At 37.1% G+C, this 103,039-nt stretch overlaps 4 protein-coding genes, 1 long non-coding RNA gene and 1 pseudogene across 26 annotated transcripts; 3 read left to right on the top strand and 3 right to left on the bottom strand.

The window, feature by feature from the left end:
- The first annotated feature begins 6,831 nt into the window (after positions 1-6,831).
- LOC136259397 (E3 SUMO-protein ligase ZBED1-like) lies at positions 6,832-8,963 on the top strand (annotated as a pseudogene).
- Positions 8,964-19,927: 10,964 nt separating this feature from the next.
- Positions 19,928-24,122, top strand: LOC136259491 (uncharacterized). Its single transcript, XR_010703274.1, has 3 exons — positions 19,928-20,140; positions 20,190-20,280; positions 23,743-24,122. It is a non-coding gene; the product is annotated as an uncharacterized lncRNA (long non-coding RNA).
- LOC136259490 (uncharacterized) lies at positions 24,005-52,922 on the bottom strand. Of its 22 annotated transcripts, none has more exons than XM_066052983.1 (19): positions 52,781-52,922; positions 52,430-52,550; positions 51,540-51,708; positions 51,019-51,132; positions 47,953-48,014; positions 43,399-43,551; positions 39,739-39,924; positions 39,479-39,595; positions 38,891-38,959; positions 38,662-38,754; positions 37,085-37,142; positions 33,319-33,569; positions 27,944-28,740; positions 27,473-27,572; positions 27,288-27,361; positions 25,393-25,517; positions 25,272-25,336; positions 24,263-24,409; positions 24,005-24,211 (listed from the first exon to the last, which is right to left on the bottom strand). In XM_066052983.1, exons 13-16 carry the CDS (start codon positions 28,126-28,128, stop codon positions 25,499-25,501), a joined length of 378 nt encoding a protein of 125 aa, XP_065909055.1. In that variant the 5' UTR covers positions 28,129-28,740; positions 33,319-33,569; positions 37,085-37,142; positions 38,662-38,754; positions 38,891-38,959; positions 39,479-39,595; positions 39,739-39,924; positions 43,399-43,551; positions 47,953-48,014; positions 51,019-51,132; positions 51,540-51,708; positions 52,430-52,550; positions 52,781-52,922; the 3' UTR covers positions 24,005-24,211; positions 24,263-24,409; positions 25,272-25,336; positions 25,393-25,498. The 22 variants fall into 22 exon arrangements, 8 of the variants coding, with proteins under 8 accessions (XP_065909055.1, XP_065909051.1, XP_065909054.1 ...); XM_066052979.1 differs by having other exon boundaries at positions 25,393-25,498; XM_066052982.1 differs by having other exon boundaries at positions 25,272-25,517.
- A 17,207-nt stretch (positions 52,923-70,129) lies between these two features.
- LOC136258099 (uncharacterized) lies at positions 70,130-79,328 on the bottom strand. Its single transcript, XM_066051401.1, has 6 exons — positions 78,364-79,328; positions 78,268-78,310; positions 74,025-74,351; positions 73,888-73,965; positions 71,342-71,680; positions 70,130-70,366 (listed from the first exon to the last, which is right to left on the bottom strand). The coding sequence occupies exons 1-6, from the start codon at positions 78,979-78,981 to the stop codon at positions 70,326-70,328; spliced, it is 1,446 nt and encodes a 481-aa protein (XP_065907473.1). The 5' UTR covers positions 78,982-79,328; the 3' UTR covers positions 70,130-70,325.
- Positions 75,316-77,919, top strand: LOC136258792 (piggyBac transposable element-derived protein 4-like). Its single transcript, XM_066052145.1, has 2 exons — positions 75,316-76,509; positions 76,592-77,919. The coding sequence occupies exons 1-2, from the start codon at positions 75,367-75,369 to the stop codon at positions 77,828-77,830; spliced, it is 2,382 nt and encodes a 793-aa protein (XP_065908217.1). The 5' UTR covers positions 75,316-75,366; the 3' UTR covers positions 77,831-77,919.
- Positions 79,329-79,358: 30 nt separating the features above from the next.
- Positions 79,359-100,673, bottom strand: LOC136259396 (uncharacterized). Its single transcript, XM_066052886.1, has 9 exons — positions 100,344-100,673; positions 99,458-99,556; positions 96,222-96,346; positions 96,143-96,155; positions 96,000-96,098; positions 95,779-95,847; positions 94,663-94,818; positions 83,584-83,664; positions 79,359-80,540 (listed from the first exon to the last, which is right to left on the bottom strand). Exons 1-9 carry the CDS (start codon positions 100,671-100,673, stop codon positions 79,359-79,361), a joined length of 2,154 nt encoding a protein of 717 aa, XP_065908958.1.
- Between the last annotated feature and the right edge of the window lie 2,366 nt (positions 100,674-103,039).

Below are 103,039 nucleotides of genomic sequence, written 5' to 3'. Positions count from 1 at the left end.
GCCATACCTAATTAACCTTGACACATTTAACCTCTCAACTTATATAGTGTGACAAATCACACTTAATTGTGGGTTTGGGTTTACAATATTTGGTGCATACAAGTTGTGTTCCTGTAAGTGGTACTGTTAACATACTATACAATACAAATTTTTATTAAATTGTTAATGAGGTATTTACATACATAAAAAATCTTTTTAAAATCTTACCTCATTAGTAAGACCACATTTGTGAAAAAACAATCCAAATCGTATTTTAGAAATTCAAGATAAATAGTTTTAAAGAATTCAAGCATAACTTGCCAAGGATAGTAAGCACGCATATGAAATTTTCAAAAAAGGTGCATCAATCTATTACCTTTCAGACCACTTCCAGTACTTGTAGCTGATTGCAGAGCTTCCTGCCAAATAAGATAGAAATATGAGCAGTTGAATAACCAAAGTAGTATTACGAGTGCTCACAAAGGAGTGGAGGGAGGAGGTGGCGGGGAGGGCAAGTTCAAAATGGAGGAAGACCACGATTGGAGTCCAGACATGAGATTACAGGGCTGTGCTGTCTCCTTAGTGGCTGATATGCAGCAAAATCAACAGAAAAAATGTCTGGCCAACATTACCAGTACACCACTGATTCTTGCTAAGCCAAACCCTTCACAAGGCCAGATACTGCCATTCGACATCTCTATACCACCCAGAAAAGACGTCTGTTAAAACCAGTCTCAAGTAGTTTCAGTAGTACTGAGGGTGAAAACTAGTACGATAGTGTGGCTATTTAATGGTGGTGTTACGTAGTTTGATTTTGCATGATGTGCAATTTGGATTTGTTATGTAAAATCTGGTCACATCAAGACATACGGTAGTGTGTCGTGCGGCCCAAGAAGCCGGCGCGCCACACCGTGAGTATATTGACAGGAAGAACGAAAATGTCATTTTCACACCTTTGTGTCTCGGTGATCACTTATCTGATTGGCACCAAATTTACTACACAGTTGCCCGCCAGCCAAGGGAGTCTAAATTCCACATTTGAAGGAAATCGCTCCAGCCATGTCCGAGATACGAGCTGCCACAGTTAGGTTTTTTTTTCTTCGTTTTTTTTCTTCTTCTTCGTCTTTTCGCACACTTGCAAAAATTGCTATAACAAGCAAACGCGTACTCCGATCGCCTTGAAATTTGGCACACAGAAAGGGAGTCCAAAGGCAAATCCTAGCATCAAATTTGGTACAAATCCGATGAATGGTTCAGGAGTTATGACCGATTATTCGCGTAAAACAAGATCGATTTGTTGTCACGCCTACAGGGTAAACCGCTTCATGGAATGAGTTGAAAATTGCTATGTAGATGGAGTAACCATCGTAGGAGTGCCTTTTGGTGGTTTGAAAGGAATCGAGATAAAGACCACGGAGATATGACACAAAACCCAACCTGTGTCACAATTACGCGATCGATTTTTATGAATAAAAAAGTATTAGTTTTCACGCCTACTAGGCAAACCGCTTAGAGCAATGAGCTGAAAATCAGTGTATAGCTGGAATAATCTTCATAGAAAGTCCTTGCAGTAATACAGAAGAATCGGATTACAAACCACTGAGTTATGATTCCAAAGCCAACTCCGTGTAGCAAATGCGAGATCAAGATACTCTAATAGAACAGTCACCCTAATAGAGCATTCGGCTAATTTATTTACTCCATTATAGTATTTTATTACATCACAAGTTATTCTGTAGGGAGTTCAGCTGCAAACAGTTAATCTTATAAACAGTTCAGCAAGAAGACAGTCACCATGTGGAGAGTTAAGCAAATATACCACTATAGAGATTCAGAACATTACAAGTCACACTGAAGAAAGTTCAGCTATAAACAAGTCATGCACTGTGTAGAGAATTCAGCTACAATTAAGTCACTCTCTAGAGAATTCAGTTACACAGAATTCTGCTACACACAAGTCACTGTGGAGAGAGTTCAGCTACAAACAAATTACCCTTTAGAGTGATCAGCTACAAACAAAACACTTTGCAGGGTGTTCAACTACAACAAATCAATTACCTTTAGAGCGATCAGCAATGAACAAATCAACACAAATCTACCTGTATAGAGATCAGCTAGAAACAAATCACCCTGAAGAGAGTTCAGCTACAAAAAATCACCCTGTAGAGACATCAGCTAGAAACTAGACACAATGTAAGGAGTTCAGCTACAAGCAATCACCCTGTAGAGAGTTCAGCTAAAACAAATCAACCTGCAGAGAGATCAGCTACAAACAAATCACTTTATAGAGAGTTCAGCTACAAACAGATTACCTGTAGAGAGATCGGCTACAAACAAATATACCTGCAGAGAGATCATCTATATACACACAAATCAACTTGTAGAGAGATCAGCTACAAACAAATCACCCTGTAGAGAGATCAGCTAGAAACTACACACAATGTAAGGAGTTCAGCTACAAACAAATCACCCTGTAGAGAGATCAGCTACAAACTAGACACAAAGTAAGGAGTTCAGCTACAAGCAAATTACCCTGTAGAGAGTTCATCTACAAACAAATCAACATGTAGAGCAATCAGCTAGAAACAAATCACCCTGAAGAGAGGTCAGCTACAAAAAATCACCCTGTAGAGAGATCAGCTAGAAACAAATCACCCTGAAGAGAGGTCAGCTACAAAAAAATCACCCTGTAGAGAGATCAGCTACAAACAAATTGCCCTGTAGAGAGATCAGCTACACACAAATCAACTTGTAGAGAGTTCAGCTATAAACAAATTACCCTGTAGAGAGATCGGCTACAAACAAATCAGCCTGTAGAGAGTTCAGCTAAAACAAATCAACCTGCAGAGAGATCAACTACAAACAAATCACCTTATAGAGAGTTCAGCTACAAACAAATCTCCCTGTAGAGAGATCAGCTAGAAGAAGTTACCTTGTAGAGAGTTCAGCTTCAAACAAATCACCCTGTAGAAAGATCAGCTAGAAGAGGTCACCTTGTAGAGAGTTCAGTTACAAAAAAACCACCATGTAGAGAGCTCAGCTACAAACTAGTGACCTTGTAGAGACATCAGCTAGAAGAAGTTACCTTGTAGAGAGTTCAGCTACAAAGAAACCATTCTTTAAAGAGCTCAGCTGCAAACAAACCACCTGTACAGAATTCAGCTACAAATAAATCACCCTGTAGAAAGATGAGCTAGAAAAAGTTACCTTGTAGAGAGTTCAGTTACAAAGAAACCACCATGTAGAGAATTCAGCTACAAACTAGTGACCCTGTAAAGACATCAGCTAGAAGAAGTTACCTTGAGAGAGTTCAACTACAAAGAAACCATCATGTAGAGAGTTCAGCTACAAACAAATCTACCTGTAGAGAGATCAACTAGAAGAAGTTACCTTGTAGAGAGTTCAGCTTCAAACAAATCACCCTGTAGAAAGATCAGCTAGAAGAGGTCACCTTGTAGAGAGTTCAGTTACAAAAAAACCACCATGTAGAGAGCTCAACTACAAACTAGTGACATTGTAGAGACATCAGCTAGAAGAAGTTACCTTGTAGAGAGTTCAGCTACAAAGAAACCATTCTTTAAAGAGCTCAGCTGCAAACAAACCACCTGTACAGAATTCAGCTACAAATAAATCACCCTGTAGAAAGATGAGCTAGAAAAAGTTACCTTGTAGAGAGTTCAGTTACAAAGAAACCACCATGTAGAGAATTAAGCTACAAACTAGTGACCCTGTAAAGACATCAGTTAGAAGAAGTTACCTTGAGAGAGTTCAGCTACAAAGAAACCATTATTTAAAGAGCTCAGCTGCAAACAAATCACCTATACAGAATTCAGCTACAAACAAATCACCATGTAGAGAGATCAGCTAGAAGAAGTTAACTTGTAGAGAGTTCAGCTACAAAGAAACCATCATTTAGAGAGTTAAGCTTCAAACAAATCACCTGTAGAGAGTTCAGCTACAAAAAAATCTCCCTGTAGAGAGATCAGCTAGAAGAAGTTACCTTGTAGATCGTTCAGCTACAAACAAATCACCCTGTAGAGAGATCAGCTAGAAGAAGTTACCTTGTAGAGAGTTCAGCAACAAAGAAACCACCATGTAGAGAGTTCAGCTGCAAAGAAATCACCCTGTATAAAATTCTGCCACGAACAAATTGCCCTGTAGAAAGATCAGTTAGAAGAAGTTACCTTGTAGAGAGTTCAGCTACAAAGAAACCATTCTATAAAGAGCTCAGCTGCAAACAAATCACCTGTACAGAATTCAGCTACAAACAAATCACCCTGCAGAGAGATTAGCTAGAAGAAGTTAACTTGTAGAGAGTTCAGCTACAAAGAAACCATCATTTAGAAAGTTCAGTTACAAACAAATCTCCCTGTAGAGAGATCAGCTAGAAGAAGTTACCTTGTAGAGAGTGAAGCTACAAACAAATCACCCTATTGAAAGATCAGCTAGAAGAAGTCACCTTGTAGAAAGTTCTGTTCCAAAGAAACCACCATGTAGAGAGTTCAGCTACAAACTAGCTACCTTGTAGAGACATCAGCTAGAAAAGTTACCTTGTAGAGAGTTCAGCTACAAAGAAACCATTCTGTAAAGAGCTCAGCTGCAAACAAATCACCTGTACAGAATTCAGCTACGAACAAATCATCCGGTAGAGAGATCAGCTAGAAGAAGTTACCTTGTAGATAGTTCAGCTACAAACAAATCACCCTGTAGAGAGATCAGTTAGAAGAAATTACCTTGTAGAGTGTTCAGCTACAAAGAAACCATCATGTAGAGAGTTCAGCTGCAAAGAAATCACCCTGTAGAAAACTCTGCCAGAAACAAATTGCCCTGTAGAAAGATCAGTTAGAAGAAGTTACCTTTTAGAGAGTTCAGCTACAAAGAAACCACCAGTACAGAATTCAGCTACAAACAAATCACCTGTACAGAATTCAGCTACATACAAATCACCTGTAGAGAGTTCAGCTACAAACAAATCTCCCTATAGAGAGATCAACTAGAAGAAATTACCTTGTAGAGAGTTCAGCTACAAAGAAACTATCATGTAGAGAGTTCAGCTGCAAAGAAATCACCACTGTCCAAATGTCAAGGCAATAGCTCTTTCCAATCTGAAGTTATCAATTGTCAAAGTTGGCAAATTGGATGTGTGTGGAAGACCCCTTTTCGCAAATCCAATCACATATGTATTATATATATATATAATTTGTACATTTACTGATAAAATATTTAAAGTACATCTACTTCATCTTTTCGTCTTCCTGTAGTAAAGAAAAAAAACATAGGTTAAAAAAGTCCCAAAGCTGGCCATAGGCCGGCTTTGGGGTATACAAATACAAAAAGAAATGAAATCTAATCCAAAACAGCCAAGCTGTAAAAAAGTGTGCGGCCCTCAGAAAGGCTATGGTGAAAAAAGATGTGAAATCCAAGGTGGCGGCCAAGAAATGGCTGTGATGGTAGGTTAATGGTAAAAATTTTAATAACGACAATTCAGGTGAATTTTTGTGCCGCTTCACAAAATTTACCTGAATTGTCATTATTAAAATTTTTACCATTAACCTACCATCACAGCCATTTCTTGGCCGCCACCTTGGATTTCACATCTTTTTTTACCATAGCCTTTCTGAGGGCTGCACACTTTTTTTACAGCTTGGCTGTTTTGGATTAGATTTTAATAACATTGCAAACATGTGCTAGGTCTTCAACATAACTTGACTCATATCTGTAGCACTACCACCAATTAGCACCATTACAGCAATAAACTCATCAGAGGTGGATGTGTCTTTTAACAAATACCTGCCTTCTGTGTTTTCCCATTCCTTTTATCTTCAATTAGTCATCTTATCCTTCATGCCAGCTACAAAGGCATTATCTTTCCGTATCAATACTTTCCTTAAATGAGAGAGAGCATTTATTTAGATTATACAAAATTATATTTGAGGTACTTAACGGACTGTAGTATCCTTGTGATAGCATTGGGTAGCAATTACGCAGGGCTTGTAAAGTGATTGCAATGGGCCACATTCAAGTCATCTGTTTAAAAATGTTTAGATGATGCTGTCTACCAAAGTATCATAGCCTCCAAGAAAAGATTTTGACTAATTGTAAACCTCTATGTAATTGCCAACTTTACTTACTTTTACACCCTTTCCATACCCACACCCTTACCATACCCATACCCACACCCTTACCATACCCACACCCTTACACAAGGACTGTACCCATTGCTACATGTGTCTGAGGTCTCACATGTGTTATTTAAGTTATACTGTATAAAACTGTCATATTTAAGGATTAATGGCTTTCTCTCCTCACAACCACATGTGTATTTTATAGCTATACTCTAACAAAAGTTTATGAACTAAGTTAGGTTCCAACAATATAAAGTAGTGAAACAATATGTGATGGAAGTCATGAGGGAAAATCTCTACATTGTAGCAATGTGGGAAAATCTCTAGTTTGGCACTGAAAAGATAAACATGCTAACTTGGGCATTTTCCCACAATGTTACAATGCCAATTTGGGATTTTCTCTCATAGCTAATTATTTTTTATGCCATTAATTATAGATACAGCTGATGAAAATTTTTTGTTGATGCTTCTGAATAATATTACAATGACATTATGGGTGTACAACTGAATCAAACAGTACAATGTAGTACCATTCAAGTAGTGATGTGCGATAAAATCGATTAATCGATTATTTTAAATATCGATTAATCGATTATATTGATATATTTTAAATATCGATTATATTGATATATTTTAAATACCGTGATGACAATTAACCAACAGCTTATATCGCGATATGGTACTGCATGCACATGCGCCCTAATCACGTTTCATGAGCAATGGAAAAATGGCGTCTAACTTAATTCCGCTTCCCAGTGGCAAGAGCAAAGTGTGGCGCTATTTCGGATTTAGACTGATGGAACTGGAACAATTTTGAACAGAAGAGAAGTGGTATGCAGGGTTTGCTCGCAGACTTTACCGTACTCGGGAAATACGACGAACTTAACTCACCACCTTAAGCATAGTCACGATGAAGAGTACTCGCTTCTTGCTAAGTCAACTAGGTCTCCATCAACGTCAAAGTTGAAGAAAAAAGAACAAACGATGGATTATTTTGTGAAAGGTCTTTACACTCGAGGAAGCCAGCGTTTTAAGCAATGTGAGTGGAGTATGTGTGCAAAGACATGGAACCACTTACAACAGTTGACAGCGTTCCGTTTCTTCGACTACTACAGACACTGGATCCGAGATACAAGCCTTCCTCTCGTGCCCACTTTACTCGAGTACTATTACCTGCCAAGTACGAAAGTGTTAAGGCCTCTGTGACAGATACAATAAGTAATGCTAGCTGCTGTTCACTGACTACAGATATGTGGACTGCGTGCCATAGCAGCTCCTACATGGCCGTGACTGCTCATATTGTCAGTGATGACTGGGAGATGAATAGTTTTTGTCTTGCTACTCGTGAGGTTACCAGTGCTCACACTGCCGACAATATAGCTGCTGAGCTGTCGGCTGTTATAGCTGAATGGAAATTGGACACCAAAGTTATTGGAATCACTACTGATAATGTTAGAAATGTTAAGAATGCTGTGGATAGTTTGGAATTCACTCACTTTGGATGCATTGGGCATACCCTCCAGCTGAGCGTTAATAGAGGACTACAGCTTGGGTTTGTCTCACGTGTTTTGGGGCGTGTTCGCAAACTTGTGGAACATTTCCACAAGTCAACTAAAGCCACATATGCTTTGCGACAGAAACAGAAGTTGTTAGGAGTAGCTGAGCACACTCTTGTACAGCAACGTGAAACAAGATGGAGTTAAACATTTGCTATGCTGGAAAGGGTAGTAGAGCAGCAACAAGCACTTTGTACTGTATTGCTGGATAGTCAAGACAGGGTTGTACGTAGTTTACTTCCTGATGGAGCAGAATGGAGTGTGACTGAAGAGTTGATGGTCATATTCAAGCCTTTTGCTCTTGCTACTACGGTGCTAAGTGGGTCATCCTATGGCACTATAAGCATTGTCTCTCCTCTTATTCACAAGTTTTGCTCAAACCTTGATAGGAAAGAAGATGACAGCGAGAATTTAAAGCAGATTAAGGTGGCGATTCAGTCAGTCCTAAAGGAGCATTATGTAGGAGACACTGCTAAACTGTTGCAAGAAGCGGCATTTCTTGACCCTAGAGTTAAGCAACTTAATTTTCTGTCTGATGATGAAAGAAGAGATACAATTGAAAGAATGAAAGTGTAGATGTTACTTGCAGCATCAGACGAGTCTTTATCATGTGAGTTCAGTGAAGCGAAGCCTCGTCAGTCCTGCAGTGAAGTGGAGCATCATCAGTTCTGCGAATCCACTGGTGCTCAGCCACCTAAGAAGAAAACTGCACTCAACATACTGTTTAACGATGATGACAATGACATACCAACAGGACAATCACTTACTAACAGAGAAAAGGTTGAGACCGATGGTATAGTCAAGAGGAAACCCTAGACCTTGAGTGTGACCCTCTAGAGTGGTGGAAGGTAAAGAGTGCAACTTACCCTAATCTGTCAGCACAAGTCCAAAGAATGTGGTCCCTACCTGCATCCAGCGTGAGATCAGAGGAGATATTTTCAATAGCTGGCAACATCCTTACTCTCAAAAGGAATTGACTCTTACCTGAACATGTAAACATGTTGGTGTTTTTACATGCTAATGAGTGGCCATGACTGTATCAGACTACACTCTCGGTATGTTGTTTAACTTTCAGAAACAGTTATTTGATTAGTATTTTTTATGATTTAGTGAATACTTTTTCTGTATTGTTCTTACACACAGTTTCTATGCTTTGTAACAGTGTCTGCTGTACAACCATTGGTACAATTGTCATGATTAATACTTTGTAGCAGTAATGTGGTTTGTTTTTTTCCAAGTTTACAGTTTTGTACTATGTAATTCAAACTTGTGTGTTCAGTATTGATCAATAGACTTACATGAATGCAACAATGTTAATTATCGTGATAATTATCATAATCGTGATAATTTTGCATGCAATAATCGCAATATGCAATATACATAAAAAGCCATATCGCACATCACTACATTCAAGTAGGGATTGGAGTGAAACTTTTGTGTGCTGCCCAAAATCCTGCCTTTAAAAATCACCCTAGAGACATTTTACGAAACCAAAATCACCTTTATGGAATAGTACTAGTCCATATAAGAAATAAAACAGCATCAAATACAAGAAACACTTACAGGTGACCAGATATAAAATTTTTTAGCAATCGCCAAAACTCGAATTTTAGCCTCACTCCCTCACTGACTAGAATCACAAGACTAGAGGCCAAACAAAGCAGTGCATGGCCTCCATTTTATGACACAATAACAAACTCACTAATGAGATGTGCCCGTTGGGGTTCTGACGAGTATAGGTCCTCTGCGCCTTTTATCTTCAATCAGGCTGCTTGTCTTCTTCTTCATACAACGAAATCATATCGAGGCATTAATTTCTGTATCAACACTTTCTTTAAGCAGCATAATAGACGCCTCAAGATTATTTACAGCACTTAGACTGTGCCACTGTATGGAGGTACTGGTACTAGATAGCTACCTGTATAACATGATAGGTCACAAGATCAAATCAAGACACACGATAGTGTGTCGTGCAGCCCAAGAAGCTGACGTGCCACAAAGTAGTACCATGAGTACTCACAAAGGAGTGGAGGGTGGGGAGTGGCAGGGTGGGCAAGGGATAGACTTCAAAATGGAGGAAGACCTTGATTGGAGTCCAGACTCCACACATGAGAATACAGGGCTGTACTGGCTCCTTTGTAGATGATATGTAGCAAAATCAACAGAAAAAATGTCTGGCCAACATTTTTAGTCCATCCACCAGTTAACCACTGATTTTTGTCAAGCTAGACTCTTAACAAGGCCAGACACCGCCATTCGAGATCTCTACACCACCCAGAAAACACATCTTTTAAAACCAGCCTCGAGTCATCTGAGTAGTACTGAGTGTCAAAACTAGCAGTATGATAGTGTGGCTATCCACTGGTGGTGTTAGTTTGATTTTGCCTGATGTGCAATTTGGATCAGTTCTGTAAACTCTGGTCACATAATAGACTTTGTACAAATTCATATAACTTTAATACGGCCATTTTTCATTACACGAACAAGACAAGTGTTAACAAGCTTGACAGCTGACAATGTCACATTAGGCTTATTGCAAACATATGACAGTCACTCTGTAGGGCAGCTAATACTTGTTTGGTTGAGGGTGAGCACTAGTTGTATAGGGCAATGTACAAAGAGTTTTCCAGCCTACAATGAACTGTATTATAAGCTTCATAAGTTGTCTGTGTAATATTGTTATTGTACGTGAATGGATTGACGTTACCATCAGTGTGGGGCTCTCTCAGCCTCACCTCAATAAACATCTCAAGGATATTGCTAAGTCGTAAACACACATTCATGACATTCCCTATTTCAACCAATGTTCTTTCTGATGGTTTATGAAGCTAACAATGTCATTTGCAGTGAATGCTGTTATACTTTCAGTACAATACCATTACAGAGAGTTATAGAAATGTTACAGAGTCTTTTCAGTGCTAATGCAGCCAACATTTTTCACATGTTCACTGTAGCATACATAAAATTTTTTATCCATGTTGGTACTAACAGTCAAGTACATCGATAGTATTATAAGTATGTACGTGTTGAGCTGAGTCCCCAAAAACATTTAGTAACTCATGGATGCAATTACACATGATCTTGAAATTAGGCTCATTTGTAGTGCTACTTGACCCGCTAAAAATATTTCAATATCTTTTGTTCAAAAGTTTGACATAATATTTACAGCCAATCAAAATTTTCTCCATGCATACATTTCCTATTGGGAAGCCATAAAATGCTTACAGCCCTTTCCGAACTTGTAATGGAGCCAAACGGCATGTGTCTGTTATTGACACCTTGGCTGTCACTATTAATTATCTAGTTGACTGAAATGTTTACTCTCTTGAGAAAAAATCCACCTTTAATTTTTAGTTACTTTTTAGGATCCAGCTTACCTTGTACATACTATAGGTACTCATCAATGTGATGTAATGTGTACACAATTGTATTACCAACAACCAGCCTGTGGTCACTAACAAGGTGTACACCTGGTTTAAATAGTACAGTGGAACCTGTCTATAATGGTCACCTTGGGACCAGATATATCTGGCCTTTATATACAGGTGGCTGTTATAGAGAAAACCTGTATAAGGTGGTCAGCAGCATTTTAGTGGCTATGGCCATTATAAATGAGTGATTATTATTAAGAGGCTCGCGCCAACCGCAATGCAGTAATACTTTAGTACAGAAAGGACAAGGTGAGCTTGTTATGAATGTTGGTTATAGCTATTGAATACGTTTAAGCAATGAAGCCTGATAGATTATATAGTATTCATTGAAAGGCAGGAAGTGTGATAATTGTGCATTAATTGAAACGGTGCCGTAGTGCCAGACAGTTGGCTTAACAAGCCACCATAAAAGGTAGCGACCGCTATATGAAGAAGAAAGTTATGTATACAGTGATTCATAGGCGAATTCTTGGTTGGCCGTTATACGCATTAGACAGGTGACCGCTTAATGCAGACAACAATGCATACATTTGTATGGGAAAATATTTGGGACCTCGTGTCCATGGCCGTTATGCAGAGGTGACCGCTTAATCCAGGTGACCGTAACACAGGTTCCACTGTACATGTAAATAGTAACATTGTACTTGGGAAATTTGGAAAAAGTTATGTAAGTTGTGACAATTATAACTAATTCCTTCTTCAAAATTCCAAAGTTTAATTGAGAAATCATTATTTCAAATACACACAACACCAGTATACAGTGACAAATTGTCAACAATGTCACTGTTGTTACTGTATTACATTATTGGTACAACATTACTTGTACAATATCAACTCATCAACACACTACCTGGATCTCATGTTGAATGGTACATTATAGTTAATTTGTGAACACTACACTAAATATATAATACTAGCCATTTAAATGATAGCCAATTAATATGTACTAAACATGACCATATATGGTAACACTTATGGGAACACTTTGTATACAAGTCAACACACTACACATTGTATCAACTCACCAAATTCCCATTCACATCCACACCATTCTGTAGGTGTTGTTGTACATCACTGAGTCTGCCATCAATAGCAGCATTACATAATCCCCAAATGTTATACTATAGTGTACATATAATGTAACAAATAACATGTCATGTACTATACAGCTACACTACTGGACACAATACACAACATGGTGGGGTGAGTTAGAGGTGTAATTTTTATCCCTATAACAAGTGGATGACTACCCCACACATAATGGGAGATGATAAAATAACATAACATATTGAATACACATGACTAAGGTATCCAAATAGAAAAGTATTAACACACAACACATCCAGACTGTGAGAGAAACTTTTGTGTAATTTGTGATTTTGCTTACAACCATGAATGTTTTTACTGTGAACCTTCATAACATGTATCAACCACAAAAAGTTATCCACCTCAAATGATTACATTGTATGGGTATCAATTGTAGTATGAGTGACATTTCCAGAGGTCACTATTTGACATTTGTCCTTACTTGAAAACATTATCTTATATTTAAAGCACCACTGTATGTGTACAGAGAATACAGCAGGAAGGAGTATATCAAGAGGCTAATACAGTATGTAGAGGCAGAGGAAGGTAGAAAATTTGGGAAGGGGGGCTCAAAATTTTTTGAACCGACACTTGTATGAAATGAAGGCTTGTTCATGGTTGCAGGGATTGCAACATTGTGCAAAGCACACTCAACATGCAAAGCATAGTTCAGGGTCTGGGGACATGCCCCCCAGAATATTTTTTGAAAAATAGGTACTACGAGATTGAAACTGGTGGCAATTTTTATAAAGTATTGTCAATTAAAATCTTTCAGGTACAACATATGTACAATGAATCCTTCTACTATAGAGCTGCTGGTTTTGAAACCACGATGGTATTTAATCACGTGATACACTCATAATGTTACACAAGGTAATTATTAGAGGAACTCTGCCTCTCTCATCTGAAAGTTGTGGGGGGTTCCAGCCTCTCTAGCCCCCACCTTCCACCGCCACTGGTATATATGAGGTGAAACCAAGTGTTGTGTTTGCCTCAAGACACTCACTGAGTGCTGTACGTTTCCTACACACAAGTCTTAATGTGTTGTAAAACACTTTCATGGACAAATATTTAATGGATACAAAATGAACACTCCAAATTAAGATGACCAGAAAGCACTTTAAACCAGTTAAAGCACCGCCACAATTGTGTTATGTATCAGTGTGGGATCAGAGTGAAGTAGCCTAGAAGTATTAGACACATGTGCACCAGTCTAGTAGTGTGGATACTGCTTATTGACAGTTCAAACGATATGAAGTAGGTACTGGTTGTTCAGTTAGCAATATTATTTTCTTTCTTGTTTGTTTGTAGGCAAAAAACTTTAGTGGCCAGTGCAGTCATCACATGATTGAACACTATAGTTAAATGCCTTGTGCTTTAATTCAAGATTCTTCCTAGTTGGATATTAAGACACATGCAGCGTTGACATAAAGTAAGTTATATTAGTCAGCAGTGTAGGCAAAGTATGTAGTGATGTATAACACATTTTTAAAATGTCCATACATGTGTATGTGTGTTGCATGACTGTCCACTCTGGCATATGGCAAAAGTCTAGCTACATCACTAGGTAGTGAGTATGTATAGAGAAGGTAAAATTAGTCCAAAATTTACTGTACTGTGTTTTTTTGGTTGAGTCAGAAACTCCACCATTCCATAGAATGATGTAATTTAATTATTTTAGTTCAGATTCTTATCAGATTCTTATCAGATTTATGGTGCTGGTTTTCTTGAACATTTAACTTAATCATTAACCTGAGGTGGACTGCATGCCCTCCTTGAAGTTAATAGACATTTAATTTAACTTCACATAGCCAATAGCAACACATGTGACATAGGCAAGTTGATCTGCAACTACAGTTAAGGTCTTGACTGGGTAAAAATCCACCTTGACTTTAAATGTTTCAGTGTTTGACTGCTTTATTCCTTATTTTCCAATGTGTACTGGCACTTGTACCATAACAAGTGTGGGCTTGCAAAAATAGGGCATGTGTAGCATAAAATTTGCCTACATTTTCAAACTTCCATTACTCAAAACGTTTAATTATATCATGCTATGCTCATGTACTCTTCTGCCGGCCCTTATTAAATGTTTAAATGGCTATTTGATACAAGATACAGAATGCAAATATTCTATATACTAAGATATGACTGGTTGTGTGGCAGGATGTAGTTTGTGCCCACCCTATAGTATTTTCACAGGTCCGGTCAAATACCAGCTAATTTCTTGGTGTGTCTTCCCAACAGCTATGAAGAAACATCATTACAATCATAGCAACTTGTTATCTGCTGGAACTTTGAAAGATCTTATTGGAGATTCTTACTTCTTGTGAGTTGCAATATAATTCCTGCAAACTCACATATAGTTTTTGATTGTGGGTTTTGAATTTATCCGGCCCACAAGTAATGTATGTAGAATGATTTCATTGCCTTGCATGACCATTGACCTACCTAAGTACAGTCATAAGCTATAGTGACAACTCCTTACATTTGACATATGTGGAAACGTATGATCAATAGAATGATTCTGGAGGTCTTTTACCAGTGAATATATTGAGCTACACATATTTTTGTACACGCAGGCTACAAGTGGCCTTGCACAAATACTGTACAAACATTTACTATATTAGAGTTACTTAAAAATCTAACCTCTCTTTTCGCCATGTTGTATGAAGCATAAGCAGCGGAAGGAGAGTTGCTTTTAGCTACGCGCCACGTCCCGCGATGAATTTCACGTGATTTACCGAAAGGGTAGGCGATGCATCTCGAGATGGATGTGATGATGGAGGTTCCTGGGGAGGTTCTATGATATTGCTTGTGCGGCGCCAGGTTAGTTACGCAAGATAGCTACATGTTCACTTGATTTAAATTACAGTTGTACCGGTAAATTTATGTATATTCGTGTATATTTTTTGCATAGCTGGCTGTTTTCAACTCTTTGTACTTATTAAATCAATGGCGGATCTAGAAATTTCAAAGGGGTTCAGGCTTAGGCGACGAGGGTAGATCTCAGCCTGCCAGCCTAGGAGACAGAAAAACCTTTAAACTTGGTCTTTACATCCACACTATCTGCACATTATTATAGGCAGACACAACAAATTGCAACAGCCCCCATGCCCATACAATAGGCAAGTAGGCCACCTTTACCATGCAATTATACACATGCCCATCTTCATATGGCAAGTGGTAGTCACTTCCATACCGCCAGTTGATACACTTGCAACCGGAATCACTGAGAATTTTGATTGCCGAAATTATTTTTGTCTTGATCACTTGATTTCACCTATAAAAGAGCCTTGATTCTTGATAGTCTACTGCAAAATACTAGTAAATTCTCGTGTATGGTAAAAGTTAGCTTTCAGAGGTGCTTTATCATCCCTTTTGCGGACATCTTGATTGGTTGATTTGCTTTTTTAGCCATTTCTTGGTTGGTTATTCACACTTCGTAAAAATATGATCAAGATGCTCTAATAGAGCAGTCACTTACTCTAATACATCAGTCAGGAAACACTAATGTAGCTACTGTAATAAAAGTCATTTCTCGAGTATAACCTTGAGTTGAAAGCATAATATTGAGCATAATAAACTTGATTCTTAGCACTGCTCAAAAACATAAATTATTTTGAGAATAATAGGCCTGGGCCTAGAGGCAACAATGGCTAGAGTTTACAGTTCACAGGTAGACATGGTTATCGCTTAGACAACTTAGTGGTTGTGATGTATATTGGTTGGTTAGCAGTTAGATGGCTTATAATATTAAATATTTTGGTATACACTTCAATTCCAAGCAAGCAACACCAATCCATCACAGCCATCCACATCATTATTATTGTGGGGCTCACCCCAATTAGCTATTACCACTGTACAAGAAGTTGTGTGTTATGGACATTTGTGCATAACTTTTCAATATTGAAATGCCACAAATGTTCAAAGTGCATACCATTACCATCACTTTGTTTACAATCTAGTATTGGTATTGGAATCTAGTATTGGTATTGGGCCAATACTACTGTTTTCATAAGAATTGGAATTGGGAATTATATTATACTACTACAAAGATTATCAAGTGTGAGTATAAAACAAATTCCTTTTATTTTACTGGTGCAGCAATAGACACTTGTAAGCATCATGCATAATGCTAATAATAGTAGGCAAAATTACTCTTCTGTGCAAATTTCCACAAAATGAGAAAAGGATTAATATACTCCAAAACCACTTCTTCTCGTATATAGACAAATCTTTGACAACTGTCTTGCACTTCAGTGTATACAAGGTTTAAGAGTTTACCACTCACAAGTGGAAGCAAATAATGAGGACTATACTGTTTATATGCATTGCATTAATCACTTCTATACTTAGGATGGTGCATTCTAAGGCTATCTGTTGTGTTAAAAGTTTGCCAGACACAGCTGGCCAGCAGTTGATATGTATGTATGTGGTAGGATTTAAAATGTGATATCAAACATGATGACCTCATTGGCCCTGCAATTTTGCATTATTTTTAGTTCAATTTGGCTGTTGTATGTAATTAATTATATTTCACTTGCATGTGTTAATTATGTTTGTAGACCTGTTTGCCATAACAGACTTTGCACTGTTGGTACTATGGAGAAATGGGGACTAATCATGTACAGAAGACAGCTCTTCTGTATGATCCTCCTGTGCTGACAAGTAGCTTAGTAGGTTGGTATGGTAATAGCACTTGAGTTAGCTCATCAGGTAAACTACTATACTGTACTGTGTCATATCGTAAATCAAGAAAAAATTGTCATCAAAATTTCCATTGCTAGCTGTATCAACGAAAATTAAAACGACAAAATTATTAGTTAATATGAAAAATTTGCACATACAAATAATTGACAAATTAGCTACTATCCACTGTTTATGCCACTCATCCTTTACATGTATTGCCAGAAACAACAGGATGCATGTACTACAATAAATGTGACTGGGCCTGCGATAATAGGGCATGTGGGCAGATGATTTTTGCCTACTTTTTCACAGTTTCATCACTCATAACGTTTTGTACCATTACGTTATGGCATTGCAATTTTCAGCTCTTAGTAAGCATTCAATTGGCATCATGATGCAAGTTACAGAATGGAAATATATTTTTCCAGTACTGAGATATGACCTATAGAGTGATGGACTGTAGTTTGTGCCCACATGCCCTGTTTTTGCAGGCCCGGTCACAAATATGAGTTGATAATAAATTACAGGACATTAACTTTATTCTGTCAAACTTTTTTTTGTCGCATATGAAAGTGACAAAAATATTTTGCAACAGAATTTTACTACGAAAAAATTTTCTATGCTGAAAATTTTCCTGATATATGGTATAGATCTATCTGTGTGCCATACTTGATTTTGCTGTAGCAGCTATCGATAAGTGGGGACTGATTGTCTACCAAGAGTATAACATACCATAACTACAGATGGTAGAGAGGAGAATGAGAAGATATCAGTTACATGAACACACAGTGACATGGAAACAAACTTTGTTTTTCTAAATGGGCTGATTTGTTCCATCAGCATAAGCTTCATGTATGTATAGCTGCTACATGTACTAGTAACAGTTAAGGACCCACAGAATAATTTCCATAATAATAAGTCACTGATTATTAATTGATACAACATGTTTGACTATTAGTAAACCACAAAATGAGCAGCGATAGTAAACCACACACTGTTAAAACAGTCATGTGCATATCACGAGTTTTTTCATGTGGGATATTTGCCACAGATAGCACACAATTTTTCATGTGGTATGCACACATTGTTTGCTTGTATTTCACACATAAAAATTTTGGTGAGGCAAACATGCTTTTCTCGTTCGTTTTACACATTTTCTCTGTTTCCCACAATTAATTTTTTCTTTAAATGTTTACAAAATACACAAATACAATATAATGTGTATACAATTCTGTATGCTGTAGGTGTCCAGATGTCAAGAATTCGGACATTCTCATCAGGTAACCCGAGACATTCTCACCAGAGGACGACCTTAGATGTTCTTTTCAGATGACCCGACCAGACATTAAGATGATCCCAGAAGTTTTACCAGAAGACAACTGCCAAACATTCAATACGGATGCTGCTACACCACTGCATGGTCATTTTTGATCTAAAAGTATAATATTGAATATCAGTTGTCACAATGAAATACTTTTACGTACCATTTAATCCACAGGAGAATTGTCCTCGAGTCATACCTACAGTTATAGGTGTAAACTAATGTGGTTGTGTATACTAGCAATTACCTTGTATAAAGCATGTGTGTCAGTGGCACTGGCATTTAATTCTGTTCATAGTTCGCTTTACCTAATGAAAGTTATCAATCACTGTATCACAATTTTGATTCATCGTACCATAATCATTCTTGAGCAACATCTGTAGAATCTGCGCAGTAGCTGTAGGTAGATAACGTAAGCAGTTACGTGACACTGCAGTTTTCAGTAGACAACTTTGGGCATTCTCATCATGATCCCAGACTTTTTCACTTGATGATCCAAGGAATTCTCACCGGAGGACGATCTTAGATGTACTTGTCAGATGAGCTGACCAGATGTTAAGATGATCCCAGACATTTAACATCGATGCTACATGGTCATTTTTGATCTAAAACAACAACATTGAACGGAGTTGTCACAATGAAATACTTTTGCATACCACTTAATCCACAGGAGAACTGTCCTTCAGATATACCTATAGATCAAGGTATAAACTGATGCGGTTGGGCACACAAGCACTGTGATTACCTTGCATCAAGCACTTGTGTCCATCTGTGCCATTCTGTGGTTAATAGTAACTATCCAAGACACCACACAGTTCCAATGACATCAAGTCATTACATTGTAGAATCTTCCCAGTAGCTGTAGGTATGATGTAAGCAGTTATGTGAACTGAAGTTTTCAGTACCTCTAATACTTTTCTCAGCAGACGTATTTCTCAAATCTCTAGAGGCCTGTAAACTAGGATTGGCTGCACTAGCACTGTCCATAATATCTCGCAAATTCGCTCGACGGTTCTTTCCGGCCGATTCGGGACTAAATTGTGACCACAACTGCAATGAAAATATATTAAACACGTTAAGAAAGCTGTTCTACTTACGGGTTGAAGACTGGCTTGAAGTGGCTTCTTCATTTTCGCCACAAACCGTCCACTAACCGAGGCGCCGTCGCCAGAGGAGGTTGGACACGATATAAGCGCTACTAAAAACTATTACCGTTAATTGCATATTTCCAATACCAAGACGAAGGTTAAGTGATAAAGAAGGTATTAGCAACAGACACACCCGGTTTTTTTGTGATGTACAACAGAATTCTTATTGAAACACTAGTGCTCAGGTTTCCCATTCTCTAATCAATTCTCCGTGAGGCCAAGCTGACGGCGTCCGCTTCTTTTTTTAGTTCACTTGGAGGCGATTTCAGCATCCATATTACATCCTTCAATGTTTGTTCGGATCGACTACAAGCACGTAAAGTGTCCTTATAGTTCTACCTATCACTTTATCCGTAGATAACTGACGAAACTTGCAACACACGTGATCCCTTAAGATTTCAACGGCAATTTACCAGCTTGGAGTAGTGGGGTTGAACGGGGTAGATTGTCCTAAAACACTAAACTTGAGGTGCACTTTTGAATGGTGCTTGTTAAAACTTTGCTGAAGGCTTGGTTACACTTTCAATACAAATATATGTGCTCACGTGTGCCGTGTCCAGCCTCCTCTGCGCCGTCGCTATAAATTCGAATAAACATGGCGCCACTTTCATTGGTGAATTCTACCCCTCTCTATGTTCGCGAAAGGAAGAGCGAAAGAAAGCTGCCACTTTCGTCAAAACCACCGCCAAAATCCATCACCAAGGTAACAACAAAAATTTTGTCGACTTTCAATGTGTATTAATTATATGAGCGACAAGCGGCTGATGCTGGGAACGGTGCAGAGTTGTTCCATTATTATATTAAAGTAAGATGTCATACTAGCAATTGCACTATTTTAGTGTCATTGTATGTAGTCACGTTGCGCAGTGACGCTCGCAGTGACGATGAACATCACTACACTGATTGCACGTGACAGCACGTGTCGAAATGTGACATGTTGGCTCGGTGAGTTACAGTTTGTTAGTTATGGCATAGATACTGGAGAGTAGTATCTATGACTATGGTTATCACCACTGCCAGTTCACTTAAGGACTCTGCCCAGTCTAAGGAACTGTTGTATGTGGTAGTGAGTCATTAGTGCAATGCATGTATGGTATTGGCCTGCAGAATGAAGGGGTTGGCTTTTTTCAGTGCTTGTTCTGTTTTACTTTAGGATACTAAACTCATAGATTTTTTTGCGTAGGTTTCCTGGGCTAGTGGTAAGCACCTCATACAGGTTCTGCCTTCTGTACAAACCCTCCAGTGCCCAACTGGAATAATAATAAGTGCTGTTGGTTTCCTATCCACTGCCTGCACACTCTGCACTAAATGTCCTTTTTTGGTTTACCTGTACTGGTTCACTTGTAAGGGTGTCAGTGTATTTTTTATGCAGTTTGCTATTGTTGTGTCCACACAAATAAGTGGCTTGGAATGCTATGAATGTTATAATAAAATAATCGATCGAACCTGACCAAATGTAGATATACCTGAGAACGGGATGGGGAGCAGAATTTATTTGGAGTAGATCAAGCTTGACTCGGGCCAATTTTATTTTCAAGGGGCCATCTACCTGGCTGGGACCTGCATGGTGTTAGCTGGGGCCTAGGGGAACCATAGATAGTAAACTCGTTTACTGTTTCGGGACCCAGCTTACTCATTGGTCTCACAAGGCCCAACCACTAGCTGGCCATCTCCAATGGTGGATCGATGGGGCATTTTGGGGCAAATTCCGCCGCCCCTCCCTTTGTGGAGGAGCCGTACTTCTTTTGATTGAAATATTAAACCTTAATTTATCAGGCCACAATCAATTTGTGTAACTCCTAAAAACAAAAGGAAAAGCAACTGTCAAACTTTCACCCAGCACCTTTGTGCATAGTAAGCACCTCTAAAAATAATTACCATGTTGGAGTTTAAGACATTCTAGCCATTAAAACAGCTTTTAACACTTCACAAAGCCAATACTACAGTAGGTGTATGAGGTGATTATTTGTTGCTTTAAAAATACAAGATAATCTACTATCCTCAACTACCTACAGTTTGTGCCCCTCCCATTGCCAGCTCCTGGTCTGATCTCCGTCAAAAGAATTTGACGAATTGGTTTAATTCTTCAAATTTAAATTCGTCAAATGTTTATAAGCGCCCTTAAAAGTACAGGTTTTGCCTACAATTTCTTGATTTTCGTCAACATTTTATTCGTCAAATCTGCTGAAGTCTGAATTCGTCAAATAGTTCTTACGTCAAAATTTCCTTGCGTACGGTATTTGACTAAAATGCAGCAAACTGAATGGATTAATGCAAATTTAGTCACATACCATATAAGGTTACCACTTACAATTATTAGTAACAATAACACTTACCTGGATGCAGTAAAGTAAGTCAATAAGCAATACAGCTAGTTCCAGTTAGTACAATAGGCATTAAATAGAGTGTGTGCATGTGTAATGACTAATCTAGTGAAATTATATTTGATGCAGGCAGGGATGAGAAACTGGTATGTCAATTGGAGTGGCCTTATAAGGTGTTCAATCCTACGCTATACGTGAATTATTCCAAATCTGTAAAAGTGGCTGTAAATAAAAATTTCAAAAAATAATTTACAATGTGAATTCAGACACACAAGTGTTGTATACTCAACATTGATCTGAAATCTGCTTGTACAGATGCACACCATGAAATGCAGAGTTTGTGATACGTACATACAATTTCATTGTACATGAAACATTGAATAAAAACCAGCTGCATACGTAATTTCTGCAGAGATACATGGAAAGTTGTATTTTTTTGTCCACCGTGACAAACTACAGTGTATGAATTATTGTCTTGTTTATTTGTAATTGGTTTTTTTGTATCAGGGGTGGATCCAGACTTTTTAAAAGGGGGAGGGGTTCTAGTCTGGAATTGCAACTTCAGCTTAGCTGTAAGTCGAAAACAAAAAAAGGTCATCACCTGCTGGCAATAGCTGCCACTCACCATAGATGCCTTCACCAACTATACTTCCTTATTTAATACTGTATACATAGCTTAATACATAGCTTAATACACTGCTCCTCTTAAGAATACTGTGACTGCTCTATTAGAGTGTCTCAAGTAAGAGAAGCTTTCAAAAGGGGGGCTCCATGGAACCCTTTGAACCCCCTGGATCCGCCCCTGTGCATTGCTGTAGTATGTAAACTACAACTGTGTATATGCATACACGCTCAAACTACATACACAGTACATAATCACCCATATTTATTTGTGTGCTCTATTAGAAACACACAGCATCCAAGTTTACATGTGAAAGATGGTCTGTACATAGTCAGTCAGTGTAAAGTGGCTACTGTCAAGTATTAGCCCACTGTGTTGACATAAGCCACAGACAAAAGCACCATGACAAACTATAGGTCATAGCATAGTGCTAAATGTGATCAAATACTTGAATATGTAACATGTTTCATCTGTAGGTTACTTTGTTGAATCATCCACTTATACAATAGCTAGACACCAAGACCAAGGGAACTAAGCGATTTAGTAACCCTGATGGCCCGAGGCTATAGCGTCCCAAGCGCAGCAAGGGCACTACTAAGGGCCAGAGGGGTTACTAAATCTCTTAGTTCCTGTTGGTCATGGTGTTTAACTTATTTAGACTATGGTTTAAAGTACGTACCTTTATAGCCAGAGCATGAGTGTGGGGTGAAAGAGCAATGGAGAACAGCGGAACGGTTTCTTCTTACAGTGCCCACAAAAATAATTATTCAAACGGTTACCAGAGTAACAGCAGAACTACAGTAGATACGCTGCTTAGATTACTATTTGTCCAGAATTATTCACAGAACATGGAGAAGAAGAGTATTACAGTATTATCAAGTACTCCAGTGTGCCTTTTATGTTATAATTATTTATCATGTACCAAATTGCTTGAGGGTGGGTTACTAAGTGAACATGTGTAGGTGACTAAGTGATTTAGTAAACCTGTAAATGAGCCATACCACTGACAATTGTTTGTGGCTGTGGAATAAAAGCAGGGATTAATGGCGAATTGGTGACCGCCTAGTATTGTCATTTTGAAACACTGGTTTCCTCATAACAGTTTTGTCTTTCTTTGCACCATTGCAAAGTACAAACACAGTAGAATTCAGAAATATATTGAACCTCATAGAACCTCTTCATCAATATTTTGTACAGGTACCATTCACTCACATGAAATTTCAAGCATTGCTTTGAGTGTATAATGTAATGTATATTGGGTTTGTCCTATCACCTCTAGTTGGGTTCATTATGGAACTTTGGTTTTGTGGTGATGAAGTTTACTTACCCTGCCTTTGTAGGCTGAAGGTATTAGTAGGCTAAGTTTCTGGTAAATTTTTGTTCGAAAGAGTAACCTACATAGTACATACAGGATTATGTCTGGTGTATTTAGTAATTAGTTTATAACAATCTCTGTTGCAGGTGGCACTAGTATGAGAGGAATTATCTAGAGCTTCAGTTGACGTCTCAACATCTGTAGACTGGATGGTGGTTTTAGATGGAAATCTCTTTAAAGGACTCTCCATGTAAAGGACACTGTATAAGGAAGGTTTTCTGTAGACCTCTACCAATACAAATGTACCTCAGAGAAAGAACAATCTTATACCAGTAAAGTTTTATAAAGTCCCAAAGTGTTCATTAAATAGGGTTTCACTGTATGTATAATATATCAAGAAACACTATCCATAGTATATGCCTAATGGTGGCACAAGTTGTAATCAGTTTTCATACAAATCAATGTACAGCATGTTTACAAATATTGCAGAATACAATTAACAAAGTGAAAAATCTCACTCAAGTAATTTTACTTGTGCTATGGTGAAGTAATTTTACTTGTGCTATGGTGGCACTGTAGCAACAATTCTTGCTTCCTGAGGGTTAATTTGCATGCCTGTAAAGAACACAAATTACACTAGACTTCTTTTCATACTTACATACGTACCACACTGTCAATGCTAAAGTCACCAAAATCTCACAAATGATAGCTGAGTGACCAGCGAGGTCCAGGTGTGCCAAATAATGTCCTCCAAGTCTGGCTACAGTGATGATTATTTACCCAGTGCCCAATGCATCCATTGCCACAGAAATTCTGGAGATATATTTGAGTGACATAAACACTGACGGTATTAAATTACTGTACTAAGGACTACGGCACTACTTGTAGTAATTTACACACACTTTACAACTGGGATACCTATATACATAGTTCACTGATGATTGGGACACCAGTAGTTCATGGTTTTATTTGTAATAGTTTTAGAGTACACAGATTTAAAACCTCTGAAATCCAGACACTCTACTCATTGTATGGTACTTTACAAAATAAAGTTTTGGAAAGTATTGCTAGCAGTTCATGAGTCTTTACAGGCAGTTCATGAACCATCGCGAACAATTCACAAAGCTTAATGAACACAATTGGATACAGTCCGTTTGTCAACAATTTGGGAAGCTTCGCAAATTTGGTGGAATTTTTTTTACATAGTACCGTAGTAATGTATACACATTCAGGCTCCTGAAATTAGGACACATCAAAAATCAGGACACTTGTCTTGGTATCATTTGTATTAGTGTGTTTGACCCCTGAAACCAGAGCACCTCACTAACAAGGACACCTTGATAATCAGGGCACTTGTCAATAGTCAGATTGTGTGCTATACATGTAGGCCCCTCCCTTTGTTATCCAACAGAACTTTCCTGTGTGGTGTGTCTGCATCAGTGGCTTCAAAAATGTCAGCCTGATCTTTGTGCAAAGTGCTATTCAACTTCAACATGCTTGGCAGCTATACTAGAAGAACACAGTATGAATCACTTGTCTATGGTCCCAGTTGTACGCACTCCTGAAATCCCACTAAATTGAGACACTTGAGTGAAACAGTATTATGCCATGAGAGTGATACCATCACTTTTATTTCTTTATACCAAAACTACAAAGCAGATACAAAATACATTACCTTTAAACGTATTAGAACCAGCCAAGAACAAAAAGACGGCTCACTCTGACCACTGATTACTGCCCCTATGATGGGCATCACCATGTATTCTTTGGTACTAGGCTAATGTACATAAACTAACCCAGACTTGTAACTGGCTGCAGTACAAATCAGTTTTGGCTAGTAGGACTTGAAACTGGCAGTACATGGATTTTTCTGTGCATCAGAGTAGTGTGGAGCCATACGTACTAAAATACATTTAAAGATCTGAAACAATTATACAGTATTCAAGTGTTATGCAACATATAATCAAGTGCTCATGAATACTACTATATGTACACTGGCCATGTAAGTGGTCTTAACAATCATTAATAAGCTCCACAGCTACATCATGCAAGCAATCAGAAAATAGATCACATAGGGTGTACATGCACAACACAATCACACACATGCATCATAGACATACGACTCTTAATAGGGATTAGAAACAACACCATGTGCCCTAACATTTCTCTTTACTGTAGACTATCAGTGTAGGTTTTAATTAGTAGAATACAAAAGTTCTCTACGGTTGAGCGATACAAGTTGCTTTGGTGGAAGTCACTGACTGTCCTTTCCCACAAAAGAAACTCGTCATATCGTGCCGTTTCGGTATTGCTTCTACACCAAGGTACGTTTCTGTTCCTGTAGTAGCTGTATACACCTTCTGGTATTGACGATACATGGCTTTTAAAAACCCCTTTGGTCATTAGAATGTAAGCCACACCTCTAGTTTAAACGTTGTGTATTTCCTTGGCTAGGTGTTGTTGTACCGTCGTGTTTCTGTACTCCTAACTCTACACAGCTGCTGTCTAGTGTAACTGTTTGTCTTTCAAGCTTTAATCTAATGCCAAAGCTGTGGAACAAAATTATGTACCACACTTCACTCGTAGGTTCTAAATCACTCTCACTAAACCTTTAAAACTTCATTAGGGGACAATTAAATTAGTATACGATACAAATTACGGAAACCACTGGTAACATTCGAAACAAGCCTATTTCTGGCTCGTAACACTGTTTTCAATCCATATTAGGAGTTGTACATCTATGTATGCATGCGCATTACAAACTTACACCACACACACACACACACACACACAAAAGCAAGTGCAGTCACACCTACTCAGTAAACCAACACCCGTGTCATGAGGGAGGAACACAGGTAAATCCTCCTAGAGCAGGATACTCTTGGTATGAGTTTCTGATTTAAATTTCTACCCTTGGGTTACAAATCTCCAACCACTACCTGACCTAGCTTGGGGTCGGTGGGTGTGACATTGATAGGTACACAGCAACTAGTACCCAGCCCACACACAGTTTCATGATTGTGTAACAATTTAGTAGGCTACACACTCCACAGATAAAGAAAACAACAACTGGCTCTACCAGCAGTTATTCTAAATAATGACCTTCTTCAAAAATGACCTGACAAATATTGATCTTTTCTATCCTAACATAGATAATATACAACAGGCATTGTGTTTATGGTATTTAATAATGGCAAGGCACTTTTTATCTACAAGCATTTAAAATAAGATTAACTTAGTTGAAGATGCATTCACGTCGATATAACAATGCGCAGGGCCGCCCACAGGGGGGGGCAACTGGGGCATTTTGCCCCGGGCCCCAGCCTGAAAGGGGCCCCAGGAGGCCCCATGAAGGGCCCCCTGAATACCTGTTTAAAAGATCGATATACTCTAATAGAGCAGTCAGATCTAAATACTCTAATAGAGCAGTCACAGTATTCTTCAGAGGAGCAGTGTAGCAAGCTTATAGATAAGGAGATATGGTTGGTGATGGGTAGTTATTGTTATTGCCAGCAGGTTGTGACCTTTTTTTTTTTTTTTTTTTTTTTGGTCTTCACCTTACAACTTGGGTGAAGGGCCCCACTTTAACTCTTTGCCCTGGGCCCCTTAATTACTCTGGGCGGCCCTGACAATGCGCAAACCTACTAAACAACCAAAATTGATAGGATGCACCTAGTTTAGTACAGAATACCTTTGGGAATCAGTTAAAACGCCTTCAGCTCTGACGACGCTGTCACCTCCTTTCTCCAACAACAAAGGCGCGTGCTAATCACAAGCAGTATGTAATTAGCACATAAACATCGTGTTAGCAGTACACAACTGCAGGTGGCGTGAATCCCACAAACTTCATGTGACAAGTGTTCGTGTGCTACTTACATGACGAGCATGTGCTATGAACATCACTGTTTTAACAGTGCATCCTTCACAAACCACCACAAAGAAACTTCTGTGATAACTGAAGTAGTAAGTGACATACCTGTGTAATTATACATGTGTAGATTTATGATAATACAAGCACCTCTAAATATAATTATAGTACAGTATAGCCTAATTATTTTGAGGGGCAAAATTTTTGAAGTTGTGCAATGTTGGTAATTTTCTCCCATGTATTAGAATATATGGAGGTTTAAATATTTCAAGGATAAAAACTGTTTGTAAACCCCAAAAAAAAATTTCCCCTTGAAATCTTTAGGCTATACGGTACACAGAAGTGTGGGACAAGTCACGTTGGGTGGCTGTAAGTTACAAAGTGTTTTATAACTTTGTGTGCAAAGCACACTAGCACAATATTAGGGAGTCTGGGCCTCACAGGAAATTTTTGATATTTAAATATAATAATTACTTTACTTTGGCAACTGGGTATTGGAAAAGTAAGGGGGGCACTGCCCCTCCGACTTTAAAAGTGGGGGAACTGCTCTACCCCCATTTCTCTGCTCGTTCCCATAGCTACGACCTGCACAAGTAAAGCAGCTCCTTAAGATCTTCAAATGGAAGTAGTCAGAAATTCCTGTAATATATAGACAGATTTTCATCTACACAGTAGTTGTGTTTTCTGAGGGAAAAATTTTTTCGCATCTTTTACACGTAGGCCCTAATTCACAATAAAGTATTTTCACCTTAAAAACTTAGTAGCTAAATTAAAATGGTATTGTTTAAGAATTACTCCCAAAGTTTTCCCTCGGAACTGTGGATGGTGGAAATTCATTATCCTCTTAATAAAATCATCACCATAAGGCATAAAGGGTTGCCAATTAAAACAACAGTAGATCCAAACTTGTAAAACGGTAACAAACAACAGTAGATCCAGATGGAAAGTTCTACTCTAACACATACAAGCTCTAATTTATGTATTAAGCAAGCCACGTAATTAATAATCATTACAAGATCACAATAATTACATTACACATTAATTATATACAGTCAGTCATTACATCCACTAAACCACATTATATCACACACAAAATGTCTACACACAATCACATACAGTACATAGTACGTGAGTCTCAGTGTGAGCTCAAGGGTGTGAACTCAACAGTGTCTGATGTTCTAGAAACTTGTGACTATCATCTATCATTAATGCTGTTGCTAAAACCTTGATGATAACATTGATCCTTGATAATGTTGAGGACTGGATCAAGACTGACCTGTAATATTAACAGTCAGTTAAACATGATGTACACATCTACACACTACTATGGTTGATGTACATATATATATGGTCCATATCATCAAGAGTTCACAATATAAAAAGAGAGGAGAGTGTCCTACTGCAGTATAGCCTGTATAAATGTGAACCTCAAAGTAATACAGTAAAACTTTGATTACTTTAGGATATCATGTTAACACATAAAGTGTTAAGGAGCATTGACAATGTTATCAGTGGACTGCTTATTGAAGCCATAACTACAACAGTCAGCGAAACTTAACGCCCTGACCAACTACCATATGGGTATTTAATTTCGAGGGGTTTAAATTTTCGTGGATTTCGTGGTTACCTCTGATCCATGAAAATTAACATCCACGAAAATAATTAACTTTATTTGTGAATGGGTAAGCAATTTATTTCTTTTTTTAATATCAGGTCGAAGCCACGTGTTAGATATTGATGGCCTTACGAAAGTTTCTTCGCCCAGTGGACCATTCCGGACCTCATGAATCACCAAAAGTTGTCAATGTTGAATATGACGAGCTTCGTGATATGTGCGGCAAAGGAAAGAGCAGAGGAACGTACCAGAGGCTATCTGATGAAGAAAGAGCGACAGTTGGAAAGTTTTCCAGTGAACATGGTGTGGCCAGTACTGTAAGGAGATTTGAAGCGTACAAACTTGCAGAAAGTAGCATTAGAGACTGGCGGAATTTGTACCGACGGGAATTAGCCTTAAAATCTGGGGAAGTCAAGGTTGGACAGGAGATTTGTATTGATGCGCTACCATCTAAGAAGCGGGGAAGGCCTCCGTTATTGGGCGAGAAGCTTGATTGCCACCTAAGAGAAAAATTCTTGGCATGAGGTCTAGAGGCACACCAATAGGAACAAGTGTAGTCATCGGTATTGGCACTGGAATATTGATGAAGCATAAGAAAACAACAGCTACTTCTGTAAAGCTTACCAAGGAATGGGCTAAAAGTGTACTACGTCGGATGGGGTTTAGTAAGAGAAAGGCTAATAGCAAGTGTAAAGTCAGTCCTATTAACTTTAAGAAATCAAGCAGCAGTATCTAACTGATATTCATGCTGCAGTTATAATGGAGGATATACCACTAAACCTGGTCATCAACTGGGATCATACTGCCACCAAAATTGTCCCTTCGAGTCAGTGGACCATGGAAAGAAAGGGCACAAAGAGAGTAGAAATAGCGGCTGTGGATGATAAACGGCAGATAACAGCCATCTTTACTTGTATACTGTCGGGGAAAATTTCTGCCCATGCAGTTAATATACCAAGGTACCACCCCTAAATGTTTGCCGAAACATGTCAATTTTCCATCCGACTGGCATCTTACCTACACAGCCAACCACTGGGCGAATAAGGAAACTTCTATTGCCTACATAGAAAATATTATCATTCCCTATGTTCGCAAAGAAAGACCTTTGCTTGGCCTTAGCAATGATCAATGTGCACTTGTTTTGTTTGATGTATTTAAAGCACAGTGTACAAATAAAGTGCTGAAGAAACTGGAGGATAACAATATCCTTTATGTGACTGTGCCAAACAACTGCACCGACAGACTGCAGCCACTTGACCTCTCAGTCAACAAGCCAGCTAAAGATTTTTTGCAAAGCAAATTCCAGCAATGGTATGGAACTGAGATCTGCCAGCAATTAGACAAAGGAATGACAGAACAAGTAGATATGTGGATGAGTGTAATGAAACCACTGGCTGCCCAGTGGGTGATAGACTTACATTCATATTTGTCAGCTCGTCCTGCCATAATTATAAGCGGCTTCCGTTCTGCTGGCATCAAGGACTGTATTGGACAATGATAACTAAGTTAATATTACATGATATATTCAAATTAATTGCATTTCATTGTATTTCATTTTACAGCATAAATTGATTAAAATTGTGTTACACTTTAACTTTTATGATTATGGAAACACACTAATGTATTGTTTTTCAATACATTCAATGAGGTGTTGACGCATGCGATCTTGTTGAAACTTGAAATTGGTTCTTCCAAAAGCCAAGTGTGTGGCAAAAGCAATGGAGAAGAGACCACAGTCCTTGTATCCTTGTTGCTTTTACACAACCGGCACCATAAAATTGACTTTGGAAGCAAAAGTCCTTTCAATCCTTCGCTTAGTGGAATCATCAACTCTTTCGTAGAGTGAATCATACACTTTCACCTCACCACGTCGGCATCCTATACTACCTACTGTGATCCAATGGGAAGATCGACAATGAACTATTTGCAAATAGTTATCTGTCCAAGCTCCCAAGTAGTATTGTACCAGAGTAGATCTTAGACCTTGTAATGATGGAAATTGGGCAATTAACATCTTCTGGGCAGCATGAATGACTTTGTCATCAAGCTCATCACCCATTAACAGCATTAGCCTTTCAGAATTCTTCAATTAAGAACCATGAACTTGTATCCATATACCAATGCCTTCACCCCCCTCATCAACATTCTCATCATCGACAACCTTTCTCTTCTTGTTGTCTGATACCACTGAACTGTTGTCATTGATGGCTATAACATCCTGGCTAGTCCCTGTATCATTCGATGTATGGCTAGTACCTGCACTGCTTGACGAATGGCTAATCCCTGTATCGGTTCCTGAATGACTGGTCCGTGTATCGGTTGAGGTAAGGCTACTCCCTGCATTGCTTGAAGTGCTGCTGGAGGTTAGGGCTATGACTGCAGGTGAAGCGCTGGACATGGTAGTGGGATTGAGCAATTTCTCAATCTTCATCACGTACTTTTTCTCCCCTGTAAAAGTCAGCTTGCATGGCACTTCAAGCCCTCCTTGTGGGAGATCACTTGAATATTGGCGACTACCAGTAACAGTGCACTGAACAGAGCCACGATTCCGCAAGAACAACGAACAAGCAGCAGAGATCTTTGGCACGTGGCCTATAATATCACCAGCTCTCACAACTGACACGGCAAAAGGATCAAACGCGTTCCCTTCTTCTTGTAAACACAGAAACGTCTGCCCACAACTAGCTTCCCAGATTTCTTGATAGATATGGTAGCCACGAACAACCAACTCACAACTGTAAAACGTGGTCTCAGCCATTATTCCAACAGAAACACGTGCAATGTCACGTTAGATCCACGAAAATTTAAACCCACGAAATAAAAAAAAAGATTACGTGGCGGCCATCCACGAAAATTTGAACCCTCGAAATTGATATGAAAATAGTCATCCACAAAAATTTAAACCCTCGAAATAAAATACCCGTACGGTAGCACATTGAAAGTGACTATAGGTATTGCATCATAACTTTGAGATTCACATTTGTACAAGCTATAGACCATATTCCAAATGATGTCACACGAATTTTCTATTTGGGGATTCTTATATTTTCGAGTATTATCACCAATGGCGATCAAGATTTCAAAGATTGATATAGAGGCTAACAAGCTAGATATCGAGGCGAAACTACCAGGTTTGGTTATTACAGGAAAGAAACAATAGTTTTTCTTCTAGACTTTGAAAACCAGGTGAAAATTTCTAACCAGGAGTTAGAGAATAGATTTTACACCCTTATAACTGTACCTGTTAGTTTTAGGTCTTCCAGGATTGAATAGAGATCCGAATCTTATTAAGCCCCATTGGAACTCTCACTCGAAAATGTTAGAATACCCAAATAGCCGCAGCCATTTTATTTTGTGACGTCATTTAGAACACGGTCTATACTGTAGTAGGACACTCTCCTCTCATTTTATATTACGAACACTTGATATCATAATACCAAGGGTTTATAAACTCTTACTAATAATGGAACCTATAGGACACATGGTCCCATTTACGTAGCCATAGTTTCTAATAATTAACTGTTTGTATGGCTTCACCATGAAATTCACAGGGCCTAAAACAACCAAGTTGTCACCATGAAGCACCTTGTACTAACAGAAATCTATTAAGCATTTTGTTCTCTACTATTTACAACAAATAGGGACTCTCTTGTAGTGCAAGTTACAAATTTAGTCCTTCAGAGTGAGCTCTTCCTTCGTGCTTGGCCCTGTGGGACTGAATTTGCTGTTAGACACTATTCACCTGATTATCTACCATAGTGTGGAGCTACCTTTTCTATCAGGTATTTAGTTTATGCATTAATTCTACCCATGTCACACAAAAGTTTGAAACAGTTTTTTTTCTCTTTTTAATTCACCACTGCCAGGTGGAAGCAAGTATTAAAAACTGGCTTCCGCACAATTGTACTACTGCTTGTCCATCCGAAATTCGACAGTCGTATCTTGAAAAAATGAACGACTAGTCATTTTGTATCAAGACTTGTAATAATAGAGCTTGGTAATCTCATTAAATACTGAGATGATCTGTATTTATGCAACATAATTATATTCATTTGCAAATGACAGGAACTGGTGGTCAACCACAGTAATGATTATATTTAAGCTAGGCCACATATCAAGACAATATAGTACCCAGTTATTTTGGATTACGCTTATAGCAGCTGGCCAGACATAAAGAGATTCATAATATTTGTATACAATGTATATACAAATAGGAACCCTTATATGGTTATATTTTACCTTCTTATGTTGATGGTGATCTCCCTGTGACTTTTTAAATAGTTCTCTTTCATGTTGCTGTTTATCTAATAGTTTGTATTGTTCAACAAGTTGTGTCTGTTCCCTCTTAACTTCTTAACATTGCCTCTCCAGTTCAGGTGGTTGTTGCTCCCAGAGTCTTTCATCTGATCTTAATTACTATGTACTGCAAAGTTGAAGTTGTCCCTGGAATAGATCATTATTTGATTCCAACTTCTTCTTAGGTTTTGTAACTGGAAAAGTACACTCAAATAATTTTATATTTCCCCACATTCATCACAGATGTACTGCACATGGGCATAGGAAGTGGGGGTTGGGGGGAGCATGTCCCCCAATAATTTGATTAGCTATTTAAAGGCTTCAGATCAACAATTGTGACAAGCGCCTCTAAAATAATTTTTTTAGTGGTTGTGACTTACACAAGTAAGAATACACTGCTGGAATGTTTCAAACATGTTTTTACTGCTAAAAATACACTGAAATTCAATCTCAGAGGGCTGGAGCTGGTTTTCAAAATGTTTTCTGGGGGGCATGCTCCAGATTCCAAGTTTAGCATGCCCAGCTTGTATTTTGTCTTTACCACTGTCTGGCCCCCCAACCATGAGGTGCTTGCTACACCTATGCTGCACTGTATCATACATAATGTACAAGTGTGTGTAGTGCGTGTGCGTGCATCCATGTGTACGCGTTGTCACTGTTGTGATAGTGTGTGTGCTAACATGCACGTGCAGATGTATCTTGTATAATTTAGTGTAAATGTGTGTTTCCAGGAGCTTACAAGTGCCTTCGAGTGTTGTATTTGCACCTTCGGTACTTATAAGCTCCTGGTGTTATATTGCTAATAAAGACGCAATGATAGGTAGAAACAAGACCATTACCTGGCCACTTAATGCCAACACTACACTAGGACAGGTACAAACTGACAAACAGCCGTGTGAAACTAGAGCATTAGTGAACAACAACTACTAGGAATCATACCAGCAAGGTGGTAATGGTGTAGGCAGAATATATTATGAAGGCATGAAACACTGGTGTGTGAGTGAATGTGAAAACATAGGAATCATATAATATAATATAATGAAGTGACAAACACACAAAGACACACAAATGCATGCATGTAAGCACATGCCACACACACACACAAGACACACACAACAAACACACACAACACACACACACAAGACACACACACACACACAAAACACACAACACACACACACAAGACACACACACAATATACACACACACACATAACACACACACACATAACACACACACATAACACACACACTAAAACCAGCCACGTGATATCACTAACTTTACCAGTGCTGCGAAATATACCGAGTTTTTAGTTAAACCGTGGTATCTGTTTTGGTACCATCTAATTTCTAAACACTGCAATACCGTGGAATAAACAAAACATTCTTTAAAGCTTCACTATTTGTATAAAAAGTGCTCATATAACAATAATATTATACTACAATCAGCTTGCAAACACAAGCCTGTCTTGAGTATATAAAAAATGTTTAGAAACTGTACTGTACTACTGTATCTGGATCTAGCAGTAGAGCAGGGGTTAATATAGGGGAGGGGGGGATATAGGCACCTCTGGGTTAGCTATTGCCCCCCTTAGATGTATACCTAAAGCCTTGAGAAATGGAAAGGTTTAATTGATCCTAAAGTTGTTGTATAATCCAATGGTCAATATTCAATGGCATCACAGTAAAATTTCACCAAAATTGTTACACCTAAGCCAGACCCCCCTAGAATCTGAAGCGACTTACTTCGCCACCTCTAGGTTAATATTCTGGGTTGAGCTCTGGTAGAGGTATAATGGCATATACCGGTTATACCACAATATTTTGTAACAATATTGTACTGTTTGTGAAATATCAAAACCATTCAGTACTAAACTACACCCCAACACAAAATAGGTAATATCTGACCTGATTAGTTAAGTATGCACAAATCCAGTTAACTTCGCTATTTTAGAGACCTGAGGAATGGCACGATAATCACCGAGAGCAAAGCCCGAGGTGATAATGTACTATTCTGAAGGTCTCTAAAGTATACCAAATTAGTGCTAAAATAACACTTCCTAGATGAACACAATCATCTTTATGATCAAGCAATGTTTTCTTTACACTCTAGTAGAGGTGTACCGATATGGGTTTTTGGCATGTACCGATATCCGATATTGGTGCCACCAAAAGAGGCCGATAACCGACAGTCGATCCGATATTTGCATTATAGTTAAAAGTGTACATTTACCTACCCTACAACAACATGTGCATGTATTCATTGCTATACTCTGCCTGTGGTGGTACACAGCTAAGTGTGACAGCTTGGGTTTCTATTGTGCAATCCAGACAATTAGGCACCCACAAACATTTTTATGTATACTCCCATGAAGCCTTATACGGATATTTCTGCATTCTAATGGTTTGTGAGAAAGCTGGTACTGTGACAGCAAGTTTCCTTGGTTATCCTGTGACCCTTCTTTTTATTACAAGGTAGCTACTCTATAACTGCTTCATTTATAAAGACTGTGTCTGTGATAAGCTTTCCAGCAACAGACAGTAGAATCGCATGTATTTATATGGCTTCTCGTAGCGTAGCGCTTGTTTCAGAGTGAACAATAAGCCACTGGCACTAAAGAGCCACATGAATAATGTAGAAAACCAATGCACAATCCGTTTATGTACAAACTATTGCTACTGTATAAATATCAGTAGCGATATCGGTCCTCCTGCTGTTCTGTACCGATACCAATATTGGTAAAAATTGCTATATTGGTGGCCGATATTATAGCCGATCCGATTATCGGTACACCTCTACACTCTAGTAATAATATCTGATGGCTGTTGTGACTGAAATCCAGCACAGCACATGATGCGATATTGTCACGGGTGTATCTAACCAGTTTAGACATCTACCTACGGGTATCTATTGGATTTTAAATACCTCATTAATGACTAAACTTCAAAGCATACTATGTGTGCCATAGTCTAATTGTTGATGTACTTGACTGGAATAACACTACTAAATATGGCAATAATGAAGCAATAAAATTATCAACAACCATCGTCATTCTTTATAAGGTACTGTCCAAAATGAATCTATCAAACAGTAAAATAGCAGGGTTTGTATTTTCTGCCAACCAAAGACACACACACATGCTTGCATGCACGCGTGTGCACTCTCTCACACACACATACGCTCACAAGCATGTAAACGTGCACGCACTCACACACAACACACACTTACTCACATACGTACACACTACACCTACTACACATGCATGCAATTAACGCATGCACACACACACACACTAGGGTTGAGACAAATAGATTGAAGCTTCGAAGCTTCATTCGGTCTCATAACATTCGGATGCTATTTTATCCCACCAAAGCTTCGATACCATGGATACTAACATGTTAAACCAGTTGCACAAGTATTTATCACTCCTTGTGGAAGCTACCATTTACATATTTTATGATGTAATTGTAGCTTAAACAATGGTTATACTGGAGCGATAACAAAATGTAGGAATTTGTGCTACAGTGTACACCCTAAGAACCATCAATTGTGGTCATTAATAGTTGACATGACATTTGCAACAAAGCTTCGAAGCTTCGGTAACATTTTGAAAAGAAGCTTCGGAGGATGTATTTGTACATTCGTTCCAAACCTCACAACAAGCGTACAGTGTACACATTTTATGCAACACAAACACACAAATACTCACCAATAAGTAATATCCTCATTTCTTCTCTACTCTTGTACTTATGGTACATGGTGCCATCCTAGAGTAAGACATGCTGTCATGACAACAGTGACATCATAGGCTAGTGACACCACTATGGACATAAAAAGTATCGTAGTGAATCACCTAGTCAGTTGTGGTTCTGATGGTCAGTATTATTTTATTTTACAGTTACAAGGGTAAAACTGGAACACTGATAATACTGAACTATGTAGATGAGATGATCAGCAAAAATGGTATTTCAGAGAAGGTTATTCTGCCAATCCCAATGTACCATTTGATACTGATAGGAAATATATTCTATCACTAATAGGGGTACAATCCCAAGTGTCCATTGTATCATTCATTACAGGTGGATAATCCTGGGATAATCCTAGCAGGGATAGACGCAACCTGCCATTACAGTATTTGAAAGAAAGAAAAAAAAAGGAATTCAAACTATCCAGGTTACTAGGCAACTGGTATTCAAGTAGTATAATATCAACTTCTGTGAGGAAGTATTGTACAGTGGAACCTCCCTTATGCTTGTAGTCTATCAAGTTTGGGTTAGATGAAAGTAGTCTGGCATAGCCGACCCGTGCGCATATCGCGAGGGTCTGGTGACAGCCGCATTTAGTACCTGTGCCAGCCTTACGAAAAAACTGGTGTGTCCAATCAGATTGCTTAGTGACCAATTAACAATATTCTATGATGTTATTCCCGATTGATGGCGAGCTTCTTATGTCTTTTCCACAACCAGCAAAAATGTAAGGGTTTGCTAAGAAAATAGACGTCACATCAAGTGCAAGTACAGTAACTGTCGCGCTCTGTTATTGGAAATTGTCCACATGTTTCGCACGTATTTTCAAATTTAATTGCATTCCATCTGCACAGGTACTGAATGCGGCTGTCACCAGACCCTCGTGCTATGCGCACGGGTCGGCTACGCCAGACTAAGATGAAAGCACAAGGAGGAAGCCTAAAGGTTGCTGTTTAGTGTTTACCTGCTAAGTGGCTTGTTATTCTACTAATGATAACTACCATTTGGTTGCTAGGTGATAATACATTATAACCCAGGGGAATGACCACGAATGGTCTATAGTGACTTCTTCTCTACCCACTAAACTGTAAAGTGCAAACTGATAGCAGTAACAACATTGTTGCCATTAAAACAGTTACTTCAGCATATTAGCCTGCATTTCTTAGTTACAGACATTTCTGAGATACGGACAGTAGTATGTACCAGACTGCCCGGATAAGAGAAGTTCCACTGTATGCATAATTGACCACTTGCTACTTACATAGCTAGGAATGTCAGGTTTGTGAAACACAACATGACATACAATTCAGTGACTTCACATTATGTTGGTGACATATTGTCCATCTTCAGTTAAAATAAAGTTAAACATCCTAATTTGGTTCCTCCAATATAAATAGCTACAGTACACTTATCAGATCAGTTATCGTTGATATTGAAAACACTGAGGGTGTTGGGGTTGAACTTTTCTTGACATGTGACCAATCCACATGCAAACACTACAACATGTGCGTACACAGGAGATACTCTAATTAATACTCACCATTAAGATATTCTGATAAAACACAATTCTTTACTCTCCATCCTGTAAGTGTTTGAGGTATAATATTCCAGGCAGGTGTTATACTGAAATTACCTACAAGGAGAATTGTAACATTAGAAGCAGTAAAATACCAGACTGGAATTCGCACTGTCAAAAAATCTAACACTGCAATAAATTATGTCATAGACTGCCAAACTAAACTTCTACACACAAACACAGAACAGCTTACCAAGGTACACATCTCCATCAAATGTTACCCTATATCATCAGGTCCCTGACTTGACCTCATCTAAGTACCCTGTGTGTTAGATAACAGTGTGGATAATAACATGTCACCACTCATGAGTTATGGAATAACATTATTATATAAATAAGGATTGGATGTCCACCAGTATATCAGCAGGTGTAGATGACCTTCCTTATTTCAATACTTTTTAGCCTCTATCGATGTATGCCTATTGCATATCTCCTTCAGTGTGTTAAGTTTGATAATAGTTATCATTCAATAATCAGTGGTGTACACTAAAAGGCTGAACTTTGACAACCCATTACTTGAACAGTACAAAAAGACTGTACAGCTGAGACATATAGTAGCATAATATCAATTATTTGTGGCATTTACAGGAGGTATGCATAATTGAGCACTTCCTTCTTATAGCTAGGAATGTCATTTAGGAAGATCTGTGAGACACATACAGTATGACATGTAATTCACATATTAGAATATTTGATATTGATAATGAGGTGTTGAACTTTTCCTGACATTGACCAAACCTCAACATTTATGTGCAAAGGAAATAATCTAATTAACACTCACCAGTAAGATCTTTCTATTGTTCTGATGTTCTCTTCATAAACAATTAAGAAACCAGTGAAGTTCTACCTGGAACCAGTGACGTTCTGTCTGATCTGGCAGGTGTTATACTGAAAACAGCTACAAGGAGAATTGTAACATATGTAAGAAAGTGGTAAAATGTAGGACTGGAGATTACCGACACAGTCAAAAATTTATTGCACTTTATGTCATAAAAGTAAAACTACACCTCTTAATATACACACTAACACAGAACAGCTTACCAAGTTACAACTCCATCAAATGTTATGTAGTTCCCCACATCATCAAATTCTTCACTTAAACTTGATGGTCTGCAGACATCAACTTTATAATACCACAAAATCCTTGGAAAAGACCATAGAGATGTTGGCTTGGCTGGAGTATCATAGAATATCTCTGTAGATTCCTCCAGGTCCTTGTTATTGCCACTAGTGTAGTGGTATAAAATAAAAAAGTTACTCAGTTTAAAGTGATAATTGTAATGATGTGTGTTTATATTGGTAGACAAAAAAGAAGATGGAACTGCTATGGCTGGCAAAAAGACACATCTCAGACTGAAGCTACATCAAACTCAAGCCTGCAGCCTTATAGGAGTAGGACATAACGTCACGATGATTGTGTGACGTACCCATACTGTACATTTTCCCAGAGCTTAACTCTAGTAAGCCATGAAGTTTAGCACTGTGTTTATTTTGGAAATTGTACTTCACTAGTGTAGAAATAACTTTATATACTAAGCCCCGAATAAGTCCTAATGATATTACGGTGAATTTTGCAATAGTGCATTATTTAGAATAAATTCTGATCATAATTTCAGGTACATGTGTTTCTTCACTGTATTCTTAGTCACTAGTAGTAAATGCAATCGACTTTGGCATCTACAGTAGCTAGTACATTAGTTTTTCATCATGATTAGAATTCAATTCAATTATGCAAAACTATACGCGTTACGACATCATGTCCTACCCCCTCCCCTCCTTGAAAGCAAGCTGCCAGCAGGCCCAGGGCAAAGAGTTAAAGTGGGGCCCCAGGGACAAGGAGGGTTCTACTCTGAATTACAACTTCAGCCTAGCTGTAAGTCGAAGACAAAAAAAAGGTCATTACATGCTGACAATGACAATCACTACCCCTCACCAACCATATCTCCTTATTTATAAGCTTGCTACACTGCTCCTCTGAAATTGTGACTGCTCCATTAGAGTATATCAGTATTTAAAACAGTTATTCGGGGGCCCTTGATGGGGGCCCAGGGCAAAATGCCCCATTTTCCCTCCCCACTTATCCTGTGGGCAGCCCTGGCTGCCAGTTATGTAGGTAGTGAAAATTTCAATTAAAAATATACAACCAGCATTACATTTCAGTAAAGATACTGATAATTGCCACCATATAATTTCATGTTTACTTGTACATAGCTACCCCCACACCATACTATACCCACACACACCCACTACTTAATTCATTACTGGGTTGTGCCACCACAGAAGGTTGGCTATTAATAATGATTGACCACTAGCATACATACATACAAATCCTTTACAACAACTAACTACTACTTAATCAGATCTTGCATTACAGAAAAAAACTGCATGAGTAATGAAGTGGGGGCTAGCAAAATAAAAACAAGCTCAACAAAAAAAATTTTGAGCACCCAGCTCAAGGAAACTCAAGGAAAAACCTGCCAGCCCTTTTCTTTTTTTTTTGACCATACAGGGAAAAAAAACCAAAAAGCTCCACTCTTGTGCATGTATATCTTAAAGTCAAAAGTTCTCCGTCTGTCTGCTCCAGTTATCTGATGTGAGTTAAGAAATTCACAGGGGAGGGTGGGTGGGGTCAAACCTGTTTCAAGACACGTGGCCTAGAGTGAATTATAACACACCACAACAAACCTTTTATACTAGGCGTCACGTGCAGACATGACACAACACTATCAGTATTAACGTGGGAGCTTATTTTCTGTCTAATTCATTGCATTCAAACACCAGAAAATACACGTGTGTTTGCTACTTGTGTGTTATGTTTTAGTAGATGTTGCGATTGTTGGAATAGGATACTATGTAGTGACTGTTCTATTAGAGTACCTCTATCTTTTTCATGCAAATATGTTTTACAAACAATGCCTGTACCTGTTATGTGCTAGAGTTACATTCAACACTATTGCCAGCCTGTTATGTAGTCTCACATGGCCAGACCCTACTCTCTATGCAGAATTTATTGATCAGATACTATAAGCAACTGATAAGCACAACACAGAGACTAGGGTCTGACCACACTGTTAAGCCCAGACTATGATGACTTTGATGATGATAAGTGGCTACTAATCAGAGTGGAGAGCTTAATTCATAACTGATAATATATCGTATAGCAGGATATTTTTGAAAGGTTAAATTTCCAAAAAATTCAAAAATACTTGCTATAGTACATCCTGGCTATGAAGTGACAATCAAAGAAAGTTTAGCTAGGTACATATAAATGATTTTTGCAAGTGTACGCATGCATAGTTTCTACTAATATCAGTTAGCTATAGGCCTAATGTATTACAGTTAGGCACTGGGCCACACACAAGTAGCTAGCCATATAGCTATAGCTACCACGTGCGTGCATATGAGCGGGCGCGAGTGACACCACGAGTGTTGAAGCCTATAAGAGCTCGAGAAACCAGAAATTACTAGGAAATACTATAATTATCAGCAAACATATATATGGGCTGAAAAACGCCATGTACTTAGCTATGGCTCAATCCTAAAGCTCGATCCGCAGGCCACTGAGGCGAAGTCCGCCAAACAACATGGTTCAACCTACAAAGGAAGACCCTAGGGTAGCTAGACGAGGTTCTATCAAAGCCAGTTTATCTAGCTATACTGAACAATTAAAGCAGTAAATTCTAGCTATGTATGTGATCAACACAACCACTGTTAGCTTCCTCCGTGAATTAATTATCTACAGTGTGGCAGGATAAAGAGGCATTGTTTTGAAAATATTTTTTTGAATTTCCAATCAAGCACTCTTTTTCGAAAATTTAACCTTTTGAAAATTTCCCGCTATACGGTAACAAATATCACTTCCACTTCAATAATGACCAGATAGTTAGTGGAACACTACAGCCCTATATTTTACAGAACCTTCCTTGTGCATTAAGTCTAAGTAATTTACATAGATAACTTCTTGTACTGACTTAGCAACTGCTTGAAACAAGCCCATTACATACACCTCCTCTAAATAGTATACCATATACAGGGTGTAACATGAACTAATAATTTTATGTATGGGACAATGTTTGTGTGGCCAGGTTTGACATATCTCTATCTCACCAGGTACCTTGTGAATTCATCTTGATGGCTTAATCCTTTACTATATTGCATTAAGTGAATGTTATCAAATCCCCAGGTCCACAGTTTTGTCTCGAAATGCACTGCTAGGTAGCCCAGACATGACACTAATACAGTAATTTTTGTTGTGCTATAACTAAGGACCTAGATGGTCATGATTTTAGTGCTGACAATTGACCAATCTTGACCGCCTTAGCCTGTAGTGTGAATTACGTTGTAAATACACCTGTACCATGTAAAAAATGGGAGTTTAGATCATTGTGTTGATATTTCTCTCATAAAATCCTTGAAGTAGTAATGACCAGTAACCCACACAAGGCTGTGCCGTGTCTCACAGGTGAAGTGTGAGCACTCAAAGTCCCATCTGGACCTTCACCAACCATGCGAGACATGGACAGTTGGCATTTGCTTTCTACCCATTGATGTTGTAGCTATGTGGGCTACTTCTCCAGTCGACACCAGGCCACCAGGCCACCAGGTTGCCATCCAGTCCCCATTTATATAAACAGCTGAGTATACTGGAGCAATGTGAGCTTCTTGCTCAAGGAAACAACAAATACCAACACACATGCACACCTCAACTATTAGTAGAGCCTCTCTGTCCATAACAGCATCTTGGTGTGACTCTAGCCTGCTTCACTGGCTGTATAGTGATGACATCATAGTAACAGATACATTGTATCTTCTTTCGCTATATTGTACACATCTTGTAGCATCATTGTGAAGAATCTGTATAATGACATGTACAGCATTTACAACAATGAAATATTAATGTTAGTATAAGCAGGCACACAAGATAAAGATACATGTAAGCACATATGTACAGAAACACACAGATTGTAGCATAACAAGGTTGACATCATTTAGTGATTGAACAAAAATTGCAAGTGTTATGTGGTAAGAATAAATTACCGTCACCATTATAATTATCATTTATTTCGAGGTAAAAGCATGTATTGTAGCTAGGGTACATTGTAGAGGTACACCGATATGGAAGTTTTCCATTATACCGATAACCGATATATTGGCTACAAAAATTACAGATCCCGATACCAATATTGATATCTGAAGGTTTTCAGCATGGACATTACAATAAACGTTTTTTTTTTTAAATGTGGCAAAAAGCTTAATAATTATATAACCCGTTGGTCCCTGAGAAAATCCTAAAAAGCATTTCCAGGTTGCTATATTGTTAGTTTTAACCATGTATTGTCTATATCGCTCACCTTTGCTACAAGTTTCTTAGATAGAATCGATCTGGCGAACCTTTTCAAAGATGGTCACCCTCGTCCAGTGACCTGAGCTCTGCCAGCAGCCTTGGAACTTTCTGCCATGCAAAACCATCTGTAAGTTTGCAGCAGATGGGACTACAAAAACTAGCTGCCATCTTGCTGACCATGATGTGGCAAATCCGTTAAACCATATTTCAAGTCCGTGCACTAAAGTATACAGAATATATGGGCATCAATGTTTCAAAGAATTGCGCACATCAATCCTCTCAATATCAACGGCTAATACTGCCTTCCCCTGGTGGGACCAAAATATTATGCCTTTGTCCTTTAATCAGCTAGAGAGCTGTGAAGCAAAGTTTCAGTGTGGCAAAGGTGAGCATGCAACCAAAACTATGTACAATTAACCATATTTCCTTTGAAATGTGGTCTGTCCACTTAGATGTCAAGCTATTTCTTCCCAGCCACTAAACCCTACTACACATGAGGCTGGAATTAATATACTAGACCACAGTTCAGGGCTACTATATAGCAGGTTTTTATTGTGGACAAATTTACATGCACCAATGAAACCATGCAACACCTAATCTGCAACATTCAATCTCATGAAGTGACAAATTTGTATCACACAGAGTTCTCCACACAGTGGTTGGAAGTGGTCAAGAGAGACCAGTACCTCTAAAATCTGACCAGTACCTTCATAAATCTGACTAGTACAACTCTTACAAATATCACTGAAGTACATGCAATATAACACACAGCATATCAGTTAACTTTAGGCCACAACTCAGGAATTCCTGGGCAGAATCCTGGACATTAAATTTCCAGTGCAAATTTATTGTTCACTGAAATAAGTGTTCACGTACTAGATGGACAGTAATGAAATTTAGTTAGAAATAGATGTGTTTCCCTGTATATAACAGTACAAATATTCATACAGTGCAACCATTTGACATTACAGTATACACAAACACTAGAAATCATACAGGTACTGCGGTTTTCCAAGTTCTTGCGGTTTAGGGTTAAGGATAGAATTACACTAATTGCATACACACTCCTATACTATATAGGAGAGATTTTGCGTACCCCTACGCAAAATCTCTCCTATATATATGGGAATGCATGCATTTATTTAGCGTACCCCTACACCATGGTGTTTTCCCATACTATATAGGAGGGATTTTGCGTACCCCATGCAGAATTACTCCCATATTATATAGGAAAGATTCTGCATACCCCATGCAGAATTACTCCCATATTACATAGGAGAAATTTTTTAGTCTTTGTCAGTGTGACTCCCACTTCTTTTATTCAATATTCTTTTATTCAATATTATCACTTTCTTTGTCACTTACAACTAAGGTCATTGTGACCTTCACTTTAATCTATCAAAGAAAGTGTTTCTTTGAAGCTTTGGTTCACACTTCTGCATCACTTTAAAATCTTGGTGCATATATAAGCCAGCTGCAGAACTGTTCAGCACAGTTGTTGAAAGCTCTTGAAATGGAGTGTAGCAGATGAGTCATGGAGAATCCCTATTGCATTGAAGATGACTTTCAGGAACAGCCTGACAATCTGGAAGATTTTACACAGGATCAAATTACTGGTGAGTATCAATAAATATGTATTTTGTCAGAACTGGTATCATTGATGTTACAACCCAGTAGATATGTGTGAACATTGTCAGAATGTTGCCACATTTTACTGTGAAGAATGCAGCAATGCTTACTGCATGATGTGCAGCACAGTGAGGCACAGTGAGGCACAAACAACCATCAAGAGCCAATCACCACATTGTACGGTTGAGCACGCTGCCTCACCTGGTGTCCTCACATCAACATGATCAATCCTCTGGTAAGTAATGTACATCATGCGCAGAAACTGCAGATGTTATGTATGTTATAATACAGACCAACTGGAAGCACAAATCACTGGCCTCATGATTAAGCACTTTGCAATACATTCGATCAAGGACTGGCAGCTTGAGATGATAATGGCTACATTGAAAGGCCACAATACACTAGTGGTCCAGCCTACTGGATCTGGCAAAAGCTTATGTTTTCAACTGTTACCACTGCTTACTGGAAAATTGACAATTGTTTTAACACCAACTATCAGCTTGATGAAAGATCAATGCTGTACTCTTGAGAGCAAAGTTTCAGCTACATTTGTTGGAAGTAGCCAGACAGACAAAGAAATTGATGACAGTACGGGGGTACTGTCATTATATAGGAGTAATTTTGCGTGGGGTACGCAAAATCCCTCCTATATAATATGGGAAAACACCATGGCGTAGGGGTACGCTAAATAAATGCATGTATTCCCATATATATAGGAGAGATTTTGCGTAGGGGTACGCAAAATCTCTCCTATATAGTATAGGAGTGCATATCCAATTAGTGTAAAATTGTACTTATCCGGTGTATACTACTATACTAATGTTTTCATCAGTGGTCAAATGACACGTGTGACTGCGTAGCAGTTAGCATAATGTAGGAATGGAAACCCCAACCTTTTGTGGCAATCATCACAAAGCCTACAATCACTCTCATGCCCACACGATTGTTACGGCAATTCAAACAGTGATGAAAACTTCAGTACATATCCCAGAAATATCTGCAATTGATGTGATTTGATTCATGTTTAAACTCTGGAATTCAGCCAAGACCGTTCTTCCATTGTACAATATACACACAGTTACACACAGTTACATACAGTTACACACAGTTACACACATACAAGTACAAAAACAAAGCAATATACAAAGGCACAACATGACTACACAAGCAAAACACAATTAAGAAATGTATGCAAATTTAAAATGATCACTAGTTCATGGTCACTATAAAAATGTATTATCACCTACTGTAGCAACCAAGAGGTACATGTTACTGTAGTTTATATTATTAACCACCCACCTAACAGCAACTTTTAGACTCCCTCCTTGTGCTTTCATCTAACTATTTAAAGACTATAACCCACTTGACCAATTTGGCTATGGCTGCATGTACATCTCAATGTGACAGGCTCCACTGTATAAGGATCATGCATTTAACAAATATGTGATACAAATGCATTCAAGTGCATGCATACATGTACTCACGCACATGCACGGGTACACACACATGTTATGCATGCACCCACACACATGTTATGCATGCACCCACACACATGCGCGCACACGCACGCGCACACACAGACAAAAAGCAAAACTTTCAGCTACTGTGCTAGCATGGTCATGCCTACCCAGGTAACCAGCACTGGGATACCTGTGCACTACTCAGGTGCTCAGCATTAGCACAGACAAATCCTCCTGGGGCAGGACTAGTAACCCACAGGAGGCTGTACCATGTCCCACAGATGAAGATGTGGGCACCCAATGTCCCACCTGGATCTTCACCCACTGCGCAATATATGGATAGTTGGCATTTGCTTCCCAGTTTATAGGAGGCAAACAGGTCCCCATAGAGCTGGGTAGACTGGAGCAATGTGAGTCAAGTTTTTCGCTCACGGAAACAACTGGCATAACTGAGTATCGAAGCGAGGAACATTTTGATTACCAGGCCAATGCTCTAGCCACTTGGCTATGCTGTCTCACACACACTACACACACACTACACTACACACACTACACTACACACACTACACTACACTACACACACTACACTACACACACTACACTACACACACTACACTACACACACTACACTACACACACTACACTACACACACTACACTACACACACTACACTACACACACACTACACACACACTACACACACACTACACACACACTACACACACACACACACACACACACACACACACACACACACACACACACACACACACACACACCACTACACATACACAAACAACACAAATAAACACAAACACTTACCAATCAGTTACAAGGCTGGATATCCCTTTTTCTTTTCCATTCCAGCCATTTCTGGTATCATTCTAAAGCAAGACATGTTGTCATGACAACAGTTACATTACTAGGGGCATGATTAGTATATAAAGTACCAAGGATCTTTTCAATACACCCCAAGAAGTGTGTAAATGTGACTGGATCTGCCACATGTTAGCACAATACATTTTCTTTATCCAGATAGTCAAAGGAATGGTCATCCAAAGTTTCAGTGCAAATTATAACACCACAAAGTGGAAACGACAGAAAGATAAATCTGTACAGTCACAATACGAAATAAACTACAGGCATGATCATAACCTACAAACGCAGCCCTCTATGGAGAAGGATACATTCCATTGTTGGGTATTGCAGTTCAATAGATCATTAGTTAGCCTTTATCGATGTTTACCTATTGCATAGCTCCTTCAGTCTGTTAAGTTTGATATACAGGCACCATTCAATAATAGGTGGTTTGTGCAAAAAGGTGAACTTTAGCAACCCATTACTTGAACCATACAAAAAGACTGTGCAGCGGAGACAAAAAGCTATACAACTGATATTCTAGCAGCACAAATACACTATTAGCATAATTGGGCAATTGCTCCTTAGCTAGGAATACCATTTAGGAAGACACATACAAGATGACATGTACAGTAACATGTTATTTGTGACTGGATTTGCTAAAAGGGGTCTTCCACACACATCCAATCTATGCATTTGGAAGACAATAACTTTGTGTTCAAGAAACATATATGCCTGAACTTTTAACCAGGTATTTAGCTGTATTGGTGTTAACTACTGAACAAATTTGAAGTCAAGAGCTTCTTCCAGTTGGAAGTTATGGATTGTAAAAGTTGGTAATTTCATTGTGCGTGGAAGACCCCTTTTCGCAAATCTGGTCACATTTATGACATGTATACTGTATGTACAAGTGAATACAATCTTATTTGCCTACTATGGTGAACAGTTTAAACTAAATTCCATCCTTTTAGATCAATGCAAACAAAAACCACAGCTGTGCCTGTAGTTTATTTTCAGTAGTCACTGTACAAGTTGACTTCTTTACTCTTCTGCTACAATTTCAAAACTACTCACCATAACCCATTCAATGGATACAGTAGACAATGCTGAGACAATAACAAGTAATTCAGAAATTGTGCTAACTAGGCAGGTCTTGCTGAGATGGCCACACATACCCTCACTACTATAGTCTTACTTTCTGGTACAATTTAACATAATTATGTCATAACATTGATATGGATAAGAACACTAATGATACTGAAATTATAAACTTGATGTTACATGCATATACCATGTGACTTCTATGCATATTTACTGTAACATGAGTGCTCCGTGTATGTGAGGTGCATGTATCATGCAACATGTCATCATGTTACAGTGAGAGGGACATGATGTAGCATGAGTAAAGTGACCATGTTCCAGTGCCATACATGTACCATGTATAGTACATGTTGGTGTGGTGCATGTAGAAAGCCACAATGAAAACTGACATTGGGTTGTACATGGTGGTGAGAAACAGTTGGCAAGACAAACTATATGACTCTTCTACAGTAGTGGACAAAAAAAAGTTCCCGTTCCGTTTGCGTTTCGCTCCATTTAGCGTTTAAACGCTTAGAAGAAAACGCTAACAAAACGCTTGCAGGGTGCTAAAACGCTAGGGAAAAAGCTTGAGGAACGCTAAGTATAATACTAGCAAAGAGAAGTTAAACTTGTAAAACTACAGCAAAGTTCAGTAAGTGGCAAGTATTATTACTGTATGATTATTGTTATTAATCAGCTAGCATTGCAAACGCATGGTGAGACTTGCGCACAAATACAGTATAATTGTTGCTTACCCATGTGTGTCTATTTCTTTTTATTCAGCTAGATTCAATAACCACTTCTTACTTGATCACCATCAAGGCACCACAGCTGACTGGCTGAGGCCATGGCTAGCTACTGACATCAACGAATACGATAAAAGCAGACATTAAAGCCTTTATATTTTATGTATAAATACTTGTTATTTGTGTATAGTTCCTCTTGCGTAGCTCAGCTCGATATCATAACACTTCGTTGTTCAGCTGCAATACCATGTAAACCCCCCACCCAGCTGCCATTCCATTTAACGTACCCTACTGTAACTTCGTGGTTAGAACGTATGTACTTCCCTTCGACAGTCTGGGTTAGTTTTATATTAAGTATACAGTAGCTGCAAAGTGTTTAGATGGCCTAGACTGAGCAGCAACTATATGGCGACAAAATTTGCTTGGCACGATAAAAGTGTGAAGAAATACCTTGCTAATAAAACATGGAATACAGCATGATATATTTTGTTATATGCTTGTACACTGTGTGCGTGTTGGATTTCTGGCATCATCAATGGCCTTAGCTTCTGTAGAGCCGCTTTTCCCTGCATGTCCGGTCTTCGGCAGTCCCGAAACGATTTACTTAGTAGCAAAATGCTTACAAAACGAAAACGGTTAGGTAGCATTAAACGCTAAACGGAACGGGAACTTTTTTTTGTCCGCTACTGTACATACTGTAGGTGTTCCCAAGTAGTTAGTAATGTTCCACATAGCAGGGTGGTAGCCATTGGATACAGCAGTAACCATAGTAATGACAAACACCATGCATGCATGTTACATGACATGTTAGTAACTTAGCATTCATGTGAAGTGTCACAAATCCATTATGTTACATAAAACATGCATCAGCATGTATGCTAACAATCTGTGTTTAGGAGATCCTGTAGGTTGCATGTAACATGCATGGTACATGTGCAATAATTAGAGCTGAATATTATCATGCTATTACTAAGGACTATGAAAAGGTATGAGAATTGTCAGTATGTTAACTAATTAAGCAACCAAGTCAAGTAGTGTCCATAAAGAGTGTTGTCAACAGTGACATCACTGTTGTAAATCCCTCTATTGTCTATGGCTTTTAATACCCATGTTTGCATCACAATAGAGACAAGGATCTATTTGCCTGTACCTTGTTGTGATCTAACTATATTTATACTTATACTACTGCTACTAACATATGTACCTGAGGTAGTTCCCTTAGTGTTACCATGTTCACACTGACTGATCTCTTCTCAAGCTTCAATCTTGATGGTCGTGACTTGAGCACTGACAATTGACCAATCTTGACCACCTTAGCCTGCAGTGTGAACAATGTTTAATTACACTGTAAATACACCTGCACAATGTACAGTAAATATTAATTATTGGAGAAGGTAAACAAAATCTTTATTTAGTAAAAAAATATGGGAGTTTACGGTAGATCAATGATGTGGTGATATTTCACTCATCAAAGCTTTGAAGTAGTAAGGACTAGTAACCTACAAAAGGCTGTGCTGGCCATGTCTCACAGGTGAAGTGTGGGCATCCAAAGGACCTCACCCACTATGTGAGATCTGGAAAGTTGTTCTTTTGATGTTATATAACTGGAAAATACCAGCCAACCAGGTTGCCATCACATCTCCATTTAGGTAAACAGCTGGGTAGACTGGGTAGACTGGGGCAACATGAGTTTCTAACAACAAACACCAACATACACACACACACCTCAACTATTGGTAGAGCCTATCTGTCCATAACAACATCTTGGTATGATGTGTTACTGCAGTGGCTGTAAAGTGATGACATCATTGTAGTAGATATACTTTAACAGGCTACTGTATCCCCAAGTTCTTTGGCAGTATTGTACACATCTTGTAACGTCATCATAACGAATCTGTATAATGACGTGTGTGTAAAGCATTTCCAACAATGAAATTTTGTAAAACAAATACTAGCTACTAAGTAGCAACACAAGGTAAAGATATACGTAAGCACACATGTACAGGTACACACAGATTATAACATAATAAGGTTGACAGCATTCAGTAAGTTGAACAATAAATACAAGTACTGGGTGGTACGAATAAATTACTATCACTGTATAATTTATATTTATTTTGAGGTATAAGTATGTATTTCAGGATACTCTAAGTGTCCATTAACCATTACAAAGAAGTGTCCGGTGTACAGAGGATACCAGTATATTTGTATAACGTAGGCAATGAAACCATGACAAAGAACCATCCATCATTAGGTGGTGTCAGCTACAAGGAGTGCCAGTTAATAGTTCTACAGTATAATATGCTCCTGGCCGGTAAAATACTGTACATGTTATCTCACTAGGGACCAGCACTAAAGCCTGTTAATACAGATTGTCATAATCTTTACATTAAAACTGTTGACTACATCGCAGACCAGCTAGTGACTTGAAACATGTAGTCATAGATATGTACCAAAAGAGCCACAACAGTTATGACCTGGAGCTGCCTCCACTTTCAACTTATACCAAACATATCATATGACGTACACAACTACAATACATTTGAAGGACAGAACAGGGTAGTAGCATACAATAACTTGTCGTGTGCAAACAGGTACATGGTACTGTTACTAACTTGTCCTTGGTCTCCTAAAAGTTCTGCTTCAGTAGACAATTTATGCACCAGGGAATCAGCATTATTGACACTTATAGTGGACATGGCAGTTGAACTGTCGCTGGCAGCAGTACGACGAGCACTAAATAGAATATTAGAGCAACATTGTTAACAACGAAGTTAACAACATTGGTCTTGTGTGTTATCACTTAATACGAGTTAGCAAACTCCGTGGAGTTTAATACCGTGACTAACCAAAACAAACCACTGGGGAGTATAGCGAGCTAAAAACATACAGCAGAGGTAATGGTTCATTATCTCTGGTTCTGCTGATACGGAACGGCAAACAAGAGACTCAACAAGGTAACGTACCGGAGGCCAACTCATTCGTGAAGCACTCGGTGAGGCAACTCCATCAGCTAGTCTGGCCACGCGATACTATCCACCAGCTTCTTCATTGTTGACTGATGCATACGTGGCAGCACGTGACTTGCCGTCTCTTGCATTTATTTGCGATACTCCACGTACTTGCATGCAGCATCCTTACCAGCTTTCTGTTCAGCTGAACTAAATTTGAATGCAAATGACAGCTCTACTACAGTATTTTGTCTAAGATGTATGTTCTATTAGAGTAGTATTTGCAGGGCTCGGGAGTTATATAGCTAAATGCATGGGCTTTGATTGTCCATAAAAAATTAACATGGTCACAAGGGGGATAATTGAGGGATCAAAGTTTAGCAGTTGAAGCATTTAACTTAAATGTCAATTATATAATACCTTCTGGATGAAGCTGCGATAACAACAGCTTCAGAATGTGTTTTATTTGAGCTTCATTATGCTAGCTCAGAAGTTAAATGCTAAAGTTTGATATACATGTGTGCACAATCAACATAATAAGCTGCTGTATGCTGTGACAACATTCATGGTTGTATCCTCTACATGACCTCCCAGGAAATGGTGCATGACCAATGAGAGACATGCATGTAGAGGCCACAAACGGAGAAAATTAATAGTGCAATAAAATGGTGATATTAAAATTATTTTGTGTATTCTATTAGAGTAGTTAAGTGTTATATGCATTTAACTTAAATGTCAATTATACACTGTAAAAATAAGTAGTAAATACTAGGTGGCAAATAGTGAATGTGACTGCAAAATCTTAGTGACACGCAGTCAGTGAAAGGTACAGTATTTACATTGTAAAAACTGAAGTGTCCAAAATATCCCAATATGGACACCATTATCACCAGTGGTGTCCATATTAGGTCAACATTTTGGTGTCCTGTGGTCACTTCAGTTATTACAGTGAATTGCCACAGTATATTCACTACTTATTTTACAGTGTATAGCTATACCTCTAGTTTAATTGAGCTCAAATAAACACATTATGAAGCTGTATGCTAAAGTTTGATACACAGATGCATATTCAAAGCACATAATAGGCTGAATCATATAATGTGTAAGCATTTGTGGCTGTACCCTCCAGACAATGAGAAATGATTATAATCTGCACGTAGAGTCAAGAAGAAGCTATATGTAAACTATTGCATTAGAAATTCTTTTGTGTGTTACATTAGAGTAGTTGCATGAGTGAATGCTCTATAAGGGTACTTAGGATCAATTATATTCATCTTAATACATTACAAGTTGAGCACAGCTCCACAAGAAGCTGCATGCTTGAGGAAGTTATATTATTATAAAGTTATGTATCAGTGGAACCTGATTTTCAGTGAATATATAGCTACTTAATTATAGGTGGTTAAATTGATATGTTGATTAAGTAACAGCTAACATAAGTTGTAGGCATGAGGGACTCAATTTAGTGACAAGTCTCCGAAATCCAGTCCAGTGTCCAGTCCAGGTTTAATAGCCTCCCATTCATGATGGGGTTGAGAACATGTACTGTTAAGTTCCTGCAAGTATATTATCTAAACCAAAACAGCCAAGCTGTAAAAGAAGAGTGCGGCCCTCAAAAAGGCCAGGATGAAAAAAAAAGTGAAATCCAAGGTGGCAGCCAAGAATGGCCATGATGGTAGGTTAATGGCAAAAATTTTGATTATAACAATTTAGGTCAATTTGCATTGCCTCCTCCACTAGGATTCGGCACCGAATTCACCTGAATTGACGTAATTAAACATTTTGCAATTAACCCACCATCACATGCAGCCATTCCTGGTCACCACCTTGGATTTTGCATCTTTTTTTTCATCCTGGCCTTTTTGAGGGCCACACTCTTTTTAACAGCTTGTCTGTTTTGGTTTAGACTACAACAAGTTTGATACTGAAATTTGATTGGCTGAAAACGTGGTCTCTAAATCTCGTAGAGCCACGGTCATGTCCTGACACATGTCATGTCATGTCCCTCAGGCCCTTAATAGCGCCTGAGTGAAGCGAGGGCGCTACAGCCCAGGGCCTTCAAGTTTACTAAATCCCGTAGAATCCTGGTTCTTGACGTCTAACTATTATTTAGATATCACTTCTTTTTGTATTGCAAGCCACAAAGCTGGCCATAAACTGGCTTTGGTGCTTTCTTATAACTTGTTTTTTTCTTTTCTACAGGAATTGTGGAACAAAGGAAGAAATTTTTTGTACAGCTCCAGTTTTTGTCTAGTTAAAAATATTTCTATATTAAACAATGCATGATAATCACACACTGTAGGTAATAAGGTGACTTCTTAATATACATAACTGAACTGTAGCTGAAACTCTCATTGTCTGTAGCTGAACTCTTTTCAGAGTGACTTGTTTCTACCTGAATTCTCTACATGGTGCATGATTTGTTTCCAACACATATTGGAGCACGCATTCGTGTTTTATGGCAGATTTTGCAAAGTGTGCGAAAAGTATATAGTACTAGTATAGTAGTTATAGAAGGAAAAAAAAACCTCTAACTTTAGAACTTTGGCCGCTCGTATCTCGGAAATGGCAGGAGCGCTTTTCTTCAAATTTGGAATGTAGACTCCCCCACTGCGCAGGCACTTGTGCAGCAAATTTGGTTTTAATCGGATAAGGGATCACGGAGCTACAAAGGTGTGAAAATCACAGTTTACTTTCTTCCTGTTAATATACTCAGGGTGTGGCGCACCAGCTTCTTGGGCCGCATGACATACTAGCGTGTGTCTTGATATATAGCTATATTGCCAAGAAAAATTGTGATAGACAGATAAAGCCATGAACCCATGATAGCTAAGGCAGATCCAGTGTAAGGCAATAGTTTCTCTCCCCTTCTATGTTACAGCTCTTTAAGTGTGATTATGTGCTATCCATGAATGCATACAAAACATGTACAGAGAAGCTGTAATTGAGATACATGTGCACACTACTATAGATATTTTCTCTATGAAATAGTATAAAAATTCATTTAATGTTCATGGAATATTCATACCACCATAGTATGAATTTTAAACAGATTTATACCCGCCTTACCCAGCTACTGCAAAATTTTCATGCAATGCTTGTTGTGTATGAAAACATTTTCATGGCATCATTCCATACACGTTTACAATAAAATTATATGAAATATGACCGACACACATTTCATGTAATTTTTGCGGTAAAAGTGTAAGAAATAATGTCATGAAAATGTTTTCATACACAACAAGCGTTGCATGAAACCTGCATGTAAATTTTGCAGTGGCCGAGCTATAAGCTTGGTACATACTTCCCTCAGAAAGGATTATAATGTTGTCAATAGCTCAGGACGGAACAGCTTATCCCCTGACATTGAGTCCAATGAATATAGAATTGCCGTACTTTATACACTTAGCTATATGTGCATTTTTGACATAGCTAAATACTGAAATAATAGCACAATAATTATCATGGTGGTCTGGCATAATATTAAAGAGTTACTCATCTGTTATCCCTCAGTTGGAAAGTACAAATTTATGTGGAAACTGATGTGAGCATAATTTACTGTCTTTTATATATATAACTGCTATCGCACTACTTGGCATAATGAATAAAAATATTTAAACCATTTTAGACTACTGCCTAGCCTGCACATTAGCTTTGTATTATCGAAGGATATGTTGACAAAAAGGAAACATACTGACCACCTGGCAGACTCCTGTAAGCATTCAAACATTAATCGGATGGCTGCAGGTTCGAGGCTACCCAGGTCCAGTCATGGATTTTTTCTCTTTCTCCACCTTTTCAAACATATTATTGTGTAACAACTTTAAATATGGTCTGTAGGATCAGGCGTCCTACAAACCTTCAGCACTTGTGCTGTAGAGCCTTAATAAATTAAAAAATCATAAACTAATGCCTCAGTGGCGTATCCAGGGGGGCACAGTTCCCCCCTTCCCTTATCCCTTTAAATAAAATGCATATAAGATCAAGATACTCTAATAGAGCAGTCAATCACCAATCACTCTAATAAAGCAGTCACAGTGTACATGAGGAAGTGTAGCTTAACTATGAAGCTATGGATGAGGATCTGAATAAGGATCTTTATATACTTTATAGTATATACACTTGGTAAAGGACAGCCATTATTGCTGTCAACCTTTTTTTTTTTTTTTGGGTCTTCAACTTTTCAGCAAAGTGCACCCCTCTTTACAAACTCTGGATCTGCCCCTATGCCTAGGAGATCTGGAATATATTTTAGACCTCAAGCTGGCCATGGGAAATATAATATTATAATCATAGTACACACATGATGTACACACCATATAGCTTGCACATAAGCTATAGCATAATTATTATATCAGTAGTTATCCAAGTAAACATTATCACTGCAGGGGCGGATTTAGGTGGGGGCTAAGGGGGCTGTAGCCCCCCTTTCCTTTCTAAGTTAGTGCTTGGCCAATAAAACCCTAAATCTTCTATGTGCATCAAAAGCAGACTTATTTCAGGAACTATGCATCACTGAACACAAATAATGTCTATGTAACTATACCTATTGTTCAACTCTGTTCCAGGAGAATATAGTTTCCTTTTCTTCAAGAGTTCTTCAAAAACAAGTTTCGATTGTGGGTTGCATCTCCAGTTACAAAAGTTTTAATTATGGGTTTTGTTTTATTCAGATGATTAGCAGTGTTTTTCACTATGGCTATGAGAGGTGATTATAGTATGTCGCACGTTGAGCTGAATCCTCAAAAACATTTAATAACTCATGGATGCAATTACACACGATTTTGAAATTTGGCTCGTTTGTAGTACTGCTTGACCCACTAAAAATATCTCAAAATCTTTTGGTTCAAATGTGTGACATAATATTTACAGCCAATCAAAATTTTCACAATACATTTCCTATGTGGAAGCCATATAAATGCAGTGTCCATTACAGCCCTTTCCCGAACTTGGAATGGAACCAAACTGTACGTGTCTGTTGTTGACACCTTTGCTGTTACCAATAATCATCTGGTTGGCTGAAATGTTAACTCTGTTGAAATAAAATCCATTTTTAATTTTTAGCTGTTTTTCAGGATTCAGCTCAACGTGAACATAATTACTATAGTGTAGTTTTATATTTTAAAATGAATTATATGATTCAAAAGTATTAGTTGGTTTAATTGGTAAGGTTAGATATATCAGCTTCAGTATATTATGTAGCTAGCTACCAACTCAGCTATTTAGCAAACTGTATAATCTTTTGGTAATTTGCAGTTTTATACTATAGCATATTCACCCACTTTGTCTTTGAATGTCAGTTACTTTCTGATATGACCCTATGCTGTTGGTTATGGTGCTGGAATTTGTAGCTAGCCTATAGTTCAGTCCTCATAACCCAGCAGATATAAGTTGACTATGCATGACAACAGCAAATTCAGCGGAAAACCTATAAATGCAAATATAGTTGCACTTTGCTAAGGATTGCCAATGGACTAGCTAATAGCTATTAGTATCCTTCACTGCATTCTGCTTTTCAGTACACATGGCTAACAAAGTGTCACTAGGCTAAGGAGCATGCATACTAATAATTGTGACATTCAACACCACTACTACTTAGCTATACATGTTTCTGCCTCACAGATTTAGCTGATTAGAAGAGGAGCTGATGCATTATGGCATATACCTAGCTATATCTAAATGCTTGGTAGCTACAAATGAAAAGATTATCATGCATGCATGATAGCTATACTCTATATTGCAATCAGTCTTGATTTAATGGAAAAATAAAATTTGAATGATATATAATAAAATTATTTTCCACTGAAAAACTGTTAAAAATACTCTCAGATTCACTTTTAGAGAGGTAAATTTTCAAAAATTTCCTGTGGGGGGGCATGCCCCCAGAACCCCCTAGGTTGGCATGTTAGTGTGCTTTGCACACTAAAATAGTCACTTTTCCAAATAGCTAATTTGATCATGGATACTACATGATCTTACAACTAAGGCCTTGTGAGAAGGATGGGTATCTTCTAATGTCTGGCTAGTTATCTTTGTCCCTTAGCTCCCCCTTTCAAAAAATCCTAGATCCGCCCCTGCACTGTAATTATGTGACCTATAACATCTCATGAGCTCTATAATACTATTTATAGGTTATCAATATATTGACTGATTGCTTAATAGTAATAGTACAGTACATACCAACTAGTTAATCATACGTAGCGGCTATAGTTTGAAGTGTCACTTTTTTCTAGGAAAATAGATTTCCCAGATCTATTGTTTTTCAAACATCCCACAATTAAATAATAATTTGATCAAATGTTCAGTACAAATTATTTTCTTATGTAATATTTTTGAATTTGAAATTAGCTGTTATGGTTAACTTAGAGTCAATGGCACAGTAACCAGAGTGGCATCTACCTGGACTTTGAGTTATGCACTTTTGAAATTCTCTCCTGTTGTATAAGTATTTTGCTTGTATCTGTCTGTAAAACTCCTAATTACCGCAAAATTTTTATTGTTTAAACCAACCTGCTAGCTACATGTATGTATGCAAACATAACATGATAATTATATTGCTGATAAGACACTATAAGATTACAATTACTGATGAAAACAAGGAATAATAATTATAGATGGATATTATAGTGGCCAGAATGATTAAAGCAAAATATTACATAAACCATTAACTATCCATCATCCATTGCAAATGATGCATGCACACATGTAGAAGACTTGAAACAATGATTTTGGTGAAACCTAACAATGTGCGTTTCGTACAATCCTGGTAGAATCTATCAGACATCTGATACATGTTGTAACACAGATTATTCCTAAAAGAAATAATTTGATAGATTTAATAAACAATTTCTGCCAGTGTACAATAAAGTGATCCATGACACATGATGAACAATACTTCACAATACAATGATGGTCAGCAATTGTGCTTTATGTGGTGGTTATACATACCTTCATCAAATCTTCATCAAATCAGCAATAATACATGTACACTCCAATTGTGTGTATTACAGTTGAAGATTGTTGTTCTGTATACATTTTATGTAGTAGTCATGATAAAACTAGAATTAATACAAATATTCTGATGACTTCTGCTGAAGTTTTCCTGATGACTATATTATGCTGGTTAAACTATTTGAGAATAGTGTGTGTGCCTAAGTGTTACACATAATGCTAACAATTGTCTTGTGAATGTGCATGTCACAGGCTTATGGTAAAAGATTAATCTACTCTAATAGAACTACACTGGCAGAAATTGTTTATTGAATCTATCAAATTATTTCTTTTAGGAATAATCTGTGTTACAACATGTATCAGATGTCTGATAGATTCTACCAGGATTGTACGAAACGCACATTGTAGTCAGGTACTTGGTTGACATGATCATGCTTTATTAGAGAACATTACCTTTTACCTTTGAAGAATTATTATACCTTTTACCTTTGAAGAATTATTACCTTTACCTATATAACCTTTACAATACATGTAATTATTATTACCAATTCACTAACATAACATTCATCGAAACGTGCAAAATTATTTTTGGTACATATAGGCTTGCATCAATTGTGCTGGCATGATTTTGAGCAAAATAGGCTAGCAAAAGCATCAAGCATTAATATTATGCCATTGCCAGCATAATTATTAATAGGAATAGATTTTTAATAAAAATTACGCAATGCACTTAAACAACTCAGCAAAACATGAGCATGCGCACTACACATTATTACTGTATTTCATATCAAGAAAATGTACAACATTACTTTGCATTGTTTGGAATTGTTTTTGGTCAATTATTCGAAATAAGATAGAGATACTCTGATAGAGCAGTCAATATACACTAGTCAGGAAAGGCTGATATACTCTAATAAAACAGCCAGCTCTAGAGCATAATCTTGATTTTCAAAGAATAATTTTAGGCAATTATGTGGGCTGCTCAAAAGCATAATAGGTTATTTTAAAAGCATAATCGGCTTAAACCTATCCATGGGAACTAAGACAGAAATATTGATTATTATTAATATAATACTGCAGCAGCACAGAGATGTATACATATAGTATGGAGAGAGGGGCACACTTGATAGAGCAGAATGGCACATGTATCTGTGCACTTAAATTAGTGAGTTGACACATGCACAGATTGTACTGCCAATGATATTTTGTCCTTGCTTAATTGCATGACCTTTGGTGACATAACCATTATTATTCACCCTGAGGCATTATTTTACACCACTATAATGCATGATAATTATTATTATTAGGTCTTGTTAAAAGTAGAAGTGAAGCAGTAAATGCAAATAATTTCATTATGATAATTAAGCAATGAAATTCTTAATTTTTATTTCCTGTCCACTGGTAATTTGTACCCAAGGGCAGAGAAATGCAAAAAAAAAAACAGAGAACTAAAACGAGTCATAACTTTGGAGTGAAACAAAATATTACTAGTGAATTTAAAAATTGTTAATTTAGAAATGGAAGTAGGGATCAAGCGATAAAAACTACTGAAACAAGTGATTTGAATGATGGCAACTATTACAACATAACTTTGTGGGGAAATCCTTACATTGGCATCTCACCACGTCACCATATATGTTCAATGCCAAAGTAGGATTTCCCCACAAAGCTATGTTGTAATAGTTGCCATCATTCAAATCACTTGTTTCAGTAGTTTTTATCACTTGATCCCTACTTCCATTTCTAAATTAACAATTTTTAAATTCACTAGTTTGTTAGCATTTTTTGGTATAGGTATATAGCTATTATTGATCTTTGGCACTGACTGCTCTATTAGAGTATCTCGATCTTGCTGCTTGCTTTATGCAAGCTGCTCAATTACTAAATTGAAAGGCATGCAGGGTTTCTATCTCCTGTTTTCTACAATTAGTTACAGCTGGACCATTAATAATGGGCGTGGTCCACTGATCGTTAAGTACGAGTGCGCGCTCTGATTGATAAGGGAGTGGCCGTGTGTTCTTCACTAGGCTGTTTGATCGCTTTGCAAGTGTTGCTATACAGGCATCTACTTGCCCTTACAGTACGGAATCCGTTATTAGTTTTGTGGCGTCCGAATACGGCTGCTCTAAGGAAAGTGTCGATACGAATTATTAACACCTCCGTGACTGGAAAAGAAGAAGACGATCCGTAATTGAAGATAAAAGGAAAGGCAAAGCGCAGAAGGCAGACACTCGTCGGAACCCGAAAAAGCACATCCCAGCAGCGAGTTAAATATTGTGGCAAAGAATGGTGATCCTTCGCTGCTTCATTTGGCCTGTAGCCTTGCGAATGTGGTCAGGCAGGCAGGCAGGCAGGCAGGCAGGCAGGCAGGCAGGCAGGCAGGCAGGCAGGCAGGCAGGCAGGCAGGCAGGCAGGCAGGCAGGCAGGCAGGCAGGCAGGCAGGCAGGCAGGCAGGCAGGCAGGCAGGCAGGCAGGCAGGCAGGCAGGCAGGCAGGCAGGCAGGCAGGCAGGCAGGCAGGCAGGCAGGCAGGCAGGCAGGCAGGCGAAAACTTCTGTTTTAGCGATTTTTTAGAAATAAAATTCCAGCACTTTTCTAGTCGTTTCCTGATATATAACGCTAGAAATAAAGTTAGAAACTTGAAGACTCTTTAGTAAAAGGTTTATTTGCTGTGAGAGATATTTCTAGGATGATTTTTGAGGGATCAAAATTTGAGGCGTGCGCCAAATCCACCCGGATCCCTACTTAAACAGTACGATAATTGAGTTCTAACAAAGGTCAGGCTTAGGTTAACGTGAAATATTATCTTAGGTGATAAGACAAAAAAAAAAAAAATCTGCATAAAAAATGGTTGCAAAGGTCACCAAAGTCAAATCTGTAATGGCACTGTCAAAAATGAATGCCATTAGGAGTTTTATGCTTTTCTCACAAATGACACAACTTTTGTACTATGCTGCTGTTACAGTACTAACTGCATTAATTATGGTAAAAGGTTTATTAAACTCAGCCTCCCAGAAATTTTGCAAATTTTACTGCTGAATTTTTGTAGAGAAGTGTGCAAATATCTTAATTGTAGTATAAAGGTAAACAATACTTTCTGAGTATTCTTCATTAAACACAAGCTCATGCAATGTAGGAATAAGTTACATGGTGATTTCCATTAGTAGTTCACAATACTACTCTTAAGTGTTTTCTGTTATAGCTATAGCTATGTGGTATCGAAAGAATAACTGATGGTCAGTATACATGTAAAAGCTAGCATTTTCAGCACCATTCCATAGCCACCTAAATAATCATGTATGCATATGGAGGATTCTATATCATTGCACACAATGACTATTCTATTAGAATATTGACTGTTCTACTAGAATATTTATATATTATCTTTATGAAAATAATTCTTTGTTTTAAAGATGGAGACAGGTGAGGAGTGGGCATAATGCCCCAATATGATTCCACCACTACACTAATTTTACATAGTGTGAATGGTTTAAAATCTAATGTGTACATTTTTGTGGTATGGAGCTCAGGTGCCCTTGCCCACCCCCTGTTGCAGCATAACATATTGGGTAAATAAGGCTGGTGCCTGCTGATAACTGTTCAATCAATTAAACAAGGTCTGAACAATGATGTGTAGACCAGTCCACCTATAGTTATCAATAATGATCATTTGATATTTCTGAGTACATCCACACTTCACAAACAAACAGGGGCAATGGAGAAGGGGTGTCCACTGCTTGAAGTTTCTGTATATCCCCAGTATATGGAACAGTTAATAGCTTGTTATTTTAGTAGTTTTTCAGTAAATCCACATTCACTGAGTTTGACTGAGAGTTTAAAACTTAGTAAAACAATTATGTTTCATATACTTAAAATTACTGACATTTTACTATCAGTATAACTGGGTACAACTACAGTAAAGCAGCTTAACAAATTAGTAAACTAAGAACCTTCAAGCAGTGTACAGGTCTTTCAGTAGCACCCTGTTAGTGTTATAGTTGTTTGTGTAATAATGCTGATAACTACTCTACAGTATTAGCCACATACATAAAACAATTAAACCTGGTAATATATACTAGCTTAATAGTGAGTGTCCATAATTCATTATGAGCTTTGGTAATACTAAAGTTAAAGTACCAGAAATTGAAGAATAATTATTCATGGTTCCTGAACTGGAACTAGAACTATTATTCTAAAGGTTATGTTTCCAACACTGGAACTAGAACTGTACTTCTAAAGGTTATGGTTCCAGAACTGTAATTCTAAAGGGTATGGTTCCAAAACTGGAACTAGTACTGCAGTGGCGTAGTTAAGGTGGATACTGGTAGGGCACATGCAGGCCCAACCAATCAGTTTCATTGCCCTACCAACTCAGGTACTCACCGTACGTAGCTAGTTATAGCTAAATTGAGCGATACAAGGTGCAATCCTACAGCTACGTCTAATAATCATTATTTTGTAAACAAAATATCGTACAGCTAATGTCCTACTAAAATGACAAATTTTAGCTGTAAAAATACCACCAAATTGAATCCAAGCACGTAATTTTCAAAACTTTTCCTGGGGGGCATGCCTTCAGACTCTCCTAGCTGCAGCATGCTGATTGCTGTAGCTTGTGCACTACAATGGTGCCCAACCAATCCTTCTGGGCTAGCTACGCCACTGTAGAACTGTAATGACTAACTGATACTGGAACCAGCAGATTTATTCACAAATTTGGGTGAATGACATAAAGGAATCAAGCATGAAAGTTGGTAGGATTATAGAATTTCATCTAGTAAACATTTTAGAAGTAAAGCCACCTCCAATTTTGACCTTCTGTGACCTTTATGTATTAATTAATTATTAAAATTAATATGACTTGTGAACAGTGATGGTCAACAAAATAAAGGGCACACTAAAAGGAGTAATTTAATAGTAGAATCAAGTCTGTGTCTTGCTCTATTTAAAAGTTAAAGCAACTTTTCCATGATGGATTATCACAGTGAACAAAAAAGTTAATACAAAAAATTAATTCTTTGAGACCAATAACATTTATAAGTGTTTGTAGGGACTAAACACTAGCTATCATTGTGATCTCCACCAAATGGCATGTGCAGAAGACAGTATATTTTAGAGCTGCTTTCTTACACCATACTTGCACCGTCCTCTGTAACCTTTATATCAGCAGCTCAACAGCTTACTGGATGAAATGCTGGCTTCCGATTAAGTTATTCATAATGGCTTTCATTTATTTGGATCAGTCCATCCCTGTGAAGGAAAAGTTTGTGAAACTTGTAACATTTTATCCCAGCAATTTCCTCCTTGGTATACAGCTTCTTTTAATATGCCATACTAAGGCTGCTTTGGTGGGAGAGGTAGAATCTATTGTTCGATCTGAAAAGTTGCTTTCTATATAGCTTCGTCAGCATTTCTTAAAGTACACATAATTATGAGAATCTCTCAAGTATAAGTTCATTTATGCCATTAGGTGTAGTGAAAAGTGCTAGAGTTAGGGACCCGCCGATTATGCTGGCATAATTATGAGCATAATAGGTGCCTGAAAGCATTGAGAATAATGCTAGCATAATAGGTAGAATATTTTGTAACAGTATGAATTCTTGCTTATAAAAATAGCTATATATCACAGAAAGATCGATATACTCTAATAGAACAGTCAGTAACTCTAATAGAATAATCACATAGCTAACTGACTGTTCTATTAGAGTATATCGATCTTTTCTGTGATATGTATTTTGACAAGTAGGTTTGTGCTTCAGCCACTTATTATTTATCCATAAACTGGAAATTATTAGCAGTGCATGGGAACTGAGGCATAAATAATTGGGCATAATTTGAGCATAATGGGTAAGTATTGAGCATAAATTTAAGCATAATAGGTAAATTTTTGAGCAGTGCAGCATAGCATAATAGGTAAAATTATGAGCATAATCGGCGGGTCCCTAGCTAGAGTGCATGGTTGCAGTTACTACCTCACATACCATCTACTGACAGGGCAACCACATCAGTATCCACTGAATGTAGTAAATTTTTTTTGAAATCCTTGTTGACTGCATACGTGCATGCCATATGTAGGACCATTCTTGTATCAGCTTCTTCATGATCACAAGGAACTAGCTAGGTGACTGGTGTACATGTCTTGTGGGGAGATGTATGCAACACCTGAACTAGCTGTTATGACTATCTGTCACCAAGTGGCTTATATGATGGGACTGTAGTAGTAAATTTCCTTAGCCAAGACCTTAATTCTCTGCTGTCAAAGTACTTTTGCCATAAGAATTATTGAAAACATATTACATCATGTGAGCCAGGTAGATGCTGTTTGGGATCATCACAAACTGCAGTCTATATAAAATCTATAGCTAACAGGAAAAACATGGTAATGGCATTAGAAGACTAGTAGAAGTATCAAATATTTTGCCACAAAAACTGGCAACAGTTCTTACGTGATAATGCAAGAGTTATGTACTTGTCTTGCACAGTATGCAAGTCACTGACTATCAAGCAGATAGTTATGACAACTGCTTTAGGTTTTGTATGCATCCCCAAATTCCCCCTACAAGACAGCATACAGTCACCTAGGTCCTTGTGATCAAGAAGAAGTCGATACAAGAATGATCCTGTATATGGCAAATGCAGTCAGCAAGAAAATTTTACTATGTACACTGTATACTGATGTGGTAATTTTGTTGCCTTGTCAGTAGGATGGTATATGAAGAAGTAACTGCAACCATTCTATATAGCACTATCTACTGCACCTATTGACATAAATGAAGAACTGATGATATATCTTGTGCTTGAGAGATTCTTAATAGTATTACATATAATGAGTTAAACAATGGATGCTATCCCACCTATCAGAGCAGCATTTGTAGTACTAGTACAACATATTGAAAATGTATACCAAAGAGGACATTGCTAGAGTGGAACTTTGCATGGCCATAGCAAAGATTAATGGCATTAAAAATTATGAGTCATGCAGGTTTGTAAAGTAGGCTAACTTGATGTGCACGCATGCTGTGTTTTCAAAGCTTTAGTCACCTATCATGGTGGACTCTTGAGATTATACCAATAGTTACCATTATTCATAATAATATTATTGTTATGGCCTATATAAGCATATATGATATAGAAAGTTGTATCACAATCATCGCATGTGCTCAACAGCAAAATAAACATTCAGGCATGTCTACATCACATCACTCACCATCTGATAAAAGGAAGAGCGGACACTGCCATACAGTGAATAATATGCATGCAGTTGAACTGTCCACTGTGCATTGAAAATTTCCAGTTATTCTTTCTGGCAATTGTTCTATTCATCTATTATTCTCAAAGTTATCCCCGAAATTTGTTCTATAAGGATATTTTATATAAGAGACTGTTATATTAGAATGGATTTGAAGTTGACTGCTTTCAGGGGCATATTCCAGATTTGGTAGTGAGTTACAGGTGCAGGAGTCTGGGAGTGCTACCCCCAGCTGCTGACAGTTTTGAACCATTGAACATATTCAACATAATATAAAAATGCTTCAAGATTTATGATTAAAAGCTATTTTCAATACATGCTTTGTTCAAAATAATTAATGTGAATTATGGTTTATGGCTGGTAATAGAGAACCAAATTATGTGTAATAATTTACTTAAGATTAAGCTGCTAACTTATTCAACTGACTCGAGTATTATCTCTAATGAATGTTCTATTATAATAGTTAAACTACTCTATTAGAATACATCTGACTGCTCTATTAGAGTATATCAAGGCATACTCTTGGCCTGGTTCTCCCCTAATATTAATATTATGCATTTTTGAGGAATTAATGCAAGATTCCTAATGTAGCTAGTGTGGCTATACTATACTACTTTTACTTTGTACAATTGTGCTGCCAGATTTAGACTAAGATAGACCAGTGTTACTGCTGCAACACACAAGTTAAATTTTAAAGGGGGTTTCTGAAACCCCAGAAAACCTACCTAAATACACCCATTGCTTTATTAGGGAGTAATTGCTCTCTATTAAAGTTTCTAAACCTTTAAAACTATTTTTATGCCAGCTTTCACTGCATGTTCCTGCAAAAGATGTTGCCATTACACAAAACTTATATTATTAAATTTGCATGAATTATTCCTATAACTCCGGCATTCATGGGACATTCCCTAATTCTTCCCATTCCTGTTATTCCCAAAATTATTCTGGCATAATTATAGACTCTCCTTAAATTGTTTATAGTGGCTACTTTTATCTTCACTCAGTGCTTAAACATTCACTCAAACCTTAAAAATGTGTAGAACATCAGACTCCGGTAGTCCAGTCCAGTAATTAGACACTATAGTATTATACTACCCATCATGAAATAACACCAAGCAATAATTAATGGTGTATGTTAGGGGTTATGGGGTATCATACAATAACACTAAAGTTCAAGCTGACACAACTCAAGTTATGGTTTGTCAGGTGCATGTAATTGGAAAGGTTATACACACCTTTTCACAGATCAGGTCACCTTTGGGGGCTACTGTAATTTGCTTTTTTTTCCATTGTAAAATAATTTTCGTATGGAAAAGTTGTATGAAAAGTTCTTACACGAAAATTTTTACATAAAATTGTACTGTAATAGAGCAGTCATTCATGAAAATAATTTTTGCACAAATTTTTTTATCGCAATTTTTTTTGCACAAAAATAAAGCAACTTATGGTATAATAGCTATTCATCCAGACCCTTGCTCCACATGCCTACTATCCAAATGCACCACTACTAGATCCACCACTGACTCATTCAATTTTTTGGTTTATTGTTAATTCTAAAGCTTTGGAAGTATATACCTCATCTGTGAATATATTCTATGGTAGTTTGGGATTTTAAAACATGGTATAATTATATGTTTAGTTGTTTTTGTTAAGGAAATAAATTTAAACTCAAGCATCAAATTATAGCTAAACTGAAAACAGATGTAAGGCCACTATATATGCTATAAACAACAAATTATTTTTCAAAATCAATAATAAAATTGATAATCCAGTACATAAAAGGTTTAATTTCAATTGGTATTAATTTATGACAGGATGTTTGGCACAATAGTAAAAATGGCCATGGCCATGTACAGGCAAAGAGAAAATTTCAGCCTGACATGTACACTGCATAGTATATGTAGTTTTAGTTTAGGAGACTTTAAGTAAAATTATTTTGGGTGTGTTCTGTTATATGTAGTATAGTGGTGTAGCCCTCTAAGTTTACCACATCATGAACTTTTAATGAAACCATGAGATTTTCCAAACACAGTTTGGTATTTTTCATGATTATTATGTATTTTTATATTCATTATAGTGCCATCGCAGATTTTATTTTTGTCAACGTACATTTATGGCCATACTGTTTGCACAGAAATTTTACTTTGTTTTACCTCCTGGAGGCATTAGTTAACTTGTTATAACATTGCACCACAGCAAAGGTATTGTTAAATGAAATAACTTAATTCCATTTTAAAGTTATGAATGACTGATCACTTTTAATGGCTGCAAACTTCTTCAAGTGTATCTAACCTTGGGATGTATATAAATTGGGTAGGTAAATTATTTCAAAATTCATGGGTAATATAATAATAAAAAGTTTGTAACTTTGGAATAAAATTAATTAACTTGAAAATTGTTTCCTTCAATAACAGTGTCTTTTATTATGGTGCCATGTTTAACAAAGTAAAATACAGTGTTAAAAATGAAATACAATGGTGTATAATGGTAGCACTGTAAGGTGCTATCTTTTGACTGGAGCAGTCAAAATTTAGCACTTTTAGGTGCTACCACAGCACATCAGTTTTAGCAGTGTATAATTCCTCTGGAGATAAAGACAAACTTTCTGTGTTCAATTGCAATGGTCAATCTGGCAATCTGCAATGGCACTATTACTATGACAAAAGATATATGCAATGTGGATTGTTACTTACATGGAAGGTTTTATCAATTTTGTGGTTTTATGAAAAAGAGCATGGCTTTTGTGTTGTGCCATACCATCAGAATAGTTGATTGTTCTATTATTATTATTGTTGCAATTTTACCAGCTTCAATGTAAGCCTTAAACGCTTAATACAAATGACCACTTCTCAATGATTCTTGGAAGAGATTAGTATTCTCCTTGCTCTTTCCATCATTTCATTGCTATGACTTCATTGAATTTACACAAGTGCTTTCTTGGCTAGCACATTCTTAATATTTTGGAGGGAGTGCTTCTGGACCTCAAACATCCCCAAAATAAATTCCACTCTTGCTCAGTTAGCTTGCGCATTGTGAAGTTTTTAAAGGCGTCATGGTGTTTACAAACCCAACTTATCCAGGCACCCTTCACAATAGTAGAGGCACCTTTCCCTGCATGAGTAGATTTCCTTTTTTAAACACTGTACATAATAGCTAACTGTAATAATAAAGTGTAACTCAATCACATTATGTGAAAACAGTAATTACATACTGCATATATGTAACCAATAAAAATTAATTTTTTATAGTGACAAAATAAGGAAAAACCTCGAGTCAGCTGAGGAAAAAACCTTTACAACTAAACTAGCTAAGTTATAATAATGTGTAAATGCATGTAAAAATTTTAGTTATGATTATTTATTTTAAACCTGTGTGATCAGTACTTTCCTCTTTCCACCACTACCTGTAATACGTAATGATCATATAATTGAGAATACCTTCACAAAACCTATATAGGAAGCATATGGAAGGCTTCAACAAACACTGTGGTAAATATCAGGATCTCATGTAACAGTAATAATTATATATAATGTAAATTAAATAATTAACAATGCTCAGATAATCACCATGCAGGTACGGTTCTAGGGGTTTCACCTGTTTGCAGAAACCAGTCAGCTATATACATACTTTAACAAAAAGATTGATGTACTGTAATAGAACAGTCAGTATCATCTTAAGCCAAAATTCTTGATAAAAGGTAAGTTAATGACAAAAAGATGCTTATTGTACAAATTTAAAGTTACATCTCTAAAATAGCTTTGATTAATTATGAAATCACTCAAAACTTCTACCCAGGAGCCTTCAAGTATATAAATACCTCTAGACATATGCATAACTATCGCATTGTCTATTTTAATTAATAAAGTTTCCCATAACTATGACATGAGTGAAGTAGCCACTATTCGGCTTTGGCAATCAGAAAACTTTCTAGAAACATTCATGGTTATGTCCATTAAATTTAATTTTGTTCCTCATGAAAATTTACTCATAATAGCAAGAAAACATAAATCTTCATTGAAAAACATCTTCTTTGAAAAAAGGCAGAAGATTTCATTTTTAAATCCATTCAACAAAATTTTCTGTTACTGAGCAGTCCATACATGTGCCTGTGATTTTTAATAAGCTATCAATTGACCAACAGTTAATGTGTTTGCATACACTTATTGTACCAGCTGATAGCTATAAAAATGGTTCAGTATGAATGAATGTAAAAATAATGTGTTGGGATTTACACGGATCATGCGAATTAAAACTACACAAGCAGTATAATTTAATTCTTTGTGGTTTAATAGAGAAATAAAAAGTTACACTGCATAAACTGAATTGATATTTATGATAGGGTATATACTTAATTTGAGGTGACATTACACATACACACCTTTCACTTCAGTTTTCGTTTTTATCTCATTCACTTTCTTTCTGATGTTTATTGATAGATGTCTAATATCCTCATTGCCATATTGCTCAGTGATGTTAAGAAATATATAAAAATTGTCAGTACAATTTTCAAACTCTGCCTTCAAGGGATTAATTACCCTACTGAGCAATAGAGTAGCTGCTCGTACAGATGATGTAGTAGGCTTTGTGATTTCTTCCTCTTCTTTTGTTGATATGATCTCGTGTGACACAAAGTAATGGCTTAGTGTCTTAGGAGTCAGAGCATTAACCAGTTTACTGTAGTGTTTGATGATCACCAAATACTCTGGAGACTGGAGGTCTATAACAAGTAGAGTTGAGGATACCCAATTATTTCACAGTCTTTACAACAGTCCTCACCAAACACCCACTTAAAATACAATAAATGTAATATTTCTTGAGGTACAGTAGTTTAGCAGCACAAGTAATGTAAACAGATACTTTCAAAATAATTCACAGCCTTGCACACATTGATATTATCAACTCAATATACAAGAAATTACTAATCATGTACACATACAGCAAGCAGCCTATTATTTTGGCAGATTTTTGAGAATAATAGGTACCTGAAAGCATGAAAAATAATGCTTGCAAAATGTTTAGAATATTTCAGGAAACATACTATGATAGTCTGTGTACATGCATCTCTGATTGCAGAATTATCGATTATCTTAAAATAACAACCAACTAATTTGTTTAATTTGAGTGCATAAACCAATTTCTAACCTAAAACATAGCAACTGCAAGGGTGTAGCCAGTGGGGTTTAGATGGTTAGGACAAACCCCCGTTCAGAAGCAGATTTTTTTTTAAAGTAATAATTATAGCAATTTTATACAGCCCTGTAGTCCTGGAGCCCTCCAGTAGCTACTTGCACACTGGCGCAGCTCTTTACTACTTTTGAGGGTCACATTAATCCTGAATCAATCATGAATCAAGTATTGTGTCACATGATCAATTGCACACGCGATGCATGGTGGTAATGGAGAATGACTATTGAGACATATTACAAGGCAGCAGCTGCGATGAACTTGAGTGGTCATGTTATGTGATTACAGCAAATATTATGCAGCCCTGGAGCCCTCCGGTAACTACTTGTACACTGGCATGGCAATTCGCTACTTTTGAGGGCATTAATGCTGAATCAAGTATTGTGATCAATTGCACATGTGATTCACGGTGGAAATGATGAATGACCATTCAGACATATTACAAGGCAGCAGCTGCGATGAACTTGAGTGGTCAGATTATGCGTGTGTTAGGTTAGCACAAATTGTGAATAGTTGGTTTACATGATGAATGTTTTGTTTATTTTATTTGTCACATGTTGCAGGCACGTGATGTCTTTAAAATAAGTATTGGAGTACAAGCCAAGTGTGATGTTGCTGACCATCAACAAGAGGACTGACTGAGACTAATGTATACCCAGAAGAAAGTATTGCCAACTAAGGGACTGAAATGTGGAGGGCTACCTTGTGCTAAGAAGTTCAGTGAAGCTGGCTGTCAGTATGTTGCCATTTGGAAGAGAAGATTAGTATTACAATAGGTTTATAGTTTCTATAAGCTGCATAAACAACAGTATGTAGGTTTAGCTAGTTATACGACAACAGACGCTTTCTGCCCAAGGGTACAATTTGTGTATGCATCATTTTCATTCAAATGTGGTCCAGGGGAAGCACTCAGGCTTTCCACAAAGGCATCCGTGCTCGAACTCCTTCCAGAAACTCCTGGCAACACCTCTGAACTGTAACTGCCTTTTATTGCATATTGCATTAAAGAAATTGAACGTTAAACGTAATGTTGAGAGCACAATACTTAGTATAAATTTATGAGCACTACAGCAAACAGGAGAAAAATAGGCATAAGAGGCTGGTTCCTAGCTACATAAAGCATCAGTTATGTATAGGCAGTGTCAAATCTAGAAGTCTATAAGTGATTGTTCACACTATAAGGTACATGGAATGCTGGATCAAGGGAGAACCAAAAACGGGATATACGATAAAATTAATTATGATTTCTGAGAGGTCAATATGTAGTAGAAACACTGCCAATGATGGCTTACATGTATAATTGTTGTTTATTAAAAGAAATTCTATTATGACCATTTTCGTTACATAATATTATTTCATATATATTATTATTAAAAACACTAAGCCCATTAATTTTTGTCCGTTTTTCTATGGTGTGGGAAACTAATGGAAACTGTAAAATCAATTACTGCTCATAGAGATTTTTGTGGTTGTTGAAGTGTTGAATTCTCTGACTGTAGTTTTCATATTTGAATAAGAAGAGAAATGGCCATGTGTCACCAGCTATTCTGTATTAAGTATATGGACATCACGTAGATGGACCATCATAGTTGTGGATTTAATAAAGGTGGTGTGCACATTCTACCTATAACCATAGCACCTATAGTGTGTATACACCTTATACACTCATTTATACTTGATTTCATTATTCTGGCCACAAAATATTTCACATACACTGGTATAGTTACACACCAAACTGACCTTCAATGATAAGTTGGCCTGGAACAATATTCAGCGGAGGAGCTGCTTCCAGAGTGGTAGAATGTGGCTCTAACAAGTCTAAAATATTACATACAATAAGTAGTTTCAATAATGCTGATTAGTACAGTGTATAATACCTTGTTGACCACTATTAATTTTCAAAAGTCTTGATTGAATTTCTTGTGATAAAGCACGAGTGGCACCATCACCATGATGTTCCATGATAGAAATCATCCTGTTAAAACAGTCAACACTTTTATGTTCCTTTAGCATGTATAACACTTTGTTCAGTAGCAGTTGAGCAGTTCTGTGTGATGGAGTTGTTGGTTTAATAATCTCCTCATGATCTGTCAGTGAGATCACATTCTCTGATACAAAGTAATGAGAGAGATCACAGGCAGGTATGGTGTCCACTAGTTTACTATAATAGCCAGTAAACACCTTATATTCTGGTAATCCATAATCTGTAAAGAAATCACACCAATGTACATATCCATTGCAACATGTAAATGCACAACCATACATGCATAAGTACTGCACACATTCATGTATACAATGTATCATGCGTACTGTATGTATATGTATATGAAGACTAGTGATGCATAACTTGCCTGCCACTGCTTGAAGGTTCTTAGTTTACTAATTTGTTAAGCTGCTTTACTGTAATTGTACCCAGTTATACTGATAGTAAAATGTCAGTAACTTTAAGTATATGGAACATAATTGTTTTACTAAGTTTTAAACTCTCAGTAAACATCAGTGAATGCAGGTTTACTGAAAAGCTACTAAAATTCCAAACAATTAACTGTTCCATATACTGGGGATATACCACTCTAGTAAACTAAGAAACTTCAAGCAGTGTGCATACTGGAGTCACAATGCAAAATTTACTATACTAACACTATTTTTGTACCAGAATCCTATTGTTACTAAAATTACACAAAATTAATACCTACTGGTTATATGAATACTCATTCTTTATGTCACATTATTACTGTACATCCTTATTTGCATATCATTCTCTATACTGAGCAATGTTATGGCCAAAAAGTAATCATGATTATTTCATAATCAAAGTTATAATGGAGGTTGAATCCTATTGATAGTACTCTGAAATTGTGTTATGAAAAAACCTTCAGACAAGCTCCAATAAACACTATATATATATAGCTCCTTTATCTATCCTACTGTACATATATTCATATTTTAAAGAGTCAGAGGTATATATGTGAGATGGACATTTTAGAGATAGAATGTATGTGAGGCTTTTAACCCTTAATACCCCACGCTATAGAAAAAACGTGCATTTTTGAACAGATTATTTCAATATTTTTTTAAATTCACTAACTACGCAATTGAGCGATATTTATAGCTTTTCTATAAATAGAATAGCCTACGTAATAGCTTAAAATAGTTACAAACGTTCTTTGTTTACGGCGTGGTGCTCTATTGTTGTTAGAAGCTTCCGTGGTGGTTGACATGCAAAGAATAATGGATAGCGAAGAGGACTGTGATGATGAGGACCCTTTGGCGTCTTATAATCCACGGAAAAAGTTGTTTTCTTCAACAGTATGTGACTTAGTGCTGAATACAGACGAATCCGAGTCCAGCAATGAAGGCAAGGACAATAGCTATTGTGTGGCCATGCCTGAGCAGTTGCCTTTCCCAACTAATACGGAGGAAGTTGAGATTATAAGAACTCCTAGTAACTCGAGTGGCTTACTACCCAAGTGTATGAGTGCCAGTGAAGCACGACATGCTATTGTGAGTGCTAGTGAGTGGTCTGTGTCATCCTCATCAGAATCTGATGAAGATTCAGAATATGATTTGAGTAACCCAGAGGCTGGAATGTACTATGCAAGCATAGATGATCCAAGTGAACATTCTGATGAAGATCACTCTGATGAGGACAAAGCTGATGTACATAAGGGTAAAGGAAAAGCAGATGTACGTAAGGGTAAAGGAAAAGCAGATGTACGTAAGGGTAAAGGAAAAGCAAGTTATGAGCACTCGGATGAAGATTCAAGCTATGAACACTCTGATGAAGTTTCAAGCGATGAACACTTAGTCAGGAGAGGTAAGAGAGGTAAACAGACCAAGAGAAAAGCTACAAAACATACTATGAAGTGTACTGCAAGGAAGAAACAGAAACCAGCAGAAGAAACACTACCATGTTATGCAATGGATGTAAACGATAGTGGCTATACAAACAAGTTTGCATTTTCACCAAATCGTGATGCTGGTATTTATTTACCGCCAAATTCAGACACCTCAGAGAGAGGTTTATTTGAATTATTCTTTTCTGATGACATGGTTGCAGAAATCTGTCGGTGTAGTGATGAGTACGCTCAAGATATGAAAGATAAAAAACCTTACGCATACAAGCATTATAAGTCCATGACCAAAGAAGACTTTTATAAATTGGTTGGAATCATCATTCACTTTGGTTATCGGAAAATACCCCAGTATAGGTTTGCCTGGAGGCAGAAATGTCTATGTCATGATCCTTTTGTAGCATCTGTAATGAGTCGCAACAGGTTTGATTCTCTACTAGCTTTTTTACACGTTGTTGATAAAGCTACTGAAGCAGATTTGAAAAAGAAGAAAGATAAGCTTGCTAAGGTTAGTGCAACTGTTGTTTTACATTTTACATTGTGGCTTATTGTTGCTATGGTGTAATGTGTTTATAATATCCGTTCTGTAGGTTCGACCCCTTGTTGATCACATAAGTAAACAATGTACAAGTTTACATCAGCCTGATGCTGAGATAAGTATAGATGAAAGGATGGTTCGATCAAAAGCCCGTTTCTCTTTCAAACAGTATATCAAAAATAAACCCACAAAATGGGGTTTTAAATTATGGTGCCTGTGTGACGCTCGTACTGGATATACTAATAACTTCATCGTATATCGAGGCAAGGAAGGAGAATCAATTTCTACTCATGGATTAAGTTATGATGTAGTGATGAAACTGACATCGCCATACATGAATCAAGGCTACAGACTCTATATGGATAATTTCTATACTTCTCCTCAACTCCTGAAAGATTTGTATGCAAATGAAGTACACGGCACTGGGACTATGGCCTCAAATAGGAGAGGATATCTAGAACAGATTAAAAGAACTGTATCCAACTATAACCAAAAGCCGCGTGGATCAGGTGTCTACATGAGAAAGGATGAAATTGTTTTCAATGTGTGGAAGGACACCAAATGTGTTGTTGTTGCAAGTACAGAGCACCCAGGACACTCTGAAAACACTGTTGAGCGGAACTGGAAAGAGAAAGGGGAACGTAAGAAAAAGGAAGTACCTATACCACTGTCAATCTACAATTATAATAAATATATGGGTGGTGTGGATCGTTCCGATCAGTTGCTAAAATATTATGAGGTGGTACGCCAGACAAAAAAATACTGGAAAACAATTTTTTTCCATTTAGTTGATTTAGCAACAGTCAATGCATTTATATTACACAAAATTGTAGCTCCACAGTCGAAAATGTCACACTACCAGTTCAGGGAGAATCTGGTTCGGGCTCTTTGCTGTGCTCCAGAAGTCATTGTTCCTAGATCTGGATCTGGTGGGAGACCTGCAAAAGATACAACAGTAAAACACTATCTAATTCAAGGTACAAAAAGAGTCAACTGTGTATACTGTAAAACTGTCCATCAGAAAAGACAGCTGTCCAGTATGACATGTGCTGCTTGTAAAGTGCCACTGTGTTTCACTCGAAACAGAGACTGTTTCATCAAGTTTCATCACCGGAATTTTCAGTACCAACGAGAGGCGATTTTACAAAGCAGTACAGATTCTGAATCATCTGAGGAACAAACAGTAACTTCACCACCTACCCCAGAGCCTATGAGAACTACTCCCATAGGGAGGCCACCTGGGAGCTTCAAGGCAAAGGGCCGTGGTAAAAGGAGAAAGATGAAATGGTAGCTGATAACAGGAAAAACACGTTTTTAGTTTTTTTTCAATTTCTGTATGTATCTTTGTTTGTTTAGTCATTTTTACTATTTCAACTTGAAGATACATGACTACTCATACTGTAACTCAAATTTTAAAGCTAAAGCTTCATGGGAACCATTTAAAAAAAATTATCGAGTTGTAAATAAAAATTCCTTGGTGTTGTCTTGCTTGCTGTAATTAGAAATAACATGGCATTTCTCTGAAATTTGGATAAATAGATACCACAGGTCTGATTACTATGGCAAACTATAAAAATGGTGTCTGGATAGAGTGTGCTATCAGGAGAGCTGAAAATACCGGATTAGTCCATTTTTTTAATATGACGCATGCAAAACTTGGGGTATTAAGGGTTAACAATGCATAGCTACTGTGTACTTGTTAGTATAAATAGCATCCCAATAACTGACCATTTTGATCTTCTGCTGCTCTGTTTGCTGTTTCATCAAACTTCTGCATAAAAAACAGTTTATCATAATGTGAACACATAATTTGTAACACTTCACCTCTGTGAGCCAAACTATGTGAGAATGCTGCAACTTGGTGGATGTTACTCTACCATGACTGCACTGAGCATAATCAAATGGAGGAGACAAAGTGGTGAGTATTGCTATATGTTTATCATCTGACTTTCCACAATGACAATGGAATCCATATTGGAGTCGACCATTGTTAAAATTTAATTGCTCACAAACATTCTCTAATGCACTAGCAAGAATATCCTGTACTGACAAGTGGATAGGACACTTTTTATGATAATCTTTTTCTTCATGTCGTATTTGAACTTCCAAATATGACAATTTGTCCAGCAGTGACAGAAGGTATGCATGTGGCAAACGAAATGTTATCAAATTACTGAAAGAATGGCAAACTTCATTTTGGGTGAATAAATGACTCCAGCCTCTTGGTAAGTGTTGCATTATCTCAACTATTAAACAACAGAAAAATCCTCTTGGAAGAAGGTTAGAAACAAACTGAATCAGTAGTGGTTCACCTTGTAGGCATCCATATTGGGATAGTATGAGATCACCTGTTGGTTGACTGGTGTAGGTTGGTAGAACATACGGAATAAAGTAATCCTCTCCATCACCATCTTCTCTTGGTATTGGAGATATTATTTTCATTACAACAAGAAGAGAAACAAAATAATCTTGTTTCAAGTCATCCTCCCACTGCAAACTTTGCAGAAGTTCTTTTGACAATATTCCACTGTGCTTAAGCTTGTTTGTAGCTGACTGGTTTGAAAGTGATTTCTTAAAGGTAAAACACACTATTTTACTAAGCCTATCAAAAAGCCACTGGTGATCAATGATGATATAATCACACAAACCAGACACCTCAGGGTAGTACAACAAAACTCCTAACAGGTGATGATAGAGTAGAGCACTTCTCACTTGCTCCACATCAGTGATCAGGTTACTTTGTGAAGCAATTGAGACACATTCTTGAAAAGAAATATAAGCTGTTCCTCTTCCAGTGCATACCTGACGTATTTCAAGTTCTAATAACATCCAGGTAATGGGTAATTCATAGACATCTTTTTCAAAGACAATGTTTCAATTTCATTGCGAATTAATTTTGCTGTTGGGTCTTCTGTATTCTCCCTTCCAGCAGTTGTGTTGTCTACTGGGAATAAGACACCACTATCTTTGTTTCGCCATACAGTAGCTTTACAGTCAAGCTTCTCAACCATGTTTACCAGCCTACTGTTAATCTTATGAACAACATCTGAACAAACTTTGTCAGCATGAGTCCCCACACAACATAGATATGAATTAGTATCATTTCCAGGTGATGTCACCAACTGTGGAACTTGTGATGTAGGTCTTTCCAAAGCATCATTGTTTGATGACATGAGAAATTTGATCATGTCAAAGTTGGAGTATTGGAGATGATAAGGCTCAAAAATGTGTTTTCCATGTTCACTGTACTCCACCAACACTTGATCTTCAAGATTTCTGGATAAGTCATGAACAATAAATGTTATCATTGGGTGTATATTTACTGTGGGCAATAAATGTATATACTCAGGCTGCCCACCTGTATCAAGTATTGTGATAATGTTCAGCACTTCTCCAGGGTGATATGTTAGTGGAGTGGAATTGCTTGTATGTGTGCTAATACTAGAAGTAGAATTTTTTGCTAAAGCCTTAAAACTTTCTAATTTTTCACTTTTCACTGAACTTTGAAACAAAGCAGCAAATCGTTGGGTGATTGAAAGCTGTGTGACTTGTTTTATTTCATATTTTTGTTTGATATTAGCATCAATTGCACTTATCTGCCTATTATCAGTTACCTTAGGTTCATTATGCCTTTTCTGTGGTGGTGTGTTCTGTGGGTGAAGTTTCTGGTGTTCAGGAGTGCTTGATGGAAGTAGCACTTGTCTCAGGTGAGTAATCTGAGCATTATCATCCATTTCAAGCCAAAAAATCTCTTGACCATGTGTATGTTTTGACTCAACTAATGCAGCTTTTGTGATTGATATGGCATGTTTGCTTTGAACCACTTTAGTGCTGTGATGATCTTTATTGATTGGTTTCTTCATTAGTAAATTACTGAAACTTGTTTTACCAGCTGCTCCAGAACCAGTTAGTAAAATCTTAATAAAACGGACAGGTATTTTTCCATGTTGATTCTTAGCATTATTTAAGCTTTTCTGAAGTGATGCAAGCAAATCTCTTCTCTATAGAAACAATGATTACAGAATATTACTTTATTGTATGGTACATACATAGGAAATACTACAATATCAGCAAATATATAACATAATGTATTGGAACTGACATTGTATACTTAACGTAACAACATTTGCAACTAGATCTACAAAAAGAGGTCTTAGCCTTTCAAAATTTCAAAATCTGACTAATCAAAACTTTCTACGTTTTAACTAACATCTTAAAATAATTACATTAGGGAAAATAGCATGACCAAATTTCAATCTCAGTGGTACCTCATTCAAAAGTCAAGTTATGAGTTGCCAAGCACATGTTATTAGAAATGCTATAAGATTTCTTTTCACAGATCTGGTCATTTTTTTGCACGCAACTATGGGGTATTATTTTTGTCCCGTGTAGTTGCCATTGAAGCACATAGTGAATGAAGTACACACAACACAAAACTTTTACGAGCACAAAACTATAATGAGCACAAAATTTTAGAGCAGAACTTGTGCCATGCATTAATAAGAAAGCATTTGGACTTTTTGTAGCAGAAAATATATTATGCATATTTATGTACTTAACACTTGTCAGAGCTCAGCTCACTATAGTAGTAGAATGGCAAAGTGTGTAATATGTGATATAATTATGAGTCATGCAGTCAGATTCGTCAAATAAAAATCCAGCAACAAGTTGTTTACATGTAGCAACGATTTTGCAATCGTCCCTCAAGAGGGGCTTTCAATGCCTTAATCCATGGATAAAAAACCTTTCAACTCGATATTACACACAAATAATCTGTATATCTATAGTAAGTCACTCATCTAATACCATATAGCGGATTTTCCTGCAGACAAATTTGCTTACAAAAATAAAATCACGTGACACTTAATCTCGCGAGGTGACAAATTCGTGACATTAAATTCCTCACATGAATTTATTACTCATTATAATAAGTGTTCACGTACGAGATGGAAAGTAGTGAAATTTGTTGTTTCTTTGTATCTGTGCTTGTATCCACGATGAATTGATGCAGATGCCTGAAGTTTGCCAGGAAACAGGTAGGGCAGCCGCATTCAGCGATGTTTGGTAAAGAAACACGTGTTGTGTAGGCGAACAAGCCATTACAAAACAATCAGCAAGCTGTTATGTACACAAATAAACACCTGGTTTGCTGAACACTATAGTTCTACAGGTACTAAAAACCTAGTGATAAACAGAACTCCACGTGATAAAATATGTCACAAATTTTAATTTTGCAGAGTGCTCAAAACATGAGATTAAAGTCCTCGCAATAAAAACCCGCTATATGGTGTGAGACTAATCATTGCATTGACAATTCTTTTACTTGCCCATGCTAAGCACATTGCCCATGCTAAGCATAACAGCCTTGTCATTATTTTTTTCCTCAAAAGTAAAACATTTTGACTGTCATCAGACTTCACTTTCTATTGCTAGACCCCCTGTATCACCATTATCATATGTGACTGGGTCTGGGAAAACTGATCTTATTGTCCATGACAGCAGATTTGATTAATTGAACACAAAGATACACAATTAAACTATCAAAAAATACAGCTAGACTTGAGTTAATGATTGGTCTGTATTTTATGCTACTTTTCCCAAGCACAGTACGATCTGTACATCTGTACATGCAATCTGGGGCTTTAATGGAGCTGTAGTCAGCCTGGGAATGGCTGTGTGTGGCTGTAGAACTCTATGGAATTGAATAAAGAATCTGTGCTGTATAAGTTTCCTTTCAAATTAGCCAGTTTGAGACCTGGATGGCCAATAACGTGGCTTAATTCATCCCTATGCTTTTGTCTTTAATCTTTTAAACAGCCTCTTGCCCTCCTCCAGCCACTGCCTCCTACCCCTTTTGGAGCTGGCCTGAGTAATCATGTCAATTTAAAAATTATTTAAAATGGCAGGAAACTTAGCTGTTGGCTACTTGTACAGTGGATGCTCTGTAAAGTAGGGAATATGTGTAAAATGTGTGATAATATGGTACACATAGCTTCAACCATTGGCAAGTTACAATACTCTAAACACTTAAAACTGGCATTTCTTGATACCTTTAAATTGGCAATAACACCGGTTTTCCCAGACTAGGTCACATATTGCTACAATAAATGTTATCGTATACTTATACTAACTCTATGTAGGGTACTATAAACTGATTCAGATCAGTGAATTTGTCATCTGTAACTTCAAATTCCTACACATTAATTTTTGACAGGATTAATTTAGTATATAGTCATATAACACACAATCACAAGTTTTGATGTCCAATTCTCTCCATGACAGTAATAATCATAAGACGTTACTGTGCTTATAAAGTGAAACTTAAATTTACAGTGTGTTTTGGTCTTCATACTTTTGTAATGTAAATCCCTAGGCATCATTTAATGATTATTACATGAGTAAAATGACTTTGATTGCATAGCCATAGGATAAGCACATCAAAATTTATAGAGCTTTGTTTACAACCATCATCCATGTATAGCGATGATACTTTGGCCTATGTGGCTTTAAAAGTTAAGGTACTACATGTAGTTTTATTCCAGTAGAATTTTTAAATTCACACTTGATGCAAAACAAGCTAGGGTTGTCTCACTTACAATAAGAATGTATTAATGAAATTAGTAACACTGAAAGAATAAAGCTAGTCAGCTTACTACGTAAATATTGCTGTTTTGAAACTATTATATACTGCAGTGCCAAAAGCTTATGTAGTTCTGGTGTTATTTAGCGATTTTTGGTCTTTGCTACAAAATGATCAACTTTTCAGAAGAAGTATAATTATATTATCCAGCTATACATAGTTATAACACTCCCACGTTAGTTCCAAAACAGACAAAGTTTCTTATGAGATATTGCAGACAAGTTAGGAGTAGTATTAACATGTATATGTACATATTAAGTAATTTTTGGAAGAGGCATATGCTTAACTACAGTCTACACAGTATACCGTAGACTTGTATAAGTATGTGGTTCAAAGTAGCACTTATACACATACCAGACATGCATGCAGTACAGATATTACATACATTATGGTGCTGCACTAACCTTTTGTTCATGGGACTTCAATAGCTGTATCACGTTATCATGTTTTTCTGTTTTAGCTATATCAAGTGGTGTTTTATTGTCCTATGTATAATACAGTGAAACATGATGAATGTACTGTACAATGTCATAAGTATACTGCTACTACAGTTCAGACTAATGGCTATATACTGAGGTATGTCTTATGAGTATATTATGTTGTGGTGAACACAACACATTTATCTCATATTACACACCTTGTACAAACATAGGAATTTTAAGATCATGGCCATAAAATGCAGTGAAGCAAGGGCAGGTCACCTACACCTGCAGATATACTAGTGGACTGAATTAGGGATTACTTGTCCATGCACTAGTACATCCTCAGGTGCATAGGCAACCTCCCTTGTTTCACTACTTAATATCCCTAAAATTCCTAAATTTTGCTTACTTATTTGCTTACTTTCTGTTATGACTGGTATATTCCACATAAAAAGAATTATGACATGTTAATGGTTTCACCTGAACATGCACCCGTGATATCAATTTATGAAAAAGTGAAGTAGCCATTATGCTATATATGTTTTTTTAGCTTTGCTTGGCCCATTACATATAGCATCAAAAAAGAAGAACATTATGAGAAGAACCTCTACAATTAACTCAGTGAGTATGCAAAATGTGGACAATTACTGTTACAAACATAGGGAGGTCATCATGTGATAGCTAGCTACTGCAAATCAACATCTTGAGCTCTCAGCAAGAAGAATAAAGGAAAACAAAAGTTAAGTCCATGATACATACATTGGATGTGTGGCAGTATACAAAAAGGTACCCGTCAGATGCATTTAACAGTAAAAACCAACCTTAGTGGTATGCTTAATTGGCATGCATGCATGCAGGCAGGCAGGTAGGCAACCTACACTCAACTAGGATACCTACATGCAATTACACACTCAACTTATATAGAGTCACCAATCACATATATTTGGACACAATAATGAATAGATCAATTTAATGTAGTTACACTATGGAGGTCTTAGTGGATGTGCAAAATTACTAACAGAAGCACATGTGTATATTGTGTTTTATATCATGATTACATGGTTAAATGGCTGCCTAAGCACCCCATCTTCACTTATACAACCAAGGCAACAAAATCAATAAAGACAAGCACCTCTCCATGATGAAACCATTTGCATACAAATTAAACTGACAGAAAATACTTAGTAGCACAGTAATATGGTCCCTCTTGGTAACATGATACACCAGCTACTACACTGGTACATCACATTGTTTGACTTCTTACATCAGGAGCCTATAACATCCATTTGTACTGTACAGTAAAACAGAGAGCACAACAGGTTTATGTGCATTCCTTTTGTAAATACAGAAAATGTCTTGTCCTGGAGGTTGTAAATAGACAGTCTTGTAACAGTTGTATATTGTGTAAATGGGTTGTTCAGCACCCCTGCTAAGGTGGGTTGCTAGCTTTCCATAAGATAAAAGAAAACTGCTCAACAAGCATGGTAGAAAGTAATAGAAGGAAAAGTGTGTATAGCTTGTCACTGTATAGTATGTGTAAACTGTAACAGGATATTTGTACACTTTCCAAAAGAAATACTTTAAATGTAACTTTCTTATTGCTCCATGAGCACTATCGCCCAATGCACATTACGATGCCTTCAATAAAACAGTCCAAGCAAGATGATCATGAAACACCATTATTGACCATAATAGTTTGGTAACAAAGTACTATATTAAAATTATCATAATATGAATGCAAAGGTGGCATAAAAATCAAGAATCAATCACAAACCATTATTGGTTTATACCTATCCTCCACACATTTACACACTCAACTTATAATTGTGACCGGGCCTGCAAAAATAGGGCATGTGAGCACGAACTACACCCTGTTACTCTACAGGTCATATCGCAGTGCTGCAACAGAATATTTGCATTCTGTAACTTGCATCATAAAGCCAGTTAAATGCTAACTAAGAGCTGAAAACTGCATTGCCATATCATAATGGTAAAAAACGTTATGTATTATGGAAGTTTGAAAAAGTGGGCAAAAATCATGTGCCCACATGCCCTATTTTCGCAGGCCCAGTTGCAATTATAGTGTGACAAATCACATGTAATTGTGGGTTAGGTTTATTATTGTCGTCCAGTAGGAATTGTGGTCACATTACACTATGGAGCTCTTATTTAAGGGGTAGATGTATTAATCATCATGTTCCTTTGCTTTCACGGCAGATATCGAGAAAACGTTCCTTATGGTTGGCATCAACAACCCAGATCATGACATTGTTACTTTTGTTGATGCACTAAGAGGCACAAGTATACATTATGTTTTTTTATACATGTACTTTGTCTATCATATTAAATGTACCAACAAAGGTGGCTAAGATGATTTTTATTTCTTGTTTGACACATCACTTTCAACCTGAATATTTCATTGTCTTTGAAGTGTTACTGAATGGCTATATGTCTGCAACACATAACAAAGCCCATCACAATGTTTCCTGGGATTAGGTACATCAACAAAGCAATTAGTTATCAAACTGTATGTATGTATGTATTTGACTGTACCATTTGGGGTTTTCACCCCCTGGCAAACCAGCTGAGCTGACTGCCCAGTACCTAATCTTAAATCGTAAGTACAAAGAAACTACCTCACCATGATGTTTGATACACCTGTAAGTATTTCAACTGTTATCCAAACTGGCCCAACCCAGACATCCATTGCTCCACCAGTACTATTATACCACTGGGCCAATCAGCTTATGTTTGATATGTATTAGTCACAAAGCTGAGAAAATTGGAGCAGAAGCCATTGGTCTTTTTATGTTCAAACTGTTGTAAGAGTGGTTAAGCAACAAATTTTGATGAAATTATTTACTTTGTAATAAAAGCACCAAATTTTCTGTGAAAGTTGAGTAAGGTATAAAAAAATCATTAGAGATATCGTGCCATGTCAAAATCATTGCCTTAGGGCATGTTTTGAAAATTTAAACTAGACTATAAGCCCATTTGTAGCTGGTCAGTCAACCATACAGGTGCATATAAAATCTTTGTTTTTGCTTAAATCACATGAATTTATTTCAAGTTTACAGGTGCAATCAGAAAATCTTACAAAATGTGATAAAATACCCTGTATTTAAATGCTTCTAATAGAGCCAATATTTCAGTGTTAAAAATACAGACACAATCCAATAAAAACAACATAATGCACATTTATGGCTCTGTATATTATGCCTTTAATATGGCAAGCTAAAGACCTGGATGGACACCTTCCTTGATCAGTTTTCGGACATAACTATACCTCTCTCGTATTTTCAGAAGAAAATTTAAATATTATTTACTATTTATCACTTTTATGATTTTCCCAATACATTTTCTATGATTTGGACTGAATTTTGGAAAAAGGGTTCCAAATAGAACATTAGAAGTTTCGAGATAAATGGTTTTAAAGAATTCAAGTCAGCATAACTTTCCAAGGATAGCAAGCTTACATATGAAATTTACAGTTGGATGAGTAAATTAGTACCATGAGTGCTCACAAAGGGGAGGAGGAGGGGTGGGCAAGAAAATGGAGACAGACCACGATTGGAGTCCAGACACAACATTACAAGGTTTCTTAGTGGCTGATATATAGCGAAATCAACAGAAAAATCATTTGGCCTACAATATCAGGCCACCCATCAGTAAACTGCTGGTTCCTGCCAAGCCAGACAGTTTACAAGGCCAAAAACCATCATTCGAGCTCTCCACACCACCCGGACAAGACATCTGTTAAAACCAACCTCGAGTAGTTTGAGTAGTACTGAAGGTCAAAACTAGTGTGGCTATCTACTGGTGGTGTTAGCTTGATTTTGCCTGATTTGCAATTTGGATCAGTTTTCTAAAATTTGGTCACATTAATTTTGACTTTTCAGGTTCTTTGAGCATGATATTGGTAATTTTAATGGCAACACATCTGATATGAAATAATATGAATTAAGCAAACATTAATGTTGCACCAAGTTTGGTGCTTTTATCAAAAGTGAACAATTTTATCAAAAAAATGAACGATTTTTTTCACTTAGCCTCTCTACTACTGGGCCAATGGAGTGCCGCATTGCCTTATCAAATACTCTGTACCTCACATGGTCAAACATTTATTACAGCTGTTAAAATAGTGTTCCATCTTCACAAGTTAGGACAGGCACGCAACATACATTATTAATTGCAACAATGTAACACTTTCATGAAAGACGTGAAATTGTTCTTGTATACATACATTATACTGTAGTAAAAATGTGGAACTTGTATGACAAAACATAGAGATTATGTGATATGATTAGGGGAAGTCCCTTGAAAAGTCCCTTTCACACCTCCAGTAGACACACAGTTGAGTTTTTTTAAAAAAAAAAGAATTATTATGCCACAATTTAACACAAGTACAGATCTGAGTTAGTTAGATTGTAAAAGTAAGAGACTACATTCCATGACGTTTTAGTTGTCAAGCATATTTTAGTCTACGATGGAAAACACCACTGTCAAGTGGAAAAGAAGCAAATGCTTGTCTAGAATGATGATACACTCGATATATGCCATGGAGGTTGACTGGAACAGGGAATGAAGAGAAGGTCAAGTCATTGTGAAGTGTCACAAGTACCACACACAGTTTATGCAAAGCATACATTTGTTATAATTCAGTGAGAACAAACTGAATCATTTACCAAACTGCCTGCTGCATAAGGCGAATGCTATTTATGCCACTTTCATACAATAGTGCCCCCTGACCTTCATTTAAGGCACATTGTTTTTTTAAGCAGCCTTTGTATACAGTAGCCAGTTGTAATTCAGATATGACAAATTGCTTATATGCTTGGTTCTTGACCCAGGTTCATCTTGATAATGTCATGTGATGTTCAACTACAATGATCATTGCCAATGGATACTGTAGCTACCTGTGAAGAAGACCAAAGCTATAAGTTATAGAATAGCATGTAGTAAAAGGTGTATCAATTAATTTGCATACCATGCAAGTAGCATCATAGCACAGCTAGCTGCAGACTTTACATGCATACACTTTCATAAATGTATTCCTCAGATGAATGTGAGCATGTTTCTCTCTTTGTGTAGAGTTGATGCTGGTTATGCTCAACCATCAGAAATCAGTTGGCTATGCCCCTGGTACTTTACTTAATACATCATTTTTCATAGAGAAAATTACTAGCATGCATGAATTATAGCTTGAAAAATTATATAGCAGTCACTTTACTTTTAGGTGACTACTTTATTAGGGTAGGTGAATGCTATATTAGAGTCTCTCAATATTTCATTCTGACTTATGCTAGCAGCAAAAATATAACAAGTATGCCAAAAAATGTAATTTTCAACTAGAGTAGGGACCATAGCACATCAATAAAAGTACTAAAATAAGTTGGAGTAGTCCATGATATTAGATTACAGTAGAACATGAAAGTGTTATATGCCTACTGTGCTCAAGATACCATGACGGAAATACACAGTAGTGATATAACACTTTTTATTATTCTACTGTGATATAATATCATGGATTACTCCAACTTGTTTCAGTACCTTTTATCGATGTACTATGGTCCCTACTCTAGTTGAAAATTCCAAATTTTTGGTATACTTGTTCGTTAACTTCTTTGTAAATAATTATTATGTCTGGTGAACACACGCATGCCACATCTGGAATGGTGCTGCATGCTCCAGCAGTTAATTATCGTCTGAAAAGTGAAGTATCCTATATGCTTTGTTGTTGACTATGTTCAACCTGTTTCACAGCAGTATGAATCAAGAACAGTTCGAAAAGCACCTCTGCTAACAAAATAGCCACCATGATAAATATCGATGATTTCACTTACGAAGGGAATTAAGGCATTACAACTATCACCAAATTGGCACTTTTTGCTGTCAGCAAAGATGAATGGGACACAAATGAAGATTGCATTGTACATACTGCAGTATGTCAAAAGGCACCTCTCAGACTGAAGCGACATCAAGCATTGAAAAAATCAAGCCCGTACTCCTACCCATTATTGAGGTATGCTTGTCTAAAGGCATTAGTCAGTTACTCAGTCAGTCAGTCAGTCACTAGAAAATTCTATGAAGTAAATATATTTTTAAAATTCCGTAGCAACTTGTTTCGGGTCGACCTGAAAGCTTGTTTGGGTTTAGTTTAACCTAACCAATGGTGCCTCACCAATAGTGCCTTGCCAATAGTGCCTCATCATCATCAGGGGAAATTGAGGCTGTTTTTTGGTAATGTCATTTCATGGGCAGTACGAACGTACTGTATGATACGAATTATTTCTGAATATTGACCTATTATTTTATAATTGTTCCTGATTAATCTATTCCTAATATTATTTCATCATATTCTATAGGTCCCTGCATATAAACTTCAGGCTGGACAAATATTTTAAAGAAATTTCATCACACATTAGTGACCATCACGTTACAAGTGAAACTTCGAACTGCCAACTGTTATGCTTCAAAATTCAAGCCTGGCCATATGTATACCAAAGTTCACAATTACAGCTTGTCATTCCAAGACAACACTTAAGAAAATAAACCCACTACTATTATGCACTCTTTGTATATATTTGAACACAGCAGCACATTTACTGCCAGAGGTGTGGTAGAGCTAAACAGCCAAACAGTGTTGGACAGTATAGTTATCATTGTATATGTTCAGTGGTAATACATTTTAAGAAGCTCTTCTGAGACATTTGTAACCTGGGTTTCCTTCACAGCATGTGAGAATCCAATTCAAATTGCCACATCATTGCCAACATAGGGTAAAAAGTATACAATTGTAAATTGAATACTTATAATATATATCGTTTTGTTGCTCATGTAAACAGACTTAATTAAGAAGTGATGATACCCCCTTTAGATCGATTCAAACATTTTCGTTAGGCCTGAGCCTATTATGCTTTGCAAATTGCCTATTATGCTTTTAAGCAATACTCCAAAATTTCCCCCATTATGCTCCAATTATGCCCAGTTGTGTCCCATTATGCATGAAAAATGTTCATATAGAATTGTACCTTGACTGCTCTATTACAGTACCCAATGAATCTGTGGAAGTTCTATTAGAATATTTCAACATGTGGTGTCTGTTCTATTAGAGCAATCTCATTTTCTTTACTGTGTTAGCATTCTGCATCATGCAAAATATGCAGTGCTTCAGCTTATCTGATAACCAATGCACAAAATTTGTGCCTATTATGCTGCCATTATGCTCAATGCTTTGGCTGCCTGTTACGCACCTATTTATGCTGGCATAATTGGTGCAGGTCTAGTTTTCATGACATTGCTATTGCACAGAATTAACTTCTTTTTTTTTCAATGGAATTTTCTACTGCCTTCCTGATGCATTCAGACAAGTGCAGCAGAAATGTTGCCATATCTAGTCCTACTTCTTTCAAAGAAACACTTTGAATTCACTTAAGAACAAACCTTTGGCATATTGATTGATAACCATACGATTCATGCTCTATTGTCTTACTTTTATCTTTCCATATATATACAATGGCAGTTATAGCACAGTACAGCTTTAATCTCTGGGCATGCACATTTTACTAAGTCTTTGCATTGGAATACACATGTCTGGGTAGTTTGGTGAGCTGTGCTTCATTGTAGACAAGAAGTTGCCTGCCATCAGGAGATGGTCTGCTTTTGGAATGGTATGATGCACAAAGAAAGTGAGCTGTTCTCTGTTGTAGATGAGAGGTCACCTGCCACCAGGATAGAATAGACTGCTTAGAATGGTATGCACAAAGCGTATGTATGAAAGAGAATACTGTTGAAAGTGAATCAGTTTGGCAGTTTGGTGCTTGGTGTGTATATCAGTAATAGGCCAGTGCAGCTGGAATGTAAGTGGAAAGTTCTTGTGTATATTAAATTCATATTGCTACAGATCATGACCTCACTCATGATATGATCAAAACTAGCATTGTACTACATATGTGGAGGTAGCGAGCTATTGAATAGTGGTCATGAATTGACAAAACAATTCTTCACACAATAGTATTAGAAAATTAGGAATTTTTAAGTAGAGTAGGCACCACGTGCAACAAAAAGTACTGAAACAAGCTGGATTGGAGTAGTACATATTGTCCAGATACTGTAAAACCAAAGGAATTGAATGTCCCAACTGTGCGTTTCGATTGTAGAATCCATGTAGCACAGAAATGATACTCACTTCTTATTGTTTTATTACCATAATTATTTCGACATTTCTCTAATTGTTTTACCATATTTGGACATTTCTCTAATCCAGCTTCATTCAGTACCTTTATTGCAGCGGTACTACATATGCTTGTTTAGATTTTCTTGTACTTGTACAGTATTATATATTCAGCTTGATATTAATTTGAATCATACAGTAAGTAATGCATGAATTTGCCATGAAACAAATGCACAAAATAGTGTTACAATGTCATAACATAATGTCCACACTGTTTCTAGCCAAGTACAGCAGGAAAACAGATGTTTTAAGTTATTAAAATAAAATTTCGTGCATCCTGCAAATCAATTGCACCACTGGAAAACATAGTCATAAATACATTGTGCACTTTCCTGGCTGATAGGCACAAGTAGACTGATACTCACAGTTTGTTTGTATGGCCTTCATAAACCATCAACAAATTTCTTAATAAAATAATAAATACCACCACTACTTTGTAAGGTGGCTATTGTTTTTGAACAACAATGAAGTTGGCCAGATAAAAAGACTCATCACATGTAGTGGATTGTACAACAACCCTTGCTGCATTATATCATCCAACACATTGCACAACACCTTGCATCATGCACTTCCATTGCAGACAAATGCTGTGGCTACATGTGCAACTAAATAAAAATATACAGAAACTTCAAAACTACACTACTAGATTACTTGCCTCATGCTAAGGCTCTCAACAATAACAAACCCACATGACCTCCAAGCTTTAAAATATCACATAAAAATGTTTATCAACTATTCATTGGCTTCAAACATGTTATACGTATCTCAATTTATGATTAGTGAGACAAGTAAAAGAAATAAGTTAGGAATTTTAAACTAGAGTAGTAGTACTGCTGCAATAAAAGTACTGAAACTGAGCCACATCAAAGTAGTACATAACGCACAGATACTGTAAAACAATAAGAAGTGAATATCCCTACTGTGCTACAGAGATTCTACAATCAAAATACACAGTAGGGATATTCACTTCTTACTGTTTTACAGTATTTGTACATTATGTACTACTCCGATGTAGCTTGTTTTGGTAATTTTTTATTGCAGTGGTACTACATTGTCCCTACTCCAATTTAAAATTTAACTTTTATTAAACTTGTTTGTTAACCACTTATTAAAAGCTAGCTACAATTCTCATATTCATGAGTGAGATTATGATCTGCAGCAATCACGAATCTAATAATTATATTCCTAAAAGCTTATGGGCTGTTCACTTGCATTCCAGCTGCACCTATATGTATTACTGATGCACCAAGGTCGACATAGCCACCAGACTAGTTCTCCTATATATATATACATGCAGCTATGCCAGACTATGTAACTCACTTACAATAGTCTACTTTCATATATATGTTTGTACATATATACCATTACAAAAGCACTCCATCTCACTGCTATATGGAAGGTTAAAAGTAGAATAATAGTGCAAGTATTGTATGGATATTAACATGCCAAAGGTTTCTTCTTTAGTGAATTCAAACCGCTTCTGTGTAAGTAGGATTGTAACTGTAGCCACTATTCCGCTGTACTAACCTGAACGCATCAGGCAGGCAGGCAGTAGAAAACTCTGTTGAATATTTGTTAAACCAGACACACAAGCCAAAGGCCGGCTACGGGCATGCGCCTAGTTTATTGAAATTGTTTTAGTAAAATGTGTGTGTGTACCAATCTATCTATCTATCTATCTACCTATATCTATGTTTGTCCATACACACCCATGTGAGCAAATCCTTATAGTGCAGCAGTCAGCTATGAAAATTAAACACTAAATGAAGCCTGTATTAAACTTGAGCATAGACAACTTTTGCACTGAGGCGGTTTCTTTTTGCTGGTTTGAAATACGGGTGTAGCAACTCTCTACAAACTTCATGAACTACCATCCCATTGGGCTCTTCATGTATTTAACTACCAAAAAAACCATAGCATGCCTCTTAGGCTACTAGGAAATGCACATCTCTTTGACTAGAAAATGGGTGTGTCCCTATACGTATCTGTATGAAAAAAAAGAGTAGCCTTGAGGTTTTGTAGAGAGAATTTGTGGGAAAACACAATAGTCAAACTATACAACAGTTTAGAAGATACTTCTAAAGTGGTTTGTTTAACAAGTGCTTCCTTAGCAGTGCATAGCAACGTAAGTAAAAGAATTATGAACATTTCAAGAATTACAAAATATGAGAATTACACACTAATAATAAATGTATTATTGCACAATCAAAAACCCTATTTGTTACAATAATAATACATAGTTGGTTAATTCCAGATGACTTAGCTAGCTGCAAGGTGCCTGGTTTTTAGAATTCAACTTGTTTATAATTTTGTAGCAACTTGACAAAATACATTTTGAGTACTGCTGAGGACGAATTTCCTGACTTTGACATTGGTTAAGTTAAGTACGTATAGGTAGTAATAAGTATATAGTTAGGTAATAAGTAGTAGTATGTTGTAGTTTTCAGTATGTAATATTATGGAACTTTAAAAAAAAAAAAAAAAAACATTTTGAGTTAATCAGAAAGAACTTTTGGGTTAGATTTTAACCAACCAGTACTGTCATGTTATCATGAGGGGAAATCAAGGAAGGATTTTGTGTAATATTTTATTATGGGACACACCCACACCTTCATTACAGTACTATCTTATTGTATGATAAATGCTAAACATCTAACCCTGATTTATTTTTATACTGTTTTGTTCAATAATGACACAATGATCAGTACTGAGTGCAGGTAATCACATTATTTAAATAGAATTTTAACACATTAATCCATTGGAAGAATCTGCTAATGTCACTAATAAGCTCACACAGTGATAAAATAGCAAACTGACAAAATAATTACCAAGTTCTTCATTTCCACACTGGCACCATGTTGTAGCAGTACTAAACACACATCATAGTGATTACAGATGGCAGCCAAGTGTAGTGGAGTAGCCCCATAATATAACAATAAACAATTATCACATGTACCACTAACTACCACACTTGATACTGTATACTGTATATAGAGTACATAATCATAACCACCTAATGTTGTACACTGATATGTAACTATACCAGATACCTTATGACATGTGGTGAAATATTTCAATTAATGCTTCAACTGCAACAGTACACAAAATAATTTTTACACTACTAGGACTGTGTATTGTACAGTTATTGAGCAGGTGAAACATATTATCAGAGAGCTATATAACAATAACATGAACAGTTATTACATTCATTTAGGGGCGTCAGAGTAAAAGTGAAAGTAGTAAATAAGACTCAGTCTAGGAGGATCTGATGGTATGCATCAAGGAAATTTTGAGAATTACTTTTGAGATACTAATTTTGGGCTATGCAAAGTACTAACTACTGCTAGCTAGCTAGCTAGCTAGCTAGCTAGGTGCTCATGAACACAAAAGAAGGTTACAATGTCATAACACAATGTAGACACTGTTTCTACTCAAGTATGTACATACAATAGTAAAACAGATGCTTTAAGCTCTTCATTCATCCCTTAAGTCAAATATAACACTGGCAAAACATGGTTATAAATACATTTTGCACTTTCATAACTGACAAGCACAAGTAGGTTAGATCTGAAAGTTTGTTTGTATGGCCACCACAAACTATCCTTAATTAAAATTTTAATACTAAATTCCACTGCTTTTGTAAGGCTACTAGTGTTGTTGAACAACAATAATGTTCACCAGATCAAACAACTCCTCACATCTAGTGGACTGTACAACAGCTAAATAGCTTTTGCTGTATTACATCATCCAACTAATTACACAACACCTTGTATCATGTATTTCCATTACAAATAAATACAGAAAAATAAAGAGATAAATAAATGAAATACGGAAGTTCAGTACTACAGCAGCTACTAGACTACATATCTCATGCTAAGGCTCTCAACAATAACAAACCCATAAGACTTCCAAGTTGACAAATTTACTAGAAACATGTTTATTACCTCTTCTTTGGCTTCAAACATGTTATATCTCCTTTTATGATTAGTGAGATACATGCTAAACATACAACCCTAAATTAATAATGACACTATTATCAGTACTGAGTGCAGGTAAGCACATTATTTAAAAATTAATTTTAACACATGAATTAATTGGAAGAAACTGATGATGTCATAAATAAGGTCACACAGTGATATATGTAACAAACTAACACATTAATTACTTTGTTCTTCATTTCCACACTGGCACCATGTTGTAGCAGTACTAAACACACATCATACTGATTACTGAAGGCAGCCAAGTGTAGTGGAGTATTCCCACCCTATAACAATAAACAATTATCACATGTACCACTAACTACCACACTTGATACTGTATACTGTATATAGAGTACATAATCATAACCACCTAATGTTGTACACTGATATGTAACTATACCAGATACCTTATGTCATGTCGTAAAATATTTTCATTTAATGTTTCAACTACAACAGTACACAAAATAGTTGTTACACTACTAGGATTGTGTATTGTACAGTTATTGAGCAGGTGAAACATATTATCAGAGAGCTATATAACAATAATATGAACAGTTATTACACTCATTTAGGGGCATCAGAGTAAAAGTGAAAGTAGTAAATAAGGCTTAGTCTAGGACAGAGTCAATTATTACTGCCTGACATAGGCCATTTGTCAGGCAAATATCATGCATGGCTGACCATAATGGAACCTGCCTGACAAAATGTCAGACCAAAATAGAAGAAATTTATAGAATTTTTATAGTGAATCATTGTCAAATGCAATTTGACAACAGTGATTGTATAGGATGAGTCACTCTATTCTATCAATGTATCATAAGGATTTCCCTATTATGACAAATTGCATAAAACAGTAATATATCAACTGAAATGTTAGTGGAATTAAAATGGCCAACACTGGAAGATCGTAGGAAACAGGCACGTCTGATGCTGTTGTTTAAGTTTGTAAACAAGTTAATTTATGTTCCAAATCAGTATCTGCCAGTGTTATCTCCTGCAACAAGTACCAGGGCAAACCATCCCTTGAAGCTATTACAGTTGTATGCCAGAACAAATCGATATAGTAACTCTTTCTTACCAGGATCAATACCAGACTGGAACAATTTAGATATGGAAGATCTTGACAATATAGACTTACTTACTTTCAAAAACCGTTTGCAAAATGCATAGACACTAAAATTTTGTTTTTGTACATTAGCGATTTACCCAATGGGTTTTGCTAATCAATAATAATAAATAAATAAATAAATAAATAAATCAATGTCAGATAACGCTTTAGGTTGTCTGACTTTTTCACTGGGATTTGAAAAAAATTATAATTGTCTCTGGTCAAGGAGGATCAGAGGGTATGCATCAAGGAAATTTTGAGAATTACTTTGAGATACTAATTTTGGGCTGTGCAAAGTACTAGCTACTGTTAGCTAGCTAGCTAGGTGCTTAATAATAAAACTGGACACTGATCAAACAAGTGGTGAAGTGCTGGCCTCATTGGTCATGCCTACTCTGATGTCCTTGCATTCATTAGAGTACTACATTTACTGTCAGTCACCAATGTGACTGGATCTGGGAAAACTGGTCTTATCGCTCATGTCAGCAGATTCAATTTTTCACCAAGAACACAAAGTTACATGAATAAACTAACTAATTTCACAATCAAAATCAGTTAGACTTGAGTGGTCTGGTTTTGCCGGTTACTTTTCCCAAGCCAGTGGTGATTTGTACATGGAATGTCGGGCCTTAGCCTGAGGATGGTTGTATTCATTTCACTTGTAATCCTCAGTTTTTCATCCTTTGTCTTCAGTATTGCCTGCACAATTGAACGCTTTTGCTAATTCTCTAGATGTCTACTTGGGGTGATATTTTAGTACGTAGTCTAAGTACATCCACGTCCTTCAATGACAAAGTGTTTCTACTCTTAGCTGTAAAGTAGATGAGTCTACCATCTCGTTATTAGCAGCTGTATTTCTTGTGACTGGACAATATGGATTGTCAGTACAAGCAAATCATTCATTTTAGTTCAGTTTTTTGTGGTTACCATGCAAATCAACATCTATGGATACCTAGCATTGGTGAAGTGTTGGTTGTTAAACAGGAGCAGAATAATTGTCATGACAAACATGTAGTTGATATCATCAAGATGGCTACACTGCTGGTCATGTACCAAACAATATCTTCAAGAATGGCTTTTAATTTCTTGAACCATGATGAAGATGTAACATATTGTGAAATATTATAACAGAAGAACATTACAATAATGGTGCAGGAATTGTACTAGAAATTCCTTAAAGATTTGGACATCGAATACATGTTTTAAAACTAAAAAGAACTCTTCTCTGCAGATACTGTAGCTAGTTATGTATATTCTGACCACTGTATGAGACTCAATTCTAATGCATTGATGCTCCTGTTGTACCAGTCAGTGTTGAAACAGGGTCGGGTCATTCGGGTCACATTTTCTCAGGGTCATCCGGGCCTGACCCAGATTGGATAACATGAGAAACGAAATTATTCATTTCACAATGTGGAAATGTGTCTGTTGCTGTCTGCAAGCTTACGTGGAGCCACGCCCACTAATCGATTATTGTATGAGTTGCATATAGCCTAGTCTTACAGCAGGATAAGTACTTTTTTGAGCAACACCCATTTTAATATATCGGGAAATTGTAATACTAGGTATGCATGAAGCCACACCCAATTGCTGTCTGTAAACTCACAGTAGCTACGTGGAACCAAACCCACTGACTGATTTTAAATTATATTAAAACTTATACTGGTTTAGTTATCACATAACTGTTCGTTTACTCAATAGGAACATAGATCTTATCACACGCCTCAGCTATAATTATCATCCGGGTCAATCCGGGTCAGTGGGTCATCCGGGTCAGCAGTAGTGACCCAGTTTCAACACTGGTACTAGTTGTTGCTGGCAATTACACACGTTAGACTTAAAAAGACATGCATACATTTGTGTATGGCTAAATATTTGAGACCTTGTAACCATGGCTGACTGCTTAGTTCAGGTGACCGTTACTACAGATTCTACTGTAGTTTCTTTTCCTGAGTAGCACATTCAAGTAATTGACCCTGGCTATGGTTTAATATGTAACCATGAGCTATAAGACTGAAACATAATGATGGGCATGCAGAGAATTACTAATTCCCTGGTCAGTTTGTATAATATACTTTCCTTAGTGTGCACCATGAGCACAAACTCCCAATGCACCTCACAATGTGAAGTTATGTGAAGCAATTTATACTACTGAGAGTCACATGCATTACAGCAATCGAATAACCAGTATTGCATCATGTGATTAATTGTACACATGATGCATGATGGAAATTGTGAAGGACTGTATAGGTTGAGGTTTATTACAAGGAAGCAGCTGGTCAAGATCTCATTAATTGAGACCAAACCATAATTATGTTAGTCTCATAGACATCTCAGATAACCAGAGGTGAGCACTAGTACCTATTCTACAAGATTTACCCCATTTCAGCTTTTCAAGTTCAATTTTCACTTTATCCAACTTGGGTGATAAGAATGTAGTGTCTTCTGGTAATGTAGTGACAGTTAGCAACAAAATATGAAGTAGTGATCATGTGAGAAGTACATAATAATACTGGTGGTAACTGTACTACTTACATTAGTAGTAGCTAATATGTTAGCTCCACTACTTAGTAGAGTGTTGACCACCTCTAGGTGTCCATTAGCACTGGCAAAATATAGTGCAGTCCATCCAGCCTAGAAAAAAATGATAACAATTACATAGTACAATCATAACATGTCAAACATACTCTATACTAGTGTAACATCACAGTAAGGTTGAACAATCTTTAAAGTTTGATATTATAGTACTCTATAATAAGGCTGGGACGAAGCTTCGAATGCTTCGTGGGTTCGAAGGTTAAGTAAACTTCGAATTATAAAAGTATCCTTCAAAGCTTCGTAATGCACTCATAGTCTACGAAAGAATTACAAATATACATCGTCTTCTTTATTGCAGCTGCTTTATCCTCTTGCGTGATCAATGTTCGTCTCTTCGCGATCGATCTTCATGTGCCACGCCCACTTTTAAAACCATGAGCACAGGGACTTTTAAACTTTCAGCAATCTGGTCCTTTTTATTCAGTTGTCCAGCACGCGCTTTCTATGTGCTGGGGGTGGTAGGCAAGGGTAGTCCATCCAGCCCGGGAAATAAAAAAACTAAAAAAAACTTTTAAAACCATCGCAGTTCAGCTTGCTACCATATTTTCAGCCTTAAAACACCTTATAAAGTGATAGATAATGCACGGAAAGCGTACTTTTAGCCATTACTCGGTGTTTACCTATGCACGATTGCAGTGTAGCGGACACGCCCATTTGCAATCGATCGATCGCGTCATTCAGTACTGCTGCTATGCACTTTCCAATGATTATGATTATGATAATTGGAAGGCAGCAAAATGCTGATTACATCCAATAAAAAAAAGATATAAAAATGGTTTGGGGATATTTACAGATAACTAGCTAGAGTGTGTGCATTTATTACAAAGTCTTTGTCATAGCATAAGGAGGGTAGATTGTTCCATTCTTTAATAGTTCTGTAAAAATAATTCATTTGGTATTTGTTGGTGTTGGCTGCTGGCAGTATGAGTCTGAGTGGGTGGTATTGTCTTGTGCTGGTGGATTGTGGCAGAAAGTAATTGGGTATTTGTAATGCTGGCTCCTGCTGGTGAGTAATTCTGTGAAATAAAGATAATCTAGATGCTTTATGTCTCTGTTCCAGTGTGGTCCAATTAAGATTATCTAACATTGTTGTTACACTACTCTTAAAACTGTAATCTGACTGCACCCACCTCGCTGCTCTCCCCTGAACCATTTCAAGTTTGTAAATTAAGTTCTGTTGATGTGGATCCCAGACTTGAGTGGCATATTCAAGAATTGGTTGCACAAGTGTTGTGTAAGCGTCTGATTTAACCTTACTGTTACATTTACTTAGATTTCTTTTTATAAAATTCAGCATCCTGGTGGCTTTGTTTGTAATGTTATTAATGTGAAGTGCCCATGAGAGTGAATTGTCTAGAAGTATCCCTAAATACTTATATGTGCTGCTGGATTTGATGGTCTGGTTGTTTAAAGTATAGTTATTTTATGAGAGGTAGATGACGTCTCATAAATCTCAGTAAGACATATTTGTTGATATTAAACTTCATCTGCCACCTCTGTGCCCATCTAGAAATTTCATCAATATCTTTACGTCATCTTCATTACTAATCGTTCGGCAGACAACACAATCATCCGCAAAAAGTCGAATAGATGACAAGATGTTACTGTTAATATCGTTTATATATAGTAAGAACATAAGAGGCCCTAATACAGTACCTTGTGGGACACCAGAAATAACTGAAACAAAATCAGATTCGTTACCATTCACCAGTACTCTTTGTGTTTGTTTTGTCAGCTATTCAGAAATCCAGCAATGTATCCTGTTGTTAATTCCATAATACTGCAATTTCTTAAGCAGGCGTTGGTGGGGTACAGTGTCGAAAGTCTTAGCAAAATCTAAGAAAAGTACATCAACTTGTTCTTGGCTATCTATACTATTAGCTAATTCTTCAATAATGGTAAGCAGCTGGGTGGTGCATGAGTGTCCTGATCTGAATCCATGTTGGAAAGAGTTAAGTATGTTATTCTTCTCTAGGTGTGACATTATAGAATGGAAAATTATGTGTTCCAACACCTTACAGCATACAGATGTCAGTGAGATGGGTCTATAATTTACTGGCATGGATCAATCCCCTTTCTTATAAACAGGTACGATATTAGCTTGGAGCCAGTTACTAGGAAGGATCCCTTCGTTAAATGATTGGGTGATAGTATGTTAAGAGATCTGCACTTATTAGACTTTGTAATTTTAATACATGAGTGGTTATGATCATTAGTGGAAATTACTTGGAGGCATAAATCAAGAATTTCTAAGTTATGATTAGCTATATTATTACTGTTGCTATCTAGTCAATTGGAAGACTGGGAAGCACCATTCTTTGTTACTATTCTTCCCCTCTTGATTATTAGGTTCTTTTCGCCATTGTCCTTGCATCATTTTAATTCTTCTCTAAGTGCCTCATTGGTTTCCCGCTCCTTAATTGTTAAATCTGGTGTTACATAGATGTTATTCCATCTTTTAGTTGCTCGGAGTTTAGAAGCCTGTTTCATAACAAAGCGCTTGTGGTGCTCATCACTTAGTGTTACTAAAAGTAGTCTTGCTTTACTACCACCTGGCTTTCCAAGCCGCAGCACATTAGTTACACTTGACTTTGGTACATTGAATTCTGTTTCAAATAGTGAATGAACCTTTTCGTGATCCTTAGTGGAAGACTCTTCACCCATATTATGAACAATAAAATTACATTTTCTATGTTCTCAATCTATATATTCATCAATGATTTGTGCAGGAGTGTCTTTCATTACTGAAGGTCTGGCATCACCAGACGTTGTATTCGTCTCCATTGGTGTGTCAGCTTGTGCAGGTCTTGAAGGCCCTCTTAATAGTTCAAGACTCTCAATAATTGGCTTTACTAAGTTTTCCATCATGTTCTTAAGTGATTCTGTTATTTCATTAATTATGGTATTAGCAACCTCACATTCATTAGTAATACCATGAGGGCCAGGTGATTTACTTTTGGAATTTGAGAGCTTAGTGAGCATTGTAGATTCACATACTGAACAAAACCAATGAAGAGATTACAAACTTATTAAATAAGTAAAACTTAAGAAGGATGTGCATAAATGCAAGAAAACCTGTAACTTGAAAGCCAGCACCGAAGCTTCGAATGTTCGAACATTTTATTAGCGAATATTCGAAGGTAAATTTCAATATTCGTCCCAGCCCTACTCTATAATATTAACAGTTCAGAACTCACAAACTCTAGCTATAATTGTTATTTTGCTGTAACACTTTATACATAGTACTAAACATTGTACTAGCTACATGTCTGACCCTAGAAAAACATTCATTTTGTTGAGAGTAACATTATTCCTAATACTGTAGTGCATTGTTACTACTCATCAGGAATCACTTCACTGTCCAAAACAGGTTAGCAGGAGTTATATACATAATGTCACAGAAATTTTCCCATTATGCTCCATTATGCTAGGTGATTAATTTATGCTTTTCATCACTTATTATGCCCAAAATGATGCCGACATAATCAATGCAAGCCTACTTTATTCTTATTCCAATTA

Source organism: Dysidea avara, chromosome 6 (genome assembly GCF_963678975.1).
Source record: "Dysidea avara chromosome 6, odDysAvar1.4, whole genome shotgun sequence".
Lineage (NCBI taxonomy): Eukaryota > Metazoa > Porifera > Demospongiae > Dictyoceratida > Dysideidae > Dysidea > Dysidea avara.
Note: the sequence above shows the minus strand (reverse complement) of the source record. Positions and strands in the feature narration are given on the sequence as shown.

What these genes read in the sequence shown, in the direction of transcription:
- LOC136258099 (XM_066051401.1), bottom strand. Translation starts at nt 78,981, where the DNA reads ATGAAAATAATATCTCCAATACCAAGAGAAGATGGTGATGGAGAGGAT. An exon ending in ACATAGTTTGGCTCACAGAG is followed by an intron (nt 78,311 to 78,363) that starts GTGAAGTGTTAC and finishes TTTTTTATGCAG; the next exon opens with AAGTTTGATGAAACAGCAAA. An exon ending in AGGCCAACTTATCATTGAAG is followed by an intron (nt 71,681 to 73,887) that starts GTCAGTTTGGTG and finishes TACTTGTTATAG; the next exon opens with ACCTCCAGTCTCCAGAGTAT.
- LOC136259490 (XM_066052976.1), bottom strand. Translation starts at nt 28,128, where the DNA reads ATGAAAATCTGTCTATATATTACAGGAATTTCTGACTACTTCCATTTG. An exon ending in TCCAATACCCAGTTGCCAAA is followed by an intron (nt 27,573 to 27,943) that starts GTAAAGTAATTA and finishes ATAATTACACAG; the next exon opens with GTATGTCACTTACTACTTCA. An exon ending in GTTTTAACTGATTCCCAAAG is followed by an intron (nt 24,357 to 27,287) that starts GTATTCTGTACT and finishes TCATCACTGTAG; the next exon opens with CCAGACTTGGAGGACATTAT.
- LOC136258792 (XM_066052145.1), top strand. Translation starts at nt 75,367, where the DNA reads ATGCAAAGAATAATGGATAGCGAAGAGGACTGTGATGATGAGGACCCT. An exon ending in AGAAAGATAAGCTTGCTAAG is followed by an intron (nt 76,510 to 76,591) that starts GTTAGTGCAACT and finishes TCCGTTCTGTAG; the next exon opens with GTTCGACCCCTTGTTGATCA.
- LOC136259396 (XM_066052886.1), bottom strand. Translation starts at nt 100,673, where the DNA reads ATGGTTCAGGGGAGAGCAGCGAGGTGGGTGCAGTCAGATTACAGTTTT. An exon ending in TGTTTGAAGCCAAAGAAGAG is followed by an intron (nt 94,819 to 95,778) that starts GTAATAAACATG and finishes CTCTATATACAG; the next exon opens with TATACAGTATCAAGTGTGGT. An exon ending in TGAAGTCCCATGAACAAAAG is followed by an intron (nt 80,541 to 83,583) that starts GTTAGTGCAGCA and finishes TTGTTTCTATAG; the next exon opens with AGAAGAGATTTGCTTGCATC.